Source organism: Uranotaenia lowii, chromosome 2 (genome assembly GCF_029784155.1).
Source record: "Uranotaenia lowii strain MFRU-FL chromosome 2, ASM2978415v1, whole genome shotgun sequence".
Taxonomy (NCBI): Eukaryota; Metazoa; Arthropoda; class Insecta; order Diptera; family Culicidae; genus Uranotaenia; species Uranotaenia lowii.
The window spans coordinates 271,041,109-271,145,318 of record NC_073692.1 but is presented as its reverse complement, the minus strand read 5'-3'; the positions used below and the strand labels follow the sequence as shown (position 1 = coordinate 271,145,318).

The 104,210-nt window shown below is 35.0% G+C and overlaps 4 protein-coding genes and 1 long non-coding RNA gene across 5 annotated transcripts; 2 read left to right on the top strand and 3 right to left on the bottom strand.

Annotated features, from left to right (window-relative positions):
- Window positions 1-13,903: 13,903 nt before the first annotated feature.
- On the bottom strand, window positions 13,904-14,461 carry LOC129744354 (uncharacterized). The gene is made up of 3 exons (XR_008736900.1): window positions 14,210-14,461; window positions 14,051-14,110; window positions 13,904-13,962 (listed from the first exon to the last, which is right to left on the bottom strand). It is a non-coding gene; the product is annotated as an uncharacterized LOC129744354 (long non-coding RNA).
- A 1,101-nt stretch (window positions 14,462-15,562) lies between these two features.
- LOC129742637 (uncharacterized) lies at window positions 15,563-48,204 on the bottom strand. Its single transcript, XM_055734565.1, has 3 exons — window positions 48,050-48,204; window positions 24,593-26,475; window positions 15,563-15,739 (listed from the first exon to the last, which is right to left on the bottom strand). The coding sequence occupies exons 2-3, from the start codon at window positions 25,412-25,414 to the stop codon at window positions 15,563-15,565; spliced, it is 999 nt and encodes a 332-aa protein (XP_055590540.1). The 5' UTR covers window positions 25,415-26,475; window positions 48,050-48,204.
- A 16,584-nt stretch (window positions 48,205-64,788) lies between these two features.
- Window positions 64,789-66,591, bottom strand: LOC129745332 (2-(3-amino-3-carboxypropyl)histidine synthase subunit 1). The gene is made up of 3 exons (XM_055738335.1): window positions 66,453-66,591; window positions 66,054-66,388; window positions 64,789-65,913 (listed from the first exon to the last, which is right to left on the bottom strand). Exons 2-3 carry the CDS (start codon window positions 66,307-66,309, stop codon window positions 64,826-64,828), a joined length of 1,344 nt encoding a protein of 447 aa, XP_055594310.1. The 5' UTR covers window positions 66,310-66,388; window positions 66,453-66,591; the 3' UTR covers window positions 64,789-64,825.
- A 1,003-nt stretch (window positions 66,592-67,594) lies between these two features.
- Window positions 67,595-69,430, top strand: LOC129748892 (protein hold'em). The gene is made up of 3 exons (XM_055743676.1): window positions 67,595-68,565; window positions 68,630-68,783; window positions 68,874-69,430. Exons 1-3 carry the CDS (start codon window positions 67,692-67,694, stop codon window positions 69,241-69,243), a joined length of 1,398 nt encoding a protein of 465 aa, XP_055599651.1. The 5' UTR covers window positions 67,595-67,691; the 3' UTR covers window positions 69,244-69,430.
- Window positions 69,431-86,004: 16,574 nt separating this feature from the next.
- Window positions 86,005-89,101, top strand: LOC129747648 (dynein intermediate chain 3, ciliary). Its single transcript, XM_055741949.1, has 5 exons — window positions 86,005-87,183; window positions 87,243-87,656; window positions 87,715-87,844; window positions 88,769-88,852; window positions 88,913-89,101. Exons 1-5 carry the CDS (start codon window positions 86,110-86,112, stop codon window positions 88,966-88,968), a joined length of 1,758 nt encoding a protein of 585 aa, XP_055597924.1. The 5' UTR covers window positions 86,005-86,109; the 3' UTR covers window positions 88,969-89,101.
- Window positions 89,102-104,210: the final 15,109 nt, after the last annotated feature.

The window sequence follows — 104,210 nt, the reverse complement described above, 5'->3', positions numbered from 1 at the left end:
TTGATTATCGTTTATTCCAGTTTTTTTTCATATATCCAGGCTTGTCCATAAATCCAATAAAGAATTCAAGAAAAGTCAATTCTGACCGAGATGGCCAGATATTATTTGAAATTTTCAGATTTTACCCGGGTTTATTCAGATTATTTGCTACATCAAATAAATACTCAAATTTCTCTATGATTTTTTTAAGATATTGCGTTCAGCACGATTTGTTAGAGTAAATTTAAATACAAACATCAATTTTTCTTTAACCCTAAGGCCTTAGATACGATTTTAAAACTGCTGCTGTGATTCCATGAAAACATTATATTTTAAGTAATTTACTTTATTTTTCCTCTTGTATGTTTGAAAATATTGCCTAGATTCTGTTGAGAAATGCTCTTTTTTAAAAAAATTTTCAAAAATTCTTCCAGACCCGGCCTTTTGGGTTTGCTCGGTAGAAAATATGGTTTTCATTAAGTTGAAGATCATCGTTTTTTGGCAACTATTTTGAAGACATCTAGCTAAAAATCGATATTCATCTGATTCAATATAAAATAAGCCATTTCAAATAGCTTGGCACCTGTTTTGACATGATTTGTCCCAGATTTTATTGGAACCCAATCTCTTTGATATATACGTCCTAAAAGCGACAATTTATCTGATGTCCTTCTAACTATTCGTGACATTTTGAAAATCAAAGAGTGGGTTGAAAATAATCGATTCAAAAGCATATGGAGTATTAAGATAAAAGAAATAGAAGGAAAATGAAATTGTCGCTTTTTAATTTCTATTAAAAATTAACAGAATATTCGATCGAATATTCGTTTGGCCGAATAGTTGAAAAGGACAATTCAGTATTCGGCCGTTCGCCGAATACCACTATTCGGTACATCTCTAGTCTTGAATGTAGATTGCAAATGAAACCAAAAGCAAGCGATTTTTTTTCTTGTTTCAGTTATAGCGTTGTGAGTTTTAGTTCATTTTGACAGGTCACGGTCCAAGTATCCATGGCGAATTTTTTTTCACATATTCAAAGAGCTAGTGAAATATAAAATACACAAATATGTAGAGATTCAAAAATCATAAAAAGTCTAATTTTTTGCGATTTTTCAAAGCGAAGTGTTTAAAAGATATTCAACAAACAAAGTGTCCAACCAGTCATTTTGACTGGTGCGGTCTTTCTAGTGTTAAAGTAAAATCGCATTTTAAAATTTATAATAGTGAAAAATCAAAAATTAAATGATGGTAAAAATTTATAAACAATGTTGCAGTGCGTTCATGACATATTCAGATGATTGAACGATCAAAAAAGCTTATTTTCCGGTGCTCAAAAATTATAATATGCAGCAGTGATGTCAATTGAATTTATTGTTTATCAATGCGAAAAGACATACCTCTATTGAACAGCTAATAACTTTTATGTCTTATAAAATACAAAGTTAAGGTCTTGAACAAAGTTGATCAGCAGAAAATTTCCTTTAGGGAATTTATAAATTGGCGCAAAATCCATCAGCTGACTCAGTTCTACAGAAGAAACAAAAATTATGTGGATTTTTCAGTACAAAACATTCAATTTTCTCATATAAAACTAAAAGTTCAAATTTACTCAAGTGAACGTTACTTGAAAATTCTGCAAAAAATCGTGGATAAGTTTTGCACTAAGACGAAGCTTATTAGACCCCAGGGTTTGAGAAATTCAAAAATGACCCCAAATCGACTCAGTTTATTTTTATTTACATAGTATTCCGTCTCACGACATAACTTGACGAACATAATTCCTAAAATTCACTCGGTTCATAGCAACCGTTCTCCAATTTCTCGGGCACCCCACGTTCGCCAGATCACGCTCCACTTGGTCTAACCACCTCGCTCGTTGCGCCCCCGCTCGTCTTGTTCCTACCGGATTCGTAGCGAACACCTGTTTTGCAGGACAGTCGTCCGGCATTCTCGCAACGTGTCCAGCCCAGCGTATCCGGCCAGCCTTCACCACCTTCTGGATACTGGGTTCGCCGTAGAGGCGCGCGAGCTCGTGGTTCATCCTTCGCCTCCACACTCCGTTCTCCTGTACGCCGCCAAAGATGGTTCTTAACACTCGTCGCTCGAATACTCCGAGTGCACGCAGGTCCTCCTCGAGCAATATCCATGTCTCGTGCCCGTAGAGAACAACCGGTCTAATGAGCGTCATATACAGGTTACACTTCGTGCGAGGGCTAAGTCTTCTCGACCGCAGTTGCTTGTGGAGTCCATAGTAGGCACGACTTCCGCTGATAATTCGCCTCCGGATCTCACGGCTGGTGTCATTGTCTGCGGTCACCAGTGAGCCGAGATAGACAAAGTCTTCGACTATCTCCAGCTCGTCGCCGTCGATCGTGACCTTGTTATTACTGGACAAGCGGGTTCGGTCGGTCTCGGATCCGCAGGCCAGCATGTACTTCGTCTTGGACGTATTAATCATCAACCCAATCCTTCCTGCTTCGCGTTTCAGTTTGCGGTAGATCTCCTCCACCGCCGCAGATGATCTGCCGACTATATCAATGTCATCGGCAAAGCAGATAAGTTGACTGGATCTGTTGAAAATCGTGCCCCGCATTTCGCCCACCGCTCGTCGAATAACACCTTCTAGCGCCACGTTGAACATCATGCAGGATAGACCATCACCTTGTCGAAGCCCCCTGCGCGATTCGAATGAACTCGACAATTCACCCGAAATCCGCACACAGCACTGCGTTCCATCCATCGTCGCCTTGATCAGTCTGATCAGCTTCCCGGAAAAGCCGTTCTCGACTCAGTCTAGTGCCCAATTCACCCGAATGCTCGTTATGCCCTTATCTCCCCTACATTACATGTTAAATTTTACTATTTTATTTCGCATCCTTTTTTACAAATTTTTGATTCTCAACTATAATTGTTTTATCGGAAAAATGTAAATTTATGCTTTAGTTATCCGTTAAACAAGTTGAAACAATTTATAGAAGAAAATTTTGACGATTGCCAATCATTCATATTTTTATAAGCAAAAAACGTAGTGATACCTTGTTTCGGTCACTGTATTATTGTTTGTGGGCATTTCAAAGTAGAAAAAAGTAGTATTTTAATCAAATCCCAATATCGAATTCCATTCTCTTTTTTTTGTTGGGAAGCGAATACTGCGACCTATTGCTAGATTTTCTGTAGCATTACCCCGTGTTATTTTGAGCGAAACAAGAATATTACCACGATGTTAAAATAAGAATGATTGATAATCGCTAAAAAAAATTCTTCAATTTTTTTTAAGTTGTTCAACGGATAACTCAAGTATAAATTTACTTTTTTTTATATAAACCAATTGGCTTTGAGGATAAAAACTATGAAAAAGGCTTGAAATAAAAATAGTACCACTTATGTATTTCTACAAAATTAAGATTATTTCTTAAAGTTCACTATGTAAAGGCAAATAATAGTGCTACTTTTTTCTAAGATCACTAATCAAATTATAAGATTTGCATCAAGTCCCCTAAAAAGTGTATATTTTGGACCGGTAATCAAAATAACGATGTATGGACTGGATAAAGTTTGATGGACTAGATGGCTAGCAGAATTATTGGTATGATTTAAAATTGACTCGGAAGTTGAGATGAACAGAAACTTCAACGGTGGTATATTCTATATATTCAGAAAAGCTTTCTTCAGCATGAACTGCAAAAAAACTGTGTAGGAAATATGCCGAAATGTTGAAGATGTACCTTGTTGTAAAACCCGGCTTATCGATATTGAGCCTCAATTTGGTTTAATAGAAAAATATTGCTAACATCGGCTAGAAACTGTAAAAATAGTGTTTTATTTAAAAAAAGAAATTGAAAAATTTCAATAGGGGAGATGAGGTCATAATGGCCACCTTAAGGAAAATGCTTATTTAACCATAGAGAAGAGCTGTAATATGTGAATTACATCATTGTTTCGTGTTCAGACACTCAAATAGTCTATTGCCTAATCGGATGAAACTTGAAAAAGTAGATAAAAACGTTTAAAAATGCATTTTAAAAATTTTTGCCGAAAGCTGAAAACCAGTCACTGTAGAGGCAGAATGAGAAACACCCCGAGGCAGTTTGAGCACCATTAATGAAGGCATAATGAGCATTTTCTGCCGGGGAATCTAGCAGCGAGTTCAACTCGATGAAGTCAACTGACTAATAGAGCTACAGCTTAACTTGTATCGTCTGACGATTTGGCCTATTGGTTAGATGTCGGAGAGGTAATCAGTAGGCTCGAGTTCGATTCCTGGTCGAGGTGATTTTTTTTTTCATTTATCATTCATGATCATGATTGCACTAAACGGTGAGGCGTAGATTCATCAAACAAAGCAATAACAAAATAATCTAGGTCTGTTTGTAGAGTTCAAAGAATTAGCACATGCTCATACATTATGTTTCTGGTGTTTTGTTTGACGGATGATGCTTTGATGCTATTAGCCGTATAATGTAACAATAAACAAATCAATCATGAATGGTATGCGAAAAAAAAATCCCCTCGAACAAGAATCGAACTCGAGTCTACTGATTACCTCTCCGACACCTTACCAATAGGCCAAATCGACCGACGAAACAAGTCAAGCTGTAGCTCTATTATTCAGTTGACTCAATCGAGTGGAATTCGCTGCTAGATTCCCCGGCAGAAAACGCTCATTATGCCTTCATTGATAGTGCTCTGTTCGCCTCCAGTGAACAAATTTAAAGTAAAAACGCGTTTTATAATTGATTAAAGTGAAAAATCAAAAATTTTATGATGTTGAAAATTGAAAAACAATGTGTAGATCATGGTGCAGTACGTACATTTCAGATCAAGATGATTAAAAGGTCATAAAAGCTTATTTGGTGGTGCTCAAAAATTATAATATTTTCGTCACTTGAGAACCTAGCTGGTTATTATTTAATATTTCTGTAAAGATGAAAGGATATTTCTTTTTTGGTGAACAATTAATACTATAGGTAGTACGAAACAAGTCCTTATGAAAATTTGTTTAAGAAAATACGTACTTTTGTAGAAAAAAGGAGTGCTTATTATGCCCTGTGTGCTCGTTATGCCCTTATCTCCCCTACTGTTCTCTTTTTCACATTCAAATTTAACCCAAACCTCTTTTTCATTATTTCACGTCATGCTTGGTAGAGTATAGTAGATCAAATGTCAAATTACTGAGTGCTAGAGGAAAATCTTTCAAAACCATTTAAATCCTTTGCAATACTAGAACACGCCGAAAATGGCAATTATCTATTCAAAAAGTTCGTTGAAGCATTATTTTTCACATGTACATAGTAAATTTTAAGAAAAAATAATGATTTCGTAGAAATACGCATGTGCTACCATTTTTATTTCCCACCGTTTTTTTTTTCATAGTTTTGGTCCTCAATACCAAAAAAAATATGCTTAAAAATTATGCTAATTGTAGAAGTAAATTTTTTAACGATTTTCTATCATACATATTTTAACAAGAAAAAATCATAGTGGTAAATAATATTCTTGTTTCACTCACTGTATGTATCGGAAATTTTCCATCTAGTCAATAATAAATCGACAGTGTCTCATGTCCAAAAAACTTTATATTAAAAATTTCATAACTCATTAACCTTTGACAAAATAAATTATATTTGTATGTGTCAAATTTACTCGAGTACTACTTAATCTGAGCAATTGCAATTTGCACCATATTGTTCGCGATGTTTCTGTTCAGCAATAATTTCATCCCGTTTTGAAAGAATTTTCGGATTGAAAATATTGGAAAAATATTATCCAACAGTTATTTTTCTACATAACTATTAGTCAGGCCGAAAGTCATTTTCAACCGATAAAAATGTAAGTCTTGTAGACTACGTCTAATGGATTTAGTGTTCAACTGTCAGAAGGTAACGTCAGCCAAGCCAGTAAGTGGCAATGCTAAGAAGGAAGAAACTCGTTTACCCGGCTTTCAAGTCACTTGAAAAGGAATCTTGGAGGTAATGGTCGGCGACGAAAATAATTCATGAAAAATGATCCCATTTGAGGAACATCACTCTTGACGCTCGATTGTTGGTTATTTGATGACCCATTTCAGTCAGCGGAAAGAGAAATGAAAACAGAAAATACCTATCGAAATAAACAACCCCGACAGCAATTCTTTTTCCTATAGGATGGCGCTTGCCGAATATTTCATACTGGTACTTTTGCTTTGCAGATGTTTTTTGTTAGTTCTTTCTGTCTACCTTATGGCTTACGACTTATGGCATAACGTAACCAATGCTAGAGGCCCTTCTTCCTACGGCAGGCTCAGACCGTTTCCGGTTAAATATTTACATTTCTTCCTTAGTCATAGCGTTTCTTGGGGCCATTTTGCTCACATTGTTATGTCGTTTTTCTTTCGCAGGATTGGCATATTCCACCCACTTCGTACGTGTACAGACCAAAGACAAATATTTGCTGACCGACTGAAGGGAGCAAATTTTATTTAAGCACAACAATTCCTGCGCCCTTGGATTGAATTGACATGAAATTTAATGAGACCTAGTAACACACATTTTTTTAACTCGGTACGATCGTAAGACTTCAATACTCTCGGCGTAGTTAAATTGTATTTGGTAAACGTGAATCTCGAGATTAATAATTTTGATGATAACTACTATGGAATTGGACTATAGCTTATGTACATGAATTAAAATAAAAATGTTTAAACACTTTTGAAAATCTAAACCAACTATAATCTAACTCTAAGAGCCACAATATGTAACTACTGTTATTAACCCTCATTTGTACCAAAAATTTTCACCCGTTAAAATTCAACAAGTGTCAATTTGGCACTCCTAACTAAAACCGCAGTATCGCCAAACGGGGCATCATGAACCAGCGGGATTAGATAGGGGGGAGCGGGCTATATGCGCCTATTAAGCAGAATACTAATTTAATCAAATATATTTTTTTTTTTTATTTATTTATTAACGGTTTTCTTGGCAGTTGGATTAGTCTGAAGACTGTTGTCAACTGCTCATGCCAGTGCTTTTACACATGTGTACGTGAAAACACTTTTCCTCTGCTTCCTTCCGGGGGATGCTCTGGGTTGCCGGCTAGTGTCTACATTTCACATTTCTATTTTGCTACATGGAATAAGGTTGGATAGGATAGGATAATGGAAGGGTATAGGGATTGCAAAGCTCAAGGATAATTTCCTATCCTTTTTCTCCCAAGAGTCCATGTAAGTAGGTTTTACCGCGCCTACGTCGCGTTGCTTCTGAAGATTGTCTTGGGAGTGCTAAGCAAGAATGAAAAAGTTTTTTCGGCGAAGCAAAGAGGCATCGAACCCCCCGACTAACCAAACTATCTTTGTACCGTAAGGCTTCGTCAAGGTGGGTTGATACCTCTAGGCTGAATTGACTTAAGGTGGGTTGAAAAGATATGACTTAAGAGTTTTCTTAAATGTGTCTAAATTTCTGGCATTTTTTATTTCTATTGGAAGTGTATTGAAGAGATTTAATCCACGATGTACAAGGCTATTTTGCGCAAATTGTGTTCTTGTTCGCGCTATAAAAAAATTCATATTACCCGCGCTTCTCGTGTTCCTAGCGTGGATGTTATTAATGTGAACCAGTTCGATGTTTGACTTTAAAAGTTTCTTTGATATTTTATAGAAAAATGTTAGCGTTTCAAATTTATTTAGCAATTCCAGAGGGAGTATTCTAGTGCTGTATAACAATGCAGTGGAAAACAAGCTCGGTAATCTTTTAATATGTTTTATAGCTTTATTTTGTAAAATTTTTAGTCGTTGCAGGCGCGTTTCAGCTGCGCAGCCCCAGATGGAGTTCATATAGATCAGATGGGATTGAATGTAGGCATAATATATTTTCCATGCTGATGATTCATTTATATTTTGACGTACCCTTCGTAAAGCAAATACGTAAGGTGCTATTTTTTTACAAATCTGACTTATGTGACCGCCCCATTTTAGGTTTTCATCGATACAAAGTCCGAGGTATTTCATTTGTGACACTTGTTCAATCTGAGTGTCATTTATTGATAACGTTAGTGTTCGAGAGTGACCTCTCAGTGAAAAGATCATAAATTTAGTTTTCTGTAGATTCATGGATAAATGGTTTATGTAAAAATATTTGAGGAGAACTTCGATATCATGTTTTATTTGAGCACTCAAATCATTCAAGTTTTCAGTGACATAGAGCAACGTTGCGTCGTCTGCATACATTTGAAGCTTTCCATTTAGAGGTAATTGAAAGATATCGTTTATATAAATATTGAACAAAAGTGGCCCGAGAACGGAACCTTGAGGAACACCGTACTTGATTATTCTCGGTGAACTAGAGTTGGACCCTAGGTAAACTGATTGAGTTCGGTTAGATAGGTATGATTCCATTAACGATAGTGAGATGGATTCAAAGCCCATTTCGTTCAATTTTTTCAATAGGATTTGATGATGTACACAGTCAAATGCTTTACTGAGATCAATGAATAAACAAGATACATTTTTCTTATCATCAAGATTCGTTGTTATGTCGTTCATGAGGTTCGCAACTGCCGATAGGGTATTAGATTTAGGAACAAAGCCAAATTGGTTTTTATTTATTATTCGATTATTTTCGCAAAATTCTTGAATTTGTTCAAAAAGTATCTTTTCAAATGGCTTTGATAGCGAGTTTAACAACGATATTGGTCTGTAGTTGTTCACTAAATGTTTAGAACCTGATTTATAGACAGGTATTACCTTCGCAACTTTGAACAAATCTGGAAATATTCCAGCATAAATCGAGCGATTAATGAGTTCAGTATATTTTGTTAAATAGAAAGATTCATATTTCTGCAAGAATCGAGGTGAAATTCCATCAACGCCTGAAGCGGAATTGCGTTTCAAATTTTGAATGTGTTTGCTTACATTTTCGGTGGATACATTTGAAAAGGAGAATCCTATATGAGGCCTACTTAGGCTAAGAATTGGCGCACTCCAGTTTACTAAAATGGAGTCACATACGTTTATATAATAATCGTTAAAAATTTCACAAATCTTTTTCGGCTCTTCAACCATGTGTATGTGTACGAAAAGTTCATATACCAGTATTTCGATAGCAACTTACTACCTTCTTCAGTGAACGTTTTCAATCGAAAACGTTCACTGAAGAAGGTAGTAAGTTGCTATCGAAATACTGGTATATGAACTTTTCATTTATCGTGGTTGAATTAAAAAGAATCTTTCGATTGCTTTGATTCAGTCAAAATCTTGTATGAATTTTTAAATTTTTTTTGAGTTGGTTTATTCATAAAATTTTTTCTTCCCTTATTTTCAAAGCGCATCACCCTCAAAATGCATTGATTGGATACGTTGTCTTGACAGCCATTTCGTCAAACGGCCGTAGGGTCATTTAACCCGATAGGCCCATTTAGGAAACCTTTCCCCTAATACATTTATATAAAGCATGGGTGGCTAAATCGCGGCCCGCGAGCCACATTTGACCCGCGAACGCCAATTTGTAGCCCGCAGAGCTTAAATGTTATGAAACGAGAATTATACTTATGAAACAGATTGTTATCCTCTATTTAATCAAATTTTCATATATTTTTTCACTAGTTTCAGAGAAAGAACACTTTAGAAAAATCTACACTTTCTACAAATATAAATAAAAAGCTACCGTAATCTGGGGTAATATTGATCACTTTTTTCAATAAATTTCGATTATTTTTTTCTGTTAAGGGGAATGTGGCATGTTTTATATTTTTAAAAACAGTACTGGACTCCAATGAACGTAAAACATGGATGCTGAAATTTATTGGACTACTTTAAATTTGATTTAAAAATCGTTTACGTCTCTTTTCAGAATTTGATGCTTTGGGGTGAAATTGATCAGTCTCTATTTTGACGGTTTTAACGAGTTTTCTTGATCATATAGGATACAAAACACTTTCATAATATTTACAAATGCTAGTTTATCAATTTAACCATGATTTTCATCGTTTTATTTTAAACATATTGATAATCGAAAAAAGAACTATAATGCTGCCTACATTTAGGAACAAAATAATTCTAATTGCTAAATAGTTTGAGCTTCAAAATACAAATGAAATTTCACCTTCACACATTCCCCTAGGCCTGTAACCGTTCGTTACACCCCAAAAATGTGTCCTCGACACATTCATTCATTTCGACTTCAACCCTGACTTAGAAACGTCAAAGTCATCGACACTCAAGGGCTCTCAGGGATTCTTCCCGTTTTACCGCTTTCCCTACAACAGCACGCAGCCACCTCTCTCACAAGAGAATTTCCATGGGCGGAGGAAACTCTACTGTTAACACGGGGAAGTGCTATCACCCAAACAACGACACACGTATCTTAGCTTACTCTGTAGTTGTAAATTTTTGTGTGTCGGTCGGATTTTCATAGCTTGCGCAATATCGACCAACGAAATGCAAGGTCTTTCTGTCCTCGAGCTCCTCAGAGTAAAGTTGTGCGCGCCGTGTTAAACGTTAAAGTAAAAGTTATTTTATATCACGTTTTATAGGTGTAAAAATTTCTTAAAGTTCTTAACTAAATTACAGGCTAATTAAAAACGGGCAAATAAATTATAACACTAAAAACGATCACAAGCTAAAAGTCGTTACTACGAGTGAAAGTTACTAAGGAAAAGTACGGTTAGTTTACAAGCTAAACACAACATGCGGTCAGTTAAAAACATAGTTAAATTACGTTCTATTTTTATATTAAACAGCTACAAATTCGACTCGAAGATTACAATCACAAAACGAGAAACGAATTAAAACCGAATATACATAAAAAGGTAACATTTGTGCAATGTACACAATCAAGTGTTAGTTTGGTGACACGAGGTGTCAAAAAAGTATTAAAACGTTATTCCTATGCTAAACAGATTAAAAATACGTTAAACAGTACAACGAGGAAAAACAAACAAATTAACATTATATCCTGAAGAAAAAGGTAAAAATATGTAAAAATGTATTATTGTATTTTCGTGAAACATTGTATAAACCATGCGGTGAAAGATGTGACGTAACAAGTTGACTAATGTATCTGGTCAGGTCCAGAGGACCTTTTTCTTTTCGTTTATAACCTCTATCTCAGGAGCATCCTCGACGGGTCGCGGTTTAAGACGAAACCGAACCCGCGTTCCGTGGACAGAAAACTGATTGCCGCTGGTGGACATAACCTCTAAAAGGTCCGCCATCCCACATAATCATCATCAAGTTGATTCCAACACCATTCGGGACGCCGAATTGGGTGTGGATCTTCTGGAGTAGCTGCCAGTCGGAGGATCCAGTTTCCTGAACCAGAATGTATAAACCTTAAACCTAATCATAAAACCGCAAGTATGGACCGAATTGTGACGTCAAGTTTAGGCTCTGTGCAGCCAATAAATGTACCACTAAAAGTTTTTAAAACCAAGCCCCCCTGTATTAGTTTTTTACCAAGAATGATTTACACCCATATTTCGATCTTTCTACCGTATTCCGTCGTTCTCTAAAAACAACCCTCTGAAGAGTTCTCGCATTTTGGTCTTCAATTAGATTAGATTCCACATACATCTGACAACGGTTGGTAGCATGCGAGGTACCACCCGTGATTTAACATTTAGCTCGATTCCCCCATTTGGACATCACTGTTTGAGTTCGACTCAAGAGGAAATAGCCCGTGTTGAAAAATCCTATAACGACCCTGAGTTCTATCCACCCCACCCACTAATCCAAAATATAAACAAACCACCCACCCGCTGAGCAACCGCGAGTTACAATTGGCGCCCGCATAAAAATAAAACTTCACCACGGTTACGCTTCCTTGAAATTTTCCTCTCCGAGGAGGGGCAAAAACAGTATCTGTTTGAAAACTAGATCGTTCTCCAAACGATTTACTTTAACTGATTAATAATCATCATTTTTTTCCATTTTAGAACAACCTCAGAACTGAAGATCCTGGAAATACAACACAGGAATCATTTGAAATTGTTAGTGACTCCGATCTCGAAGCTCTTACAAAAAGTCAGATTCATAGCCCGAAGATTTTAGATGAAAACTCCAGCGAGTTTGGCTCACTATTTAGGCAGAGGCTCGAGAGCTCTGAAAATAGCTGAGCAAGGGGAACATTTGTGTGACGTACGCAGATTGCAGTCCGCTATCTTTCCCCGATTATCGAAGGTACTTCAAATTCATCAATTTAAACCCCATCAAGATGCGCTTTATCTCGAAAACGGCAGCTCAAAAATCTCGTCGCGTTTTAGCAAAATCTTTTCGAAATCGATCCAAAATTCATCGCGAAAACTCACGTCGGTTTCGGAAGATCAAGAGCAGGTCCGTGAGGTAACAAAAAACGGTTATTCGGAATATTTCGTTTCAGAACCGGATTCTGATGCTAGTTCATCTCAATTACAACGTTGTGAAAACAGAACTTATCGATACCAGCATGCGCGTGAAAGACATTTTTCCTATTGCATTCATCCGAACAAAATTAGTTTCCGTACAATTTCGAAACGTTTCGACCATGAAAGAATACGCATCGTGAATTCTGAAAATGTGACACATCGGGAACAATCTTGCTGGTTAGGTAACCTTATCCGTAGCTACGATAACGCTTTGGTGATATTCGGTTTCGAGAATGAGGAACGCTTTTCATGGCTACGTCTAGCCCGCGAATTTAGAAATAAATATTCGTCCTTCGACCAACAACAAATAAGTAAAACGCGCGCGCTTGCCGGAAGTCATCGCTACGAGGATAAATATCGAAATTTTCGTATTTATAATTATATTTTCATCGATTTCACAAAGCTTATTTTACGGAAAAGCTTTGCTCTAATTATCTCGGGAAAAAGGCAACATGAAAACCGGAAATTTTCTCCAATATCGAGAACCGTTCCAAAGTTGAAATTTTCTATCGACAATTATATTCTATATTCAGGCAACGGTTTGAATCAGCTGACGACTATTCGCGTTCACGTGTAGTAAGAAACGAAATTCGTACAGTATCGGATCTGAAAATTAAAAACGACACCCACAAACTCCGTCAAAAATCGCGAAACGCTAGGGAAAAGTTAAACCATGAAACCGGAAATGTGGTTAGAAAACCCAAGAGTAGCACACCGTACATAGTAGGGCAGACTGAATTGCCTAGAGAAACCCATATTTTGACTTTTTACCCTGGTCTGAAGGTACCTTGCACGACTGTACGCTTCAGGGTCAGCTCTAAATAGATTCCGACAAATCATCACAGGTTGATGGCGTCTTAGCAATTCCAAGAAAATTATAAGAACGAAATCTGGCCATGTGCCACGAATATAATCCGCCTAACTCTGCTTGGAAAAGCAATAATTCCTAAATACGTCTGTTCATAGCTTCCAGTTCGATTGGTCCATTTAACGGTACCAAACAGAACACCATTTGGAAAGCAATCATTACTTTCATCATTTCGTTTAGATAAAAGCTAATCATCTATCCGCTTAAGTTCAAAATTCAACGCGAACTTTTGTAACACAATAGTGGACAATTTTCCCACTGTGTTCGACTAGGAATCAAGTGTTTAAAAATGATTCATTCTAAACTTTTGCTATCGCGATTGAAAGCTGTCACGCCTATAGAAACTTCCTAATTGGAAAACTCAAAACTAGCACTGTTAAAAAACTACAGTAGGGTGTAGTAGGATGTTCGGATTATGTGTTAAAAACAAAATCATATAACATTATTTTCCGTTTATTAGAAGCATCTAAAAGAAGAAAAAGAAAACAATTAGGAACAAACGAAAACCATCGATTTTGCAAAATATTCTTCATAGGTTTACGAGATTGAATCAGTCCACCTTCACGGATGAGTATCACCGTGTCCGTTCTGGGCTGACTCGAAACCTAAAAAGATAGAAAAAGAAAACAAATACGAAACCTAGATTAGTATCTGTCTTATGAGATTGAACGATACATAAAACTTACCCTTAATTCACTGTTGATTCCCTTCCATCTCGACCGAGGGTCTATGAGGTGTGAAGACTGGAAAGAAATACAGTCGAGATTACCTTCTTATAATCCGATCTTTCGGATGTGTTGTAGCAGTTGCTAGCACAATCATAAAACTTACCTGGTGATTTTCTGGAAAATCGGTTTTAACCTTCCGAATTCTTCCTCACCGCAGTTCTAGCTGAAACAAACAAGAGTTATGAAAACATTAAAGGGCTACTAGAATCTGCAAACTGAGCTCTAGAGGATTAATTTTGTGAGAAATAGGTTGAATACTTACCCTGAAAATACACCAAATTGAAGCACCGGTGACTATGAAAAAAGAAAAATTCAAAACATTGGATCCAATTTATCAATAAACTTTGTTTACATTTCGATGTTGTCATCTCAAAGTGAGTGACCATTAACCTAAAATACTGCAGTGAGTTACACTGAGTGACACGATGCTGTTCCGATCACCAGATGATTGCGAAATAGGCAGTTCGTGTAAATCATAGACCCAAAAGTCTAATTTTAATTTTGATAGTTCAAAATAAAAAATTAACAGAGAATCGTGTTACATTCATCTCTCTGATTGTAAAATGAATGAAGTTCATTCATTTTCAGAAGGGACGATGGGGTAATGTAACCGTTCGTTACACCCCAAAAATGTGTCCTCGACACATTCATTCATTTCGACTTCAACCCTGACTTAGAAACGTCAAAGTCATCGACACTCAAGGGCTCTCAGGGATTCTTCCCGTTTTACCGCTTTCCCTACAACAGCACGCAGCCACCTCTCTCACAAGAGAATTTCCATGGGCGGAGGAAACTCTACTGTTAACACGGGGAAGTGCTATCACCCAAACAACGACACACGTATCTTAGCTTACTCTGTAGTTGTAAATTTTTGTGTGTCGGTCGGATTTTCATAGCTTGCGCAATATCGACCAACGAAATGCAAGGTCTTTCTGTCCTCGAGCTCCTCAGAGTAAAGTTGTGCGCGCCGTGTTAAACGTTAAAGTAAAAGTTATTTTATATCACGTTTTATAGGTGTAAAAATTTCTTAAAGTTCTTAACTAAATTACAGGCTAATTAAAAACGGGCAAATAAATTATAACACTAAAAACGATCACAAGCTAAAAGTCGTTACTACGAGTGAAAGTTACTAAGGAAAAGTACGGTTAGTTTACAAGCTAAACACAACATGCGGTCAGTTAAAAACATAGTTAAATTACGTTCTATTTTTATATTAAACAGCTACAAATTCGACTCGAAGATTACAATCACAAAACGAGAAACGAATTAAAACCGAATATACATAAAAAGGTAACATTTGTGCAATGTACACAATCAAGTGTTAGTTTGGTGACACGAGGTGTCAAAAAAGTATTAAAACGTTATTCCTATGCTAAACAGATTAAAAATACGTTAAACAGTACAACGAGGAAAAACAAACAAATTAACATTATATCCTGAAGAAAAAGGTAAAAATATGTAAAAATGTATTATTGTATTTTCGTGAAACATTGTATAAACCATGCGGTGAAAGATGTGACGTAACAAGTTGACTAATGTATCTGGTCAGGTCCAGAGGACCTTTTTCTTTTCGTTTATAACCTCTATCTCAGGAGCATCCTCGACGGGTCGCGGTTTAAGACGAAACCGAACCCGCGTTCCGTGGACAGAAAACTGATTGCCGCTGGTGGACATAACCTCTAAAAGGTCCGCCATCCCACATAATCATCATCAAGTTGATTCCAACACCATTCGGGACGCCGAATTGGGTGTGGATCTTCTGGAGTAGCTGCCAGTCGGAGGATCCAGTTTCCTGAACCAGAATGTATAAACCTTAAACCTAATCATAAAACCGCAAGTATGGACCGAATTGTGACGTCAAGTTTAGGCTCTGTGCAGCCAATAAATGTACCACTAAAAGTTTTTAAAACCAAGCCCCCCTGTATTAGTTTTTTACCAAGAATGATTTACACCCATATTTCGATCTTTCTACCGTATTCCGTCGTTCTCTAAAAACAACCCTCTGAAGAGTTCTCGCATTTTGGTCTTCAATTAGATTAGATTCCACATACATCTGACAACGGTTGGTAGCATGCGAGGTACCACCCGTGATTTAACATTTAGCTCGATTCCCCCATTTGGACATCACTGTTTGAGTTCGACTCAAGAGGAAATAGCCCGTGTTGAAAAATCCTATAACGACCCTGAGTTCTATCCACCCCACCCACTAATCCAAAATATAAACAAACCACCCACCCGCTGAGCAACCGCGAGTTACAGGCCCTCCCACTATTTCCATTTTCATCTTTTCTTCAAAGTTAACGATTTGATAAGGTTCTTATCTATTTGTCCAATACGGGCTCACTCTTGGAAAATGTCCTTATTTTTTAAATATCAAAAATTTATTATTAAATGACTATAAAAATAGCACTTTAACTGTTCATATACAAAGAAAAAAAGTTGTTCTTTCACATTAAACAACCCGTTTGCTTCAAAATGCTTTTTGGTATTATAAGGAGAGCTGTTTGTTTGCGAGCCTTGGAAATAGTAGATATTTTACTATTTTAAAATTAGATTTTTACTAACAGAAAGAGATTTCAAATACAAACCAAATTTTGCCTATTTGATACTCAATTAAGGGGGGGGTAGGGTCTAACACTTTCAAAAAATCGATTTTTTTATTTTTATATTTTCTTATTGTAAAACATTTCAAGATTGTTGTGTCAAATTTTCAAGTCAATTGGAGCAAAACTGTAGAAATTATAGGCCTTTATCTCCTCCTATCTAATACTGCAAGAAAGCAAGAGCAGAAACTTCAAATGCGTTTTTCTCGAAAGCACTTTTTTAAAGTCCGTGGACATCGTCATTTGAAAACTACTTATCCGATTCTTTTCAAATTTGGAACATATTTTCTCCATATAAAATACCAGACCCCAACGTTTTTCTTTTTTGTTTTTTTTTACTTTGGGGAGATTTTACAGGTGAAAAATGGCGGATTTTTTCGTGAAAAATCGTAGTTTTGACTTCAAACAGCCACAAAAATTTCATAAAAATTTTTTTAAGTTAAATAAAAACGTTGGGGTCCAGAAAAACATCTATCAAAAATATTTTGCTTAGATTTTTTGATTTCAGATGATTCTGTGCTGAGATACAGTGTCCACCGCAAATCCTGTTTTCTAAAAGGCATCCTCGAAAGTGCTCCGTCACCGGCACATTTTTCAATATTTTTCTACGAAAAAATTATTAAATGTTCTTTTAACAATGATTTGTATAATGCAAAAAAATTGAATACATTTGTTTGAACGATAGCTCTAAAAAAAAATCGTGAAAATGGTGTTTTTTTATACCCGTTAGACCCTACCCCCTCCTTAATAGGCTTTCGAACGCAGAAAACGGTTTTCAAAAATTCCAACTATAGCCTGAGTTATTGATGATAATGTGGAAAAGTTTATTGTCGGTCAAATTTACCCCGGTGATCAAAGTTACCCCGTTTTACGGTACATCTATTTTTGACATTAGTGAAGGAAGTCTATGTGTATTTACTATTAAAGAATTTAATTAAATTAACAACTTTGTAACCCAATTTTACTTAAAATATGTCAAAAATTAGCTTAGCTGCTAGCTTAGCTGGATTGACTACTCACATCCACCTTGAACTATGGAACCCGAAATACTTTATTATAAATTTCTACCTCAATAGTAAGGTTTATTTATATATCATTAAGGGATTCCATTATTGCTTAGACATTACTTTTAAAGCATTTCGAACTCCATTGTCGCAGGCGTGGCTCAGTAGAACGAATTCCACATCGCCAATGGTTGCTACTACGTGATTGACCGAGGCCATCAGTTTTGTTCAAAGGTCAAAAGAATGGTGCTTGGGATTAGCAGCTCATCTTCAATGCACAAACTAGATGCTCTCTCTTTGAACATCAATAACGGCGCCGGCCACGTCCTAGTAGTCAATGGATAGATTGGAAAAAGAAGAAAGGGATGAAAGATCAATTTTATGCTTTGGGACCGAGGTTACCTCTGCATCCTAGCAAAATAATTTAAGGTTGGAGGTTTGGGAGAAAAGGATATGAGCAGGATACACTTTTGACTTTGACTTTGACTTTGACTTTTGACAAAATCCTATACACTGTGCTACGCTCCTGTTTTGTTCCTAACGACACTCGAAAGTTTGAAAATACATCATGTTCTTATACTATTAACTTCCAATATTGAAGAATCAACTTGAAAAAAAGTTATCAGTTTAAAAAAATATGTGAATAAAACAATCTTGACTGTATTTTTTTCTTTAACCATTTACTTATTAAATTTCAACATCATGTATAAAATATGTATCAGATAATCTTTGTAAAAATTTTGTCAAAACTTTTCCATTATGAAAATATTAGTATTATGTTTCCAAAATAATTAATTATCAGAATCCAGGATTTATGATCCTACCAAAATTGGAATTCCTATGAACACTACAACTTTCTGGAGATTTTTAATTTCCTGAAATAACATCGATTAATTGTTTAGTTTATTTAAGGCTAATTTTGTGAAAAAGGTATCTAGTTTTACAATAATGTAAAAATGGCAATTAAAAAATATAAAGACGCCTTAGGCCGTTAATCAGACACTCAAACTACACTATACGATCAACTCAATTCAATTAAACGACGAAAATGAAAGTCAAAGTTTTCCATTTTCACTAAAACGCTAAAATTGTTTCATTGTGAACTGTGTCTTTTCAAATTCTGACCTAACTTATAGCGTTTTCGTCTAATTTCCTTTGGCACAGGGGCACACTTTTTCCTAATAAACAAACAAAATCTTCACCCTGAACGATGCATATAACGTATGAATCTTCCCGGGCGACGATTTTGTTTGTTTATGAAATTTGCTACTGCCTCCGTGTCAGTGAAAAATATACGAAAACGCTTTAAAAGACTAAAAATTCAAAAAGTACTTAGCTTTGTGCTATCCGCTTTTCTAATGGAGAGCATTCCTTGAGGAAAAACGTCCAATTCAGGGATCGGGAACCTAACAAGCAGGAATAATCAAGTTTCGATAGCCTCAAATTCCTCCATCATTTCCTTGCTGAAAATACCGTCCAGTTCCTTATTGCTGCAATAGTCATTTTCGGTATCACGAATCGAAAATTGGAGACCTTGATCACGATTATTCCTGATAAATCTTGAAATTTTCAGAGCCTCTGTCAAAGACGTCCTTCTTGTAGCGTTGACTACTTAGATCTACTTAAAATATGTCAAAAATTTTGTTTTAATTATTTTACTGTTGGCTGTGAAACATGAATTAAAAAAAATTAAAAAGTTTGAAACAAAGGGTATCCTTTTTTCCTTTTATTACCTTTTAATGAATTTCATCAAAATCATCACAATAATCTTCTAATAGGAAGTCCCGATTTTACCAGAAAGCATAATTAAGACAATAATTGTCTTAATGAAGACAATAATTGTCAATTGAATTATTCAGTTAGTTAATTTCAATTAAGAAGATGCATTCAAATTTTAGAATCACACAAGTTGTTTAAAAACCCATTCCACGGTGAGGTCACAAATTTGTTTGAGTAATTTTCCAATAATATGTATATAGAAGATAATCTAAATAGCGTACCAATCTATACGGTATATTAATTGGTTCAGAATTTAATGCATTACATTTTGATATTAAAAGTTAATGTCTCGATAAAATAGTTTATGAAGTCGTTACTCGTACACCACAACTTGCCCATTTCATATTTTCTGAAAATATCACATTTCTTATTTATGATTGAAAGTTATGTTTGAAAAATTACTTTTTAAAAAGTATATTTTTTTTTTAAATCTGAAAAATAAGAACTGCCGAAATGCTGAGTGCTGACTGAGATGGGTCCTAAATAGAATTATTCGATCTTTAGGAAAAGATCGATCTTCAAGATTGATTTAGAAAGAGAACATTTTGTTATAAGGATAAAAACACGAAGTTTCAAATATACGTTAAACTTCTATCTTTGGTTGAAATAAATGCATACCAACGCTATTGTTTAGGTATTCAATATCTTAAAAAATTTCAAATCATTATTCTGGTGTACCTTACATATATTTTCAGCCAATCAAATTAAACCATTAAAAAAATTATCATTGCTCTTTATTTTTATCAAAAGTTGCCTTTTAGGTTTTATTAAGTTCTAAATATTTTCGAGATCGAAGAAAAAACATTAATCAAAAATCAAAATGAAAATATTGTAACAAGATTTTGATTTCAGAAACGATAATATGAATTTGAAAAAAAAGAATGAAATTCTGATTTAAGTATCAAACCTTAAATTTTGAAATCATTATTAAAAAAATCATATTTTGAATTTTGTTTCCGAGCTCGGCTGAATTTTAAGATTCATACCAATCATAAATCCAAATCATTCACACAATGATTATATAAATTGCAAGTTATAAGCCAGTTTCAGATTTGACAAAAAAAGTTTATTATTGGAAATAGAACAGCTATTTCAGTGCATATGTTTCAATAACTGTTTCGAAAGATTTTGGCATCATGAAATATTCCGTCAGATTTTGTCAATCACCTCTAGTTTTGGTTCTATGGCTCGTATAATTCTAAAACTTAGCGGTTTTCACTGCATTGTAGCTCAATGAAATAAAAAACCTACAAAAAACTAGAAACCGATCAAAAATATATTTTTATTATCCTGAATTTCATGAAGGATCAAGATTTTGCCTAGATTTCCGAATTTCAGAGATACAATGCTTTAGTTAGAGGAAAAGAAGTAATTTGACAATTTAAGAAAATTCAATCGAAAATTATATAACTATTTCATTGCTGACATCACTAAGGGACGTTTGGAATTTTTTTAACATTCTTGTTTTTAATTTATTTAACATCTATCTAGAGGACTGCAAAACGTTTTGTTTTCAATAAAATCTGAGATTCATATTGGTTTTAAATTTCTTTGAATTTTGATCAAATTCCTGAATTCACGTGAAAATGTGAAAAAAAAATCAAAGAGAAAATTTATGTAACTTTTTCTGAGAAGTCAAAATTATTCACTCATTTTATTTGCAGTCATCGAGGAAGCTGATCATTTTATCAAAACCTATATTTTCAATTTTTTTTTGTAACATTAAACAGTTTTTTTTGTTTAAAAAAAAATGTGCAAATTTTTTAAACTTCCAAGTCAGTTAAAAGCATAGCTTTTTTTCAATTATTTCTGAAACATCGAAGAAAAGGGAGAATTTTTAAAAGAATGTGAACATTTTCTTTAATATTATTTATTTTATTTACCCTCTTTGTTGGAAAATTGATATTGTTCCGAACTAATGGTTCAAAGTTCAATTCATTAGATTCAGTGAACTTCTTAAATAAAGATAGAATAGAATAAAATTTAGATTTAGAAATGGAATTCTTGAACTACAATTCACAATGAGAAATGAATTTAAAAATTGATTAAAAACAACATGATATTTTAGAATCATCATTCTGAAAAATATTACAGGATAAATTTGTGTTTTAAAATCAGTTTTTAGTTTATTACAATTATTATCAAAATATAATCTCAAATATATGTTTCTCAAACGCTTAGTTGTGAAATGAAAATCAATTAAATTTCGTTTCATGAAAAAAAATAAGTTTCTTAAATTATTTTTCTGTTCAACAACAGGTGAATAATATTCATTTGTAAAATGACATTTATAACAAGAGATTTCTTAATGAGCTTATACAGTCTTCCTGGTATACCAAATACGAAAATCAGCTTTTATCAATATTCTCTCACATCTCACACTCACAAGAAAACGGCATCTTTTCGGTAAGAAAGCATAAATTATAATCAGCAGAACTAACTGAATAAACACTATTTTAGTCCCTGAAGAAGATCCAATAAGGATCGAAACGTTGGAAACGTAAATCAATATGTCGTTTTTGCTAAAAACAAGAAGACTGCAAGCCGAAAAAACTCCCCGAAAAAACATATTTCCAGCCGAGTTTCTCTACCACAAAAAAATATTCTCTCACACGGAAAATTATAGATTCGCACATTGAAGTTGTATCAAAGAATATCGAAAAAAATAGAAAGTAGGTTAAAAAGTTAAAATTCCTTTTCCAATTTTGTTTTTTTTTATAATATCTAAAACTAAGTTATATGAGATCATATTGAAAGAAAAGAGGCTACACACTGTATCCTAACATAACCCCTCCCCCCCGAGTTATTAAAAAAAAGTGTATGAGAGCTCCCCTTCCCCCTCCTTATCGAATCAGTGAAAGGAGGTAGAAGCTTTAAACAATCATAGAAAAAAAATCTACTCAAATACCCTTTGCTAATAAATTTGAATGATAAGTTCTCGAGTGATCCAAAAATATTGTATGAAAACCTCCCTCCTCTTTCCCCTCTTCCCGGTGGAGAGAGTGAGGGGTCATAAAACATCGTCAACCAAGAAATTTACGTAAAAGAGTGTCTTCAAAAGCGTTTGTTGCCTTTCCTGAAGAAACATGACTTGTCTGTGCTGTTTTGGCCGGGTCTGGCATCCTTCCATTTTGAAAAAAGGCCATGGAGCGGTATGCCGCTAACAAAATTCAGGTTGTGCCCAAGGACAAGAACTTTACTGAACTTTAAAAAGAAAGATACTTTGTTTTTTTAAACAAACAAATAATCGATTTATATGCGATTTAGTTTGACTAGTTTTTGATCTGAACACCCTTTATTTTAAACCAATTGAAACAAATAAAATAAATAAATAAGCAAATAAAATAAACAGCAGTTAGAGTAAAACTCGTGGAGAACTAGATTGCCACCGCTTATAGTTGAAAAGGCTTGTTGTTAACAAATTGCGGAACAAGTATGAGAACTCTCGTCCTTTCTTTTCTGCGAATGAACTACTCTTAGAGACATAACATAAATGATATAAAATTAATCATGAAACTCTACAAAATTGAACACAAAACTTTCGGTGGTTCAAGGATGCTAAATTTGTAACTTTTGGTCCAGTGAATTCTGAGACATAGAATGCTGAATTTTGGTGTTTCTTGGTTCAGATTTCTTCGCGGTCCAAAACAAAAACAACATCGCGGTTCTTAATGTGTTGAGGCCGAACGACAATTAAAATCGAAAGATGTAAAATAATGCTGCAAAAATTAAGGGGCCAAATTTTTTAACATGACCAATATAATTATAACTAAAAAAACAAAAGGAAAGTTTGTTTTCATTCCATTCCCTATGCCATCGCACTATTCCCTTTTATTTGTTCTTCAAACTTTACCATTTGATAGGGTTTCTAGCCTTTTGTCCTAGACTAGCTTACTCTTGGAAAGTATCCCTATTTTTTAATATCAAAAATTTACCACAAACTACCACAAGAACTACACCAAAACTATACATTAGACTGCTTCAAATTTGTATGGCAAATTCAAAATCTGTGAAATGTTATGCTCTGCAGGCTAAAATTGATCCTAGGCCTATTACAAGATCTCAAGCCACATTTGGTTAAGGATTCATCACTGTTTATGAGTTGGGACGGTCGAACATAAGGACGCCTCATTAACAGTGATGAATACCACCGTAAGAAAAGTTTGCCCATTTTTTAAGCCTAATGACTTTTATATCTTAACTCTTATCGAAATGCAGTCTTCGGGTGGATTTGGGCTTTCAGAAAAACCGTTTTTGAAAGAAATCGGCCGACGGGATCCAAAGTTATTGATGAAAAACTGGTTTTTCATGTTTCTCCCGAACAAAATGTCTCAAAATCCCATACAAACTTTAGACTCGTTGAGCGACCCCTTCTCGTGATCCGATCTGGCCCAAATTTGGCATGAGATCTTGTACTAGGCCTAGGATCAATTTTACCCTGCAGCGCATAACTTTTTCAAAAGTCGGATCATTTGGGGCTCTCTACTATACATTTACTAAGAAAAAAGTTGAACTCTCACATAAATCAACCTGTTTGGCTCTAAACGCTTTGATTTCATCAGAAAGGATGATTGTGTGCGAGCCTTCGAAAAAATAGATATTTCAAGATTTTGAGATTACATTAATACTGACAATTAAAATTATCAAAAAACAAACCAAGTTTTTTCCTTATTTGAAATTCAACTTATAGGTTTTTAAGCTCAGAAAAAAAGGTTTGAGATATTCCAACTTTAGGCTTAGTTATTGATGGTTATGTGGAAAAATTTCACTCTGGTGATCAATGTTACCCCGGTTTACGGTAATTTGACTAAAAGTTAAGGTAGTTGCTTAGTCCAAACTCTATAAGTGAACTTAATTTTTCACGTTTATAAGAACAAGCAGCAGTACTTGACATATGTTGATTCTCGTTTTGATTGTTTAACAAATTTATGTTTAGAATAGTTGTGGGTAAGTTTGGAAACTTAGTTTTATTATAACTTAAGTGGCCTGGTTTCGATCAGACCGAACTAAACACCCTGAGAAAATTTTTGAACTGCTGATTTTTAAATTTGTTTTATTATTATGGGAGACCGAAAAATCAATAATCATTACATCTTTACAGAATTCTTTTTGAATATTTGTTCATTTAACCCAAGAGTCTCGAAAAAGTTTTGAACCCCGACCATGTAACAAAATGATTGCAAGATATAAGCTTTACTATTGAACATTACTTTACTATGAGATTACACTATATGTATGTAGGTTCCGTAACAAACTCACCTGTAAATGATCCAGCAGGGCTTCTAATCCACGATCGCTGATGGATGAACACCGCAGGCTCAGCGAGTGCACGTGTTTCGATGCTAGTGGAAATGAGTGCACCAAATCGAGCGCATCCTCATCGGTGGCCCCCATCAGTGACACGGCGTGAAAGCTGCGGCGGATTAGCGTATTGTAGAGCTTCACCCGGTCCTGGTTGGAGGTTTGACGGAGTTCACGACACTGCAGAACGGGCACGAGGCCACTCCAGTAGCGGGGGGAGCGGTACAAAATGTCGCGCCACTTCTGACAAACCTGTGCCAAAGTGCATCGCTCGAAGGAGGAAAAATAGAGGAAAAATCGGTTCAGGAACCGTTCGTCCTGAAGTAGCTGCTCGATGGTCAGAATCAGCGGAGGAGGTGGCGCAGCGGCAATTGTTTTGCCCCCGATGTGCACAACACTCTGTCCGTGATGATTGATGCTCGGATTGTGATGCTGGTGGTGATGGGAAATTTTTCGAATCGTTTGCGGTGTATTGGACTGCGATTTGCTGCTAGAAGATCCTTTCCCGCTACTGGGAATGCCCGAACTGGAGCCACTGGAAATACGCGACGGTTTTTCTGGGGCACTTCCACCACCGGATTGGGCAGAATTATTGCTACTGGAGCCACCACACAGCACATTTGTGACACGCTCCATGACACTGGTCTTTTCACCGGATTTACTACTTCCGCTGCTATGATGGTGCTTCGAGCGCAGCCCAAGGCCATTTATACGTTTCGAAAGCTCGGCCGAGGCACGCTCAACCACTCCCTGAGCGGAAATCGAGGACATTTTCAACATTCAGACCTAGCCAAAACCACTGACACGAAACTTTACGGTGCACTTTGTGTTGCGCTTTGCACTGTGATCTAATTGCTATTTTGATAGCACAATTCAGGATTTCTACACCAATTTCCCCAACAAACGAAGCACTGACATCGATTTTCCTTCTCTATGCCTGTGGCCTTTATGGCTTTTTATTTTGTACACAGCAGCTATGCATGCGATTATGCTGCATGAAGCACCTTATGCAATCATTTCCGAATGCTTTACTCGGGGTCACTTCACCCACCCGTTCTAAAGACAACGGATGCCCAAAATCAGCACCCAATATCGTCACGGAAAACTTATGGGTTTCCCCGTGCTACCAATCAAATGCAACCACTGCAGCTTTCCACTAAGAACACTAACCGAAAAACATCAATTTTCGCACTTCTCGAACGAAAAGCCTTGTTTTTCCACCACACACTACTACTGCTGCTACTGCTGGCTGAGTTAGCTCGATACTTTTCCAGCAGTGGCTTTCCTCCTCCTGAGTATGTGCTGCTCTGTGTTTGATTTGAGCTGCCTCCTGCTGGTAAATAAACAATCACGCTCTCTCGCACACAACAAACGTTGAACTGACTTGACTTGGCTCAGGCTCAGACTCTGGCTCTGACAAGGGTTTTCCAAATATGGGTGGCTAATTTTCCCGTGTGCCTAGCTGTTCTGTGATCCACTTCCACTCGCGTTCGTCGTCGACTCGATGCAACGCGAAGAAAAACAAAACCCGACACGGACTCGGACGAACCAAAACGAACGGGGACGACGACGAAGCCAAAGTCCTCGCTCGTTGAATTTTCACTCTCTCTCTAGATTTTTCTCTCTTTCCGCGAGGGAGAGGCGTAGTTTTCCTTCCCCCCAAAAGAGCAGCAGGAGCAGCTAGTTACGCGCGCTTTGAATGCACCCTTCTATGCGAGCTTCTACATGCGTCTCTGTGTGTGTGAGTGTGGGTTCGGGATAGTTCTGTTTTTCCAACAACACACAAAACGACGACGACGACGGGCGATAGCCACCAACTTTCCGCGATTTTCGTACTAATCCTGCAATGAAAAGAGAGAAGAAAAAACCACAAACAACGTGCTATATTATAAGTAGCTAGGCATACAAAGCATGATGGTGTGTTGAAGGTCCTATGTATAAAGAAAGAAAGTGTAGGCACAGAGTAAACGTCCTCGTGGTTTATGGAAGAAAAAACTTCAGGTTGTCCCTTGTTAGGTTGTAAGCTTTTCATTTTCTGTTTGGGTTGGGGGAAAAATACTCTTCCTACCTACTACACAACACGGTGCGTCAAAAGTCATCACCCGAAAAGAGAAATCCTTGCTGTTCCGTGTTGTAGACTGACAGACTACGAAAATAATCGATTCTCCCAAGTGCACGATCGATTTCGGAAGTTTTTGTGCCATGGAGTAAAGTGAATGTTATGACAATATACTGACATATTTATGAAGGAAATGCCTAATCATTGCTGGTAAATAATCCCAATGTTTCGGTAAATATTCCAATTACCATGAATTGACTAGCTGATATTGACTGGTCACTTTTTATTTGAAATAGGGCGCTGAATTCGAAAATGATATTCAAAATAATCTCAGTAGAACAGTTTTTGAGTTATGCTCTAATTATGACATTTTTGAATAATAAAAGAAGCATTTGTACATAGATTCAAATATCTCGGACTGCATGATATTTATTTGAAATTTCATTTTGCAGTCATTTATTTTATTCTATTTTTTTGGAGGTTCGAAGTAAGCCTTGGTTGAATAAGCAGCAAAAAACATTCGCTCCTGCCAAAATTCCAGAAATATATTAAATGTTTTTATATCGTAAAAAAATTATAAATTTAATAATCCTATTGAGTTTAGTGCACGTAAGTAACAGCCTGCCATCAATTATTTAAGCGATCTGTGCAATCGATGTGAAAATTTGAAGAGGAAGCCGCACACCCGATAGATACCGCAAGAACTTCCGACAATTAAAAGATGCACGAGAAATGACAAACTAAAAGCAGCGGAGAATTTATCAGCAGCTAAGTATTTTTATATCTTTTTAAACTTTGATATTTATTGATTGATAGGAAAGTCGGTTTGTTTCCGCGTTACTTTCGGGTTCATGATTTCTTTTTCTGAAATGTTGCATGTAAATATTGCTACCTTATACCTTTTACGTCGAAAGATCAGTCAAAAAGATATCAATGAATTTTATTTGGGAATAGACTAGTTTTTCACTAGGCGGTGGACGGACAATATTAAAAGTTTGTAAATTTCCTGCCTTTTATTAGAGGTTACCAGTATATTTTTTCATGAATTTGTTCACATATTCGGAACGTTTGGACCGTTGCCAAAAATGGACCTCAAAAGTTTCTTCAAGGCCGGACCCCGAAAATATAACACAAGGATAAAACCCCAATCTATTTCCCGGAGAATCCTGAAAGCAGCTGTCGAACCGCTCTCCAGGAATTTCAAGGGGTTTTGCCTCGTTGTTTAAAGATTTGAAGTGGCATTACAGGTTCCTTTATACTCCATGGTTGTAAGCATCTACTCGGGTTAAAACAAAACATTGGTAAGCTCTTTCCATTTTATTTGTTTATTTGTGAATATATTTTTTTATTCATCAATCCCATGGTATAAATGGATGGATAGTAATGACGACATTATCGGGAGGATATCACCTTATTATATTGTACACCGTGATCAATCCTATCTGTCAAGTAGTTAGGATTTCCCATCAAAACAAATAAACTTTCTCTTTCCTGTCAGATTCTAAAATTTTCAGAAGTTTAGTTTTATGATTACACATCACTTTAGTTATACGAAAAACTTTATCGTTTAGGAAACAATTTTTACATTTTTCTCCAAAAATTGCATAGCTACATGGGCTTAATGACTTAACTTAGGTATCTACTTTTTCGGTTGCAGCAACCATTTAACATATTTGTTGATTTAATGTCGTTTTTTTATTCGAACCCCGTCTTAACACGTGTTTTATATTTCTCTTTTTGAAGGTCCATTTCCAATTTTTTTATGTGAAGGGTTAGCTTTTGACAACTGCTTGTCATACAATTAACATTAGTATGGATTGCTAGATTAACACATTTTGAATCATTGTGTACAGTAAATTAAACTTAATAAAATTGGCATATATCACTTCCATCTGTACCGTTGAGCCGTCAACACGTACGCCGGAGTATCGTATCGTTGCTGTGTACCTGCAGGAACATTTTACATTATTTATTTTATTCTTACTTGTTTTTCAATCAGCACTTTTCAGTGCTAAATTATTTTCATTTTATTTTATTCATATTTTTCTCTTTTCTTTCCAGCATGGGGAAGTCATCGGCCGGCTCAAGAGCCGGAAGAAAACGGATTGCCGAACCAAATTCAGGTCCATCGCCCAAAAAAGTTGAAATTTCCAATTCATTCCATGTCGTTCATTATATCGGTGATGAGGAAATATTCATATTTAATTCTGATAAGAGTATTTAGAAACCTTCTTCTTCTTATACTCTTAAAAACGAAAAGGTTCCACCAATTATGGTCACCATTCCTGACTTCAATGCCTTTCGGAAAGAAATCGTCTCTTACGTCAAGAATGTGAAGATTTCTTTTCAGATCGGTCGAAAGGGAACTGCTGCGTATATTGGCGGAATCTTTTGATGATTTTCAAAAAATTTTAAATTATTGGAATAATAAAAAACATCAATTTTTTTCTTACGACACTAAAAGTGATCATCCTTTTAAAGTTGTACTTCGTGGTCTCACCGGCGATCAGGCACCGGATGAGATCACAACTGAATTAAATTTTTTGTTAGATTTTTCTCCGATTCAAATAATTCAAATGAGGAAAAGAACCAACACGAATAATACCAGTAGTGTTGGTTTTGCTCCTGAGCTTTATTTGATCCATTTTAAAAAGGATCTGGTTAGTAATTTGCAAATTCTTGAAAAGGCTCGTCCTATGTTTCATTGTCGTGTTAAATTTGAACCTTTTCGTAAATCTTCTACCAATTTTCTTCAAAATATTACGCAATGTCGTCGTTGTCAAGCTTTTTGTCATGGCTCTAAAAAACTAATTTAGAAAAAACTCAAAAATTAGCCCAACAATTTGAGTCTGCTCATGTCTGCTTAGTCCAATTGGTGCTCAAATTTCTCTTGAATTCGATGATATTCTTTCTAAACAAAATGTGTTTGAATGTTCTTGTGAGACAAATATTTATAAACTTAAATTGATTTTCAAAAAAATTAAAAATATGAAAGTTCCGGGGGGAGATGGGATTTTCTATATTTTTATTAAAAAGTTGCCTTTAAATTTTTTAGTTAAAATCTTCGATAAATGTTTTCACTTTGCTTATTTTCCCAATAAATGGAAAAATGCCAATGTAACTCCAATTTTGAAACCTGGAAAAAGTGCTTCAGAGCCTTCAAGTTATCGACCAATTAGTTTGCTTCCTTCTTTAAGTAAACTATTTGACAGAGTTATTTTGAATAGAATGGTGGTTCATATTATTTAATCAGAGTTCTATTTTCCCTGATGAACAATTTGGCTTTCGTCATGGACATTCTACTAGGTACACATTACATATTAGTTACACTTTTGAGTGTAACTAATATGATTAACGCTAGCAAATCTGAAGGTTATTCAACTGGTGTTGCTCTTCTTCATATTGAAAAAGCTTTTGATAGTGTTTGGCACAAAGGTTTAGTAGCTAAATTAGCTCGATTTGATTTTCCCATATACCTCACAAAAATTATTCAGAATTATTTGACTAGCCGAACCTCACAAGTAAGCTATCCAAATTCATGCTCTGAAAGGACACCCATTAGAGCTGGTGTCCCTCAGGGTAGTATACTTGGGCCAATTTTATACAATATTTTTACTTCTGATCTTCCTGATGTACCAGAAGGAAAAGGTAGAAGATTATTTGCTGATGATACTTTGCTTTCAGCCAAAGGTCGAAATTTACGGGTGGTGCGCAGTAGATTGCAACAAAATTTGAATTCCTTTTTGAATTACTTGAAAATGTGGAAAATTTCTCCTAACGCTTCTAAAACTTAACTTATTTTATTTCCTCATAAGCCAAGAGCAATTTTTTAAAACCTAATGAAAATCATTCCATAACTTTTAATGGGGTTTCATTAGAATGGTCTGATCACGTGAAGTACTTGGGACTTACACTTGATCGGAATTTTACTTTTAAAAATCACATTGAAGATATTCAATCTAAATGTAATAAATCCACTAAATCTCTTTATTCTCTCATCAACAGGAAATCCAAGTTGTGTTTGATGCTTATCTACAAACAGGTGTTCCGACCAGCGATAATGTATGCAGTTCTGATTTGGTCTAGCTGAAATGATTTTGCGGCTTCCACCTTGGCACAGCACCGAAGATCTTCATCGGATTGCGGGCATTGAATCGATCGAAGAGATGGCCAAGAAAATCATCTCCAACTTTAGAGCCAAATCGTTGCAGTCTTCCATCGCAGAGATTCGCTCTCTCTAAAATTAAGTTCGTTTTTAGGATCTAGTACTCCTATATATCAAATACTTTATTGCTATAGCAAATTTAAATCAAATAAACAATGTTTAGAATTTACTGAATCAAAGAGTTGAACTGATCATCATTGATCTGAACACTTAATTTACTTTAATAATGTAACTTAAATGTAATGATTAAAAGACTAGTAAAGACATATTTAAAAAAAAATGGCATAGGCTTGGCTTTCATGGCGATTGTAGCAAACTCAGTGTACAAGCGGGTTTAGACTAGAGGGTAAATAAAATTCAATTTAAGATATTTTTTCATAAAGTTACAAATCGAAAACAGACATGTAAAACATAGAAAGGTAACAATTTTTTTTTTCAATTATTTTACCGTTGGCTGTGAAACATAATTTAATAATAAATAAATGCTGTCAATTTGATTTTTTTTCTTTGATTACGTCACACATGTGACAACGGTGACGTCACAAATTCATTTGAGCAATGTTTCATCAAAACGTGTATAAAAGATAATCTAAATAGCGTACCTATCTAAATGGTATATCAATTGGTTCAGAATATAAAGCATTACATTTTGATATGAAAAGTTTATTTCTCGATAAAATAGTTACGCGTACGCCACAACTTGCCCATTTAAGATTTCCTGAAAATTTCACATTTTCAATTTATGATTGAAAGTTATGTTTAAAAAATTACTACTGAAAGAATGTATTTTTTTTTTAAATTCAGTAAAATAAGAACTACCGAAATACTGAGTGGTCACTTGTAATGGGTCCTAACTAGAATTATTCGATCTTTAGGAAAAGATCGATCTTCAAAATCGAAGCTTGAGGATCGATCTTATCCATTTTTAACAAAAAAGAGAACATTTTGTTATAATTAGGATAAAAAAAAATACTAAGTCTCACAGATGCGCTAAACTTCTATCTTTGGTTGAAATAAATTCATTTATTTCGCTTTAATTTAGGTACTCAATATATTGAAAAATTCCAAACAATTACTCTGGTGTACCGTTCATATATTCTGAGCCAATCAAATTAGACAATAAAATGATCATTGTTGTTTATTTTTTATCAAAAGTTGCCTATTAGATTTAATTTAGTTCTAAATATTTTTGAGATCGGAGAAAAATCATTTATCTAATAATATACACAGAAACAGTACTATGTCAACCATGACCGAGATTCGATCTCATGATCGTTGGCTGAGCAAACTTGAGCACTATACACTATGCCACGGTCGACGAAATATGATACTCGTCCGGTAGCTGTCCTTAAAACAACTTGTTTAAGGATTTCCATTAAATTGTTTTGAAGAATAATCTTAAAATTATAAAGTCAATGTGCCGTTTGTATGTTACTTGGGAAAGATGATATTTTGATAAATCAGTATTCATAACTGCAAAAAATGTGTGTTGACTATCAAGATTACCGTGAGAATTCAACTTACACAGAAAAACAATCATCCATCAACGTTTTTAAAATCTTGTCATCAGAATTGAAACACATTCAACTTAACATTAAACTATAGTCCATTGCATTATGTCATTTCAACAGCTACGATTCATGATCATATTTTGCAAAGCTCTCACTGCATTGCATTTGAAGTAAAAAGAAAAGATTTTCCGTCGATAGCCACTGCACAAATTCTACATTTCCTGTACCAGACAGGTACTTACACAGTCAACAAAGTTTTAAGTGCGATGTTTCGTCTGAATCCTTTATGCTATCACTACATTGGAATAACGCAATTTCTTCTTCCCCTGTTCAAATTCCAATTCCGCAAACTGCCACTACGCTAAGCAAGCTAATCAACTACCGAACTTCCGAAATCGCCTGGTCAGACTCACCGGCATAATTAAGTGCCAATGCTCTTGACTAGCAAACGCCCGCACGACGACTAAATTACTAGGAAGTATCCAACCAACTATTCGGCCGATGCGAGAAAATCTCCCCAGTTGTGTTGATGTGTCCCACACCGGCTACCCAGTGACAAAAAATTGAAAACAATTCAAAAATGTTATTTATACTCATTTTAACTACCGTATAACGTGGTATATATACTAGCAAGAATGCGAGCGTTATGCTTTCCCCCGAAAAATATCAACGAATTCGGGAATAGCAAACAAAAAAACACGCCAAGAGATTTGAGGAAAATCTTGCTCTCACGCTCATTTCTACCTCTGCCTGTTAGCCTGCGTGGGGGAAATTTATGTTGCGGATTTCGGCACCCCATCTCACCTCAGCGGCTATGCTATGCTAAATATTCCTATGCCATCTCAAAGGAAAGAGGCGAATCCAACCAAACACTTGCACTTTCTGCTGTTGTACGTAAAGATGATGATATGATGGTTCACCCACTCACCTTACCTGGGGGGGTACACCGCGAAAAAAAAAATTAAATTATTGGATGACGTCTACAATCCTCAGCACTCACCCTCGGAAGGATACGCGTTCTAAGATTTGACACAGAAAAAATTGTTACTATTTAAATATGTCATTTTTTAGCTGTTCAGATTCATGTAGTACTACCTCCGGTTTTAAATTTTCCACTGTGCGAAGAAGGTGAAACAGATTTAGGTCGGAGGAAGATTTATTCCGCTTTTACCTACGCACTTGGCTAGTAAGAAATGCATGTATTACATTGGAACGAACCAAAAAACTACCTGAATCACGTTCAAATTTGGTGACGCGCTTATGTCGCTGTCTGGTTTGGCATGTAATATTGATGTTTGAACCATCTCTCAGGGTTTCCTGTTGACACCAATCAATTCTCCACTAATGAACCAAAGACCAAAGGTTTCAGATCAGCCGAATGAACCGGTTAACAATTTTATGAATGAGTACTTTTGTCTACGATAGGTCTAGGACGTAAAACAGTCACGACTTTATTTCACTAATTTCTTATGTTTTTGAAAGTGTCCTCTGTTCCTAATATCAACCAATACCTTTTAATTTCGAAATGATAATGATCAGCAATAAGATTCACGTCTGTTAAAAACATTTCGGTTATAAATATTACCAAATGTAATAAATGGTCAGTGTCTTATTTAGAACGATTTCAAGAAAAATAATAGTCATCTCTGAAAATTGGCCACATTATATAGAAGACTCTCCCCTATAAAACGAAAAAAATAACGAAAAAATACTCCATTGGGGGTTCTAGAACAACTTTTTTTTATATACAAACAATACACATTACATAGTTTGTATCTTGAATTTCAATTAATAAATTATTCCTAAAAACTTCAAAATTTATTTCAAAATAAACTCATTTAATTTTTTTGTTGTCATTTTGTTTTCTCCAAAGCCGATGTCCGCGAGTTCGAGCCCAAGAGTAAACATAGAACAAAGTTGTACCGTATAAGTTTTTCAAAAACGATCTGCCAACTGCAACGTTGATAAAGTCGCGAATGCCATCATAATGATGGTAAAACGACTATAATCGAAACAATATAAAAAATAAACTTAATAAAGTTATATTCTCTTAGTTAATTTCTCTCGAAGACATCATCATGATAAAAATTTATGTACCGATAAAAGTTTTAAACAATAGAAGTTTGAATGAATGTTATATTTCAACTTTATGATGTTTAATCCTCTAGGATTCGAAAGATTTGCCTCATATGTTGAAATTAGGAATAAAAAGAGCCAAAATTAGATATGTATGTACATCGACACTAGACTGCCCCAAATTTGTATGGGAAATTTAAAACCTGTAAAATGTTATACGCTGCAGGCTAAAATTGGTCCTGGGCCTAGTACAAGATCTCATGTCAAATTTGGACCAGATCGGATCACGGGAAGGGGTCGCTCAACGAGCCTGAAGTTTGTATGGGATTTTGAGACATTTCGTTCGAGAGGAACATGAAAAACTAGTTTTTCGTCAATAACTTTTGTCTCCCTCGACCGATTTCTTTCAAAAACGGGTTTTCTTAAAGCCTAAGTTATGACAAATATTTCATTTGAAGGTTGCGTTTCAATTAAAGTTAAGATAAAAAAGTTATTAAGTTTCAAAAATTGGTTAACTTTTTTAAGGGTGATATTCATCACTTTTTTAATGAGGCGAATAAAGTCCGACCAGAACACTCAATGTGAAATGCATGCCGTTTCGTCAAATAATGACCGATTTTAACCATTGTTGTTGCGCTCGATTGCACTTTTTAATGTTTTTTCTAATATTTGAGTTTGGATGATATTCACTTGATAGTTCGGAAAGAAGTAAGGACGGAAAATGCTTGACAATTTAAATAAATTGCATAACCACAGGGGCTTAGGAACATGACTGGACGAGTTGTGATGCCAATTAAAAGATAAATTTAAATTAAAAGATGTTTAGAGTGTTTTTAATTACAAAAAATAATGAGATTGACACGTGAAGTTATTCAAAATCTTTTTTTTTATTCATAGAGTAATTAACAAAGTTCAAACTGGTGAAAAAACTGGTTTTTCATGTTCCTCTCGAACAAAATGTCTCAAAATCCCATACAAACTTCCGGCTCGTTGAGCGACCCCTTCCCGTGGTCCGATCTGGTCCAAATTTGGCATGAGATCTTGTACTAGGCCCAGGACCAATTTTAGCCTGCAGCGTATAACTTTTTCAAATGTCGGGTCATTTGGGGCAGTCTAATCGACACGCATTTAAAACATGCTTTATTTTAATAAATAAGAGCTAAAAATGATTACTTAAAATTTTAGTATAGTAAAAAAAGAATTTGAGACTTTGATACATTAAGGATTTAGACTACGGAAACAAAATCTAAATAACCATGACATAATTAGTGAAATAAGACACACCTACCTTCGATAATATGTTCATTAGGGTGGCAATGGATTTATGGGACAAATGTCATGATCGAATTTTGTAATCCAACCACATACATTTTGTAGATTGGCCCGAAAAACTGACCTGTGCAGAATTTAAGTTCAATTGGTCTTGATTTAGGGGTGTCTCGGGTTCAATGTTTCGGGATTTTTTTTGGTTTGCACCAGTCCGAGATAAGACAGTTTAAGAGAATAAGTTTTTGTTTAAAAATCCCATATAACTAACGAACGTCTCAAGATACAAGTTTGCTTTATGAGAGAAAAATGTGCTCATTTTAATTATTTATAAATTCTTATGAAACAAATTTCTAGTATGAGTTCATTCACAAAAGATAGAGCCAAAATACTGCTATTTTCGACCCATCGTAACATTTAAACTTTCAAAAAATCATAACTAGCTTAATAATCGTCATATATATGTGGTGTCTGCGACCATGTTGCCCCAAAAACTATTGACTTCAGAAAACAATTTGGCTCCATCTGTTTATTTGAAAAAAAAATTATGTGTAAATCATGCAAAAATGACACCACCTTATATTTGATTTAAGATTATTAAAGCGAATGATTTGGTGAGCAATTTTGGTGTGTCTATCTCTTATAAAGCATGGATCACTACAAATCTAGACGCACTTCTTATTATACTTTGTTGGGAAATGTTTCCTCTATCAGTGCTGAAAATTTCATTACGATTCGTTATGTTCCAAAAAAGTTACACGTGATCGAAGCCGCGAGACGAAAATTAATTTTGGACACTCAAGTCAAAACCACGACGTGGTCGGGTTAAAAAATCTCGAAATCGTTAAAAATGGTCAAATCAACCGTGTGTAGCGTTCTCAAACGTTTCCGTGAGATGCGTACTATCGATCGACAGGTTCATACCAAGCGTCATAGTGGAATTAAGTATCGGAAACTGCATTTGAAGGTGTTGAAAACGATTAAGGCAAACACAGGGTAGTCGGACTACGACATCGCCAAGAAATTCAACGCCGACCGGTGCACCGTCAGAAGGATTCGTCTGGGCGAAGGAATACGATCCTATCGGACCAGGAAGCAACCAAACCGGACATTGAAGCAGAGTTTAGTAGCCAAAGGACGTGCCCGGAAGTTATACAACAAGATTGCAACGAAGTTCGACGGATGCTTCATCATGAATGACGAAACGTACGTAAAGATGGGTTTTGGGCAGCTTCCAGGCCAAAATTTTTATAAAGCCACTGCAGTGGTGCACTGCACTGGTCGGGGTGATGTCCCCGGCAAGTTCGAATTCGTTTTTGCTGATAAGTTTGCAAGAAAGTGTTTGATCTGGCAAGGTATTTGCAGCTGCGGACGAAAAATTCCGGTTTTTGTGAAAAACAAGACCATTGACTCCGAAATTTACAAGGAGGAATGCCTGAAAAACTTTTTTTTCGTACATTAGATCTCACAAAGCACTAGTTAAGTTTTCGCCAGATTTGGCAAGCTGCCACTACAGCTAGGAGGTTCTACAGTGGTATTGGGCCAACGGGTGGATTTTGTTAAAAAGGACATCAACCCACCCAACTGCCCTCAATTCCGCCCTATCGAAAAATTTTGGGCAATTGTCAAGCAGAAGATGAAGAAGAATGGTAGGACGACTCGGGAAGCAACAGAGATGAAGAGATTGTGGAAAAAAATGGCCGCTGAGGTCAGCGAATAGTGTTCAAACTATAATGAGTGATGATACTCAACCAAAAGTTCGAAAATTCATCAAAACAACATCGGAATAATTTTTTTATTATTTTTCCTTTAAAGTGCAATAAAAACCCTACATTTTAAGTTCAAAACATTTTGATTTCGTTTGCATAGCTCCGAGATAGAGCCGTTTTAATGCGTCCAGATTTGTAGTGATCCATGCTTTAGTATCTTCGGAATTCATTTTGGCACGACAATGTTCCGTCCTGGGCCACTGTGCATTGTTGTAAACACCCTCTGATTATGAATGAATACGGCGTCCTTAATTTGGATCCTTAATGGAAGCTTATCAGTATTGATTTGAGTAAATCCAGTCTGTAATAACTTAGGGGAACAGCTTTTCTTGAGCAAAAAATCAATTTTGATAAAATGTTTAAGGGCATAAACGCTTATTTCGAGAAAACACGTTTTAAAGTTGCTGTGCTGGGCAATTTTCCATATATTTTTCGAAAGTTTTTATTTTTCTTTCGATCGCAAAAGTATGTGACCTAATGAATGCATGGGAACCAAAAGAATCGCTGTTTTTGCTTTTTTGAAATTTTGATTTCAATTTATTTTAGAGCGATTAAGTTTCATGGTGTCACAACGCGTCTGTTTTTTAAACACGTTTGGCAAAGCGTTGTGACGTCACGAAATTTTATGTACAGCATGATGCTTAATTTACTTAAAAGGCTTAAAAACTCAAAACAAAATTGCACACTATATCATTCCACAAAACTCATAAATCAAGTATTTCTTTATCAAAAAATTCAGTAAAATCCAGCAAACAAAAGGTGATAAAACTCCCACCGGTCACAATGTGTATTTTGTTCTTGTAATCATTCGGATTTTTGATAAATTTTCCGAAATTACCATGAAATACTTTAAACTTCATTTATCCCCTTCCTCCTTGGGGTTTTTTGGAAATTTCGAAGGGGGGGGGGGGGGGTTGTTGGGTAAAGGAGGTGACAAAAAAAGAAATTGATATTATTTCCGGCCTTATTCCCAAAAAAAATAGATGAATTGAATGCAAATAGGCTTAATTTTATTTTTTTATCCTCAGTGATGCCAAACACAACTATTATTTATCAACTTATTATTTTTTTTTAAATAAATTTGATTGATTTTCTGCATATCCTTCATCTCATCCCTACAATAAGCAGATAAGGTTTGTATCACTGAGCACATTCATATTCGAAATATGTAGGTGCGATTACGTGAGTGTTATTTTTAAAAAACCAATGCTAGGTAAAACTTATTCGTTAAAGCGTTTGCATGTGTTTCTGAATCTTCTTAACCCTCCAAAGCTGTTCGGGTCCATGCGCGGATCTACGGGGGGGGGGGGGGGGGGGTGATGGGGGTGATCACCAGTCATCAGTAGAACGGTCAAAAAAATTTTAAATTTTTTTAAGGTATGCACGTGTTAACTGTGTTGGCTTCGGGCGTGAGAAAAGGATAAAGCTTGCACCTCACTCTTTAAGGAATTTCCTTTAGCATGACAGCAGATTGTTTTTTTTTATTAACCAATATCCAGAGTTGTTGTAAGAGCCAGTACCAGAAGCGTCGCTTGATAGTGACTAATTCTGAATGATTTCTTGAAAATACCTAAAAGAAGCCAACATTTATTTTGAAGTTGATCATAAAGTGATTTTTTATTTATGCATGTTTACCAGTTTACCAAACTTGATGGTTTTCTAAAAAAAAATGTTTATTGGGTCCATAGATGAAAATTTTCAATAATTGTTCTATGTATGGCTAGAAATATTCGTGACATAATTCTGACATTTTCAGTAACACTTTTTAACTGTGGGAAAATAACCTCATAAGCGATCATGTCCTTGAACAGACATCAAAGTTTCGGTAACTAAAATTTTGGAGGTTATTTTTCCTTTCCTTATCCATATACGTAGGTAAGTGTGCGTAAGAACTGTCAAAAACAACTCTTTAGTTTATATTATTTCCAGAAGTAGCAACCGAAAATCTGATCGATCAAACTTTGCAGACATCCGGATCTGCTACCGTTAGTCCACTGATCAGTGGTTAGTCTCTGCTTTCAGTAACATGCATGCCACCGAAGATGATAAGGTGTAAATACATACCTACATCTGCAACTGAACCATAAAAGCATCGACATGTTTTCAAGTTCTACTACCAAATCTGACCTCCAGAATGAGCAGACGTTCGCATCTGCTGCAGACCCATTAGTCTAGGAAATAGATATGAGTGCTGTTTTAAAGGCTCGTCCTAAACCTTACTCAACTATTGATGATATCACAAAGCTTAAAATTTTAACTAGACACTGGGTACCTCCACCACAATTTTCGTTTTCATTCTCTGAGCATTTGAAAAATCGAAGTACTGGAAAAAAAGATACGCAAGTTTAAAGCATTTGTAAACATTAAAAAGTGTGCTAGTTTTTCCCAAAACTGAGCAAGGTTATTTTTGTAAAGTCTATCCGCTCTTTGAAGTCAACCTCACTGGTGGAGTTAATAAAACTGATCAACTTTTGAATCTTGTAACTAAGCCACTGTCTTGTTTTTCAAAACTCACAGCAAAAAAAATGCTGTAAGTATTCGATAAGATAAAGAGAGACGAATCTATTCAGCAAACCTCTTTAATAAAATGAAAAAAAAAATGATTAGCAATCTATATTTTATTTGTTTAGATACCTGCCTAATTATTTTTTGTTTTTAATGTTAACTTGTTTTAGATTGTTTTTTGATTCACGTATTAAAATTGATATTTTACTGGAATTTAAGTGAAAAATATGAAATACATTTCGATAAGTTTCGATAAGTAATGGAGCAGCATACAGTTTAAAATTGGAGCTCAAAAGAGTAAAAATTTCGATTAAAAAATCGAAACTTGTGTAAACAGCTTTTTTACTCGAATATTGTAATAGTTTCAAAATTAATAAGCATGACACGAATGCCACGAAGATGGTAAAGTGTCACTAATAAAACTTAATAATAATAATGAAATTAATAAGACGTAGTTTTAACCATAAAATCAGAGATGCTCATTTAAGTAAGTTGTAGTCATACCACGTCATACCAACAGATTTATTTTTGACTGAAAATAAATAGCGTACGATTTTCAAAATTGAATTGCTTATGGATTTCATATCTGATAAAAAATTAACAAATGGTCATTCCATATCCCCAACTAGATAAATAAACGTAAATTCAACTTCATACCATTGAAAAAAAAACATTTGTCAGCGTTTTGCCTAAGACAAATTTGTCTTAGGCACAACTTTAAAGCCATCCACAAACAGATGTACAGAATTATTGTTTTTTTTATTGTTTTCACCATTATTTACATGCTGCTGAATTCTCTTCATCTTTATCATCAACATTTTTCCTGTCACAGCTTTTATTTTTCCCAATCACTCAGAAAATTTTTGCCATACTTTTTGAAAATTTACTAAATCACCCCCCCCCCCCCTAAGAGCAAGCTCTAGATCCGCGCCTGTTCGGGTCAATATGACCCGAAGCGCACATTTCAAACATCTTTATCATCATTCCAATATACTGAAGAACTGGGAATTTTGACAGACCAAGTATGTTCTATGAAAATAATGATCAAATTAACGACAAAAAACTAAAATTTGAGATTTGAAAATCGGTTCATTGGGAAATGGAATACAGCTAAGCAAAGCCAAAATTGAATGTCGTTTTTTTTAAGTAACATTTTTTTGTGCCGGAAGATCTGAGATAGCGGTAAAAACTTTCATTGCACCCCAAAATATCTATATATTGTCGGATAGATGGATTCTGGACGATTTCAAACATCAATGAAACACTTAAATGCAGAAAAGCTGTCAAAAGTTATGAGTATTTCAAAAATAAAATTGATTTTTCGGACTTTTTACTTTCTTACCCAGTTTCTGATAACCTGGTAATACATTTCAACCTTATTTTGAAATGTTGAGTAATTAGAATAAATTACCTACACAGTGAATATAATATCATCAAAATCGGTTAACATTTACAGCCAGGAGAACGAAATCAAACCACAACTCAAATTTCCCCGAAACGGATATTTAGCGAACGGCTTTGGAGGGTTAATACTAGAGATGTACCGAATAGTGGTATTCGGCGAACGGCCGAATACCGAATAGTGACCTTTTCAACTATTCGGCCAAACGAATATTCGGTCGAATATTCTGTTGAATTTTCAATACAAAACAAAACAATAAATTCATTTTTCTTCTTTTTCTGCCATCTTAATGCCCCTCAAGTTTTTTAGTCGATTATTTCCAACCAGATGTATAATTCATTAGATCTTTTTCAAGTAGAGATCTCTTAAATTTTCAAAATGTCACCGTTAGCTTGACATCAGATAACTTGTCGCTTCTGGGACGTTTATCACAAAAGAGACTAGGTTCCAGAGAAATCTGGGAAAAAAAAATTTCAAAACAGGTGTCAAGCTATTTGAATTTGCTTTTTCCTATATCGAATTAGATGAATGTCTTATTTTTGCTAGATGTCTTAAAAATAGTTGCCAAATGGAACGATGATCTTTAACCTTAAGCATACAATATTTTTTACGACACGTATCCACACGGCTGGGTCGGGTCTGAACAGAAACTACACAGCAAAAAAAAAAATGTAACGATACCCAATGTAATTTCTGAAGATGTAAGCCGGTTAATGTATTTTCAAAGATTTTTTTTTTTTGGGATTTTAAACCAATTGGTTTATCCATCCCCAATATTTTCAAAGATTTCTCCAAAGATATTACATCAAAACTCTGTACACGACTTGATCAGGTTAAGTAGTGTAATATCAAAATCTTATATGCAATATTACATCAAGTAGCCAATGTATGTCTAATTTGGCGTTCAAACAAATTTCAACATCAAAAAGTTAGAAGGATATTGCGGATCTCAGAAGGATTTGTTCTGCTGGTAAGTCATATCAATTTTCATAAAAAATCATAGCAAAACCATAGATCCTAACTTATTTCCACTTTTTGTCGTTTTGAAGAAAATTGCACTACAAGACATCAACCAAATGAAAAGATCTGGAGACTTCCAACAACTAGATGTGAAAAGGTGTGTATTTTTTCCATTCCTTCTCCTCCCTGTGAAATTTTTGATTAAATTTTTTCAGAATTGAAGTGTTTATCAACATGGGATTTCATCGATCAGTATTCTGTTACGCGTACAAATGTTGGCTGACCGAGGGATGCTGCGGTAACTTTCTATCGTGATGATAAGTCGGGAATTCAGTGCCTTGTGCGAAAAGACCGGCAGTTTCTGCGCAACGAAGTTGTCAGGATTTGGATGTTGTAAGTTGAGTTTGGATGTGTGAGATTCGGTTTGCTTGAAAAAGTGCTCCGTATTCGGATAGCCAGAAAAGGGAAATTTTTTTCTATGCTACGCGGACAAGCTTGAACAGAACATTTAAATAATTTATAATACAGTGAAACAACTATAATGAATTACCCAAAAGATAAAAAATTAAGTGAACTCAAGTCTGTGAATAAATTTAACGAAAAATGAATTGCCATTTTAATCTGATTAAATAACGTTATCCCTATATCTACACGTAAAAGAAACATTTATTTTAATCCTAAGTCTCAAATACTAACCCACATCTCAAAAAAAGTTTGATCAGTTAAAAGTAAAAATTAAAATAATATCTTAAATTAAAACGGCTTACGATTTCATAAAAAGTTTCGGTACATATTTTTCGAGCTCTAAAATCTATTTCATTCATTCAATAACCTATCTTGTACATCAAAATGATGTAATATTAAGTACCATTTGCGACTCAGGTTATGTGCACATTTTCGATGTAAAATCACAAACTTTTTTTTTGCGGTGTAGGCATCATTCTCAGACATACAAAAGGAAAAGAAATAAAACTACTTGAAATTTAAAGTTTTCATCGAATCACAACAGCAGTGTTCAAATCGTATCTAACGAATAAATTTACTCTAAACAATCGTTTTGTAACGCAAAATTTAAAAATTTTCAAAGAGACATTTCAGTTTTTTATTTGATTTAGCAATAAATCTGAATAAACCCGAGTAAAATCCGGAAAGTTTAAAAAATATCTGTCCATCCCGGTTAGATTTAACTTTTCTCGAATTCTTTATTTGGTTTATGGACAAGCCTGGATATATCAAGAAGTATAATCGATATATAATCCTATTTAAAGTGAAAAATACACGGGTACACTTAAAATGTTTTACTGAAACCATTAGTTTTTGGTTATTTAAAAGCTTTTTTAACATTACTTTTGGATATTTTATAAATTATCCAACATCAGTTGAAAAATTTTACAAGTCTGTTTTGTTTAAATTTAAAAAAAAAAAAATAAATATTCGGCCTATTCGGCCTATTCGGCCGAATACCTAGTTCAACTATTCGGTGAGCCGAATATTCGGCTTAACGGTTTTTTGGCGGTATTCGGCGCCGAATATTCGGCCGACCGAATATTCGGTACATCTCTAGTTAATACCGTCAACTGGGGCAACTTGCTACAATTTTACAACTTCAATGGCTTTTAAAAAACTTTTGTTCATAGTCAATCCTACATCAAAAGTTTTAAGGATGACGGGACATCAAACTGGCGTAGTTAGAAAAATTATTGGTTATTTTTAATTATCTAAAAACATGCGATTTTCACCCTCTTCAGAAAATGGGGTAATTTGCAACAAACTTTGCTTTAAATGAAAAATCTTATGAACAAGTATGAAAATTTATAGTTTTTTTTATATATTTGCGATGCCTTAAAGAACATTACGCATGAAAACACCGATTGCAGTAATCCTTTTGTCTGTGGAAACTTATTCTCACATTTTTTTTTCTGGAAATAACGATGCTGCATACATTTAGGGGTTAAATAATACTACGAAAAATCCTACAAGCGGAAATCATAAAAATAAATGTTTGGATGAAAGAAGTTTCAATGTTTACAAACACGTGATGCAAAACATTCATATTTCAGCACATGGAAACGAGATTTACAAGGTGTTTCTTTGATTTGCATTTTGTTGCATTTTACCCCAGACACTTAACTGAATTATAAAAATATTTATTTAAAAAAATTAGTGATTGTTTGAAAACATATTTTTAAACCAACAGTGTTGGTATAGTATGAGGAAACCAGTAAAAAGTTATAAGTTAATATTATCAAGCCCGTCCGTCATACTGGGTAAAGTTTTTTACGGTTTTTACTTTAAAAAACTAGCTTAAGATGCGAGAAATTATGTCATCATCATTTTGTAATCAGAAAACGATAACTTTATTACAATACATTCAATAAAAAATTGATTCAGAGTGGTGTTATATAAATGTTGCATCTAACCCCGCTGTTGCATGATGCCCCGTTTGACGCCTATATAATTGCAAAGGGAAGGCAAAATAAATGATAATTTCAAAAGCCTTCGATCTATTGAAAGTTTGTTAATGGTCACTAGAGTCGACTCAGCTCCAATGCTAAATTTGTGGGAACAGACCACGGAAAGCATATGAGATGATTTGTTTTGCGGCTGTACGCTAAATCTTCCCTAATCTCACTCTGGAAATTAGTGGGTACGGGTAATGGGGCATGGAATATCAACTTGGTGAGCGATTGGCCACTTGAAGGCTTTATACTCCCAAGCTCCTAAACTTCCTAGTTATCCGTTTGAAACTTCTGATCAATCTTAAAAAAGCGTTATTAAGTGATAGCAAAAATATAAGCTGGGCAGTTTTTCAAAAAGTTCTAGCTAAATCATATTATTTTCAATTTTTAACGTTCGAATACTCTGAATGAGAATAATATAATCGATAACTTAATTACGACAATCGTTTGTTCCTACGCTCAAACAAATTGGCTAACTAGAACCAAATCCTACACTGAACCCAAATTCACTCTTAAAATACACATGATATTTCACTTAAAAGCAAGGATCCAGATCATAATTTCTCTAAATTCAAATTTAAATTATTTCAAATGCAGCGTTTTAAACATCTTTTAATTCTTTATTTTTCTCTACGTAACATGGTCAAACTCAGTTCCCCAACCAATTTTCCGGTAACCACAATGAAAAAATGCGCCAGGAATTAACATCATCCCTCTATCGATAATTTTTAGTATGATTTAATCAGTATTTGTTTTTATATTTCCAAAAACCGGTGACAACCCAGCCTTAGACGAAAAATGGTTAGGCAGCTAAATTTTTCAACAACTGATCAGGAAGAAAGTTTTATCCGAGTTTCATCCCTGAAAAGTGAAGTAAGGCTGATGATGGAATGACACGTAACTCTCAAACAAAACAGGCGCCTTATCCAGTAAGAAATAAATGAACGAAATATTGTTTTTTTTTTTGTTTGAAATGATGAAACAAAACTGAACTAAACTGGGAAAAACAAACGTTATCCAGAATCATTTGAAGGCGAAAAATAGCTCTCAATTGCTTAAACAAATTAAATAACGTACTAAAAACCATTATTTTCCGCTTAATTTAGAAATCGAGTATATTTGAAAGCAAGAATAAAGCGAGATATCCAAAATAAGGACGGTGATTATCCTTTCAATTCATCTTTTGATCTCTTTTCAATAATAATATTCTTAAAAATGTAATCTAAAAAAATTGTTATTTGGAGTTCAGTTTTGTTAACGATTTGAAAATTTAAAGTAAAATATTTTAACTAGCCTCAATCTTTTGTTTAAAATAATCCAAAATGGTTGTATTACAACCATGAATCAATACAGTAAATACAAACAGTTATTGCTTCACATCCGTCTGAGGACTATAAGAGATTTTCAAAATTCTTCATTAAAAAATAAAATAAATGAATAATGCTTTCCAAAACTCAACGATCTGGCTTCAAATTTTCAATAATAATGACAATGACAAAGTTATGATAGATTGAGTGCCTTGAATCAATTTGTTTTGATAGTAGACGATTTAAAAGTATAGTTTAAATCCGTTGATTTTTAACTTATTTTCCTTTTCAGAACGAACAAACCAAATGTCCACGATAACGTTTTTTCAAGCATTTTTGAGGAAGACTTCTGGTTATTTTTAAGATGATGTTATTTCACCACCATCCGTCCTGGTCCTGGCTCCCATATATAGGCACTTGCATATGCTCCCGATAAAACGTACGAACCCAGTTTTTCCTGCTTCCTGTTTCGCAGGTTTCATATAGCTACATTTCATCAGAAATTTATTTTCTATGAAAGTTGTTCGAATTTGTTTGATATAAAAAGTTAATCTAAAAAGTTTACCATGTTCAAATATTCTTTGAATCTCATTGCATTCATTTCATGGATACTGATTTTGTTTGAACATAATGCCAGCAAGTAATACAAGCTATTAGCGGATTTGAAGAACTTGATCTTTTTGCAAAATTTTCATTCAAATCACATATAACTGATTCATAAAGTTTTTTTTTAAATTTTCGACAATATGGAATCAAGGAATCATTAATTGAAAAACAGTAGAAAATCGTGACGTCACAAAGCTTGAAAATAGATACCTTTATCATTTTTTATCTCATATCATGCTTAAAAGATAGCTTTTTTAACATCATTTTTGCAATATTTTTTTTAGAAATAGCTAAATTTTTGACAAAGTAATGCTTCAAATTAAGAGTAATTGTTAAAATATTTTATTCGTACTAAAATTTCTAAATTTCAACGATAACATACTGGATTCTTAAAAAAATGAAAATCGGTTCTCCATTTGAGGGGTGCTTTGAATGTGTCATGTAAATAAAATTCCAAAAATCTGAAAAAATCAACAATTATTGCTTAAATTTGGCAAATTTTTCGACACTTTTAATTCAAAATCGATAGTTTTTCCACTTAAACCTCTTTGGCTCTGAGGGCTTTATTTGTATATTTTGTATTATTTTGTTTGTGTTGGTTATCCACCATGGGTGCACGGATTCACCGCAGTTTCTGCCTAAGTATGTGTTCACATGCATTCTTTAGATTATTAAGTTCTACAAATCTCCAATACGCGTACACCATACCCTGACCCCATGGCTTCGTATAAACTGCGATGGGATCAATGTATTGCGTGTGTTGATGTATGTACATAAATATATTTTGGAAGAACGAGTCAATCAGGTGGGCTGGTTCACTTACAGGTATTCCTCGCACCAGCCTATCCGCTAGACCATATCGACTCTTCCAAAGAATTAATAGTTCTGAATAACATTTTAAACTTATTATTAATGCACCCTCCCGTTCATTAAGAACCAAGCATTTATTTTATATTAAACTAAACGACAAGGATTTAATCAAATCATGCACAATTTACAAACTTTCCAATTAGATTTCCATTATTTTAGAATAGATGTGAGCAAAGGAAATAATTAAATCACACCACAACTGTGAGTCAATGGCAACTGAAAGAAGAATATTTTCATAAAAAAATATCACATTAGGAGTAAATATCCTTTCACCGAGCACTTCAGTACATAAAAACAAGGGTTGGTAAAATTCCTCCACAAACATACATGCGTACGTCAGCCATCGTTTACATGTGGTAGTGATTAAATTAATACTTTTTTTTCTTTGCTCCCCACTGTAAGCATACACGAAAATTTCTCAAGTAAAATTTTTGGAAAAGGTCCCTCATAGATATCTTACCTTATTTCACAAACTGAACTTTGAATCACTCCGCACTATTACGCCTGAAGGTAGATTTACCCTTTGACACACTTTCTGCAATCGAAAACTTTCTCGGAAGTAGAAAAATCCACCCTCCAGACTAAGAACGCGACAAAAGGACGTCTTACGCGGACCGTTGTGAATTCTGAATGGGGAAGACAACGGAATGTTTCGAAGTCGGGGAATCTCCCTACTGATCCCACATTTGCAAGAAGGACATTCGGTAGGGCATGCGCAGTCAGCATTTGAGACACCATTTGGTTGGTAAAATCGAAAAATCCTTTCGAAATTCGAATACGCTCAGAATCACTGAGAGTTTTGAAAGTTACAAATTTCCACAATGAGGTTTATCAACCTACAGTTTTTCTTACAAAATATTCATTACAATTTTTTTAAAGATTAATTGCTAAAGAATGGATCTTAAGAGTAACTGGAATCATAGAAATAACTCCTGTATATATGCACCACATTGTCATTTTTGTCATTTTTGTCCTTTTTTGTCATTTTTGTCATTTTTGTCATTTTTGTCATTTTTGTCATTTTTGTCATTTTTGTCATTTTTGTCATTTTTGTCATTTTTGTCATTTTTTGTCATTTTTGTCATTTTTGTCATTTTTGTCATTTTTGTCATTTTTGTCATTTTTGTCATTTTTGTCATTTTTGTCATTTTTGTCATTTTTGTCATTTTTGTCATTTTTGTCATTTTTGTCATTTTTGTCATTTTTGTCATTTTTGTCATTTTTGTCATTTTTGTCATTTTTGTCATTTTTGTCATTTTTGTCATTTTTGTCATTTTTGTCATTTTTGTCATTTTTGTCATTTTTGTCATTTTTGTCATTTTTGTCATTTTTGTCATTTTTGTCATTTTTGTCATTTTTGTCATTTTTGTCATTTTTGTCATTTTTGTCATTTTTGTCATTTTTGTCATTTTTGTCATTTTTGTCATTTTTGTCATTTTTGTCATTTTTGTCATTTTTGTCATTTTTGTCATTTTTGTCATTTTTGTCATTTTTGTCATTTTTGTCATTTTTGTCATTTTTGTCATTTTTGTCATTTTTGTCATTTTTGTCATTTTTGTCATTTTTGTCATTTTTGTCATTTTTGTCATTTTTGTCATTTTTGTCATTTTTGTCATTTTTGTCATTTTTGTCATTTTTGTCATTTTTGTCATTTTTGTCATTTTTTGTCATTTTTGTCATTTTTGTCATTTTGTCATTTTTGTCATTTTGTCATTTTTGTCCGAACAGTTTCCAACGGCTAGATATCTGCATGATCTTTGAAGCAGTGCTTCGGAATTCCAAATTATAGCTGATGTAACCAAAACACTCATACCTATACAAAAACACATTTTTATGAGAAACCATTGTAATAATTAATCCCGTCTGGGTCAACGGCTTTACGTGGAGCCAATCCAACCTTTGAAAGAATGCGAAAAATTTGCAAATTATTTTTCTTTTCCTTTGTTGGCCCGATTTTCACCTATTAAACACCCGCGATTTGTACCGTAATGGCCACTCATATTGGACTTTTTACTCTCTTTCTTTTGAGTATTATTTTTTTTTCTAAGCTATAAGTTGAACATCAGTCGAAAATTCGAAATCACTGTCGAGTCAAGAGCTGGCACATTATTAAACAAGAATACTGAAATATCTTTTATTTTAGGAATAAGTTAAAGGGAATTCTTCAGGCACCTAACGGTACCAAACACGTTCAGAGATCATCATGGGCGTTTTTATTTGTTTTTCTCTCTTTTACAGCATCTCCACCTCTCATCTGCTTTTGCAAGCAGCAGTAAAACAGTTTGGTCATAAATTTCAGGAAAAAAATGCTTTACCGACCGATTACTTACAACGAATCATAAACAACAATCATAAACACTTGTCACTCAAGGAGATTTAGTGTGGGACGGAAGTGTTCTTTAACGTAAGATCAATGATTTAACACTTAGACAACGTGCAGATTTTGGTTTCATATCGTCTATTGATTAGAAAATACCATATGAAGAAAACATTAGGAGCTGAATCGATTAACCCTTTAAAACAGCTCAATCGAATGACAAAAATTACACATATTAACGCTAACTGAAAATGAAGAAAATATGAAATCTAAATAGTCATTTTAAAATACTATACCTATTTTTATTTTCTGGAAAATGAGATGAATAGGGTAACGGACTTATTTTGGACCGGGTACATATTTTGCACCACCTTACACCTTTTTTCGAATATTTCTCTCATAAATCATGCTGATCATGAAAATTTTGAACAAATATAGGAAAAGCTTTTTCTTATGATTTTAATCATATCTAAGATTCCATTTAAAAAAGCTGATAGAGGATAAAAAATTGAAAATATTGTATTTATTTTTCACAGTTGAACCAAATCGAGCCCATTTCTAGAGGACGTGCCATTATTGGAGTAAACTTCCAAGAAGTTTTCTGCCTAGCTGAGATGAATTTAACAACTACAAACATATTCACAGCTATGATAAAACACTTGAAAACTAGTTTGCGAGCTCGAAGAACAGAAAATTTATTATATATATTTAAATCGTTAGTGACTTATTTTGGACCACCCAACATAATCTGAGTATTCAACATGCTGTTAAATGTTTTTGGACGTAATAAAACGTTGAACGGCAATATGAAAAGAATTACTATTTCAATCGTTTATTATAAAGAAAGTTTGCTAAAGCCCAAACCCGCCTTTAAACGGGGTTCACTTCAATCGACATAAAACCAAGCCAATCATTGTTTTCACTTACTTTCTGTACACTATGCTTTAAACCACGTTAATTATACTATCTACATCAATGGCAACTGTTTGATAAGCAATTGTCAAAAGCTACAGCTTAAAGAAACTTATAAACATGAAAATACTGGACATTCACCTATTTTTTCTTAAGTCGTTTTTTTTTATGCTTCATGAAAAATTATTGACAGTTTGGTCTAAAACTTACAATCATACAGGGTTGATTTTTGAGAAATAAAAATAAACTTGGTTAGGTAGAAGAGACGAAATATAAACCCCGTTTAATGGAGGGGTTGGAAAAAAATATCTAACTGAGTTGAATATTTGAAATAGTCAAATATCTCAGTTAATAGAAGGACAATTTTAGTAAATCGTATATTCAACTATAGCTATGAGATAGTCTTAACGTGATTCAAAACATAGAAAAAAAATTTAAAATGTCTAAAAATTACTAGCGAAAAATATTAGAAATCTAGTTTTTCAGTCCCTGTGGTTATGCAATAAATGAAAAAAGAAAAAAAAACGGTTGAAGAATTTACTCCCACGATAATTTTTTTCGTAGAACAAAAGTTGTTTCAAAGATAAAAATAAACTTTTGCGAATTTTTCAGCGATAAAAAACCTGACTTTTAGATGGTTAAAAAGATTCCATAATTCTCGCACATTTTTATCTTATTTGAATCTTTGTATTCTACAGAACCGAAGCCAAAACAAATCCACGAAGGTTTTCAAAGTCAAAATGCATTTATTGACGTCGCGGAGTTGATGATGTCAGACTTTCTTAACTAATCATTGGGTCGCCTAAAGGAAAACGCAAAAAATCGATCCTAAAGATAAGCCAACAGATGGTTGTAGTAGCAAATATTCAACAAACATGTGTAGCTAAATAGAGGCTGAGAAAAATTGAAGAAAGTTAGTTCAGGAAGGAAATAACGTGAACAAACAAAACTCGACTACTAGAATAAGAAAGGAAAAGATTAACTGAATTAGTAGCATAATTGCGCATCAATCGCTGTCGTAAATATAGCAAAATTTAGAAAAAAAAAACTTATTTAGTTGAAGGATGGTCCAAAATAGGTCCAGAGGGTGGTCCGAAATAGAAATCTGGTGGTCCAAAATACCGACCAGAGTAATGATCGAAGAAACGAGTTTTTATGCTTAAATCTTGTTACATTGCAACAAACGACGATATGTTTCGATAAAAAAAGCCAGTATCTTTGTAATGAATGGATAAAGCAGCCAAAAATTGTAACATGTACTTTTTTATTTCAGAAAATAGCATAGCCACTTCCCAAAGCGGTCCAAAATAGGTCCGTTACCCTATTAGGACAGTTTAGTTCGTAATATTTCTGCCCAACAAGAGTTACAATCAATCTGAATTGATTTTTGACTAAAAAAATTTTCTTCAGTTAGATAGAAGTGATGCAACGAGCAGAATAATCTGCACGTTGTGGCTACGTAAAAACTACATAATTTTTGTTAAAAAAATGGCTTTGTAGCTGACTATTTTCCATCTTTTATAACGAACAATTTCAATAAGCCTCGTGCAAAATTGAAAAAAAAAACAGTTTGGTGGAATTTACTCATTAGGCTAAACTTAGTTTGTAAAAATTATGGAAATTGTTATTTTTGACTTTACTGTACTGTTTTATCTAGTCTAACTCCCGTAATTTTAATGAATGCTTATTTTGTCGCACACATTCTATGAATATTTGTTAAATTAACGTATATAAGAGGAGCATTTGAAAAGCATTCTGTAAAACTAGACATATGGGACAGCTTTGCGGGTACATTTCATATGGGACAGACATGACTTGGTATTTTTTTCGAATATGTTGAGAACAAAGTTATGAAAGTTTTTAGTATAAATTGAAGAACTAACTGTATTTGAACGATTTTTGAGATAAACTGAAAAATGACGAAAATGCATATGGGACAGTCTTGCGAATAGCGGCAGCGCATTAGAGTGTCATTTTGACACTATTGCAAGTTTGAAGGCTTGTAACTTTTTTCAGAAGCTTCAAAATACAAAAATTTCTTCGGGGACCCCTAATGATTTCAAAAATTCTTGAATATTGTATGATTGTATCTTTATTTTGAACGAACACTGTAAGCCTGGACAAAAAAACTCCCTTTTCCTGCTTAGAGTGTCAATTTGACACTCCAAAAGTAAAATCTATCTAAGTCGTTTGAACGATTACGAATTCTATATAAAACTTATATCAATAGAAACCTTGTCATGTCAGTAAAATATGTTTAGACAGGGGCGGTCCTAGAGCTGGCTCTTGGGGGGGGGGGGGGGTGATTTTCCAAATTTTCAAAAATCAGTCGATATCGTAAATGTATTGCGAAAAAAACGTTCGTTTGGAGAGTGCGAGTGGGGGGGGGGGGTGGTTGTGTGCAGTTTCAAATGAGACTTTAATATTTGCTGTATAACAGACCCGTGCGATGGACACGTCCATGGGGGGGGGGGGTTCGAATTTCAAATTTTGTTAGAAATTAAAACAATACCAAAAAAGGACAATAAATAAGCAAATTCATTTCTAAAACCATATTCAAACCCATAATCATCACATAAACTCGAAAAAAAAGATAGGGGAGAGTGGGGATACTTGATCCCCTTTTCTTATTTTCACCATATCTTTCTGGAAAAAATTAGCAACTCGCCGTCTTTGACATTTTCTGACAGCTTGTAACTTCAAGTTTCTATGCTCTAAAAATTAGATCGATACTTGAACTCGTTGATGAACTAGAAGCATTTTTGTGGGAGTAAAAAAAATGCGATTTTTCTGAAGTTAGGGGAGACTTGATCTTTTATTCAGAAAGCCCTAATCCTTGTATAAAAATCAAACAAAACCCCAAGATAGAATGTTAATTGACTATTTTGGTCATGTTTGTTCTCATTTCACAATTTATAGCAGACATAAGAAGAAAATTCTATAACTTTATCTCAACGCTTATAACATTGCATACTTAAAGGCGCTTTTTTATAATTAAGAGAAAATTAATTATTTTTGCTCTTTTCTTCAGACAATTGTTTGATAAATATTAGTTTTTGGATAAATATAAGTAATTTCGAAGAAGAATATGCCGTTTGGAAGGGGGATCAATTGTACCCAACTCTTGGGGATCAATTATACCCATAATCAACATTTTAGAAAACTTTTTCTGAAAAAAGTTGAGAGTTTTCCATTGCTTTGAAAATATGGCAATATGAAGTTCATTTTACGCTCGAACGATTGATACATTTGAACAAATATTTTTTTCATAATTTTCCCATGTAAGGAACATTTTAAAGTGATGAAAAAAGATCTTCAAGTTACATTTTGTGAAATTTTTCAAACATAGTTCAATTACTCAAACAATTATTTTGTTAAAAAATTTTAAACTACAAGCATTGTTATTTTGCCCATTTTGGCACATTTTTCTAGAACATTTGATCCAGTTTCGAGATTTAGCTAAGGAATCAAGTATCCCCAGGTATCAAGTATCCTCATTCTCCCCTACTGATACGATAAATCAGAATCAAAATTTAAAATCAATTTTATTTCTGGTTAGTCATTATTAAACCATTCGAAATGTTGATTCTTATTCTGAACAAAAAAAATCAAGCAAGTATTTTCAGAACATCAGAAACGGAATGCGATTTAAAAATTGGAATAAAGCGAGAATTTGAAGCTTTGGACATAACAATCAGTGCACAGAAGAAGAATAGATCAAATATAACACCAGATTTAATAAGAAATTAAACTCAAATTCTTACAAAAAATCAGATCAGGTCAGAATTATTGATAATAATGTAAATTATCAACCGTATTAATTTACATTTCTTTTCTTTAATTTCATTGTAGTTTTGGTTTAAAAATTCCTCTGTAATGTCATCCATTTGATTTACTATTCAATCACAATTTGTAATGTGATAATCGATGAGGAAAATATATCCATTTTGAACTTCAGAGAATTTATTCGTAATTAGTAGATGATTAATTTAAAAATGAAATAAATAATTCTATCAAGTCATCAAGTTTTTAAGTAATCAAAGATAAAATCCTTAATTAATATTCAAATTCAACCAGTAATCATTATAAAAGGCAAGAAAAATTAATTTTAGATTGTGTTCGCGGTTATAACTTTATGTACTTAAAATACAACAACAATTCATCATCACTGACAAAGTACAATTAGGGAAATGGAAGAGTTCTTGAATGATCAAACACGAAACTGATCCCTTTTATTTGTTCATTCATTTATTTATTTGTTTATTTATTTATTTATTTGTTTATTTTTTATCCATGAAGAATGATTTGATGACATATGATTAAAATGCTTCTTATAAAATTCTATTCTCTCATTTTCAATATCCATACATTTCTAACTTTCTATTTAACAAGAATTTTCATAATGTTGAAATGTTCTTAGTTATGTTCTTTTAATTTTCACCGATAAGGTCGATAAATAAAATTAACTAACAAAATCACGGTGATTAACTCTTCATAAATTTAAATATAATATGAAGATGAAAAATATTAGTTTTTAACATTTGAAAATGATTTTTCCAATGAAAACGTCTTACTAAAATAATGCAAGAGATATTTTGTTGTCTATGCTTTAATGATTGATTTAGTAGATTTTGGTGCGCTGAACTCGAATCTTCAACAGGATTTTGTTTATCTGTTTATCACCTCTCGTTTTGGTGATATGGAGTATATAGGGAGTTTTAAAAAGAATCAGTTTTTAGTGAAATCAAACATTGATAACTGATGAACTTACAAGTTAACGTAAAAAAACTGATTCTGAACTTGTTTATTAAACTTTATTCAATTAAGGAATACTACTTTGATGATGATGAGTGATCTAGAAAAAATCTACAGAGTTTTATAATTCTGAAAGAAAAGAATTTCTGACATTACTAAAGAAAGTTTAAAAAAACAAAGATTTATTCATTTAAAAAATTTGCTGAAGTCTGAAAGGCGATTTGGTTTCTGCTTTGACAAATATCTTAAATGTCATTACTTCTTTAAACATTCGTTAAAAGTCTGTTGTTTTACAAAATTCGGAACAGTAAATAAACAGAAAACTTCAATAAAAAAAATTCACAGAAGTCAAAATTACTAGCGTTCTTGCGGAAAGAAATGTGATATGAACCTTTAATTTTAATTTTAATTGTAGTGTTTCAAAGTTTTGTCAGAAAAATGCAGAATTTTCTTGAATAATTTTTAACCTATTTGAAAATAATGAGGGCACCAACGTAAATCAAAATTAGCTCTTTAATTCTTTACATCTAAAAAAGAGTTAATTCTGTGGTCATGTAATTTTTTTTAAAACCCTTTTGAATGTGGAGTTAACTATTTGGATAAAAATAGAGGATGAAATTAGGTTCTTGAAAAAATATTTCATATCAGCAATTTGTAATGATTCAAACAATTTTTTTTTATCTAAGTGGTTAATCTTCAAAGTAATGAATGAATTTGATTAGATATACTTCTTTAAAAAAAAAAAAACAATATTTCACGACCATGATGCACAATTCTTCTCCTCTTCCCTTCAAATTTCATTTAATTTAATTAGAGGTTCTAAATGTAATTTAACAAATGAAAAAATACACACTTGTGAAAAAATTCTCTAGTTATCCACAATATTTTTATACCACCACAAAACTCTCATCAAAATTTTAGTGATTCTCGTTTTCCAACAATACCTTTGGAAATCCAAACGTTTATTTGAGAAGGTGTCAACAATTACTATGAATTTAAATCTGAATGTTTTATTATTTTTCTGAAGTATATTGCTGAAACGTGATTCGAAAAAACTAATTAATATAAACTCTTTTTTCGATTCTTCAATTTCTAAAAATAAATTTATTTGTAAAACATAAACATTGAAATCAAATTCTTAGGTATGCAGCTTTCCGAACTTTATTTTTATTTGTTTTCTTTAAATTTCAAGCTCTCATAGATTTTAAAGTTTATTGGAACTGAATCGAAAGATATAGCTACAAATTTGAAACGAATGATTAAGTAAAAAAGTGGAAAATTTTATTTTTGCTTCATGCATTCAATATTTTCAAACATAATGTATAATTTAAAATGAAAAAAAAAATAATAAAGGGTTCATTTCTATTTTTCAATGAAAAGTCCTTGCTCCCGAGATAATAGTCGAGTTATGACAGGATATTATTATCACTGGTTTTATCTCATCTAGGAAAAATTAGTACATAGGCAAGTTTTTGGAGCCGTTGTTTTAAAACCTGTTTTTGGAGGTAAATTCCTGAACTCAATTTTTATCAGGTTTTGTTCATCACCTCTAATTTAAGAAGTAGTATTTTTAGTATTTTTAGAAAATTGAATAGATGTGATTGTATAAAAATGCATAAATGATGCTTCTATGGTCAGCAATTTCGACAAAAGTAATTTGGTGAAAAAGGGAATTGCAAGTTACAGCTGGTTTAGTTTTGTGGACCGAATTGTTTCTGATTTTGAGAATTTAAGAAATTAATAAATTATTTTATTTAACTTAACAATCACCCCCACGGAGTGGAAAATTTTGAATATTCCAAAGAACACCCACTAGAAAATGTTCAAACTTTTCATAGAAATTCCAGCGTTTGCGAGTATTTTGTAATGGTTTTTTGCCGCTTGGGGGGGGGGGGGTGATCACCCCGATCACCCCCCCCATAGGACCGCGCCTGTGTTTAGAACATTATATATAGCTAAAGCTACTCTACTGGTTTTCTCGTTATTCAGCATGAAAGAAAAAAATCCGAAAAAACATGTCCCAGGAAAACTGCTGTATGTGCAATCCAGATGCACCATGAGATCACCCACCAAGGTAATGTCGTCCTCCGGACCGACGCTGCAACTCGCTCAGTCGAATGACGCGTTGCTACTGCTGGCGATGGTCGAGCCTGGCCTGAGAGAATCCATAGAAGTATTCTCTCGTCCATCCTTGACCCACACATCTCCCTTCCTCTCGGGAAAGAAGAAAAAAAAAATTAAAAATGTTTGTGCAGGGTTCAAGCCTATCGAGTTACGATTCTTTAAAAAAAACAATTAAAATCACTTATTGAGCTTATGATCGCTTTTCCTTTGCTCTTTCTTCCGCTGACGGGCGACCATTGATCAAATCCAATAATATCGTCGCGACTAGCCCTTAAATTTTTCAAGATATTGAAGAAACGAAACCGAGAGACTTTGTGACATACCTATATGTTTAGTTTTATTTGAATTTCATTTAAAAAAACATCTTTCAGGGACACTACACATTATACAAACACGTAAGGATTTCACGCAATCCGAATGCGCGCTCAATCAAACATGGTATCCGCAATCACAGAATTTCATCACTTTGCGCAATAACAATGCGCCTTAATATATGCTGTCGTGCAAGCACAAAACCATGTCATTGAGCCTGATGGAAACGCCTAAATGTTTCCAGGCTTCCTCTAGGTGAGAAGGAGGTGACTCTCTTAGCGCCGCACGCTCACTTTGTTTCAGCGCTTTCATTTTCTGAATGCCCAGGGGCCAGGACGTCGTTGATGGACGTCGGTGTCGCTGTTGGGAAACGTTCGCTGCTGCTGAGAGCTTTCGTAGCGATTTACCTACACAACAATACATTAGTGGGAGGATATGCGTCTCTTTGAAAAGGAAAGAGCGGATTCTAATCTTCATCCCCTCCCTCTCCGCAGAAAAGAAAGCCAAGAACGGCGGCGTATCGTTATCTCATGGACGCACAGATGAGCTAGCCATTTTTTTTTGCGTTTCGCTTGAGCGTAGTCGTCACCAGCGTTGCCAGATTGCAAACCGCTCAATTCCGTAGTTTGACGAAAATCGAAAAATGTACTGATTTTGCTAAATGAAACATGATGAGCTTTTTTTTATGGTCGTCAGGTAGGATTTTGGTTTATCCGTAGAATCCCGTTAATTTTCGATAATCCGTAGAAAATCCGTAGGAAATGCTGAATGTCCGTTGATTTTGAGCATCGATCCGTAGCTCCGAAGAAATGCCTAAAGTCCGTAGATCTGACAACGCTGGTCGTTACTGTCGTCAGTTAACACACATATGCAAGCTCAGATAGAGCTAACTCTCTCAAGTTTTGGGAAGACTAAATCCCCACTGACCACAGCGAGGCCATGTTATATTGATCAGCTGCGAAAAGCTCAAGCCAGGATTGCCAAATAGTTTATTTTTTTTAAATATTATTGTTTCAAACTTTTTTTCCATGAGAACACAAACGAACTTCCATTGAATTGAGTATCCTCCTTCCATAAAAGTGTTGTTAGTTTTGTAAACACCATTCTATTTTAAATATTCTTTCCAACGAATTCTTGAGTTTTGGCTATCCACGAAAATGGTTCTTCGTTATCTTTCAGGGTTGCATTCAACATATAACTCTCATGAATAAAATGTGGGAACATCCATCTTAACTGATAGAATTTCTTCTAGAATATTCTTGCATCCAATTAGATATTCATTTTAATACAAATCATTACAGTTATAATGGTTGTTTATCCATTTAACAGCGTAATAGTTCCTTCCTCCTAGCTATACCTATATTCACTTCCATCTTATCAGGCTGTTATTTTTACGGGCTCTTTTTTGTTCTTTTTTTTATCAACTAGATACGAAAGATCTTTTAAGTGTTTTTACTTCTTCCCTTATTTGTTTATTTTTTTGCCATATTTTTTCGTCTTTGTTACTTTGACCCGCTTCATCGCTCTGACAGCTCACTTTCTGATCGCTTTATTATTAATCTATCTTCTTCTTCTTCTTCAATAAATTAATTTTTGTATTTATTATTTAACCGTTTTTCATACTCTTCTTTTTTCTTTATAGCTTTTCATCGTTCGTATCTTGTCATGTTCCATGTTTCCCTTCCTCTTTATAATATAACGTCCTGTTTCCGTGAGATCATCTTCTTCTACAACCAACTTGGTACTTCATAATCTTTCTTTCAAATCTCCCTTAATATAAAGCTTATTATCTGTCATCTCATTCTCCATTCAGCTGTCTTCTAAACACGCTGAATTAACTTTTCGGTTCTTCTAACACGCACATTATTTCCTACCTCTTCAATTCACTTGTTTTAATTCAGCTGATTTTAGTTCTTTGGTCCTCTCAGACCCTCAAATGATTGGCCATCCTCTTTTACTTCCGCGGTCCTCCCAACACACAAACAATTGGCTGTCATATAAGCAAGCCATTATATTCAATTCAGCTGTCCTCTCAACACGCTGATTCTACTTTTGCGGTCCTCCCAACACGCAAATAATTGGCTGTCCTCTCAACTCGCCATTAGTTTCATTTCAGCTGTCCTCTCAACACGCTGATTCTACTTTTGCGGTCCTCCCAACACGCAGATAATTGGCTGTCCTCTCAACTCGCCATTAATTTCATTTCAGCTGTCCTCTCAACACGCTGATTCTACTTTGCGGTCCTCCCAACACGCAGATAATTGGCTGTCCTCTCAACTCGCCAATAATATTCAATTCAGCTGTCCTCACAACACGCTGACTCTACTTTTGCGGTCCTCTCAACACGCAGATTTGATCTTTGCGGTCCTCCCAATACGCAATTATAAATTCACCAACACAACTGCAATTGGCTGTCTCTGAAATTTGACTTCCGATTTTCAATAATTTTTCGATTTTTCCCTTTTGAGTCAATTGTACATAACTGATGAACAATATGTACTATCCGCAACACTGGTCGTTTTCGATTCTGGTGTTTTGTTTTCTCCTTGGTGGGTGATCTCTGCCCCAGGTTCTTTTACTGTACGATAAAACTTTCCGACGTAAAAAAAACGCACTAATCACTTTATCACTACAATCTGTAAATATTCTCAGTCCTGTCGGTCGCCAAATGTGCAATCCAGATGCACCATGAGATCACCCACCAAGGTAATGTCGTCCTCCGGACCGACGCTGCAACTCGCTCAGTCGAATGACGCGTTGCTACTGCTGGCGATGGTCGAGCCTGGCCTGAGAGAATCCATAGAAGTATTCTCTCGTCCATCCTTGACCCACACACTGTAGTTCATATATTACACGTCCAAAAAAATATTTGCCTTATGCATATGAAAGCTGAAGGTTTTTTTTAAATATATCTTTATTTGTATCAATTCATCATTACATTTATATTACATTATTACATAAAATTAGGTGTTCAGCTCAATAATGAACTGTTCTGAGCCCTATAGTTAACTAGATAATAAACATTTATTTATAAGATTTAAATTTGCTGAGCGCAATCAAGTATTTAATGTAGGAGAACATCCTGTAATGGCAAAAATATTTTAAACTTAAAACTAAACACTATCCTAAAATAAAACTAATTATAAAGAGAACGAATCTCTGCGATGGAAGACTGCATCGATTTGCCTCTGAAGTTGGAGATGATTTTGTTGGCCATCTCTTCGATAGATTCAATGCCCGCAATCCGATGAAGATCTTCGGTGCTGTGCCAAGGTGGAAGCCGCAAAATCATTTTCAGAACCTTGTTCTGAATCTTCTGGATGGCTTTCTTCCTCGTCGCGCAGCAGCTAGACCAAATCGGAACTGCATACATTATCGCTGGTCGAAACACTTGCTTATAAATAAGCATCTTATTCTTCAGGCACAGTCGGGATTTCCTGTTGATGAGAGAATAAAGAGATTTAGTATATTTATTACATTTAGATTGAATATCTTCAATTTGATTTTTAAAAGTAAGATTCCGATCAAGTGTGAGTCCCAAGTACTTCACGTGATCAGACCATTCTAATGAAACCCCATTAAAAATTTTGGAATGATTTTCATTAGGTTTTAAAAATTGAGCTCTTGGCTTATGGGGAAATAAAATAAGTTGAGTTTTGGAAGCGTTAGGAGAAATTTTCCACATTTTCAAGTAATTCAAAAAGGAATTTAAATTTTGTTGCAATCTACTGCGTACCACCCGTAAATTTCGACCTTTGGCTGAAAGCAAAGTATCATCAGCAAATAATCTTCTACCTTTTCCTTCTGGTACATCAGGAAGATCAGAAGTAAAAATATTGTATAAAATAGGCCCAAGTATACTACCCTGAGGGACACCAGCTCTAATGGGTGTCCTTTCAGAGCATGAATTTTGATAGCTTACTTGTAAGGTTCGGCTAGTCAAATAATTTTGAATAATTTTGGTGAGATATACAGGAAAATCAAATCGAGCTATTTTAGCTACTAAACCTTTGTGCCAAACACTGTCAAAAGCTTTTTCAATATCAAGAAGAGCAACACTAGTTGAACAACCTTTAGATTTGTTAGCGTTCATCATATTAGTTACACTCAAAAGTTGATGTCTAGTAGAATGTCAATGACGAAAACCAAATTGTTCATCAGGGAAAATAGAATTCTGATTAATGTGGATCATCATTCTATTCAAAATAACTCTCTCAAATAGTTTACTTAAAGAAGGAAGCAACTTGAAGGCTCTAAAGCACTTTTTCCAGGTTTCAAAATTGGAGTTACTTTGGCACTTTTCCATTTATTTGGAAAATAAGCCAAGTGAAAACATTTATTGAAGATTTTAACTAAAAAAATTAAAGTGCTTTCAGGCAACTTTTTAATAAGAATATAGAAAATCCCATCTTCCCCCGGGGCTTTCATATTTTTAAATTTTTTGAAAATCAATTTAAGTTCATCAATATTTGTCTCACAAGAACTTTCAAATACATTTTGTTTAGAAAGAATATCATCAAATTCAAGGGAAATTTGAGCATCAATTGAACTTACAACGTTTAAATTAAAATCATGAGCAGACTCAAATTGTTGGGCTAATTTTTGAGCTTTTTCTGAATTAGTTAAAAGAAGTTTATTCCAATCTTTCAAAGTAGGAATTGGCTTCTGGGGCTTTTTCAGAATTTTAGTTAATTTCCAAAATGGCTTTGAATAGGGTTTTATGTCCTCTACTGATTTTGCAAAATTTTCATTACGAATAAAGTTTAATCGACGTTTGATCTCTTTTTGAAGGTTGCAATAAATAAATTTTAAATAAGGATCCCTAGTTCGTTGATAATGAAAGCTGAAGGTAATGCCTACATCATGAAGCCAAGAAATATTTTTTTAATTTTTTTTCATGAAATGGTCACAAAAAGGTTGAAAAAGTGGTCTGAAAAACCTACTTTTCATTCGATTGCTAGTAAATACTGTTTGAGCGATGGTAGAGTTTTTTTTTAAATATGACTACAAAATTTATTAAAATTCTATCATTTTACTGTCTTCAGATTTTCGATGCAACAAAAATTGAATTTACTGGAATTTTTCAAAGTTCACTACTTTGCGCGATTTTTTTACAAACCGGTTTAAAATCCCCAAAAATATTTATTCTACATTTAGAAATATATTTATCGAAATTGTTTAAGTACTTACAAAATTGTTAAAAACGAAATCCAAACCTATCCCTCCTCTTGTTCTGATTATAGAAATATCCTTGCACCTGGTGGAAAACCGAATACTTTAGGAAACCAATTTTTAACATAATACAAACTGACGGACAGGGTTATTAGTACACAAGCTGATTTAGTAGAGCATGCTGCGATATACCAGGGTCTATCACCAATAGTTTTCCAAGTGATCAAACAATTTCTGACGAAGAGTTAAAAGTGAATCCAGTACCTATTTTTATTGTTTGAGATTATTGTTACCTACTTTAAAAATAGAATGTATGCTATCAACAAGACCTGGAATAAGTACCTACTAAAACGTATTATTTTTTATTTTTTCGCGTCGATTTGCTCAAAGGAAACGTTCTTTGCCGAGAGAAAAGCCACGGTCATTAGAATGAATTCAGGTGGGTTTACCGAGCGTTTGATCCTAAATATGAACTCATTAATCACGCCCAGATAAACTTGGCATCGTGTGATCTGCCTGTTTTATAAACAAGAGATTTCGCTTAATCCAACCGGGTGCAACTAAAAGGGCATAATTCTTTTCACACTTTCAAGTGGCAGAAGTGGCACGTTCAAGTTGCACAATTTTCACATCAACTGTAAACCTAGAAAATTCCGCCCTGTCAGATGCAAACGAGCGCAAATTAGTTAAAATAGTCTAACCGAATTACCGGTGCTTGATAAACATGCTTGGGATTGTTATTGAAACAGAATTAGGTTAGTAATTAACCGATCCATACTTCTGCTGACATATTGGGCTGAAAGAACTTTCGTGTATCCCAACTTATATTTTTATTTTTTCTCATGGCATCCAACTGTATGTAGGCAAAAATGAATGAATTAATTTTTCCTCTTTTGGCTATGGCTATGAGCGAGTATTTGGCCTGCGGCCAGCAGACGAAATCGGCGGTCACTTATTAGGAAAAAAAACTAAAAATTAAGAGATGACAACCGAATCGTTGTCACAAAATACGACCTACGATCGTAAAAATTTTCCACGGGCTAGGCATTATATCGAATATTAGTCACCCATGAGTCGCCCTATGGACAACCTATACGTTACATGTGAGCGAAGGCAAAAGAGAAACAAATTGATGTTTATGTGTTTGAATTAAAGAAAAATAAAAATTATGATCTCAGGTGAGATACACCAGGTCAGGGAAAAACAACAGGTACTGTACTTTTCCTGCCCTACCTTACTTGAAATTATCGAAGGTAGACTGCGAAAAGAGTCATCATACAGTTTAAACTGGTTCAAGCTGTTTCTTCTAGCAACACGTGGTTAGAGATAACGCAAATATGAAGCGTATAGCTAGTGTTTTTCCGTTTGGTTGTCAGCCATTGAAAAGACACATAAAAAAATATTCTAAAGGAACAACACCATTGGATTCAATCCAATGAATGTATCGTTGCGTTTTAGAAACACGACGAGGGCATCGTTTCAAAATACTGCTTGCTCACACAAAGAAAGCGAAAAAAGGGAAAACGTAACCAACAAGATATCAGGTCAATTCAAAGACGGCATGAATAGTTTAAGATGTTCAATGGATTTATATTTTTAGGAATATAAATAAACATAATCTAAGCTATCAGACATCAATGATTATCATTTCTTAGGCTGATTTTTTTCCTCAGTACACTTCCCACAGCATCCTCCGTCCAAAGAATTTTCACATACGTCCAACGGCTTATGATTGGGGGTCCATTCACCGAGACTTTTATTGGCATAAAAATCCATTGGGTAAGCTTCGGGGTGTTGTGACGACGAGTTACTGATTTCGGGATTATTCTGTTCAACACTTGCTTCGTCCAGTTTCCACTGGGCATCTCCCAGTGCCACAGAGAGTTCGTAAGGCGTCAACAGTGGTTTCGGGAAAGCAGTCCCCCAGTCGATTGATAAACGAGGGCAGGCGACCTGAACGAATGCGTCAATATCTTTGAATAATTCCAATTTACTAGGAAAAATTTCCGAGAGCAATATTATAACAGCTTGTCTTTTGTGATGTTTTAGCCGGCGCTGAAGATGCTCCATAACCTTTGTAGAACCTTGCCGACCTAGGGTTCCAAGAATGAGGCCGAATTTCTTCGCTTCTCTACTAGCATCAATGGCTTTTTTCCTGTTTCTTCGCATTTCAGCGTGGTCGTAGTGTTCTCGGGTGAACTTTTTCTCGTAGGGATCATATTTGTAAGCTTCTAGCTGAGGATTCGCTATCATTGCAGCTTCCAGGTGAAATCTTCCATCGCCCAGGTAGATCAGAATTCTTTCGTCAGCCAGTCGAGGGGCGGTACAGCCGAGTATTTCTCCTGGACTGAGTGGTTTGGATTGAGGAATAGTGACGTCGTATTCAACTTCCCGTAGCTCCTTTGCCGCCGAGTGAAGTGTTGCCACAAACTGAATGGTACTCACGAGGGCCAGCTTACGCTCTTTTGAAAAATTCAGTTTCACACTCTCGATAAAGTGTAGGGCGTCAATTTTAATATCTACGAACACATACAGAACCTTGATGCCAACTGTTTGGTCAACCGGAATGAGGCAGCTGTGACCGTAGTGAACAAGCAGATCCGCTCCAAGAGCCTTTGCCGTAAAGTCATCCACACAACAAGCGCCATAAGTAACATCGCCCATTATGACTGTGTCAGCTTCGGTGAAGCGTTCAATAATATCACTGATTATGAGGGAAAACATAAGCAGTCCTGCAAAGAAATTTGGAGTTTAATTTAGATATTTCAATCAGCAGAATTTGAAACTTTTTTAAGATAAATTAACGTTTTCAGAATAGTTTGCAAAATGCTTTTATCAACAACTTTATTTAAAAAAAAAATATAATACAAACCTTCCGGCAATTGCAGCGCCACTCTTTTAGCGCCCGATTCCCGGATGCGCCAGATGGTTTTGTGCAATTCGAAGTTATAATTTGTCGGCAGCACCCCAATAGCATTGTTCAGTTCAGGGTCGTTCAGCAGCGACTGGGGTATTTTATTTATCACTCTGGTGGCTCCTTTAAACACCTTCCTCACAGGTTTAGCTTTAACTATCGTAACATCCGGCGAGGCAAGGACCGCTGCCGTTTGAACCTCTGATGCTGCCATCGTTTGACCGCCTTTCCTGCTGTTACCTTCTATGGATAATCAGTTCTACCTTCGCCTATCCTTAACATTGATGGTCAATCTGTAGATTGGCAGAAAATGATTCGAATAAAAAGGTAAAAGAACAAATAAAATACTATTCATACCAAGTTAATTAGTAAAAGTTCAATTAGTTAGTTTTCGAAATTCACGCGGAACTGACCAGCTGGACTACGTGACAAAACACACGCGTGCAATGTCGTCAACCCAAAACCCCCAAAACACGACCCCAAACAAATAGGGTAAACGAAGTAATTAGGACCGGGTTATTGTTTCTGGAATTTTCATCCTTCGTAATACCGGGTAAGACATTGCAGTGAAATATCCATTAGATTTATCATTAATTAGAAAGTTGTTTCATAGATTTTTGCCATCATTTATATGTAACTGCACAACATAAATTTGAGCTCTTCATTTTTTAGACAGACTGGAATAGCATAAAATAATTCCAGGACTAAAACCCTTCGTTTACCCTAAAGTGTTTGAAAACCAAAAGATGGGAGAACGAAAGAAGGCGATCAACAAAACAAAACGGCAAAAACAAGGGATAGGAAACAAAAAAAGGAAGTACTAAACTAGACACAGCATTTGACAGCATGCAGTGATGCCCGCTCACATTGAAATCTGTAGAACGGGTGGAAAATATTTATGTTTAATGTTAAATGTTTATTGTTATATGAGTACGTGAGCCTGTCAGTTATAAACTATAGTTCAGGTTAAAAATATTTTCATTTAAAAATTTAATTTTTTTCTCAAGGGATAATTTGGGAACCTAAAGCTCGATCTAAACCTCAAATGAAAGATGTGATTTGATCAGTAACTCAAAAAGGGCTTGTGATATAGCTTAGTTGACAAGTCTACTGTTGTCTGTCTCCTGAGCCGATGTCCACGAGATCGATCCCAAGAGTAAACATCGCGCACAGAGTTGCACCGGATTACTTTTTCAATAACGATCCGCCAACTGCAACGTTTATAAAAGTCGCTAATGCCATAAACATGGTAAAACGACCATAATCGAAACAAAAAAAAGTAACTCAAAAAAGCAATAGAAATAGATTTTGTAACTAGGTTCAATCGATAGTGAATAAGTTGAAAAAAGAATAATTATTAATAATAATAAGAATATTCTCCAAAATTTTGAACAACAATTTTAATTAACTGGATCATTCAGAGTAATGTTTTTCAAATGGCAACGCTGTCATCAAGAAAAGTTCTGACACTCTAGTACTTCCAAATTTTCAATCTAAAAACGTTTAAATTTTTTGTCTGAATCGCTTAAATCTCTTTAGTTTTTAAAGTATTTATATTTTGTTCAAAGTGGCCATTCAAATCACCTAAGCAAAAATATGTCTTCCGAAATAATTGTTACCAAACGTATCAATCAAATTGATCAAAATACGAGGAATATCATTGTAATCGGTGTTGTCATAGCCAAAGGTGAAGCACGTTACTTCGAATCGACTGGTGGATCCTACTCCGGCACCCGGGGAGTGCTGACACTAACAATCCGTGACAGCGAACGAGACACCATCAACTGCACTATATGGGCCACCCAGGTTATGATAGATTCGTTCGATAATCTATTTCATATCGGCGATGTGGTCAACATTACTCGACCCAAAGTGCTTCTGTCCAGTCACGATCGATCGGAACAGTACAATCCGAGATCGACTTCACAGTACAGCTTGACGCTGTCAGAACAGGATGACTGCAAAATTAAGCTTCACGAAGGCTCAGGCATAGAACGTATGAAGAAATTACTGACGGTGGCCCCAGTTTCGGCTGCAGATACCTATCCGCTGGCAGATATAGCTGCGGGGGGCCAATCAGCAACGGGACAAAACGTTAACATAATGGTAGTCGTGCGAAGCGTTCGACCTCGGAAACAGATTGTCGTAGCCAAATCTGGAAAGTTAAAATATTTTCGAGAGGTAATCATTATGGATGCTAGCCATTCAGCTATGGCCATGCGTTTTTGGAATGCCGAATACATTGAAAGAATTGATCAATGGACTCCGATGACCACAGTTTTACTTATCACCGACGTTCGAATCGATTACAATCAGTACTACAAAACCGTATGTTTGGGTATGAGCAGTAAAACGATTATAACCGAGGATCCTGCGCTTGAAGCCACCGATAGGCTATTAGTTAATGTTATGAAAGTTCCTACTCAGGAGTTGGACATTCTAAACTGTAGCCACTATGGTGCTCCTGATCGTTGAGTCTTACAATGGCATTTTCGTAAAAGGTTTGAGTCTAATTTAGTTTTATTTCTTTTAAGCTATCTCAATAACAGCTGTTATGACAATACAGCAGATTCTGGATCGAGCCGAAGGAGACCTCAAAGGCGAGGAAGAACACTTTACTGCGTTATGTTACGCAGTAGTAACTCGTTTTGATTTGGACGGCTGCTCCAAATTGACCAGTAGACGATGGTAAGCGAATTGGATTATAGTGTTGATATCACGATTTCACGTTATCGATTCGTTAAACATCATTTGCTTATTTTTTTTAACTTATTTCAGCCTCAACTGTAAAACAATCTTGCGCCTCTCGGAACCACGCTGCTCTCGGAATGAGTGTTCAAGTTTGCCGGAGAACATCAGTACCTATTTTGACATCCCGATGGATATCACCGATCATACCGGTACATTGACGAATTGCCATCTCATGAATCAAGCAGCCGAAAACACCCTGAACTGCAAACTTGAAGTGTTCCAGCGAATGGCCGATCAGCAGAAAGGCAAACTCAAATGGAAATATTTACTTGAACGGTGTGCCTTAAAGATCGTTATCAAACGTAAATCGATGGTACGATTTAAGACCGACTATTCGATCATCGAGTGCGCCTTAGCTACGGCTCGAGATGTGGAATCTAGGATAAAAGTCTATTAGATTAAACATACCCGAAAATGTTCCAAATCCTATAAGTACATCAAATATCACAAAGAGGTGATATTGTTAACGTCCTACAACTTCATTGTTGCCAAACATCATTATCGTTATCATTAGTGCCAACAATTTTCGTTATTTTTTCTTTGGCCGACAGAATTTCAAAATAATTTTCCGCGTATCAATCAAACTGTCAAAATAATGTTTGACCCAAGCGTTTGTTATGTTAATGCAAATATTTTATTTTATTTGAATTACAACTGTTTCTTAATAAATTGTTAACCTCCAAAACTGTTTTTAAATTATCTATCTCGAACAAAATAACCTAGAATTCTCAATGAGGAATAAGAAAAAAAAACATCTATAACAACGTCATAAAAATAGCGTTTTGTTCCAAACTGAGAAAGAATGTCTTAGGTTTTACTTTTTAGAAATAGGCCTGTAGTCAGAGGTGCAAGGAAATCTTTTCATCGCATGCAGCGCGACTCCAAGCCGACGTCAGCTACGAAAGAATCCATGGATCCATGAAAGTCAGGGGGAAAAGTAGTTTTTCCAACAATATTTCGCCTATATTCAACTATATTTTTGATTGATTGTCGGCCATTTTTAAATCTGAAGATTTCAACTGTGTATATATTGGATTATCCGACTGATATTTTGTGTTTTACAATACATACGAATAATAGATTCAACTATTATAGTTGTATGATTGATTTTATGCATATATTCAACAGGGGAAAATAGATTAATATAATATATTATAAACAAACCAAATTAAAATCTTAAGCCTAGCCCACACTAGGCAACATGAACTGAAATTTTGGTTGCTGGGACTTTTTATGTTTACATTTACAACTAGACGATGATATGCATGTCTCAAGTCTTCCGACAGGTAGCTGAAATAATTGAAACAACAAGCGTATTTTCTTCGTGATAAGCCGTGAGATAAGCTAAGGGAGACTTTAAGAGCAGGTCCACCGGTCCCAACTTCAAAAGTTTTTTACACGGTTTTTAAGGAAATGGAATAAAAGGATTACAAAAGACACAATGTTTACAGTTAAAAAAACCAAATTCTACTAATATTTTCGAAAGAAAATTGAAAATTTAAATATATTTGTATGTTTTTCAAGTTTATCTCCCACGTATACATACCATAACAGCCATGGTTCTTAAAAGATCCATATATTTATCGAGCTTTGCGCCCGGATGTTATGCAAAAGCATATGCAGTAGAACCCCGCTTACCCGGTAAGTGAAACCTCGGGCCTCGGATCAAACGAAATACATTGACAAACCTTATTTTTTTGCTCTAGTATTGCATATCATCCAGGCGCATAGTTCGGGTCTTACTTGGATTTTATTTTTCAATTTAATCGACGTTTCTCGCAAGTTCAGACTTTAAACTTACAAAAAACATCGATTTAATAACTTAGCAATATATCGTGATGATAAAACACATTTTTACATGGATTATGTATAGAAAAGGTGGCTCGGATAACCCGGAAGCTTAGATAACCGGAGCTCGGATAAGCGAGAGTCTACTGATAATATTGTCATTGAAGTTGAAATCCGAAGTTTTCGCGCTGGTGATCGGCAACCTTGCCAACTAGCGACGTTGTGAAATATCATTACTGGCAACGCTTTTGTAAAGTAATAACCAGCGTGCCTATACAGCTACGGGTGGTTGCATATTGAGCAACAGTAGCAAGTTTCTCATTGGGGGTGGAGACGGAGCGCTTATTGACAGCGAATTGTTCGCCTACCATGCCTATGATTACGATTGCCTGTCACAAGATGGACGATTCCGTGTATTCACGCAGAGTGAACTTGAATTTTGGAACGAATTAAATCTGACTTTGATTCAAAACATTCATTTTTTTGAATCCAGCTCCTGTTTTCTTTGAATCAATGAATTATAGTTTTGATTGAAAAGAATAATTTTTGAAAGAAAGAATAAATTTTTTGAATTGAATAACTTTGGACTTTGATTTCAAACAAATTCTTTGATTCAAAAGAAATTTGTTCAATTGCATCTTTCTTTAGAAACAAAGTAAATTTTCTTTCAACCGAAGAAAAATGTTTTAAACTGAAAAGAATAATTTTTTGAAACAAAAACTTCAAACTTAGAAGATTTTTTGCATTGACTTGCAAGAAGAACAGAAAACTGAAAAATCGAATAAAGTTCGGCCGCTCGTTTTAAAAATCAAACCAGTGAATCGGAGTAAGCTATAAATATGGAGGATTCAGGATGCAAAATGGTAAGTGTAAGTTAATAAATACTGAATATTTATTTATTTTCAAGATTTTCTAAAACGCTTGTATAGTTACAGGACCACGGCCGACGGATAGATTTCCAAGTCTCTCGAACATGGAGAAAGCTGCGCAAAGTAACACCGCCCCAAATCCCGCGGTCGTATTTTTTCGGCCCAATCTTCAACCAGTGTTTTATGTGTTTGTGAATAAAAAAGAATTTAAGAACTAAAATTGTATCTTTTTATTATTCAAACTCCTAATAGGAACTTCGAAACAACAGGGTAAAAATCTTCCAATTGGAATAAATGGAAAATGGTTCAATGAATAAATGCTTTTAAATCTATATCTGAATTACCTTTGAGCAAAAATAATAACTTTAAATCAAATGAAACTGGTTTTTGTATCAAAGCATTAATATTTTGAATCTAAGATTTTTCGAAAGAAAAAATCTTTGAAACAGAGGAAAATGCATTTGAACCAAAGGATTTTTTATTTATACCAAAACCAAAGGAAAAAATCTTTTGTTTTTGCGGCACTTTCCTTTGAAATAAAAAATCTTTGGTATAAGAACACACCCGAAGTTGTACACGTCCTGATAATAACTTGTCGCCAGTGAGTGTCGCCAGTAAATGTCGCCAGCGCTCATTGACGATAACTCCGGTTTGGGGATTCAGCGACAATATTTCTTGTTATCTGAGGTGGCACCGAGATATTTCAATTCAATCAAATAGGGTAGAAGCACTAGTTATTGAACAGGTACCAGATATTGAACACTAGTAAAACATTAACCGATTAAAATTCGTTGTGCTACTGTTGAAGCATTTTATACCTATGTTCAAATTTTTATCAAGAATCTCGGACTCTTAAAGCCACAGTCCCCGAAACTTGAATATGTGTTCAAATTTTGGCTTGGTTTTTCGACTGGATGAAGAAAACAGCCTATTTTTGATCGGGGGAAAAATTGGATAAAAGACAAATAAGCGTCTAAGATAATGACTGTTTTAAACTTTTCTCTTTTTGAAAAATTTCTGGAAGAGTGGAGCCTTTATTATCGTTATTTTCTTAAAATTTAACAAATTAAAGTGTTCAATCATTGGATCACAGAAAACGCCAATGTTTCAGTTATTGAACGTTCAATCTTACAGTACTCGTTTCGTAAAGAAATGCATGTACCAGTTATTGAACAAACATCGGTTGGTGTTTGGAAATGTAAACAAACTGTTTCTTGATTGCTAGTTCAACCAAAATCGCCCCTGCAAGGAATACTATCAAGCGAAATACCCCTGAATACATGCAATGATATTCAATATTTACGTGTTCAATAATTAGAACATTGCCTGTTCAATATTTGAATCATTGTGTTTAATCATTGGGACAAAAGTATTTTTGAATAAAAAGGCTTAAATAATAATTTTAAAACATATTTCCACGAAAAAAAATATATCGATTCGAAGCAGAGAAATAAGCTTAAGGGGGGGGGGGTAGGGTCTAACACTTTCAAAAAATCGATTTTTTTATTTTTGTATTTTCTTATTGGAAAACATTTCAAGAATGTTGTGTCAAATTTTCGAGTCAATTGAAGCCAAACTTTAGAAGTTATAGGCCTTTATCTCCTCCTATCTAATACTGCAAGAAAGCAAGAGCAGAAACTTCAAACGCGTTTTTCTCGAAAGCACATTTTTAAAGTCCGTGGACATCGTCATTTGAAAACTACTTATCCGATTCTTTTCAAATTTGGAACATATTTTCTACATATAAAATACCAGACCCCAACGTTTTTCTTTTTCGATTTTTTTACTTTGGGGAGATTTTACTGGTGAAAAATGGCGGATTTTTAAGTGAAAAATCGTAGTTTTTATTTAAAACAGTCACAAAAATTTCATAAAAATATTTTTAAGTTAAATAAAAACGTTGGGGTCCAGAAAAACATCTATTAAAAATATTTTGCTCTGATTTTTTGACTTCAGATGATTCTGTGCCGAGATACAGTGTCCACCGCAAATCCTGTTTTCTAAAAGGCATCCTCGAAAGTGCTCCATCACCGGCTCATTTTTCAATATTTTTCTACGAAAAAATTACTAAATGTTCTTTTAACAATGCTTTGTATAATGCAAAAAATTTGAAAACATTTGTTTAAACGATAGCTCTAGAAAAAAATCGTGAAAATGGTGTTTTTTTTTATACCCGTTATACCCTACCCCCCCTTTAAGTTACGCTATCAAAATTTTATCAGAAAAACCTATCTAGTGTTCTTACCCTACTGCCAATGTCTTGGAGGTTATGTGACTTTTGGTGTTACGGTAATTGAAATGTTCGTTAATTTGCATTAATAATTGAAACTGATATTAGCAGTTAGCAACAATAAAAGTAACTTTATAAATTGTGTTGATTTCCTACAAAATTATAACCTACCATTGGGGGTACACCCTATCATGCTATCAGTACTCTATGCTGGGCGTGCAACTATCTAAACATTTCAAAAGGTATTGGTAAAATATGCTGAAGAGATCCATATACGAAGCGCTGGCGATGTTGTCCGAATCACATCGAAATCATTCTGTTAACTATTCCCGGCAAGTGAAGTTACGCTGACAATTTCGGGAAGGTGTGATGCTGGAAAACGGTTGAGAATTTGGAGAAGAAAAGGGATTCACCACATGACTTATATGGCAATAATAAATTATCTTTTAAAATATTCTTGTACTATACATAAATTTTGTGCATATTGATTACTGTTTGCATACTCAAAGGCGCTTATCGTTCACTGTTTATAACGACTAAAATGCATGTTTATTTAAACTATGTTTAATTAATTTGTTGTAAGCTGTATTCCTTTCGTAGTTTTGGCATAAGATGTGAATCGACTTCATAAAATAACGAAAAAGTTGATCCAATTTTTTTCATCAAAAAAAGAGTATATTTGGTCATATTTCACAAAAAGAAGAGTACGCCCATTTCTCGATCGTAAAAGAGTACATTCTACGTATGGTATCCCTAGTTTGAGTCCTTGTGGACGGGGGATCATCACCACCATCAGGAATGATTTTACGCATCATAATTTCTTCTCTCAGCTTTGCTCTCTGCCCAAATCACCACCCACCGTGCCTACTCGGAGTGCAAACAAACACGTTTCGCTGGACGCGCTGCTTGTGGTTCTAGAAATTCAGGAATGATTTTACGTTTATAATTTTCATATTTTTGTGAAATCTCACAGCGTAAATTGTTGCATCTCACTAGAATGTAGATTAAATTTGATTTCCAATGAATATACTTTTGATTGGTCCAAACAAAGTAAAAGCACTGAAAATCCGAGTACAACCTGACGCCCTGACGGTGGACCACAAAAACAGATGAAATTGCAATTTCTAAAAAAATCGCGCAAAGTAATGAACTTTGAAAAATTCCAGTAAATTCAATTTGTGTTGCATCGAGAATCTAAAGACAGCAAAATGTTAGAATTTCAATAAATTTTGTAGTCATATTTTTTAAAAAACTATTCCATCGCTCAAACAGTATTTACTAGCAATCGAATGAAAAGTAGGTTTTTCAGACCACATTTTTGAACTTTTTGTGACCATTTCATCAAAAAACATTAAAAAATATTTCTTGGCTTCATGATGTAGGAATTAACTTCAGCATTCATATGCATAAGGCAAATATTTTTTGGACGTGTTTTTTCGGTTTTTTTTCTTTCATGCTAAATAACGAGAAAATATTTATAATGTTCTAAACATATTTTACTGGCATTACAAAGTTTCTATTGATATAAGTTTTGTTTAGATCAGTTGGACACGCCAAAAGTTATAACGATTTGAGCTTGTAGTGTCAAATTGAAACTGCTGATTAGGGTAATGAAATCTGATGCGGATGAGGGTTAAAGTGAACCCAAGTGCTACAAGTTTCAACAGGCATCGTGCGGCTCTCAACTGTTGCGTACGCTTCGTCTATGGTTTGGATAGGTACGCACATCTTAGTCAGCTGCAGAAATGCTTAATTGCTTCACTGGCATTCGCTACCTTCTACATTAAAACGAACGATACAGGAAGCATGACTAAGAGAGGCTGCCTAAAGCTTTGGAACCGTAATTGATTTATTTTATATTCGAATCAAATAAGTGTAGTTTGAAAGTTAAAGTTAATGTATTAGAATGTTAGAATGATGAAATGTAAAATTCATGTACCTATAGGTATACTAGATTTTAAATTCCCATACCACCGAGAATATTGAGCGAGACGAGGATTTTCGGAAAAATCAAAAGGTATCTCAAGTTACGTTTGAACTAAAAAATCCCTAAAAGGGTAGGGGAGAATGAGGATACTTGATCCCTGGGGATACTTGATTCCTTAGCTATATCTCGAAACTGGAATGTCGTACAAAGATCAAATGTTCTAGAAAAATGAGCCAAATGGAACAAAACAGCAGTGGTTGAAGCTCAAAATTTTTTAACAAAATAAGTTTTGGGTTATTGAACTTTGTTCGAAAAATTTCACAAAATGTGACTTGAAGATGTTATTTCATCGTTTTAAAATGTTCCTAACATGGAAATATTATATAAAAAAATATTTTTTCCAACACATCAATCTTTCGAGTGTAGAATGAACTTCGAAATACAATATTTTCAAAGCGATGGAAAACTCCCAACTTTTTTCAGAAAAAGTTTTCTAAAATGTTGATTTTGGGTACTGTTCTGTTTGGGAACCCCTGTACTATAGCATAAACCCGAGTTAGAGAAGCGGAGGTATTTGAAGATCAACAATAATAAAATTGATCTGCTGATGTTACTATACTCGCATCTCCTAGGTCTAGTCTAGGGTTGCCATCCGTCCCGCAAAAGCGGGACATGTCCCGCTTTTTTGTTGAATGTCCCGCTGTCCCGCTTTTTCCTCAAAATGTCCCGCTTTTTTTTCAAGGAAAACTAAAAAAAAAAATACAGACTAACACTGTAAAAAATCAAACTTTATCCTCTTCATGATTAGGTCTTTTTTCTCAAAATAAGCAACACAACACAAAAAATATATAATTGGTCTTTTTTCTCAAAATAAGCATCAATTTTTCAGAGTTTACATAAGACAATACTAAAAAGCCCTGAAGTTACAATAAGATTCAAATCAATTAATCGTTCTTAGAGCACGTTCAACCAATGAAAAAACTTTAGTATATATGATGAAAATTTTGTTTAAGTTGCTTCTAAATGATTATAAATCTTAATTTTTCGACAGAATCTAAGTTCAATTGCCTTTTACGCACCATCATTTCCAACTTAATTAGTCAAGTATACAATGATGGAAATTTTCTTGAGTTTCAAATTTTTGAAACAAATTTGAAATATACATATTTGTTAATGCACAAAGGTTTTTTACACGATATTTAATTCGCCGTTTACATGTAGGACTTGAAATATTTCTCTCAGATAACATGTTAATCAAGGTTGCCGAATTCACAGATAAATCTATAATTACAAAGAATTTTGAGCAAAATTTAATCACAGTATTTTCGTCACAAAACACAGAATTTCAAAAATATTCACAGATTGCACATAATTTTAAAATTGCAAACGTTTTTTTCCGAATTATTATTTTTACCTCGTTATACATTTTAAATTTTTAAGTATGAATTGGGAAATATGATAAGATTAGTAATGTTCTTTAATTTTTCTTAAGTAAAATGTAAAAAAGACGCAAATTGACATGAATTTTAATGAAATTATTGAAGAAAGTGCCACAGAAAACCAACACAGAATTTTTGGATAAAATCTTAGAATGTCAGGTTTTTTCATCGTAAAAACACAGAATTTGTTTTGACAACCTTGGTGTTAAATTGCGAGAACCGTAAATAACCGTGTTTAAGGCAAAAAACCGTAGTCATGTTAGAAAACCTGAGCAAAATCAATCCGTGTTAAAAAAATCTTAGTGTACTTTCTTTAAATAACCTTGGCTGATTGCTGACGTATAAGTATGGCAATTCAATTAGGCTTTTTTTAAGAGTTTCTTAAATGTCCCGCTTTTTTCTGCTGTGTTCCGCTTTTTTGTCGTGAAATGTCCCGCTTTTTTCTGAAAGTATCTGGCAAGCCTAGTCTAGTCCCATACATGCCCTTTCCTTCCACCGTACACGAATAATAGGCGTCGTCATCGGAGGAATGGATCATCGATGATCAGCAATGATCATTCGGGCGAGTGAAAAGAGCGTGAGAACCTGATAACAATACGATTGCTTCAAAAAATGCCCTTTACAACTGCAGAGCCGCGAACGACTGAACCGACGACCGATCCAACAGTTGACCATCCACTACCGATCGACACCGAACTCGTCTGAACCCTAGCCGGGTATTCAAAGGCTTCTTTTTAAAGTTTAAATTTAAGTTTAATTTAGCGTTAAGAAAAAGAATCGCTAATATAGAGTAAATGTTAAGCTAATCCGCGAGTTATTTTAATTGCTCCGAGAATCCTCTCTTCCAAGGGGAAGAATTTGCATGCTGCACGACGACCACTGGCTGAATTTTTGGGCTACAACGACGGTTGGCTTCTAGGTCGGACAAGCCATCCCCCGACGGATATTCTGGTACCAGGTTTGTGATAATTGGCCTATCCGGAGCCAAACAGGTACAATTGATCCCTTATATATGGGTACAAATGATCCCGGTATATTCTTCTTCTCAATGGATCGTGGTCATTGCTGATTACGAGATTACTAATATTTATCCAATAGCTTATATTCATCCATCAATTATCTGAAGAAACGGCTAAAATAATTGATTTTCTCTTATTTATAAAAAATTGCGCCTGTAAGTATGCAATGTTATAGGGGTTGAGAATAAGCTATAGATTTTTTTTCAGACAATTAGGCTGGAACAAATTTCAATTTCTTCTTTTGTCACTCCCCCCCCCCCCCCCCTTCGAAATTTCCAAAAACCCGAAGGGGGAAAAAAATAAAGTTTGAAGTATTTTATGTAAATTTCGAAAAAAAAACTCAAATATCCGAAAGATTATAAGACCAAAAAACAAATTTTGGAAGATGGGAGGTATTTCACCTTTTCTATTCATGATTTCATTGAATTTTTCGATAAAAAATTGCTTGATCTATAGATTTTGTGCAATGGTATTGTATGCAATTTGGTTGCATACAAGATTTCGTGCAATTTATTCCAATTAATTTGTTTTTTGCATTATTTTTTATTCTCCCCCCCCCCTTTCGATGTTCATACTCCGAGTGACAAAAGAAGGATTTGAAATTTGTTCCGGCCTTATAGATTGTGAAATGAGAACAAACATGACCAAAATAGTCAATTAACATTCTATCTTGGGGTTTTGTTTGATTTTTTCCATGGATTAGGGCTTCCTGAATAAAGGATCAAGTCTCCCCTAACTTCAAAAATATCGCAATTTTTTTACTCCCACGAATATGCTTCTAGTTCATCTACAGGTTAAAATATCGTTCTAATTTTAGGAGCATAGAAACTTTAAGTAACACGCTGTCAGAAAATTTTAAAGAGTGCGAGTTGCTAAATTTTTCCAAAAAGATATGGTGAAAATAAGAAAAAGGGATCAAGTATCCCCACTCTCCCCTACGATTTGGCCCACCTGAAGGTGCACATTTCACCCCAAAACAGTGAGTTATGATAAAACGAGTTTTTACACTAATTACACTAGTTTACAACATTTTTGAACTAAGTAAACTGAAGATCATTTTTAATTTGAAATCGGGCTCTGAATCCGAATATGAAATTCTAAAAAATCTCAGTAGAACAGTTTTTGAGTTATGCTCCATATATGAAAATTTGGAAAAATAAAAAAAAAATTGCTATCGATCACCTAAACTTCATTTTTGAGTATGACATTGTTGATATTAGTGACTTTATAATAGAAAAAAATATAAAAAATGCTTTTTTTAGAGAAAATCTGATTTTTCTATTGACCTTAAGTATCAATTCAAAACGAAGATTTCAAGTGGTTATTTATCAAAATCGGTTGAAAATTGAAGAAGTTATTGCTTTACCATAACAATAATTTTTGCATTTTTGAATAAGGCTGGAACAAATATTAATTTCATCTTTTGTCACCACCCCCCCTCCCCCCACCCTTCGAAATTTCCGAAAAAAACCGGAGTGGGAATAAATAAAGTTTGAAGTATTTTATGAAAATTTCGAAAAAAAAAATCCGAAAGATTACAAGACCAAAAAACAAATTATGGAAGAAGGAAGTTTTAACCTTTTGTATTCTTGATTTTATTGAATTTTGCGATAAAAATTTACTTGATTTATTAATTTTGTGCAATGATATAGTATGCAGGTTCTCTGTAGCAGTACCTGAATGTGATCATTTAGAGCAAATCGTTGTGCGAATCAAGGATCAATGCCGTTTCGTTTACTTGTGCTGTGTTTACTTTAGACCTAATAGCGAAACTACTCTATATTCGTCCCATATGTCAGCAATTGATCGATTAACGAATTCGGCAACTAGTCAAGATATTATCGTAGTAGCCGGGGATTATAACCTACCGAACTTAAAGTGGAGTTTTGACGAGGATACTAATAGTTTTCTGCCGGTAAACGCCTCAACTGAACAGGAACTGGCAGTAATTGAGTGCACTATTGCATCTGGTTTATCTCAGATGTGCTCTCTCGTTAACGCTAATGGCAGAATTCTCGACTTAATATTCTTGAATAGACCAGATCTTGCAGAAATTGTAACCCCACCACACGCCATTTTAAACACCGATCGACATCATCACCCTTCAATTTTATTAATAGACAATCCTTACGGAGCATGTAGTATGGAAACAGTTCACCCCGTATCCTGTGAATTAGATTTCATGCACTGTGATACCGATCGTGTGATAGAATCGTTAGCAGAAACAAATTGGATCTCTACTTTTGCCAATCTGGATATCGACAGTGCTCTTTCCATATTCTATGACCACCTTTGGGGTTTACTTCGTGAGTGCACCCCTCCCAGACGACCAAACCGGCATAAGCCGTTTAAGCTCCCTTGGTGAAACTCGGAACTTCGTAGAAGGCAGTTCGGAAAGCCCGAAAACGTTACTTCAAGGATAAATCTGATTATAACAAGGCTATCCTATCTGGTTTAGAAGTTGAGTACTCAACCCTGCGAAACACTGCCTTTAAACGATACATTTTAAACATCGAACGCAACGTAAAGCAAGATCCATCGAGTTTTTGGAAATTTATGAACAGCCGCCGCCTCAAAAATACGATTCCATTTTCTGTATCGTTTCATGGACGCATCTCGAGTAGCATCAGGGAATCGGCTGATTTATTTTCAGAATTCTTCAGCAGTGTTTATAGCTCGTCTAATCCTGATTGCGCTGATACCAATTTTGGAACTCTACCGAACTATGATGTCAGGCTCCCACAACCTCAATTTACCGATCAGGAAGTGTTAAACGTACTCAGTTCGCTCGATCCATCGAAAGGTCCAGGTCCAGATGGCATTCCATCGTCATTGGTTTCGAGATTAGCTGTATCTCTTGCAACACCGCTTTGTTTAATTTTCAACCGATCAATCTCAGAAGGCGTTTTTCCTAGCCATTGGAAAATCGTTTCTATATCGCCGATTCATAAGTCTGGGAATGCGCATCGTGTGGAGAACTACCGGCCGATTTCAATCCTCTGCTGTTTTTCAAAGGTGCTTGAAGTTTTGATGTACGAAAAGCTCTATTCAGCAGCTACTCCGATACTTGCCGAAGTCCAGCACGGGTTTATCCGGAGTGGACTCAATATACGTCGACTTTGCCAAGGCCTTCGACAAAGTACCTCATATGGTCGTGATGGAGAAAATAAAACGCTATGGTTTCCCTGAATGGGTAAGCAAATGGTTGCACTCTTACCTGCTTATTCGTCAAGGCTTCGTAAATATCCGTGGAATTCACTCCACTATGTTTACTATGCCGTCTGGTGTCCCGCAAGGTAGTCACTTAGGACCACTTATTTTCGTGATTTCCATAAACGACTTAGCAACCGTCCTTCAATCGCCAAAACTACTGTTCGCAGATGATTTGAAAATCTACCGGATCGTTGACTCAAGAGTGGACTGCGCTGCGCTCCAAGAAGACATTAACAGACTTCTCGCATGGTGTGGAAAACATGGAATTGAAGTAAACGCTGATAAGTGCAAGTGCATCAGCTTTTTTAGAACCAGAAACTCTTTGGTCTTTGATTACGCTTTTGGTGGCACTCCGCTCGAAAGAGTTGTCACAATTAAGGATCTTGGTGTAACCTTTGATCAGAAACTCTCGTTTAATCGTTTAATCAGCATATCGCAACAACAACAGCTAAAGCCCTCGCTTTGTTTGGATTCCTGCGACGAAATACTTTGAGCTTTGAGGGTCCATACGCTCTCAAGACAGTGTTCTGCTTTTTGGTGCGAAGTGTCTTGGAGTATGCGGCACCAGTTTGGGCACCCTACCACTCTGTCCATATCGAACGAGTCGAACGAATTCAGAGAAAATTTATTCGTTACGCGTTGCGTCAACTGCCATGGCGAGACCCTGTAAGGCTACCACCCTACCCACAAAGGTGTGCTCTTTTGTCTATACCGTCCCTAGGCCAAAGAAGAACATATTTGCAGCGAATGTTTGTATACGATATCCTGACAAACGCTGTAGACTGTCCTCAATTGCTCCAAAGCTTGAGTTTGCACGCCCCAGCCCGCCGTTTGCGTAATCAAACCACTCTTTGGCTACCTAGAAGCAGAACAGTTTTTGGACAAAACCACCCGCTGAATCGATGTTGTCAAGTCTTCAACGATGTTTCACACTTGTTTGACTTCAGTGTATCCAAATCAATGTTTAAATGTGCAATACGTAACGTTCCCTAGTTTTAACATAGTTTTAATTTAAACATAAGTTAATTTTAATATTCGGTCTGTATGGCAGCAGTCAAAGACTTAAATAAATAAATAAAAAAAAATTGTTGAATACAAGCTTTCGTGCAATTTATTCCAGTTTATTTTGAAAGAAAGGTGGATAGAGATCCTTTGCTCTACACTAGCTGCTTTTCAGTTTCTCCTCTGTGGTTTCTCATGCATTTAGTTAGCTAGTGTAGAGCAAAAGCGGGACAAATGTTGGCCTCTTGGTCAACACTTCGTAGCTTCCCACAATTTATGTCGTGCCATAATCAGTCCGCACGAGTCTGCCGTTCAAATGGTAATGTCTAGCGTCGCTGAAACTCCCGTAGAAATCCCTGTAGAGTCAAGAATAACTGATGATGAGGTGATAGCTTCAATCAAAGTAACAAAAAATATAAAAGCTCCTGGTTTTGATGGTGTTTTCAACCTGGAGTTGAAAAACTTGAGTACGACATTCTTTGCTCACCCGAATATATGGTCTTCAGTAAATGCCTTGAGCTTTCCCATCTCGATAGAAGCTAGCAAAAATTATACCAATCCATACGCCCGGCAAAGACCCCACAAGCGCTAAAAGCTATCGACCCATCAGTTTACTGTCCTCCATCTCGAAGTCATTTGAAAAGCTGATTCTTAACCGTTTACTAGAGTTCTCAAACCAGAATAACATCTCTCTCAGAACAATTCGGATTTAGAAGACCGCCGGCCGTGGCCTAGAGGATAGCATTCCAGTCTTCTAAGCCAGAGTCCATGAGATCGAATCCCGATCACGGCACACATAGTACTCTTTCTATGGACTGGTGGTTTTAGCATTTGTAAGATGCTAGCCATAATATCCTTGAAAGATGTACGCCTTAGAGTTAAGTAAATTAGATCTCTTCAAAGAAACATGAAGTTTCACTGAGATCCTATATGTGTGTGTTCGTTTTTAAAAAGAAGAGGTTATTCCACAGTCTATCAATTGCTTAGGGTTACCAACATCTTAAGGCGGAACAATTCCGTATCAAAAACATCTACCATGGCCTTTCTGAATATCGAAAAGGCGTTCGATAATGTAGGGCATGATGGTCTTGTATATGAGCTGCACCGATCCAACTTCCCCATATACATCGTGAAAATAATTAAAAACTATCTTGCGGATAGAAAGTTTCAGGTCTTCTTGAGCGGCTCTCAACCTGAAACATTCATCGTGGATGCTGGAGTTCCACAAGGAAGCCTCCTTGGACCTATCCTATTTAATATTTACACCTCAGACTCGTCCCCTTCCGGTGGTGGCATAATATCTATGTTTATAGATGATACAGCCATCATCTATAAGGGTCGAGTGATTCGAGCTCTGACACGAAAACTACGAGAAGGCCTACATTTTCTATCCGACTACTATAACAGCTGGAAGATTTTTATCAACGCGGCCAAAACACAAACTATCCTATTTCCACACTCCAAATCACCTCGGCTTGTTCCACCTGGTAATTTAAAAATCTATCTTGCCAACACTCCCATTGACAAGCACCATTCTTTTGACCCTTGCACAAAACTGATGGCCTCGATCAATCACGGAGTGCGTAAGTTGAACAAAGTCTAATCAAATATGTTATCTGAAGTTTTAAATGCATTATCATATCTAAGCACTTCAAGTTCATTGATTTAAGGTGGAATGAGTAGTCAACTAAGCTAAGCTAAGCTAAGCTATCTTGCCAATACTCCCATTGAATGGTCGAGTGAAGTAGTTTACTTTGGTCTAACCCTTGACAGCAAATTGCTATTCAGATCCCACATAAAAATAATTAATACAAAATGAACAATCATGAAACGATCTCTTTACCCCCTTATAAACAGAAAATTTTCCCTTACTCATAAAAATAGACTTGCAGGCTACAAGCAAATAATCCTTCCCCTAATCGAGTATGCGTTACCAGTCTGGGAGACATGCGCTAATACCTATCATTCTAGGCTACAAATCATCCAGAATAACTTCCTCCGAATGATTCTAAACAGCCCCCCAAGAACTAGAAACTCTGAAATCCACCAACTAGCTAGTCTTCAGATGCTTGGAGTACGGAATTCAATAGTCCTGTCTAGATTTAGAGAGTCATGCGCCAGATCCAGCTATCAGATCAAAATGATATGCTAGTTTTAGGCTATGATCATTTAGTATACGGGCACTTTATTTCGGTGATAGCTACGTTACTAGAGCTCGGATATGCATAACTTTAATAGCATCGTGTTGGTTTTGAAAAAGACTATCTTGCCTATTTTTGATAGATTTTTAAGTTAACGTGTGTTTGAGATATTTACGATGCAAAAAGACATGGTAAAAATAAGTTTGCACAATCACTTCGGAAATTCTTCATTGTCGACTTAAAAACTCATGAACTGTTGATTTTTTCTATTTTTTTTTTTTGGCTCAAATAGTTAAGAAGTATAAGGAGCTATTAGGATGCTCACGAAGTTCAAACCAAGCATCGGTTGGGACTCTTGATCACAAGTATGGGTAAAAAGATTATGGTTTTTGAGAATAACTAAAAGTAGACCGCTTAACTATGCAGTAAATCCGTTTCCGGCTGGCAAAAAGTGTTGCCTTACTAGTAGAAACCGAGTAAATAACTAATAATGAGCAGTTCCATGGATCGCAATCTGTGCAACCGGTTTTTACGCAATGTGACAGATGTGTTCTGATGAACAAAGAAATTTATGATACAACCGAATTAAAGAGGTCAAATTCTTCGGGATCCCTACTTATGAAAAAGTTCGAACTAGATTGCAATTTGTTTTTCCAGCTGAATTTGTGTAAAATATCATGATTTTCCTGTTGCTCCTGTTGTAAAAAAAATAAATCAATACTTGACTGAAAAAAGTGTGCAAAGATAAAAAAGAGATTATATGAAAAAGTTAGAGTATTTCTTGAAATCATTGATAAACCTTTTTTTTTATATTTTTACATTAAATGTCATATTAACACCTCCATTTCCTCCATAGAAAGATTTTCGATCTAATGAATAGTTTTTAAAATACACACGTTTGTAACTGCCCGGATACTAAATTATCATAGCCTTAGTCTCAAGAATTCATAGTAGTAGTTAGGTAGGTTACCAAATTCAATCAATTGAAACTCTAATACTCCTTGTGCGAGAAAAATTTTAAATAGGTTTTGACAATCGGAAATAAAACTATAACCTACATATGTTTAGTAAGTCTCGATAAAATAGCAGTTAAAACTGAAAATACTGGAAATAAAAAAACATTAAAACTTGAAAAAACTTGGTATCCTCGCTTCCATCGCCCATTGTACCAGACATCTACATAGTTCCCTGAAAATTGATTGACACCACATCGAGCTCAAAACAACGTGACCATGAATATGTCTATTTATGGTTTGGCCACCTGTTGCTGCTTTTTGGCGGGCTTGCAAAACTCATGATCGCAAATGCAACCATTTTGGCCACGTGTCTAAATGCTTGCAAGGAACATAGGCTTACCTACTTACGTTTGTTTGGTTGATTTCGTAGCTAAAACAATTTTGGTTTGTTGTTTCCTGTATCAGAAAAGAGGGACACGCGCATTTATTCCACATGTTCAACAGCTGGCCGCTTTGAGACTTCCTTCAGTCTGCGGTTACTACGATACGGTCTTCGTTGAGCTGAAGTAAACAACCTTGATGAGCAGAAAAGAAAATTTAGTTTTCTTTAGAAAATTGATAAATTTCTGAAGCTCGGTGCGTAGTTTAATCTTTCTCGGAGGATTGTTTTGCATTCAAAATGGATATCGAGTACCCTTACCAGAAGGAGCGTCGTGAGTTTGGCAGACAGTGTCTGTTTTCCGATAAGAATAAGATCGAGTTTTCGGAAGCGGCGAATCATGAGCTGTTCAAGGAATACATCCTTAGGGATCCAGTACATTTGGGAACTCAGCTAAGCCGTCAGATGGCATTGACGGAAATCAATACCGAAAGTGCTGAATACGCTGACCGTGGAATATTGCACTCCGAAGGCGGTTGGCCCAAGGATGTAAATTTTCTGGACCCGGAGCAAACGGTCCGCTACCGAAGAAAGATCGAGAAAGACGAAAACTATGTCACCCAGTTGACTTCGTTGACGAAACCTATGGAGCATTACATCTATCAGAATAACGCCGTCAACATCTACGAGAACTACTTTGAGGGTCTCGAACCTGCTCCGCTGATGGAGAAGAGTAGTTCTCGTACGCTGAATGTATATCGGGATCCTTCGATTTACAAGCAACCGGTTACGCACCTTTCGTGGTCTCCTGATGGAGGTTCCAAGATAGCTGTTTCGCATTGTAACATGAACTTCCAGGAAATCACTGGCAAGGCCGTTTGCTCGTACATCTGGGAAATTGAAAACCCCAATGCCCCTCTGCTGAGATTTACGCCCCACAGTTCGATGATCTGCCTTGAGTATAATCAGAAGGATCCGACGACTCTTGTCTGCGGCATGTACAATGGACAAGTAGCAGCCTGGGACACGAGAAATGAGAAAGCGCCGATCATGATCAGTGAGCGCGAATTTTCTCATCGAGCTCCGGTCAATTCAACGCTCTGGATCAATTCTAAAAGTGGAACAGAGTTTTTCTCTGGCTCATCGGACAGTCAGGTTATGTGGTGGGACACCAGAAAACTTTCCCAGCCCATCGATATGCTTCTGATGGATCCCATAAAGTCGGACGAACAAGATCTGTCTCGGTCATATGGAGTAAGCGTTCTAGAGTACGAAACATCGATTCCTACAAGGTTCATGTGTGGAACTGAGCAGGGAATGCTTTTTTCCTGCAATCGGAAGGGAAAATCTCCACAGGAGAAAATTGTGTTTAGGGTAAAGCCAAATTTGTTCGTTGTCTTTATGACATTCTATTGCCAAAAACTTCATTGCAGCTACCATGTCACACCGGACCAATCTACTCCCTAACTCGTAATCCAGCATTCGTGAAGAATTTCCTAACAGTTGGGGATTGGATCGCTCGCATCTGGTCTGAAGATTGTCGTGAGAGCTCAATTATTTGGACCAAACATCATTCGGTGATGCTCACCGATGGGGTCTGGAATCCTACGCGCTACTCCATTTTCTACGTTAGCCGCATGGATGGTGTTTTGGATGCTTGGGATTTGCTACAGCAACAAAATGATCCTATTCTAAGCATAAAAGTGTGCGACGAGAGTTTGAAATGCCTTCGGGCACACGAGGGTGGATATTTGGTTGCCGCCGGAAGCACCAAAGGAGCAACTTTCTTGCTGGAGATGTCAGAAAATATGACTTCCATTAAAAATGACAAACCCCTGCTAACGGCTGTAATTTAATTACTATAATATCCATAGAAAAAGATTAAAGTGAATTTGAATTTTCCAGATGTTGGAACGAGAAAACCGCAGAGAGAAGATCCTCGAAGCAAAGTCACGTGAAATGAAACTAAAGGTTCGAACTTTGAACAGGCAAGACGAAGCCGTGGATGAAAAACCCAAACTGTTCCAATGTCAATGTGAGTATTTTTTTTATATTAATGACACTTTAATATGTGTGGATATTACGCCGGAAAAAAATTCCAAATCCTTCTTTTGTCACTTGGGGTTGGAACATCGCGAGGGGGTGGGTATTAAAAAATAAATCAAAAAACTAATAAATTAGAATAAATTTCACAAAAGCAAGGCCAAGATTTAGTGATCCTTAAACAATCGATTGGGGGTCAATAAAAATTTAAAGTAGGATTCCAATCTCAGAATTCAGAACCAGAACTCTTCATATGAATTCAGAGTCAGAATCAATTTTTTTTGGATAAATAACTACCGTAAGTTTAATTTTGAACTTTAGTTTTTATTCAGCTTATAAGTAAAAAGTAAAGAGAGGATGTTCGATGTATTTTTTATATCTTTATTAGAGAGACTTCCAGCCTTTGGCTTGTTCGCCTCATATAATATGTTCGATTTAAAAATTAATGAAGAGTTCGTAAGAAGAAGTAATAAAAAGATCACAAATATTAGATTCAAATTATAGGAAAGGAGAGGAAAACTTCTTAACAAACGGGTGCTTAAACCAACCTTAGTTTAATATTTACTTAATTATCTTTAATAGTGAACTGTTGTGGGGAAAATTATGATCTATAAGTCTTCCTTCCATTTTTTTTTATCTTTCCATCCACATACAAATTTTCAATTCGAATGTTCCTTGTCCAGAAAAATTAAATTTTTAACCCACATGTCTTATCAAAATTTAAATCGTAATCAGAGTCCAAAATCAGAAAAAAGAAAATGAAAAGAAAGGGAGTTAAAATTTGCCTTAGCGCAAGCAATTCTTGATTAACCGAAAAAGTGCGGTGTACACTTTTGGATATGTTTATATTCTTAGATGCGTAGCAGAATAAATGAAGGGAATACAAGAACAATATACATATTTCTATTTTTTTTAGCTGCGTGTGAAGCTGCCGAGCAGGAATATCTTCTTACACTGGAGAAAGAGAAAAAATCAAGAGCACCCGAAGAAATCGATCCCGGTAAATTAACTCTTCCTTAAATATTTTATTTTGCATTGATTTTATTTTTGAAATTTACAGAATATGATCCCAAGACAATCAAGGAAATAACATCAGATGAACAATTTGACGATTGAGTTAAAACTACGATGGAAAACTAAAAATAGAAACATTTTCTCTTGTAACCATATCAAAATATGTATATTTTTAAAACTCTCTTCAATAGAAATGATACACTTGGTTCAAATCTTTTGAGCATGAATTAATACCAGAAATCAGTGTAGTTGAAGCACATATTAGCTCTCATATATATTTCATTTGATAAAAAGTAAATATTTTCGTTGTAAATTGTTTTTTACTTGGGGAGGCTTCTTGAAAATTACTGCTAAGGTGACATCGTTTAATTGTGTAATAAAAAAAAACCAACATTTTGACCGTCACACACAGGGGTGAAACACAAAAAAGGCGATCCAAACTATTTTCGGCCGAAACCATGCTCTAGTCCTATAATATCTTCGGGACAAATAACCAACATTACAAGGGCTATAAAATGAACTTTTCGAAAAACTGATCACCTGACAGTGAGTAAAGAAAATTATTATTTTAATTATCCATTTCAGAGCTTTAATGTCTAAGACAAGTTTTTAGTTTGTCCTTCGTCAAAAAAGTCATTATCGTATTGACAACCGTTTCAAAGTTATGAAATTTTTTAAAGAGATATCTTTTTATTTCAGTTTTTCTTCTATATTTTTTGCAAGTGATTTTTGATATAAAATATGTTTACTTTTGCTGAAAACACTGTAGAGAAATTTTAAAGTTTAAAAAACATAGTTATATTTTCTGAGTTCGGACGAGTTCGATTACATATTTTAAAGTTTTGCAATCAGAAAGATTCCACCTTTCAAACAATATACAATTCAAAGTGCCCCCCCCCCCCCCTTTTTGTAAAGCTTATTCTTTCATTGTCATTTCAATTTGAAAATCGTTTTTGAAAGTGGCTCCAGAGAGTAAACAGAAATAACAAAAAATTTAGTAGTTATAGTTACCATGACAAAAGTGACGTCACTACTGACAATTTTAGCGACGCATTTTTTCCTAGGATAAATGAAGCTCCCTGACAACGACGCGTCGCGACACAGTTTATTTTTTTTTTCTCTCGGATATGCAATAGTGTGCGTTTCTATGCACCAAATTAGTAAGCTAGCTTAGAAACTATATGTTGTGTACAAGCAGGGTTGGTCGGCTCTTCTCAAACAACGAAGAGTCGGGAGAAAACAACACTGTTTTCAGTTCGGCTTCCTAGTGTAATCCTCTTTCGCTGATCGTGCTCCACTCGTTACCCGAGTTTACACGAGCTGTAAGTGGCTCCGACGGCAAGTGTGAGAGCATTTGCATCTAAGTTGGAGAAAGAGAATTCTAAACAAAGAGCGCCCTGTGTTTCAGTCGTACACCTCAGAGTAAAGAAGAAAAAAATATTTAGACTCCCACCACACAACGTAGGAAAAATAGCAACAATTTCTCCCCCAAAAACAGTATTTTTCAGGACACCAGTAGATTGGTGGAAATGAAATACAGCTCTTCTTCGATTGCATAAATTAAGGCGGAATAGCGGTGCAGTATACGCCTTAATTTATGCAACAGAAGAGATAAGAAGTTATGTGGCTTGTAGTTTATACCGAAAAACACCGTTCAAATATCATCTGAACCGAAGATTACAATTGGTTTAAAAGGTTAAACTGCTTTTATTACAAAATCAATTGCAATTAACTTCAGGACGGCTTTTAGAAAATCAGTACACCTCTGGGACCTTTGATTCGGAGAGCAGCATCTTTTCTCGTGAACGTACCAAGAATAAACTGAGTTAGCTCTCAGATTTCTCCTCAACACAATGCGCAACAGATTTTTCCGGAGAAGTGAATTCTCTTCATCAGCAGATGTGAATGCTCTCGCTCACTCTTATGGGTTGACAATCTCACTCTTGATTTCAGTGCGATTTATCTCTCCCCGCACAGATTGGGGGAGCAGATAAAATATATTGCACTCTCTTTCACTGGACTAGCCGATCTGAGGAGTTTTGCCATCCATGTGTACAAGAATATGTTTGTTTGAAATTTGTTTAAGATAATGACTACAAAAAATGCAAAAAAATGGTGTTAAAATCGTACAAAATTGTTTAAGTCATACCAGTCATATTTTGAAAAGAGGATTGGAAAAGTTGGCACATAAGTGGAGTAAATAATAGCATAAGCGCTGCGATACTACGCTAGGCAAAAACGACCAAATCATAGAGTGCGTCGTGCCAGTTGAGTATTTTGGCGTTGCCTACACTCAGTTCTTTTTGCGCCTAAAACGCTGAACCAACACACTTAATCTTTTCTCCTGTGGTCGGAACGATTTCGTCCTGTATTTTCAACAGCTGAAATTACAGGACGATTTCAGAACCGTAAAACAGCTCAGGAAAACAACTGTCAAAATCTCCTGTAGATTCAGAACGATGTTTTTCTGTAATTTGCAGGGAGTTTCGAAACATTACTGGGAGCTCCTTTCTCCTGAGATTTGTAGTGAATTGAGGAATCTTTTCCCAATTTTCAATTTTTGTTATTAATTTGTTGTTCGACAGGGAATAATTTTTAGGTTATGTACTGGCTTTTCGGTCTTATCAGGTCAATTATAACACTTTTTATATGTGCTTCATCCAACGTTTCGAATTATATTAATTCTTCATCAAGGAACTAAAATTAAATACAGGAGCATAAAACATAGATATTTTCTAATAATTAATATTCACATTAATTACTTACTCGGACATTCGTGTTATTGTCCAAAGCAGATGCACTCCTAAAGCGTTCATCAATCGTCCGGATTCTGGCTATAAATTTTTGAATTTGAATTCTCAATTCATGTCAAAAGTGGGGAGGAAAGCTTGCGTGTGACTTACGTGCCCAATATTCTGGTATCGGCCAGGGCGCCGGCGTCTACTCTGTCGTTTTGGAACACGTCCGTGGCAAAACTTCTATCACTCGTTCTTCACTGTTTGTTATTATTGTTTGGGTTTTCTTTACCGCCAGAACCCGGCGTCCATGAGTGCTTGCGAGTGTTTGCGAGAGAGTGAAACACTCCGCCGTACGAGATTGCTCTCCCATCTGTGTCGCTCTGGATGTTGACGGTATTCGGCGTGCTTTGTATGTAGCACATTTCGAGTACCTCTAGGTGCCTACGGTTTTTTTTGGAACTGTCTAGGACGGTGGCTTTATCGAAGTCCAACATGTGTTCCTGTTCGAAGCAGTGTTGAGTCCATGTCAGCAACTGAGTCATGCCTAATATCAATCAACCATGGCCCAAGATTCTAAGTCGGGACGAAGGAATTTGGCCCCGACCGAATCAGCCTACCAGTCATCTGCCGTGATATGACGAAGTGACGTATATCCATTTTTTTCGATTTTGACTTTTTGACGCTATTGTGTGCGTTTTCCTATGAGCTATCAAATGCTTTCAACAAATCTAGAAAATATCAAACAGTTTTTGAGAAAATCGATAAAAACGAATCGCCAAAAGTGCGATTTATACGCCGAAGTGACGTATATCCATGCGTTTTTGAAAGTGATACAGAACAATTTCAATAACCCGTGTAATTTACAGGCGACATTCCTCAGTTCACGCTCGGACGTCGATGCGATCACACGTGATTTGCCTTTTCTCTAGTCAGTGAGATCATTTTTTTTTTCCTTAAACTTGAACGGAATCCATTTCGAAGTCTTCCGAGATGGAAAGAACGCGGAAAAATACAATTAAAATAGCTTTCGGTGCATCGGCTAAGCCGCCGGCTTACTTGGACGTCTTCGATTTCGTTGGGAATAAGTTGGCGATAAAGGCTTCAGCTGTCCATTCATTGTATAAGGACGAAAACGAGCGTTGCTTCTTCCTGAAGTTTCTGGATGAAGTAAGTTTCAATAGCTTTACGAGCAAAATGGACGCCGAATATCCATTCCTCTACCAAGATGGGACCAAGATTACGGTTAGACTGGAGGTGGCTAGCAGTATTTTTCGGTATGTGCGGGTTTTTAACTTGCCGCCAGAAGTCGATGATAAGGAGATCGCTGCGGTGTTGGGGCAATTTGGAACGATTCGACAACAAGTTCGTGAGAAGTTTGCGGCGAACTCGGGCTTCCCCGTGTTCAGCGGCATCCGAGGGATACATATGGAGGTCACCAAGGAGCTCCCTCCAAATATCTTCATCGCGCACTTTAAAGTAAGATTGTTTTATGAAGGATTAAAAAACCGATGCTTTTTTTGCAAGTGCGAGGGTCACCTAAAGGCCGAGTGTCCCAAACTTGCAAGCCTTAAAGCAGGAGAAAACGGTACCAGTGCGCAAAAATCAACCGAACCACCATCGTTCAGCCAAGTTCTGAAGAACGCGACGATCGGAGTTACTCCGAACATCGGCAATATCGCTGCGAACATGACAACATTACCGATTAAATCTCAAATTAGACCACAACGTGAAGCCCCGATGCAACTCACCTCCCTCGGTGAGATTGAGCTCACATCATCAGTTGCCACAAAATCGGCACCATCGGTTGAAGTGGTGAGCAGCGACGAAGACGATGATGAACACGAAAACGATGACGGAGTTGACGTCGACGATGATGACGACGAAGACGACGACGGTGACGGCGAAATGGACTCGGAGAAGGTAAACCTTAAGCGGACTATATCCAATCCCAGCTCAGCGTCAGAAAAAGAAACTAAGAAGAAAAAGCAGACGAGCAAAACAACATCGGTTGCAGCGGCTGCGGCGGTTCCGGAATCAAGCCCAATCGAAGTCATTGGACGTCGAACCCGAGAGAGAGCAGCTACGATGAAAAAGAGTGCATAAGATGGTAAGTGTATTAAGAAATGCTCAAATTGTGCTCGATTTATCGTTGTTTAATTGACTTTGGGTTGCAATTGTTTATCCTCCACTTATTTCATTATGTCGTTGGTTCGTAATTTAGTAACAACAAATTTGAATGCATTAAATTCAATGGTGAAGAAGATGTTATTGCGAGATCTTATCTGGAATTGTGATGCTGATATTGTATTCTTACAAGAGGTCGCATTTGAAAATTTTTGTTTTATAAATACGCATAAATCATTTATCAATTTAAGTACTGATGGTAAGGGTACGGGTATCCTCTTGCGAAAAAATATAGAGTATGAAAACGTTTTAATGCACCCTAATGGAAGGATTTTATCAATAACCGTAGGATTAACTAACTTCATCAATATCTATGCTCATTCGGGGAATAACTTCAAGAAGGAAAGAGACCACCTTTTCACAAGCGAAATTTTGCCTCATTTGATTTCTGGAAAGGAGAACGTTTTAGTAGGAGATTTTAACTGCATAATGTTGACAGATGATTCGAACGGCTCGGTCAAGAATTTTTCATTCGGATTGAAGGATTTAGTTACTTCATTGAATCTGCTTGATATTGAGCAATTTAAAAAAGGAAAAAATAAATGCTTTACATTTTTTCGTGGTAGCTCGAAATCGCGCTTAGATAGATTGTATGGGTCAAGGAACTTTTGTGATTTAGTGCTTGATATTCAAACTATTCCGCTATGTTTTTCCGATCACCATGGGGTGAAGCTTAAGTACCGGGTAACAGATTCAATGCAATTAAATTTTCTTGGGCGAGGTTATTGGAAAATTAACTCAAACTTGTTATGTAATGAAACAATTATAGAGAAATTTAAAGAAATATATACAAACCTGAAATCTAGATCATGTTACACGGATTTAAATTTTTGGTGGAATACAATCGTTAAACAAAAAATTAGGCAATTTTTCAAAACCGAAAGTTTTCAAATGTATAAAGAAATTCAAGCTACTAAAAGTTTTTACTATCAATGTTTAAGCGAATTATGTGATAAACAAAACAAAAATGAAAATGTCTCATCAGAAATGAGCATTGTCAAAACACAGCTAATGAATATCGAAATGAGGAGAATGAACATGACAAATTATAAAATAAAATCTACAAATCTTCTAGCTGATGAAAAATTAAGTATGTTTCAAGTGACTAAAAGTATTAATCAATCTAACGGGAAAACAATTAAATTAAAAATAGGGGGAGAGATAACAAATGATGTAACGAAATTGAAACAAACAATTTTCAATTATTATCAAAACATTTTTCACAAAGAGAACAGAGAATCAATAGATTTCACCGGTGAATTAAGCATCTTGAATAAATCTCTGGATGATAACGATAAGAGAAAACTTGTCGAGCCTATTACGGAAGAAGAACTTAGAAAAGTTATCAAACAAGCATCGAAATGTAGCAGTCCTGGTCCGGATGGCCTTTGTTATAGATTTTATGAAATTTTTTTTGATCTCATTAAAAATGACCTAATAAATTTGTTTAATTATTATTTGTTAGATGGAGGATATCCTCCAGCATCATTTTATGAAGGCATTATCACGCTTATTCCCAAAACAGGTGACCCTCATGTCTTATCTAATTACAGACCAATAAGTATGTTAAATTCAGATAGTAAAATTTTTACAAAAATATTATGGAATAGAATACAGCCATTTATGGGTAAGTTGATAGGGCCCAACCAAACCGCCTGCGTCGAGAATCGTTCATGTGTAGATGTCTTAAGAAACATAAGAAATTTGATGGTAAAAGCAAATAAATCAAAATTGTTGAAAGGATTACTATTGAACTTGGATCTTGAAAAGGCATTTGATCGTGTTGATCACGATTTTCTGTGGGCAATCCTATCAAAATTTAATTTTCCAGTCCAGTTTATAGAATGTTTAAAAAGGTTATACAAAAACGCTAGTTCCAAAATTTTATTCAATGGATTTTTAACAAGTTCCATCCCAATACAAAGCTCAGTTAGGCAAGGCTGTCCGTTAAGTATGGCTTTATTCTCTCTGTACATTGAACCACTGATTAGAAAATTATGTGAAAGTATCAATGGACATCTCATAGGCGATAGCTTCATAAACGTTATTGCCTATGCAGATGATATTTCTATTTTCGTTAAGAATAATAATGAATTTGATGTTGCTTTAGAGATAGTGAGCTATTTTAGCATTTATTCTAAAATAAAACTCAACTTGACAAAATCATCATTTTTACGAATCAATAATGGTCCATCAGGCCCACAGCTAATTAGAGAAACGAAAACGTTAAAAGTACTAGGAGTAGAAATATGTCAAAATATAAAACAAATGACTGAAAAAAATTATAACGATTATATACGAAAATTACAGTTTACTCTTAAACCGCATTACAGAAGAAACTTGAATATTTTTAATAAAACATGGATACTTAATACATTTATTTTGTCAAAGCTGTGGTATATTTGTCAAATTCTTCCTCCAGAAAACAAACATATTGCTTCAATTAAAAGAATAAGTGGACAATTTCTTTGGCAAGGTTATATTTTTAAGGTTCCAAGAAATGAGCTTTATCTTCCGGTGTGCAAAGGTGGTTTGGCACTTGTTGATGTTGATTCAAAAGCAAAAGCTTTATTTGTGAAAAATGTTCTGTTTATAAATAAAGAAGGAGTTCAAATTCATGACAATTTTATTCTAGATCAAGCAGACACTCAAACCTTACCTCGGAACTTCAAAGAATGGCTTGGTGTTGCAAAGGATTTACAACAAGATAATCATTTGAATACATGCAACAAACTATATCACTTTTTTATAAACTCTCTAAATATTAAATGCAAAACTCAAGAGGATACCCCTAACCTTCAATGGGAGATTATTTTAGAAAATTTAAATAGTAACTTTTTATCAACGCAAGTAAAAACATCTCTTTTTAAAATCTTTAAAGATATTTTTCCCAGTAAAGAAAAGCGGTTCACCAATAATATTCAAGGTGCAGAGACATCAATTTGTGAAATCTGTAATAATATAGAATCAACAACACACATTATAAAGCAGTGCACAGATTCAATTCCCATATGGACCTGGACAAAACTTTTGCTCAGACGAAGACTCGGTATAACTTTTTCGGAACCAGATATAATCTTTGCTATTAGTATCAACAAGAGAAACTTTCGTTATAAATCAGCACTTTGGCTGATTGCAGAAACTATAAGTTATAATTTAGAGCACCACGGCAATCGTAATTTGGATAAGTTTAAACAATTGTTAAGAATCGCGCGACTAAATAATAAAAGCTTATTTGAAAGGAATTTTGGGAATTACTTGAGCATCTTTTAATACATTTATTCAAAAATACACTTTCGCAACTCTGTAAAAATCAAAATTGTAGTGTTTAATAAATGGGTTTACAATAAAAAAAAAAAAAAAGATTCTAAGTCGGGACGAAGGAATTTGGCCCCGACCGAATCAGCCTACCAGTCATCTGCCGTGATATGACGAAGTGACGTATATCCATTTTTTTCGATTTTGACTTTTTGACGCTATTGTGTGCGTTTTCCTATGAGCTATCAAATGCTTTCAACAAATCTAGAAAATATCAAACAGTTTTTGAGAAAATCGATAAAAACGAATCGCCAAAAGTGCGATTTATACGCCGAAGTGACGTATATCCATGCGTTTTTGAAAGTGATACAGAACAATTTCAATAACCCGTATAATTTACAGGCGACATTCCTCAGATTTGAAAAAAAATCATATTTTAACATGACAATCGGTTTAGAATAAAATAAAAAAGCCACCCCCCCCCCCCTCCCCCTTTCCTCAGAATAAAGGGTTCTCAAACAAAGAAGTTGTCGAACCTTTTTGATAAATACAATTTGAATGCAAACGTCGACATCTACATTAATTAAAAAAAATCGAGAAATTATTTAACATTTGTAGAACAAAACTAATTCTTCATTTATTTTGCGTTGTTTTTGTTACAAAGAAATTTGTTTGTGTGGTGATTTGTTTGTGGTAAGTTTGTTTGTCTAGCAAAAATATTGTTTTTTGTAAATTAACAATTAACGAATTTTATTAACGAGAAAAATTCTGGTTTCAAAAATGAGATAATGTTTAAAAAATTCAAATATTTATTTAGTACGAAAATCATAAAAAAAACAATAGTTATAAGTTAGAATTCTTTCAGAAACTTTTTTTTCTTTGAGCTTTTCCCAAAAATCTTTCTTATTATCTGGCATTAGTGGACAAAGTTTTTTTAAATCGTTTTTATTTTCTTTCAACCTCTATTTTCATTTCCCAGTTGGTGCCGGGTAGAAAATGAGGTTCATTGGACCAAATTTCAAGATTTTCCAATGAAAATTGTCAAAGATACAGCATATTTAATGAAGCAATTCCAAATTTCCCTTTTTTTACTGGAATAGCTGTATCTTTGTTTCCAGTCATTGTAAAGACTTCAAATTTCGTAAAGCGTTGATTAGATAGTTGAACTAAATTGTGTAAAAATTTCATGAAAAAATATCAACCGAGAGAGAAATGGCAGCTTGTCAAAGTTGGAAGTGGGTACGCCGCTTCGCGCAAATTCATTCTTTTTTGAACGCAACTGTATGTCAATTTTCATCTAAATCCAATATAAAACATTATGAGTCATCTACAAATCTGACATTTTCCTTCATTCCTGGTAATAATTAGCACCCACTTATACCGAATTTCAGTTCTCTAGGTCTTATCTTAACGCTAAAACTAGGGCTGAGAGGGCAATTGAGGTCAAATAAAAAAAACTAACAAACGAACAAACGGAAATTGTTTTTTATGTACAAAGAAATACATAGGTACCTTGAGAAGTTTCTCCGACAGCATCACTAAAATTTTCTTCCTCACTCGAATACAATATAAGAAGATCCAACGCACTGGCCATTTTAACTAAGAACGAAATTTGTTCCAACTGCACGAAAAGACTAAGGATAAACGTCACTCCGACGGAGAATCATCTAATCAAAACAAACGTTTATACGCCGAACTGACGCATATCCATTTGAAATAATTATACGAATTTTACGCAAAAAAAAAAGAGTTGTGTTTCAAAAGGCTGCATTTGTCATCTATCTATGCATAAATTCTACAGATCACATTTTATGAAAAGTCTCAGATTAACGAATAAAGAGGAAAAAGAGAAAATCGCTTTTATTCGCTTTAAACGAAAATGGTTTATACGTCACTTCGGCGTAACACGGCAGTCATGTGAAGCTTCTGTTTAAGATTTTCGGAAAAGCTGGAACTTGATCCAAGTCGCAGGAAAGCACCGATCTGATTTTGATCCGGTGGCTTCACTTAAATTTTCACCTCCCTAATTTTTCATAGCAAACTACTGCGGAACAAATCTTTAACTCTGCACGAGTACCGACCAACAAAAGAAAACTGCCGAGGAAGAATGACCTTAACGGGTTAAACTCCTATCAAAAAGAATTAAAAAAAAAGAAAACTGCAAAAAATGTTCCGCGGTTGGTGGTGAAAGCGACAGAAAACAAAATTTAATGTGTTGTATTTTCATACAGCTGAGTAAGAGAAAGAAAATTTGACAAGAGTTGGGCTTCCCGTGTTTTCGACGAACACTGTTCTGAATTCACGTTGAGTCCCTGTGCTCTCGTTGCAAGTTTGTCTTTTTTGTTTTAAGTCCAATAGAGTTGCAGTCTTCAGGTGAAATGTTAGTCTTAATTGAAATTTTAATAAGATCTACATAATCAAGCAATCGATTGATAAAGAAAAAAAAATATATGATGAAAACCCAGTTTTTTATGCTTCTTTAGAACACTATGTCTCAGAATCCCTTTCACACTTGAGATGCAGTGCAACCCCTTCTTGTTGTCCGATTCCGCTCAAATTTGGCATATGGCCTTCTGATGACTCCCTTAAACCATCCAAGTTTTTTTTTGCATGTATAATGATTTTAAAGTAATTATTTATTAAGACAAATTTGATAAATTAAATAAAAAATATCCTAATCTGTGATTTTTATTAAGGATTAAACCGTGAATAGCTCTTCACACGATGATACAAACAACATGTTTTGTTCAGCAAAGTTTAAGTGCACAAAAATCCGCATCTTTTGATCTTGGTATCAAAAATATTTTACGTTTGGTACACATTCTGGTCAGTTGAATAAAAAATTTTTGGATCAAAAAATTTTTTTTTCCTACAAATAGCTTGCTTGTTTTACATTTTGATACAAATTTGGTTCATTTTTTATTTTTTACGTGTAGTATTTAACTCAAACAAAATTTTAAAAAATATGTCTATATAGGGGAGATGAGGGCATAACGAGCACCCAGGGCATAATGAGCACTCCTTTTTTCTACATAAGTACGTATTTTCTTAAACAAATTTTCATAAGGATTTGTTGCGTACTATCCATAGTATTAATTTTTCACCATAAAAGAAATATCCTTCTCATCTTTACAGAAATATTAAATAATAACCAGCTAGGTTCTCAAGTGACGAAAATATTATAATTTTTGAGCATCACCAAATAAGCTTTTATGACCTTTAAATCATCTTGATCTGAAATGTACGCACTGCAACATGATCTACACATTGTTTCTCAATTTTCAACATAATACAATTTTTTTATTTTTCACTTTAATCAATTTTAAAATGCTTTTTTACTTTAATTTGTTCACTACAGGCGAACAGAGCACTATCAATGAAGTCATAATGAGCATTTTCTGCCGGGGAATCTAGCAGCGAATTCAACTCGATTAAGTCAACTGAATAATAGAGCTACAGCTTGGCTTGTTTTGTCTGTCGATTTGGCCTATTGGTAAGGTGTCGGAGAGGTAATCAGTAGACTCGAGTTCGATTCCTGTTCGAGGGGATTTTTTTTTCATTTATCATTCATGATTCAGGCGACAATTAGAGAAAAGTGAAATTTAATATTGTACCCCAAATAGTAAGTTAGAATCCAGAATCATAAGCTAACATTAAAATTTAACTAAAATATCCCTGATTTGTGTAGATTGGTATTCGGATTTGTAGAGTGCGTCAGTTCACGTGCTTTGACAGTGACATCGATTGATAATAATCGTAAGTCTTTCAAGAATTCTCATTTCATGCAACAAATCGTAATGCAATCATATATCTCATGTAGGTTGAGAGTCGGATATTTATAACCAGTAGCAGGTTCATGTGCTAGCAAAGAAAGATTAAAGAAACTAGAATTGTAAGTCTTTTTGTTTATTATAATGTTGAACATAACCTAACCAAAATTTACATTATAGCTTTAAAACGATCAATTACAAACTAAAATCAGCTAAAAAGATCTGCGTTTTCTTGACTCGCTAGCCGCGTGAACAATTGTCGTTATTAGAGATGTACCGAATATTCGGTCGGCCGAATATTCGGCGCCGAATACCGCCGAAAAACCGTTAAGCCGAATATTCGGCTCGCCGAATAGTTGAGCTAAGTATTCGGCCGAATAGGCCGAATAGGCCGAATATCTACTACAGGCTTGTAAATTTTTCAAATAATTTTGGCTAGTTTATAAAATATCCAGAAGTAATGTTGTTAAAGCTACATAGTCATTAAAAACTTATGGTTTCAGAAAAACATCTAAGGTGTATCCGTGTATCTTTCACTGTAGATCGTACAGGAGAATGCTGAACGATATTGCTTTATACTTTGATTATAGTTTATTCCAGATTTTCTGGATATGTTAAGGCTTACCCATAAATCCAGGAAAGAATCCAGATAAGTTAAATCTGGCCGGGATGTCCAGATATTGTTTCAAATTTCCCGAGTTTTTCTCGGGTTTATTCAGATTATTTGCTAAGCGAAATCTCAAATACCTACTTAAAAAAAATTAAAATTTGTGTTCAATAACAATTTTGCAAAAAAATTTAAAATATACATAAATTTTGACCTTTTTTTATTCCTTTTTCCAAAATCGTCTTGAATGCCTGACTATGTGGATACGTGTGGTTGAAAGTAAATATGATATGCTTAAAATTAAAGATCATCTATCTTTTCAACAACTATTTTGAAGAAATTTTGCTCAAATTCGATATCCAATTCAATAGCAGAAAAGCAATTTCAAATAGCTTGGCACCAGTTTCGACATGTTTTATCGTAGATTTCACAGGAACGCAATCTCTTTGGTGATAAACGCCCTAGAAGCGACTAGTCAGCTGATGTCTTTTCAATAATTTGTGACATTTTTAAAATCAGAAAGGCCCTTACTTAAAAAAATATCTTGTTATGAATCATCCGAAAATATCATCTGGTCGAAAATAATCGACTTAAAACATGAGGGGCATTAATACGGAAGAAATAGAAAGCATTGAAATAATCGCTTTAGTTTTTTTCATTAAAAACTCAATAGAATATTCGACCGAATATTCGGCCGAATATTCGGCCGAATATTCGTTTGGCCGAATAGTTGAAAAGGTCAATATTCGGTATTCGGCCGTTCGCCGAATACCACTATTCGGTACATCTCTAGTCGTTATTATACATCGGATTCAGAAAAAAAAAATTGGTACACGAGGGTTTTGAGAGATGAGCAATGGATTTCAGGTATTCAATTCAGTTTAAGGAGCCGGCAAAGGGGGTCGTCCATATAAACCTTTCAATATTTTTGCAATATCGACGTTATTATACATCGGATTGGGATGAAAATATCCACACGGTAGTTTTCAGGGACGGACAATCGATCTCAGATGTCAAATATTTTGCCAGGGGTCGACGAAAGGGGTCGTCCATATAAATTAATTTTTCACTATTTTTAGTAATATTGACGTTATTATACAAGGATTGCTTTGAAAATTTGCACACGGGAGTTTTGAGGGAAGGGCAATCGATTTCAGATATCAAAGTTTAATAAGAGCCCCCGAAAGGGGTTTAGCTTTTTGGCAATAATTGCGTTGTTATACAATGATTTAGTCGAAATTTATAGACGTGGGTTTTGATTCCTGATTTCATATTAAGTAGCAGACGACAGACGAAGTGATCGTCCAATATTTTTGCAATTATTACTTAACAATGAATCTGGAAAATGCTTGGAAATTGACTTTCATACAAACTGTTCATGACATATTCCAAGTTGAAAGCGAAACGGAGTTCGTATGAGATCAGCTAGTAAAATATAAATTTTATGCACATTTTTGGACCCAGAATTTATTTAAAATCAAATCTTTTGAAAGTGGACTTTTTTCAAAGATCGCGCTTGCGGAACCTCTAAACATGATTTTTTTAGTCAGCCCCATACAAAAGTTTGTTCTGCACATCCTTATCTGCCATTTGGAGGGTTAGCCCCCAGATTCCCAGAAGTTATGCAATTTTGGGACACCCTAGTGTATAGTCTTTTTTCCGAAGCATGTTTTATCGGATTTTCTTTCCTTAGACTTTGAATAACGGAAAATTGAAGTTTGGAAATTGTCGAAAAAATCATATTTGAATTACATTACGAAGTTTCTAAAACTATAAATTTTGTAAAAAAAACGGTAGAGAAACAAGAGAGATATAGCGATTTTATGCGAGAAGCATCAACATTCAAGATCTGATTAGGGAGTTTTTTTTTGTCTGAACTTTCAGGGTATGTCCATAAAAAAAAGTTATAATGCATTATAGATACGTGATTTTATTAACTTATCGAAGGTTTCAGTAGATTTTTTTTTATTTGGATGCGCCTGAATAAAGATACAAGCCGCCGAACTTTCAATAGTGTCATATTGACACTCAAAAGCGGATTAGGTTTTATATCAATTAGTATGGTTTCGATAGCTTTTCATCGACTAACTACGAAAATAAATGAAACTACATAACTTACTTAACCGAAATGCCTTCTCTCTCCACGTAGAGCATGTTCATATTAAATGTGTTGAAACATTCCCACGAAAAATCTGATTTTTACTGAATTCTACCCTTAATTTGTATGGTGCCCTTTCTAGGAGGAGGAGGGCCTTCAAATTTCGTAGGAACAATGCCAGGCTTCAAAAACTACTTCACGCCAATTTTCACGACAAACTGTTACTTAGTTTCTGCGTCCATTGAGGACATACAGATATAACAAGCTTTTTATATAAGAGAAAGGAACGTAAAAACATATGTATGGCGTATGTCTAAGTTAAATATGAGTCCTGTAAAAGCGGAAAATATTAGGTAGTTTCAAAAAACTGTTCGATTCTAGCACATGTGCCAAAATCGAACCGCTCCAAAATCGAGCGGAGTCTGTGCTACGAATATTTTTTCTGATGTTGGCACAATATTACTCTAAACAATATTTGATGTATGTAAGTGCTGGCTTAACCACAATAATAAGATAAAATAAAAGTTTCGAATTTATTGAACAACCTGTAAACTCTCTGGAGCCACTTTTTCGAAACCAGCATCATTGTTATTGTTACTTTGTTAAAAATTTCTTATCGAGGCCTAAAATGATTTGAACACCCTAGTAGTTTTCCAATATTTATGAACTTCTTTGATATAAGAATCATT

What these genes read in the sequence shown, in the direction of transcription:
- LOC129742637 (XM_055734565.1), bottom strand. Translation starts at nt 25,414, where the DNA reads ATGTTGAAAATGTCCTCGATTTCCGCTCAGGGAGTGGTTGAGCGTGCC. An exon ending in CCCTGCTGGATCATTTACAG is followed by an intron (nt 15,740 to 24,592) that starts GTGAGTTTGTTA and finishes ATTCTGGTTCAG; the next exon opens with GAAACTGGATCCTCCGACTG.
- LOC129745332 (XM_055738335.1), bottom strand. Translation starts at nt 66,309, where the DNA reads ATGGCAGCATCAGAGGTTCAAACGGCAGCGGTCCTTGCCTCGCCGGAT. An exon ending in GGCGCTGCAATTGCCGGAAG is followed by an intron (nt 65,914 to 66,053) that starts GTTTGTATTATA and finishes ATTTCTTTGCAG; the next exon opens with GACTGCTTATGTTTTCCCTC.
- LOC129748892 (XM_055743676.1), top strand. Translation starts at nt 67,692, where the DNA reads ATGTCTTCCGAAATAATTGTTACCAAACGTATCAATCAAATTGATCAA. An exon ending in CCACTATGGTGCTCCTGATC is followed by an intron (nt 68,566 to 68,629) that starts GTTGAGTCTTAC and finishes ATTTCTTTTAAG; the next exon opens with CTATCTCAATAACAGCTGTT. An exon ending in AAATTGACCAGTAGACGATG is followed by an intron (nt 68,784 to 68,873) that starts GTAAGCGAATTG and finishes AACTTATTTCAG; the next exon opens with CCTCAACTGTAAAACAATCT.
- LOC129747648 (XM_055741949.1), top strand. Translation starts at nt 86,110, where the DNA reads ATGGATATCGAGTACCCTTACCAGAAGGAGCGTCGTGAGTTTGGCAGA. An exon ending in AGGAGAAAATTGTGTTTAGG is followed by an intron (nt 87,184 to 87,242) that starts GTAAAGCCAAAT and finishes ACTTCATTGCAG; the next exon opens with CTACCATGTCACACCGGACC. An exon ending in CAAACTGTTCCAATGTCAAT is followed by an intron (nt 87,845 to 88,768) that starts GTGAGTATTTTT and finishes TATTTTTTTTAG; the next exon opens with CTGCGTGTGAAGCTGCCGAG.